The sequence below is a fragment of the Prionailurus bengalensis genome, chromosome A3, assembly GCF_016509475.1.
Source record: "Prionailurus bengalensis isolate Pbe53 chromosome A3, Fcat_Pben_1.1_paternal_pri, whole genome shotgun sequence".
NCBI lineage: Eukaryota > Metazoa > Chordata > Mammalia > Carnivora > Felidae > Prionailurus > Prionailurus bengalensis.
Window position 1 is genome coordinate 31,954,501 of NC_057354.1, and position 144,179 is coordinate 32,098,679.

The following is a 144,179-nucleotide window of genomic DNA, read 5'->3' on the forward strand; positions in this document are numbered from 1 at the left end:
GAGCCCCGCGTTGGGCTCTGTGCTGACAGCTCAGAGTCTGGAGCCTGTTTCAGATTCTGTGTCTCCCTCTCTCTGACCCTCCCCCGTTCATGCTCTTTCTCTATCTCAAAAATAAATAAAAATTAAAAAAAAAATTAAAAAAAAGAAAATAAATTTAAAAAAAAGAGAAAAAGATGGTTAAAGATCAAAGAGTCAGTCCAAGATGATGGTTCTCAACTAGGGGCCATCTGAGAACTCCTGGAGATGTTTTTGTCACTACTGGAGGAGTTGTTCCTGGCATCTATTGAGTAGACGCCAGGGATGCTGCTAAATGTGGTGTGACACGCAGAGCAACTCCTCCACAGTAAAGAATTATCTGGCCCAAGATGTCAATAGTGCCCTGGTTGATAAACCCTGTAGTAAGACAGTGATTCTCAAAGTATGGTTCCTGACAGGCAGCATCAACGTCATCTGGGAACTCGTTAGAGATGCAAGTTCTTAGGCCCTACCCTAAACCTGCTGAATCAGAAATTCTGGGGGGTAGAAGCCAGCATTCTGTGTTTTAACAAGCCCCCCAGGGGACTCTGATGCAGGCTCATGTTTGAGAACCACTAAATTAAGGAATGAAGGAACCTATCGTTACAAGTGAAGGCAAATGCTCTGAAGGAAAAGAACTCTGTACCAATGCTACTCAAAAAGTGGTTTACCCACTATTGGTAGCATCACCATCAGAGAGGTTGTTAGGAGTACAAATTCCTGGGTCCCACCCTACCTAGACCTGCTGAATCATGGAGAGATGTGTAGGGGTTAGATTGAGAAAGCCATTGTGGGCCATTCTAAGTAACTAAGACCTTAGATGATGGGAAATCAGAAATTTTTCGACTCTGGGTGGATCAAGTTCTGGCAATAAGCAGGATTAGGTTGGAGAAAAGATTAGAAGGAAACCAGATGGAAGGTTGTTGAGGTAGCTCCATGGGAGTGTGAACAAAGGCAGAGGTCGCAGAGATGAAATGAGGGAAGTAACAGTGGGAAAACCACAGGAGGAAGAGTGTATAGGATGTGATGACTGATTGGATTAGGGATGAAGGTGTGCCAGGAATTCTTTTGACTGGAAGTAGCAAAAACATTCCCAATTTAGAGTGGTTTAAACGGAGGAGTTAATTTTTCCCCATAGCAAGAAGTCTAGACCGAGGCAAATGCTGTCTTTGTTTCATGATTCAACAATATCAAGGCTGCTGTCTCTCTACTTCTCTTGGTCTTTTCTTAATAGTTGTCACCTCATGGTCACAAGATAGCTGCTGCAGTTCCAGATGTCTTGCTTGCATTCAGGGATGGAAGGAGAATAAGAAAGACAGGGTCTGTTCCTTTCGATAAAAAAGCAAAAGTGGGGCGCCTGGGTGGCTCAGTCGGTTAAGTGTCTGGCTTCAGCTCAGGTCATGATCTCCTGGTTCTTGAGTTTGAGCCCTGCGTTGGGCTCTGTGCTGACCGCTCAGGGCCCGGAGCAAAAGCGTTTGTAAAATCATTCAGAGACTTCTAGTTATTGGCCAGAACTGCACCCCATGACCACCTATAGCTACAAAGTAGTGTGAAAAAACGTTTATCATTGGCATCTCCATGGCAGAGAAAGAGGTTTGGAAGTTGGTATTAAGTCCTCCAATCTACAGCATCTGTAAGGGAGGAAGGAGTAAACTAGACTGACTCTGGCTTCAGCTAATATGGGGAGTCTGGCACTATTTTGTAGGATAGGAACATGGTGGGAAGACACAAGTTTGGAATGGGAAGGACATTATGGTAGATTGCCTACTGCAATAATTTTATCCACTGTTGTATATATAGCTCTTTGCTATGAGACTGCTACTTTTTAAAATGTTTTTATTTATTTTAGAGAGAGAGACAGCAAGGAGGGGCAGAGAGGGAGACACAGAATCAGAAGCAGGCTTCAGGCTCTGAGCTGTCAGCACAGAGCCTGACATGAGGCTCGAATTCACAGACCTGTGTGATCATGACCTGAGCGAGTCAGACGCTTAACTGACTGAGCCACCCAGGCATCCCGAGACTGCTATTTCTACCATCAAGAAGTAGAATTTACTTCTCCACCCTTTGAGTTGGGGTTTGGCTGTGGGACTTGCTTTGGTGCATGGGACATTAGCAAGGGTAACACAAGCAGGGCCCTGAAAAGCACTTACACATGGAGGCCTGCTCTCTTTCAGCCAGAGGAGGAACACTGAGACCATGATGTGCATAAGCCTGATGAGCTCTCTAGAGGAGAACTGAAGTGCCCCAGCCGGGAGCTAGTATCAACCACCAGATACATGAGGCCCTTTTAGGCCAAGATGAACCACCAGAGACTATAGCTGCATGAGTGAACTCCGGTAAGATCAGCAGAATTGCCCAGTTGAATCCAGCCCAAAATGCTATTCAAAGAAATATGAGCAAATTAATATCCTGGTGAAAACATCCCAGGAACTACCTGAACTTAAAAAAAACCCTAATTTTATTTTTTTTAATTTTTATTTTAGAGAGAGAGAGAGAGCAAGCAGGGGAAAGGGGCAGAGGGAGAGAGAAAAAGAGAGAGAATCCTAAGCAGGCTCTGCACTGTCAGCATGGAGCAGGACTTGGGGCTCAACCCCACAACTCTGGGATCATGACCTGAGCCGAAATCAAGAGTCAGACACTTCTACCAATTGAGCCACTCAGGTGCCCTGTACCTGAACTTTTTGATCTGAAGCTGCAGATCGGGATGCAGGAGTTATCAGCGTAGAGGGAGTACATATTTGAAGTTGTGAAAAGGGATGAGATCGCCTTGGGGCATCTCAGAAGCACCAGTGAGAGGTGGAAAAGAAACGGGCATAGAGCTTATAAGAGCAATTTCCAGAAGAAAAGTATCAACAGTGCCATGTGCCAAGGAAATATTAGGAAAGATGAAATCCGAAAAGAGAATGTTGGATTTGGCAATTAATGATTGGTCATCAGAGATCTTGACCAGAGCAGTTTTGGGAGACAGGAGGGCCCAGAGGTCAGGTTGCAATAGGATTACAATGGGTTGAAGAGTAAGCAGCAGGTGGGAAGTAGACTGTTTTTCCTAGGAGTCTGGGCTGTGTAAGCAAATAGAGGGAGAGGGGGCGGGGTGGTAGCTTGACCACACAGTCAAGGGAGGCCTGAACCTTCTTTTTGTCTTTCAAGATAGGGGAGGCTTGAAAATGTTTAGAAAGTGTTGGGATAGGGAAGATATTAAGAAAAGCCATAATATCCACTGGGACTTGTTTCTTGAGAGGCAGGGTATATTTTAATCAGGGGAAAGGATGCCATAACACACAGAATGAAAGAAAACAAACACAAAACTAGAGGGTAGGCATTGTGGGGGTGAATGAGAGAGACAAGGTTGTAGATATGGGAGTGGGAAACTGAGGTACCCAGGCTTGACAGCATCCATTTCCTCTGGGTTGTCAGAGATCCAAGAGGCAGAAGACAGGCTTTAAAAGAGTAGCAAAGCTTTGGAACAGGCTCTATGGGCGTGAAGGAGGGAGCTGACCGGGCACCAGTGTGGGATTCACTGGGATGCTGAGATCCATCTGAGGTTTGATGATCACTCATCTGGCCACTACCTGTGCCAGCTGTGTAGCACTTGGCAGTCTATGTGTACGAACTAGCAATGTGAATACTGGCTTACTCCATGGATTTCCTCCTAACTTCATTTCCTGCAACACAAACTCTTCTTTTAATTTTTCTGATTATTAAGTTTTACTGGGCATGTGGCTTTCACGATCAAAGACTGCATTCACAAGCTTCTCTTGCAGCTAGTTGTGGCCACTTGACTAAATACTGACCAATGGGATATGAGTGCCAGTAAGTGTCCCTAAAGGACTAGGCATGGCCGTCTTTCTCTCTTCCTGTTTCTCTCTGGTTGGAATGGAGATACCAATGGCTTGAACCCAAGCAACTATTTTTGGTTATGAGGGAGAAGCTACACATTTAAATGGCAAAGCAACAAGATAGAAAGGATCTTGGTCCCAAATGATCACGGAGCCAATATATCAGCACTGGACTAGCTACTAGCCAAAAGTCATTTACATGAAGAAAAATATTCTATCACATTTAAGTACATTTTCTGTTTTATATAAATGAAACTAATTCTAAATTTCCATACTCACTGCTCTCTTGAAGAGCCTCACCTACACTGATATTCTGTCAACTCCAGATGCCTATATATTTCTCAACTCCCTATTTAAGTTTCTTCTAAGGTCTTTTTTGAACACCTACTACATGCTTTGACCTGGCATCAGCTCTGCTTATTCAAATCTCTGACCAAAGACTTACCACATTTGGGCACTTCTGTTTATATTTTACTTCTGATTAAACCTAAGGGGAAATACTCTCAATTCTTATTCAGATATTTTTAGTATTGCATTATTTTCACCGTGCTACAAAAAAAAATCATGCCATCCTGTGTTACACATTTATTAACTCATTTATTCAACATTGATTTGAACACTTTCTATGTACTTTGAAGTGATGGACTTCACAGAGACACAGAAATCAGTGTGGTATCCCATCAAGAACTTGACCACCCAGCACAAGAGAAGAATATGAAAGTAACTAAAATAATGAAATTAGAAGTGACTCAGCCATATTTGCATGTTTTGGAGAAGTAGGCAATATTTGAAATATTTTCCTAAATTTCCCATTGTGGTTTATAAGACTGGATTTAGAACTAAAATTTCCTGATTCCCAATATTCTGGTCATTGTATCAGACTCCACCCTAAGCCATGATTCCAACTTTCATAAAACCATCTTAAAAGAATTTTTTTAAATTTGTTTAAAAGTTTAAAAAAAGAAAACAAGGGCTGTGAAAGACGTAGGAGTTGATTTAAGTTTATTCATTTGTTTCCCAGTGTCAGGGCCCGAAGGTAGATGTTGAGATAAAATTGAAACAAATGACTGATGTGGTCTTGCCCTCACAGATATTAAAAATAAATCTCCCATGTAAACATCAAGTGCTAACTGTGATGAAAACATTTCCAAAGGGAGGTCCAGAGAGGATATGATGGAGTGTTGGTCCTAGACAGGAAAAGCATGGCAGGGGCTGGGCTGGGGAGGGGAGGTAGCCTAGCAAAGGCATGAGGAAAGGCCCATTAACAGGAGAGAATAACAAAGACACTGAGAGTTGGCTCACTCCCTGGAGCTCAGAGAGCAAGGGGAAGCGAACGAACGTGGTGTAAGAGGAGATGGGAGAGGTAAGTAGGCGCCAGACTGCAGAGGCTCCTGTAGACCACATTACAACTTTGGCTTATTTTAAGAGCAACAGGAGGCAAGTGAAGTGGTTTGCTTTCAAACAGATCCCTCGGGCTGCCAAGTGAAGAGAGAAATATGGGGATGAGGAAAGAGTAGGAAGAAGGGAGACCAGTTTGGTGGCCATGGCGGGAATGCATCTGCGAGGTGAGAATAGCCTGGACACGGGTGTGCTGTGGGGGAAGAGAGACTGATAGGAGAAGTCTTCAGGAGGACTTAGCAATAGTTTGGAGCTGGGATGTGAGGAAAGAGAAGTCAAGGAGGACACTTGGGCGTTTGGGTTTCTTCACCTGATGGATGATGCTATTATTCAGGGAAGAACACGAACCAGATTTGGGGATAAGGGCAAAATGAAACAGGTATTTCTTGGGTCCAGTTTTGGACATGCTGACTTTAAAATGCCCTTGAAATACTCAAGTGAAAATGTCATGAAGGGGGTCAAAAAATGAGTCTAGATTCACTTAGGAGTGGGACCTGGGTGGGAGAGAGGGATGATGAGGTACCTGTGGGTCGGTTCAAACTGAAGCTACAGGCAGGGATGAGACAACCCAGGCAGTGTGTGGGCATTAAGGGAGCAGGGGGTGGGAGTGAGTGGAGAAACACCAGGGCTGGGTGGCCAGGTAGGGCAGCAGGAGCACAGGTAGGAATTGGCTAAGGAAAAGGAGGAAAAGCCAGAGATGGTAGAGACTTGTAGGCCAGTCAGCACAGGTAGGAATTGGCTAAGGAAAAGGAGGAAAAGCCAGAGATGGTAGAGACTTGTAGGCCAGTCAGGAGAGCATTGTTTTCATTTTATTTAAGTTTATTTATTTATTTTGAGAGAGAGAGAGAGAGAGAGAGAGAGAGAGAGAGAGAATCACAAGTAGGCTTTGTGATTGGGAGTGGAGCCCAATGTGGGGCTCAAACTCACAAATTGTGAGATCATGACCTGAACCAAAATCAAGAGTCAGATGCTTAACTGACTGAGCCACCCAAGTGCCTCAAAGAAAACATTTCAAGGAGCATTCAACAATGTCAAAAGCTGCTGGGAGAATGAATAAGATGTGGCCCAAAATCTGCCTGGGGAATCCAGTGTCATGGTGACAATTCAAGTTCAAAATGTTTTGATGGAATGACAAGGGTGAAAGCCAATCTGGAGGTAATTGAGGAGTAAATGGAGGTATGGAAATGGAGGCAGAGTATAGATAATTATTTTGAAAAGTTTGACTACAAAGTGGAAGAGAGAACTAGGGCAAAAGCTAGAGAAGGATGTGGGCTTGAGGGCTTTTTTGTTTCTCTTTATGGTAGATTCATAAATAGAAAATCCATAAATTGATTCAAATACATACAGAAATTTAGAACCTAATAAAAGTGACATCTCAAATCTCTGGGGCTAAGACTTTTTACGAAATGGTGTTGGGATGCCTGAATAGCCATTTGGACATTCTAAAATTGGATCTATACCTCATATCATATATGAGTAAATTCCAAATGAATTGGATCTGTAAATGTAAAAATGAAACCATACAATTCTAGAAGAAAACGTGTGAATTCCTTGATATCTTGAGGGTGGGGTAAGGCTTTTGTTTGTTTGTTTGTTTGTTTGTTTTTAGTAATCTCTATACCCAATGTGGGGCTCAAACTCAAAACCCTGAGATCAAGAGTCACATGCTCTTCTGACTGAGCCAGCTAGGCATCCCTTTTATGTATGTATATATATATATATATATATATATATATATATATATATGTATTTAGTAAGGGAAAGGTATTTTTAACTCAAAATCCAGATACAATGAAAGAAGTGTTTGATAAATGTTATTATTTAGAAAGAAACCTTTGCATGCCAAAAAAAAAGAACAACACAAAACACAGTAAGGAGGCAAACAAATTTAAAAAAAATAAACAAAGTTAAAAGGCAAATGACAAACTTTTGTCTTCTTGGGGTAAATATTTGCCTCATGCATTATATATATTATGCATATTACCGGTAAAGGAATAGATATATAGATATAGATATAAAGAACCAGTGGAGAGGGAATAATTGGCCAGAGAAGAAAGGGGAAGCGAAGAGAAGGGAAGGGAAGGGAAGGGAAGGGAAGGGAAGGGAAGGGAAGAGGAAGAGATCAATAGTGTGAGTGTCCTGTGAACAGTCCAGGACAGAGGATAGGGCATAGAAAGACAAAAATGGACTGCCAGCAACTTCTGTGTTAAATCGACAGGAAGATAATCTGGATGTGGCTAGATGTTTAATAACATTAGGAAGCCAGTTAGCAGGTGAGAGGGAGAGGAGAGAAATTTAAAATAATCATGGTGGAGGGCAGGAGCCTGCACTGACCAGAGAAATGCCCAGAAAGACCAAAGCCTGTTGAATGAGTGCACTTGGTGAAGGTGAACTTACAAAAGAGTCATTGTGCCCCACGAGTGGCTTTTCCCCAGCAGTCCTTGAGAGCTGAGTTATTTGACTTTTTATTGTCTTCTTGGGGCAAGGACTTCCTCCTGATTCCACTCTATCATCCTGGGAATTTTTTTCCTACAGATCCAGGAAGAGGGAGGAAATGAAGGGAGGCTCAGAAAGAAGCAGTTTAACTTATATGAAAAATATTTTGACTAACTCATTGAGTTTGTCAAGTAAAACAGTGAGCAATGTGAGACCTGGAGAGAGGCAGAGAAATTCAGAAGATTCTGAGAGAAATGTTAAGGACAACTGTTAGAAGAAGGCTAGTGGTAAGTTTATCTTATCACCTTAATTCAGAGCTTGCTCTCACTGCATTTTGTTTTGTGGTTGAGTGAGGAAACCCTTGCTCAGAGCTCAAAGTCCTAACACTTCCTAGAGTTAATCTCTGAGTTCTCTGAAGGGGATGGTACACCGGGTGTGTCTGTCTCTGCAATTTGCTAGCTCCTTCCTCCTTGCTTGCCACTCCTCCCTCCCCCCAGTTCCATGCTGTCTGCAGATTAAATAGACATTAAGAGTTTTCTGTTATGACAACCTCTTCACAGCCAGGGCTGGTGGGAATGGCCCTTAGTTTAGTGTTGCTGGCACTCAGGGGATGGTAGGTTATATGCTAAGAGAAAGAATGTGAGTGTAGTGAGTTCCTTTTGCAGAGCGGGGCGGGGGGGGGGGGGGGGGGAAGCATTCCTGTCTAGGACCTTGAGATCCTTAATCAGAGCAGAATACAGACTCATTCTCCATGGAAAGGATTACAAAATCCATGATGACAATATAATTTAAAAACAAAAACAAAAAAGCCAGTTTTCTGGGGGTCAGGAGTCCATCTTGGAAAGATCGTGTCTGCATCTAGGCACTGCCCATAGCCCGGCTCTGTGTGTCTACAGAGTCTCAAAGCACAAGAAAGAAATAACGCCAGTGAGTCACCAAGTCTAGCTATTTGCTGGGAAGGTGACTTCAGAGGGAACCCAGCCAAAGCTGGAGGCATTTGTGCAGTTGGAAACTAGATTACCAGCCTGGCCCTGTTTATGTGGGACATACTGACCTGGGAAGGACTAGAGCTCCTTTAGTCCTAGGGGTGGTCCAAAGCTGGGAATAGTAACTCTGATTCCTTTTAGAATAATCACATTCTTTGAAGTTTGTTTATATTAACATCTTTTTGTGTCTCTCTCCTGGGCAGGCCCCTCCTAACCTCCTAACTTGAGGACTGATTGACCTTCTAGGCGTTACTCCCAATGACCCAACTTTGAACTAACTGCTCATGTGGCAAGGTGATGTGAAGATACTTTCATTCTGAAGGAAGACTCCAACAATACAAAGGAATGAATATCTAATGGTGGAACTTCAGGTACATAAAGTGTCCAAAGATGTTTTGGGCCAGGATGTTCTACCTTGTGCCGTTCAAATGATCGACTAGGTAGCCTCCTACTTTACCCTCTTGAGAGGTTGGCTCTGCCCTTTGGAACTTCAGAAACATCTGGCTCATTGTCTTTCTCAAAGGTTAGTGGATTTCAGTTCACTCCAAGGACTTACTGATAATGGGTATTTATAACTTGATATTATCAGTGGACAGTAGGTAAGTGCTTTTCTCGTCACTTTGATAGCAAAGGGAGAGTACGTTTACATGCTGTCTTCAGGTATGGCGGGGAGGTGGATTTTACTACCTTCTTTTATAGAACAGGAATATTAGGAACCCCAGGAGCTGAGGCTGCGAACTCTCAGAGTGTCACCACAGACATGAAGTGAGCACTCTGCCTCTCTCATGAGTCTGTCTGGCTATCCACAACAAAGGAGGCAGCCAATTTAAGATAATAAACCCAATGAAGGGCCTGTCTTCACATTTTTATTTTCTACATCAATTGGTTTGGAGCATTTGAGCTTTGTAATTACACATTTCTCCTCGTTTATGCTTTTGCTAGTGATTTGCCCTCTCTTGGCCTTTAAACAAGCCAGTTTAGCAACCATGCATTCTGACATGGGGTTTTTATAGCACACACAAAGGATATTTCTAAAACACACAAAGGATTTAGGTCACAGATATCCAGTATAAGGCTGTGTCTGCTCTATTTTAATAATGCTCTTAAAAAATAATCTATGAGTTCAATGTGCTCCGGTTCATTAGTTTAAATGAAAACTTAAATCATTCCCTAAATTATAAATTATTTTTGACTTATTTTCTAAAGCTAGGAATAGTACCACTGATTCTTTTTAGGATAATTGTATTCTTTACAGTTTATATATCTTAAAATCCTCTTAGCCATTTATGAGCTTTGTCTCTGTGTCTCAGTTTCCTCACCTGTGAAACAGACATAATAATAGGACCTTACCCACAGCATTATTACTAAAATTACATGAAGAAATTCATGTCATTAATGCCCTTAGCACCGTCTAGAGTGCTGTACCAAACTTAGCTATTGTTAGCATATTATAATTATTTTGAATTACAGAAGTAATGTGTATTGTTGTAAAAAAAAAAAAATCCAAAGAATTTGGAGGTTTATAAACTAAAGAGTAATCGTGTCCACTCTTCACCAGCCCTACCCGGTCCTACTTTCTAGAGATAGCCACTGTATATCGACTGCAGTTTTTCTCTGCGCTTAGAACTTTGCTTGCCATCTAGCAACTGGCCATGGACATCCTTCCAGAGCAGGTTCCCTAGAGCCCCCTCTTTACATAAGATGGGTATTAGCTCCTCACCCGATCTGTCTGTGGCTCTGATATGTGTTTAGGTCAGCTTTGCACATTTCTGTGCAGTCAAATCCTTGCTCTTTCCTTACACCTTCTGGGGTATGTACAACGCATAGGAAGACCTCAGGGACCAGCATTTAGAAATACACTCCCCAAAACTGGAAAACAAAGACTTGCACAATTCAAGATAAATTTTGGAAGATACATTACACATTAGTGTGAGTGTATTTTGCTTTTTACTGGAGAAGTTCAAAGACTGAACTGCTTTTAGGTGTCATGGACAATGCTACCTTCAGTTAAAGATGAGAAATATAGGAATGAAGACATCTTCCAATCTGCACAGCCTCTTTGTGGCACCCGCAGGCTTTTTAGAAGTCATGGTGTGGAAAGAATGGGGGGGAGAAGTCAGTAATTTGGTGCTCGGTGTAGTTCAACCTGTGATTTAACCAGCATGGAGTGTAAGAAGGTGGCTTTACCTTATTTCATTTCAGAAGGTTGTTGTCAAAGATCATAACAGCCAAATCATTTGGAGACTCAAAAATTACCAACAAAGCCAGCTGAAGCCAGCAGCTCTTGGCAAGTTCTGTCAAGTTCTCCGCATTCTTGCTCACATCCAGGCATTGAGACACTATCTTTGAGAACATGACTCAAAGGTATTTTCCAAAAAGACAAGTGGATATTTAAAAAGAAAAAAAATTTTTGAGTGATTACTATATCTTTGACAGTGAGGTATTTCCATAAATATTTCACTCATGTTTTTCCTACATTTTTCTTTTTTTCTTAGTAAACACATACTGTGTCTATGTAAAGTCAGCACAACTGGCTGAAAAATATGAGGCCCACTATTCCAAAATAATTTTGTTAGGAGTTGTGTGAGATTTTTGAAGATAAAAAGATAGTCTCCACCCATAATCTAGTTATTTATATTCTTTTTATTTTCTAGACTTTTTAGGGAATAATTTAGAAAAATACCAAGCCATTAGGAGTACAATATCTTATATTTTGAGATAAGGACAATTCTCTGTGTGCTCTATCATGTTAATCAATTGGTGTGCTGCTCAGACATATTATTTTTAAAGGCACGGTGTAGCAGTGTCCTCCGATGATCCATGCCTTTATGTACTCCTCTCCCACAATGAATCAAGCCCTGAATGACTAATAGAACACATGGGAGGGGATAGTGTGTGACTTGGCAGTCTAAGTTTTTGAAGATATGGCAGCTTCCATCTTGGTCTCTTGGATTGCTTACTCTAGGACAAGGACTGGAATTAGGGCTAATGGGCAAAACCCAGCCTGCAAATTGTTTTTGCATGCCTGTGAGCGAAGATTGGCTTTCTTATTTAAAAAAAAAAAAATTCTTTTTTTAACATTTATTCATTTTTGAGAGACAGAGAGAGAGATCGTGAGCAGGGGAAGGGCAGAGAGAGAGAGAGAGACACAGAATGTGAAGCAGGCTCCAGGCTCTGAGCTGTCAGCACAGAGCCGGAGGTGGGGCTCAAACTCATGACCTCAGCTGAAGTCAGACGCTTAACTGACTGAGCCACCCAGGCTCCCCTCTTATTTTTAAAATAGTTTTCTAGGGTTACCTGGGTAGCTCAGTTGGTTGAGCATCTGACTCCTGGCTTCAGCTCAGGTCTTTAGTCTCACGGTTCATGAGTCAGAGCCCCACATCAGGTTCTGCACTGACAGCACAAAGCCTGCTTGGGATTCTCTCTCTCCCACTCTCACTTCCCCTTCTCTGGCTCATGCTCTCTCTCTCTGTCTTTCAAAATAAATAAATAAACTTAAAAACAAAAAATCAAATACAGTTTTTTAAATTTTATTATTATTATTTTTTTTTTTTAGAGAGAGAGAGAGCGTGTGCACTGGGTAGAGAGAGGGGCAGGGGGAGAGGAAATCTTAAGCAGGCTCCAGGCTCAGCACGGAGCCCAACGTGGGGCTTGATCCCATGATCCTGGGATCATGACCTGAGCCGAAATCAAGAGTTGGACACTCAACGAACTGAGCCACCCAGGTACTCCTAAAATAGAGTTTATTAAAAAGGGGAGAATATGTGGCAGACTGGAGGTGGCCCACAGGGCTTAAAATATTTGCTGTCTGGTCCTTTACAGAAAAAGTTTGCCACCCCAGATCTGAGGAATGCAGGCAGCTTGCTGTGAACACACTTATCTGGAGTGCCCTGGGCCTCAGACGGTCCTATGAAAAGGCCAATATGGAGAGGAACTGAGGCCTCCCACCCAGAGCCAACACAAACTTCCTCGTCATGAGTGAATCAGCAGGGAAGTGGAGTCTTCAACTCCAGTTCAGCCTTCAAAAGGTTTCAGCCTTACCTGCTATCAGCCCGTATCCTCATGAGAGACACCCAGCCAGAACCATCTAGTCAAACCACTGCCAAATAACTGAAGCACAGAAACCATAAGAGATAATAAAAGATCAAGTGTTATTTTAAGCCTCAAAGTTTTGGGGTAATTTATCAGGCAGCCATAGTAAATAGAATATATTATGTATTGTCCCCAGGTAAAATGCTCATTCACTTCCTTTAAAAGTTCTTGGAGGTAGGAAGAATATAAACACATAAAAGTCTTCATCACCCTATTATATCTGATGATTTCAAAGCTTTGCAATAACTACTAAGACCTCAGACATCACATTCCAATAAAGGTATAGGAATCAAATTATTTCTTTAGTATTTATAAATATCATCAATGTTTTCATCTACAGCCTCTACAAACTGCCTTTGTTCCCTGTTGACATCATACTTTTGTTATACCTGCTATTCTTCAAATCACTCGTTTGCAAGGAAAGTGAATTTAGAATTGCTAGCCATCAGTCTGTCAATGACGCCATCAAGCAATTTTGGTTTTTTTCTAAGTAGTCCTGGAAGGCATTTATTGTTCCCTTTTCACAGGCAAGGAAGTTGAGGCTCACAGAGATTAAAGGGCTACAGCCACATAATTGGTTATTGAGAGCTAGGACTGAAGCTCAGCCTCCTGACTCTACACTAAGAGATCTTGTTTCTTCACCTCTGAGTATAGATAGTCCAGAGTGGCTTTGGGTTATAGGTCAGACAGTCTTTACCATTGTGCTAGTACTGACTCTAGAAATTAAGGTCCAAGCTTATGTTCATGATAAATATACACGGTCCAAGTGCTGGGTATCTATTGGCAAATAAAACCCACATCTTCACTTTCATGGATCTTCCGGTCCAGTCTAGGAGCTTACAGTCTATCTGATACGTATTTTTTTTCCTTGGACATCTATTTATTGTTTAATTAAGGCTTTATAATATTGCATGAATGAAAAGCAATAGGATGCCTTGAGACTCATTAATTACTTAACCCTTGAACTTTTGTAAGGTTTTCTTTCTTTATTCTTAAAGCTAAATTCCCCAGATGGGTGAGTAATTAGATCAAGGTTCAGAATGACAAAGACAGATAAGGTAACTGCAAACAACATCATCCCACGTTGAAAGAGCTATTCTGGTCTTTCACCTAAAGTGACTTCTTTCTGCTGAAAGAGATTTGGCAGCAGCTAGCTTAGCTGATGGCAGAAAAATCAACCATGAAATATAAAGGTTTCATAAGATTGTGACATAACCCAGTTTTTTACAGCCATTATATAATCAATGGCAAAACAGCAGGGGGACCGAAATAACTTATACCTTACTTTTGGAATGCAATAAAATCTCTATTTTGCTGTCTCCACAGATTTAAAGTCCCTATTTTGTTTTGATGATGACTTCAATTAGTTTTCATTTCTTATGCACTAACCAATTGAAAGTGGTAAGAAAGGATGGTCAGAGGCATGCTATATGGCAAAGACAAATCATTTCAGAATTCAGAAATTTGCTCCAGGAAGCCCATCAGAAAGATAAAATTCATTATGGAAAGGCCACAGGAGAATAAAGAAGAATTAGTTTATAAGCAAACAAGTATGTTTTTTCTTTTATTATTATTTTTTTTGTTTATTTATTTTTGAGAGAGAGAGAGCATAAGCAGGGGAGGGGCAGAGAGAGAGAGGGAGACACATAATCCGAAGCAGGTTTCAGGCTCCAAGCTGTCAGCACAGCCCGACACAGGGCTGGAACCCGTGAGATGTGGGATCATGACCTGAGCTGAGGTCGGACGTTTAACGGATTGAGCCACCCAGGCGCCCTAACAATGTGTTTTTCAAGGAAAGGGTGACAATGGCAAAATGTTCCAAGGTTTGTTTCACTGATAACAGGTCAGGAAGAACGTATGTTTTTGAGACTTCTTGGAGAGTATAAGGGTTGAGTCAGATGGCAGTGGGGAATGCGGGACACCTGGGAAGAGACTTATTAATTCATGCATATAAAAATGCTTTTGAGTCACTGGGCTCGGATCTGGACTACAAATATGAAATAGACACAGTCCTTGCCTTCAAGGCAGTAACAGTTAGTGGGAGAAACAGAAAGGGCAAAGGAATTTAATCATGGTAAATGGAGGAATGCAGGGCTTCTTAGGAGGAATAACTAACTTTCATTTGAAAAGTCAGAGAAGGTTTCCTGGAAGAATTCCCTAAAGCTGAGATCTGAAAGATGAGAAAGACCAAAGAAGAGTGTCCCTAAGGAAGCAAACTGTCTATGTAAAAAGCTCAGGGGCGAAAGCAGGCAAGCACAGAGTATTTAAGGAAAAGAAAAGAGTGTACAGGTGGAGGGTTGGGGGATAGTGGTGGGAGATAAGGGATAAGGGTCCTCTAAATCTAGTAAAGAAGTTTGAGCTTTAGCCCCAGCGTAAGGGAGTGGTGTGCTTAAACTTCATTAAAACAAAACAAAACAAAAGAAACAACTGGCTGCAAGAGAGGTGGAAAGCTGTTGTCATCCAGGTGGCAGATAATGGTGAGCTGTACTCAGAAAGTTGCTGTGTGGATGGAGAGAATTAAGAAATAGTCAGTAGATCTCTAAGAAAAAGAATCAGCAGGGTTATGGTTGTATACAGGACATGCTGACAAAGGAGGAAAAAAAACGTTCTGGCTTTGGCAACCAAATGGTCCAACTCACTGAGACAGGAGACACTGGGGTAGGAGCAGGTTGACTGAGAGGTGGGAGAAGTTTGAAATAAAGGTGACTGAAGGATATGTTGATTTGAATCTCAGGAGGAGCCTCTCAGGAGGCTTAGAGGTTTGGGAATCATGAGCATAGATGGGAAGGAGAAGATTCAAGACAGAATCCTGAGAAAGGCCCACAACGAAGAGAGAGAAGAGCTTATAAAGGAGATTTAAATGAATTTTTAAAAGAGGAAAAAGAAAAATAGGAAAGTGGTATCAGGGAAACCCAGGAAAAAACATTTTCCAGAGGGAAGGTGTGATCAACAGTGCTTAATGCCATTGGAAACCAGGCTGAAGCATCAGACAAACTCCAGTTGAGGGACATTCCACAAAATAAGTGACCTGGAATCTTAAAAAACATCAACACCAAGAAATACAAAAAAAACTGAGGAATGGAGATTCGAGGAGACCAATGAAACATGGAAACTGAGAATGCAATGCATGATCTCAGATTTTTTTTTTTTTTTGCTGTATTTTCTATCATCTTTAATGGTTGTATAATAATTCAGATAATTTCATTTAATTATATTTGAGTTTGTCATTTTATGAAACAAACAGGAAAGTAACTTAGTATTATTCCAGGCTTTCTCTAATCACAATTTGTGTTACTTTAGAAGAATGTTTTTAGGGCACCTGGGTGGCTCAATTGGTTGAGCGACGACTCTTGATTTCAGCTCAGGTCAGATCCCAGGGTCCTGGGATGGAGTTCTCCCCACAACCTCCACACTTAGCGTGGAGCCTGCTCAAGATTTTCTCCCTTTCCCTCTCCCACTTCCCAGCTCACACACATTCTCTCTCTCCCTCAAATAATAATAATAATAATAATAATAATAATAATAATAATATTTTATAAGATATGTGAAAAAGGGTGAAAATTGAATCTATACATTTTGACTACCAATGCTGGAAGAAAAAATGAAATTTACAGTTGCTGTGTTAGGTTTGTTTGAATATGTTTTTACTTCTGCTTCTATTTTTATTTGTCTTCAAATTCAGCATGTGGTTGGCCAAACCTCAGCTAGCATTATTTAAAAAATTCTTCTCAAGTGAAGGACTCCCTAAATTATGGGATTCTATTCTAAGATAGGAATCTGTAGGAGGATGTGAGTGTACAGGACTCTTTCAAGAAGATGGTGAAATGGGACAATGACCTTCAGTCTCCTTTCTGTGATCCTGCAATTCTGGCACTGGTGTATGGCTAAGTCGCATGCAACATACTAAAATATTTTCATTCTCTTTGTTAATTTCTCTCCACTCTTTATGTTTTTTAAAACGTAGGCATTTAAATTTTTAAAATTAAAAATGTTTCCTGTTTTCTTCAACGTCCACCAAGAGCATTTACCAATAAGCCTTTGGTAAAGTTTAGTCAAGGGCGCAAAATTTCACTGGCTTGGCCAATGCCCTCAGTGAAGATGGCGGTAGCTACATTCTATTGCCCTTACTTGCCCTCAGCAAAGGTGGCTCCAGTGACTTCCTTTCAAACCCTCTTTTCCCATAACAAATATGGCGCCTCCGCTTCCGGATTTGGATGTGCTGCTGTTGCCGGTCGGTGAGTGTAAACGGGACTTTGCAATTTTTCTCTATCAGTTGTCTTCGTGGAACAAGGAGTGCCCTGGGATTGGGAATCGGCAGGGAGTCTAGGCATTGTTATCAGATCAGTCTCATAGTTGGGAAGTTATGGCGGCTTCCCCTGGCACACTTCCAATTTCCCGTACCACCCCTCCTCCACCCCAACAACACATGGCCTCTGCAGACACCTCTTTGGGGAAACCCCGTAAATTTGCAGGCAGTGTGACCGGATGCCCTTGGGTTCTTCTCCTTTTTAAAAAGCAGCTTTTTAAAGCAATAAATACATATAATAAAATTCGCCTGTTTAAGATGTAAAATTCAGTGGCTTTTCATATATTCCCAGAATTGTGCAGCCATTCCTACAATCTATTTTTATCTTTATTTTTTAAAGTTTATTTATTTAGAGAGAATGAGAGAGAGAGAGAGAGAGAGTGCACGGTCAAGGAGGGCAGGAGCAGAGAGAGAATCCCAAGCAGGCTCTGTACTGTCATTGCAAAGCCCATCAGGGGTTCCAGCCCATGAACCATGAGATTATGACCTGTATATGACCTGAGTCCTGAACCAGAATCAAGAGCGGGATGTTTAACTGACTTAGCCACCCAGGCACACCCCCCCCCCCCCCAATCTAATTTTAGAACATTTCCATCACCCCGAAGAAATGCCCTGTGCCCCTTAGCAGTCTCCATTCACTTTGACCTTCCAGTTCTAGGCAGTTACTAGTCTACTTTCTATAGATTTGTCAATTTGGACATTTGATACAAATAAAATCATACAACATGTGGTCTTTCTTTACTAGTGTTAAAAGATAAACTGAGGCATATTTAAAATTCTAAGTTAATTTGAGTCAAAAAGCAATTTGAATTGGGCAGGATCCAGTCTAGCAGATAGAAAGGAGCTCTGAGGAGTTGAACAAAATGAGAGACTTATAGGCAGAAGGGAGCAGGAACAAGAAAGTGATACTAGGCCAAAAAAGCAGGTTGGTTATTGCATGGTTACTCCTCTTTAGGGGATGGCAAGGTTCTATCTGGCAGATTACCCAACTAGTGCTGATGAGGTGATTCCTGATTGGTTGTGGGGTTTAGCACAAGCAAAACCATTTTGGATCTGTTGTCTTGTTTTTTAACACTAGGTTTTTATCACTAAGTATACATGTGGCATGTATTCGAACTTAATTCTTTTATAAAGCTGAAAAATATTCCATGTGTGCATATACTACATTTTATTCATCCATTTATCAATTGATGGACATTTGGATTGTTTCCACTTATTGCCTATTGTGGATAAAGCTGCTGAGGGGTGCTCAGTTGGTTAAGCGTCCAACTTTGGCTCAGTTCAATGATCTCATGGTTCATGGGTTCGAGCCCTGCCTTGGGCTCTGTGCTGACAGCTCGTAGCCAGGAGCCTGCTTCCGATTCTGTGTCTCCCTCTCTCTCTGCCCCTCCCCTGCTCACACTGTCTCTCTCTCAAAAATAAACAAACATTAAAAAAAAATTAAAAAAAAAAGGCTACTGTGAACATTTGTGTAATGTTTGTGTGGACATATGTTTTTTAAAAAATTTTTTTAATGTTTATTTATTTTTGAGAAAGAGAGACAGAGTGCAAGCAGGGGAGGAGCAGAGAAAGAGGGAGACACAGAATCTGAAGCAGGCTTCAGGCTCTGAGCTGTCAGCAAAGAGCCCGATGCAGCACTCAAACTCATGAACCATGAGATCATGACCTGAGCCAAAGTTGGATGCTTTAACCAACTGAGCCACCCAGGCACCCCTGGATATATGTTTTTATGTCTCTTGAGCATATGCCTAGCAGTGGACTTCCCAGGTCAAAGTGTAACCCGTTTAACCTTTTGAAGAACTACCAAACTGTTTTCCAAAGTGCTGGCAACTTTGTATGTGGATATCCACTTGTCTCAGTGAAAAGACTGCCCTTTCCTTTTCCTATGTCTTGGCACCCTGTGGAAAATCAGTTGACCATAACTGTACATTTTACTTCTGGACTCTCAGTTCTATTCCACTGATCTATATGTCCATCCTTATGCCAGTACTCACAGTCTTGATTAGTGTGGCTTTTTACTAAGTTTTGAAATTAAAAAAAAAAAAAACACATGAGTCCTCCAACTTTGTTCTTTTCCAGGATTGTTTTAGCTATTGTGGGTCCCTTGAATTTCTGTATGAATTTTTTAAGTACTTTTGTCAATGTCTGCAAATAGAAAAAAACACACACACAACTGAGATGCAACTAAGAATTACATTGATCTATAGATCAATTCAAACCATATTGCCATCTTAAAATATTAAAATATTAGATGTGTTTCCATTCATTTAGATTTTTAATTTCTTTCAACTCTTTTTAAAAAGATTTTATTTTTAAGTAATCTCTACATCCAACGTGGAACTCAAACTTATAACCCCGAGATCATGAGTCATATGCTCTACTGACTGAACCATCCAGGAGCCCCACTTTCAAAAAATTTTTTTTTCAGTTTTCATTGTGCCTGTCTCACATATTTTTATTAACTATATTCCTAAGTATTTTATTCTTTTTTGATGCTGTTTTTTTTCTTAAGTGTATTATTTTGGGGGGAGAGTGTGAGAATGGGAGGGGCAGAGAGAGAGGGAGAGAAAGAATCCCAAGCAAGCTCCGCACTGTCAGCACAGAGCCCCTTGAGGCCCTCAGTCCCACAAACTGTGAGATCATGACAGAGTCGAAATGAAGAGTTGGACACTCAACCAACTGAGCTACACAGGCGCCCCTTAATCTTTTTTGATGCTATTGTAAATGGAGTTATGTTCTTAATTTAATTTTAGGATTATTTATTGCTAGTGTATGTAAATATTTACACAGCATTTTTACATATTTTTTATTGGCAGTTTAAAATCATTTGCATACAATTTTACTATATTGATCTTGTATCCAGTAATCTTGTTTAACTTGTTTCATGGTTCTACCAGTTTTTTAAGTGGATTCCTTGAGATTTTCTTTTTTCTTTTTTTAAATTTTTTTTAACATTTATTTATTTTTGAGACAGAGAGATAGAGCATGAACGGGGGAGGGTCAGAGAGAGAGGGAGACACAGAATCCGAAACAGGCTCCAGGCTCTGAGCTGTCAGCACAGAGCCCAACGCGGGGCTCGAACTCATGGACTGTGAGATCATGACCTGAGCCGAAGTCGGATGCTTAACCGACTGAGCCACCCAGGCGCCCCTCCTTGAGATTTTCTATCCACAAAATCACACCTTCTGCTAATAGAAATAGTTTTACTTCTCTCTAATATAGAAGACTTTTATTTCATTTTCTTGCCTCATTGTGCTAGCTAAAACCTCCAGTATAATGTTGAATAGAAGTGATCAGAGAAGGCATCATTGTCTTGTTCCTGATCTTAAGGGGAAAACATTTTACCACAAAATATACTGCTAGCTATGCATTTTTTTGTCAAAAAATACCCTTTATCAGACTGAGGAAGTTCCGTTCTATTTCTAGTTGTTGAGTGGTTTGATCATGAAAGAGTGTTTGACTTTATCAAATGCTGTGTGTGTGTGTGTGTGTGTGTGTGTGTGTGTGTTGTGGTTTTTGTCCCTTATTCTTTTTGTCCTTTATTCTAATATAGTATATTACATTGATTCATCTTGAGATGTTAGAACAACTTTGAATTCCTAAGGTTAAGTTCCACTTGGCCGTGGAGTCTAATCCTTTTTGTATTTTGCTGGGTTTGGTTTGTTAGTATTCTATCAAGGATTTTTGTGTCTGTATTCATAGTATTGGTCTGTAGTTTTTTGTGGTGTCTTTGTCTTGATTTAGTATCAGGCTGATACTGAGCTTAGACCAAATTGGGAAGTGTTTGCTCCTCTTCCATTTTTTAGAAGAGTTATTTAGGGAAGGGAATGACAAGTATAGTGGGAGGAAGTGGGGCTTATTGGAGAACCTGAAGAAAAGCCATTATGCTTGAAGCCTGGAAAGCAGTGGGGCCTGGCGTTGGAGGATCTGGGCTAGAGAGAAATTTCTGGATGGTGATTAATGTCTCAGAGGAGGAAAGAAGAGGAGAGAGCCTTGGGCTAAACATGGAGAAAGTCCAGTTGCGGATGGAGGATGAGCCACAGAGCAGGATGGAAAGAACAAAGGCAAAGAGATGGGAAGACAGGAGAGTGGTTCCCTGGAAAGCAAACAAAGGATGGCAGAAGAAGGAGTTTCTAGAAGTCGTATGCTAGAGTGATTGAATTGGTGGAGATGAGGAAATGAACCAATTTAGACTTTTGAGAATTTTGTGGATAGGAGAGGAGACTGGCTGTGGGGAGTGCAGGTGTCAAAGATTTCCGTTTCACTTTTCTTTCTTTCTTGACAACCTTTGTTTGAGAGAGAGAGAGAGAGAGAGAGAGAGAGAGAGTGTGTGCTTGCACACGGGAGCCAAGGAGGGGCAGAGAGAGAGGGAGAGAAAGAATCCCAAGCAAGCAACGTGGAGCCCAATATGGGTCTCAACTCATGAACCATGAGATCATGACCAGAGCTGAAATCAAGAGTCTGTTGCTTGACCAGCTGAGCCACCCAGGCACCCCACTTTCTTGACAACTTTAAAAAAAAGTTTATTTAATTTTGAGAGGGTGGGGGGAGAGAGAAGGAGTGGGGGAGGGGCAGAGAAAGAGAGAGAGAGAGGGACAGAGGATCCAAAGAAGGTTCTGTGCTGACAGCAGAGAACTCCATGCAGGGCTCGAACTCACAAACCATGAGATCGTGATCTGAGCTGTAAGTTGGACAGACGCTATAACCGACTGAGCCACCCAGGCACCACTTCTTGACAACTTTTAATGTTGATATGATTTTATACTTTCAAAAAATTGCAAGACTTGTACAAGGAACTCCCAAATAGCATTTTCCAGATTCACCAGCTGTCTATACTTGCCCCATCAATTTACTTTACCATTCTCTCTCTCTCTCTCTCTCTCTCTCTCTCTCTCTCTCTCACACACACACACACACACACACACACACACAGCGCTATTTGAGAGTGTGTTGTGCACACCTTTCCCCCTACCAACTGATGTTTGAGTGGCATTTCCAAAGAACAAGGACATTCTCTTACATGCTAGGTTTTGTTGAAAATGGGAGCAATTTGGGCATATTGAAAAATCTAAGTGAAGATCCGTGGGAGAGAAGTGAGAGAAGGGGTTGTTGTCACTGAGGGCTTGTTGAAGGGTCTAGAGAGCAGGATTTAAGGTGCAGGTGGAGGGGTTGGACTTTGCCACAGGAGGGACAGCTCTGTGTTGTGAAGAGGAGTGAAGCAGTGTGCAGACGTCGGAGACTTTGTTCTGCTTGATGGGTGGTGGAGGAAGTTCCTCTCTGCTGGATTCTGTTTCCTTTGTCGGTTAGGAAGTGAGCAGATCTACTGAAAAGAGCAGGAAGGCGTGTGGCAGATGGGAAGCGTCTGAGTTGAAGAAGACAGGAGAAAGCACAAGAGTCAAGGAGAGGGGAAGAGGAAGTAATGAGATAAACATCTCAAGATTCATGTGGCCAAACAGCCCATTTCTAGTTGATGTTTATTCAGTTAGAGTGAGCCAGCTTGCTCTATTCAGTGACTCATGTCTAGCCCTGCAGAGGGGGGAGATAAACTGAGTTCATCTAGGCGAGGGTTTTGCCAAACGGGTGTGATAAAAGAACACAATGGTTCGGGAAGGGAAGTTTAGGGTACTGACAAGATAATGGACTATAAAATACACTGGATAAGAATGAAAGAAGTAAGATGGCTACTGAATGGGAAATAGAAGGGCAAATGGATAGGAGGTAGACTGGGAAGATGGAAGCCTGTAAATTGTTTTCTAATTATTACTATTTGACTTATTGGATCTAGATATTATTGAGCATGCATTCTCTACTGAGTATTTTCCATCCATTAATTTCATATAATTCCTATGACAACCCTATGAGGTAAGCACAGGCATCAAGCCATTTTTATCGATAGAGGAAACAGACGTTAGTGACTTGCGTAAGGTGACACAGCTAAAAAGTGAGTCTCTAACTTCAGAGACCCTGTGTATCTCTGGACTGCTCTGCAGAGCTTCCCAGCTGTGCTCCTTGCTCCACTTTGACCCTCCTCTGACTCACGCTTCACTTAGCTAACAGTGTGAGCATTTGGAAATGCAAATTGATTGTACCGGGCACTAACTCAGAACCTTTCATTACACGTCACTGGAAATATGTAAAAAAAGAAGAATTAACAGATGAATAAAGACTTGGACAGGTGGATAGTTTTATGATAAAGAAAATCATAGTATGATGTTAATTGTGAAATCTAGACGGTAGCTATAGGAATGTTCATCAGATAATTGTTTCCAGTTTTCTTTATGTTTGAAACTTTTCACTGTAAAAACATGAAGGGAGGGAAGACCTTTGGCTGAAAAAAGAGATGAAGCTAAACAGCTTTTTATCTGAGGACCCTGACTGACTTGGATTTATAAGTTGGTAAGAATCTGTAGTCATGGGAGAATGGCTGTCTTCTCTCGGTAAGCAGGTTTTGATGTACCAAGAGACATCTTGTGCCTGTGCCCCTATGGTATTGGAAAAGAACACTTAGATTGTATAATTAAAGCCTTTTTTGTTTTTTTTAAGTTTTATTTATTTATTTTGAGAGAGACAGAGACAGGGCAAGTAGGGAAAGGGCAGAGAGAAAAGGAGAGCGAGAATCCAAAGCAGGTTCCACACTGCCAGTGCAGAGCCCGATGGGGGCTTGAACCCATGAAACCATGAGATCATGACCTGAGCCGAAACCAAGAGTTGGAAGCCTTAACAGACTGAGCCACCCAGGTGCCTCGGCACTTTTTTTTTTTTTTGAAAGATCCTTTTAAGCAATCTCTACACACAATGTGGGGCTCAAACTCACAACCGTGAGATCGAGAGCCGCATGCTCTCTTGACTGAGCCAGCCAGGTACCCCAAGTACTTTTAAGAGGAAAATAAGCTCTTCTGGAGAAGGAAGTGGAACCCCGTGTTAAAAGTTTTAGGGCAGAGATAATCATTGCATCGTACTTGTCAGCTTAGGTGGTTACAGGCCATAGGAAGGGTCTCATCTGTACCTATTACTTGCTTTCTCCTGGGCAACTTCAGAATTCCAAAGAATGTTTTGCATGCACAGTTTCTTACTTTGCAATAAACCAGATTCTGCCTTTCAGTAGACTTTCTTTTTTCTTTCTTCCTTCCTTCTTTCCTTCTTTCCTTCCTTTCTTCCTTTTTTTTTTTTTTTTTTTTTTTTTTTTGTTCAAATGCCCAGTTTGGAATATATTTGACATTTAATACCAGTGATTTCTAAAAGAAAAGACAGATATCACATCCATCTGCTGCTTGTATCACTAATGACACTCTTGCTTGATGGTCAATGTCAAGGCTCCTTTTCAGGCAGGCAGGATGTACTGCTGTCCTTCACTGAACTATTTGTTCCCTTCCAGAAGCCTCCAGAGCAGTGTTTGTTAACACGAGGGGAGAAGGAAGAGACACAGATGCCTGTGGCGGAGGTGTTTGATGAAACTTCAGGCTTGGTTGGCTAATGTAATATGTGTGAAGAGACAGGATGTTCTTGCTTCTTTGGGAACCTTGATCCCTCTGCTTCTTTCAGAAGCAATCAGCTGCTTGCTCTCTTGGCTCACTCTCTGCATGGGCGAATGTCCACAACAGCATGCGACCGTTGTCCTCAAACAAGAAGAATCTTGCCAGGCCTCTCTGTTGATATGTTTTTATACACACCCTATCTTTGCCTGATAGGGTGGTCCTTTGGGCTGTGCAGACACAGGAGGCTGGGAGGTCTGGGAGGTGGGTTCATTCCAGATTGGCATTTTCTAGATGAAGTTTCTTTGGGCAAGTTACTCGACTTCTCTCTGTGTCTGACTGTCTGATTGTAAATGAGGGTCGTGGTAGGATTGCCTGCTTCATGGGGCTACTGCAGATGAAACTCTTCACACAGTGCTTGGCACCCAACAAGCACTGGATAAATGTTATCTACCCTTATTATTATACTGTTCCTGTTATTCTGAAATTGCTTGTTTCATTCAAACATATGTCTTTGAGATCTTTCAGGTTCCAACTGTCATCTTAACAGCTGTACAGTATTCCATAATTTGGAATACCACCCCCTCCGAAAACTATTCCTTCTCTAACGCAGTTAGATAAAGCAACCCAGTCATTAAAGCTGCCATTCCTCATTGACTCTCTTTCTCTTTAGCCCCTTTACCTGTTCAGTGATGAAGTTCTACTCTCGTTTTAGTTCCTACATATGTTCTTAATCTGCCCCCTGCTCTTGATTACCCCTACCCTAGTTCACATGCTCCTTGTCTCTCACCAGGACCATGGCAGCTGAATGAATTCCTGTTGCTTCTAAGATTGCTGGCCACTGGGGTGAAGCCCTATAAAGTCATCTCCCATCCAGCTGCCAAATCTGCAGATCTGACTGTGTAAACTCCTCTGCGTGGCACGTGGCGGCCCACGGCAGTCATGACGCGTGGTGTTGGCTACAATATGATTTATTGATGACAGAAATTTATGAGGCAGAGAGTTGCAGAGGGTTTAGGCTCTCCCCAGGCCCATAGTTATTTTATAGAGAGGTGGGCAGAGCTGAATGCACTGTAAAGAACCTTCCAACAGAGAATCCAGTACCCACAAGTAGATCGGGGTCTACCTGGGGAGGGAGGATGAGGAGCACCTAATTTTATTTTATTTTATTTTTTTTTAGGAACACCAATGTAACAAGAAATGTCCAAGTGATGAACCCAATAAAGCACCTTTGTGGTCTCGAAAGCTCAGCCGGAGCGTTTGTGCATCCAAGTGGCTATCAACAGCCAAGCCTCGCTGTCCTTCCCAGAGCTGGGAACAGAAGAGCCCCACAGCCATCCAGCTGAAACCACAAGGTTTGTCTCTCCCCAGTTACCCATGTGCGATTGTTCTTTGACTCTCACTTTAAACTCCCAGCACCCCATGGCACTTGTGGTTGCCCAAGCTGGTTCTACTTGCATTTGTGCTGTCCCCCAGGCATTGGCCTGGCCTGCCCCATGCTTGGAGATGACCTTCTCCAGAAAACTTACTGTTGCTTTCTGGGTTCTTCTCTGTCTTGTCGTTGTGTTTACATGGTATGTTGGTGCGTTTGCATCATCCCAAACTGTGAGCAACTTGAAGGAAGGGTCTATTACATTCACCTTTGTATACCCGGGCCTGGTGTGTTAAATCATTGACTGAATGCATGTTTGACTAGACCACAGATAAAAATACAAGTTACCCGTAATCTCACGAGTCAGCAATTAAACCACTGAATTAATTACCCTTGAAGTTTATTTGGGATTTATCCTTCAAGATGCTTTTTTTCTAGCTATAGATATGTGTATTTCTCACTTACACAAACATACACACACACACACACACACACACACACACACACACATACACCCCACACATGATTCTGCATTTTATAAAGTCTGGATCAAACCCTACCTATTGTTTAAAAATCTTTTTTCCACATAATGTATCATAGACAGTCTCTCTTCTCATTACATATTCTTGTAGTCCTTGGATTATTGTGTTGCACAGTGCTTCATCCTTATCAGACATACGGTTTATTCTCCAGCTGAAATTGTTAATCTTTCTGTGTCGAGAGTATTTGTTTCTCATGATGAAGAAACATGGTAAACAAATACTGGGTCTAAAGTAAGCACAAGGAAGACTGTTACTAATGGGAAAGTATTCTGGCCAAAGTATTGTTTGGCCTTTAAGGCGCTGGGACTTTAGTCCTTCAAGCTGTGACTGAAATGGGGGCCTCCTCTTAGGCAATGCCTCTTGTATTGAATTATTTTTTCCACAGCAGGACTATGGCGACCCAGGAAGCCACTCCAGGCAGCCAGTCCGAGGAGAGCAGTGCCTTGGATTTGCCAACAGTTTATGACATAAGAGATTATGTGCTGCAGAGACCCCACCAAGAGGCCGACAGTGAGGCTTTTAGTTCTGTAGAAGCCCTTTCTAGTGCTTGCTCTTCTGATGCAGATCCAGGTAAGAAACAGGGTTTGAAACAAGCTAACACTGACACCCCCCCCCCCCCCCATACATACAGGTATGTGGTTGTTTGTTTCTCTCTTTTCCAATAGCACCTCTCTGAGGAATGATTCATTGTCTCGGGTAGAAAAACATCTTATCTAAGCACAACTGTGGGGAGAGACTTCAAAGGACAAGCTCCCTGGTGTAACCACAAGGAGCTATTTCCTGGAGGCCTTTTTGTCTGAGGACCTTTCTAATCTCCATCCAACTGCATTCAGAGGTTCAACAGGGAGAGGGTGGAATTGAATTTTGTTTTGTTCTTTTAAAACTTCAGAAAGTTGGGGTGCCTGGGTGGCTCAGTGGATTAAGCATCTGACTCTTGATTACAGCTCAGGTCATGATCTCATGGTTTGTGAGTTCGAGCCCCACGTTGGGCTCTGTGCTGACAGCATGGAGCCTGCTTGGGATTTTCTCTCTCCCTTTCTCTCTGACCCTCCCCTGCATACACTCGCATGAGCACGTGCACACTCTCTCTCTCAGAATAAATAAATAAATTAAAAAATAAAATAAAAACGAAAACTTCAGAATGCAGCAATGTGGGCCTGTTAAATGTTACAGGGGACAGTAGTAGGGCACTCAGTATTCCTCGTATAGAGTATACTCTGCATTTGGGGAACAACTTTTCTACAAGTTTCCCTGACTGAATTGCCAAAAAGTTTATTATTTAAGCTTAATGATGATTGTTGACGTAGTTACTGACCATCTCTGGTTGTAAAGCCCTTGTCTTTCCCATTCTTTGCCCAGTCCAGACCTGGAGGTCCACAGACCTGGGCCCAAAGCTCTCCCACTTACTGGCTCTGGGACTTGGGGCATGTTTCTTAATGTCTCTGAGCTCTGTGGACTTGACATCATCACTTAGATTTCTGTTAGACTTCTGGAATTTGATATATCCTAAAGCAAATTGCTAATTCCTCCACCCCCTCCCCAGTCCGTTTCCCCTTGTATATACACACCTGTTCGTTGACCCTTTCTCATCTCTAAAAAGCATTTTTACCCATCCATTCACTTAGGCCCAAACTTTGGAGTCATCCTCAACCTCTCTCACATCCAGTCTATCACTGTCAGCTTTACTGCCAGAGTAAGATCTAGAATCTAAACCGTTTTGCCACCCCCTCTGCTGCCACTATTGCCTGTCTTCTGGATTATTGTTACAAACTCCTAACCAGCTCTTTCCATACCTGCCCTTGACCTCCTACACTCTCTTCTCAACACATCCACCAGAGGATCCTTTTAAAAATGCAAATCAGATCATGTGAGTCCTTGGTGCAAAACTCCCATGGCTTCTCATCTGTCTCAGAGCAAAAGCCAAAGTCCTATGGCACCCATGCCCTCTGGGCCGTGGGTCTGCCACGTCTCTGCCCTGACCTCCTACTGTTCTTATCCTCACTGGGCGGGGCCTCTGCCTCCCACCTCTAAGAGCCAGCCACCCTCCTCCCTGTTGACGTTCTTTGTTGTACCCTTCCCTGGCTTTATTCTTTGCCTCGGCAGGAATGCCACTGGGCACCCTAGATTTGACTTTAATTGATTCATCTCCTGGAATATAAATTCCAGGATAGCAGGTACTCAATAAATACTTGTATGAGGAATGAATGGGTGAATGTTAACTGCTATTGGTATTTCATTAAGAGATATGCTTGTATGGATGTAGGGCTGAAGCTGATCCCAACGTAAAAACATCTCTGGTCCCCTCTCCACTGCCCACACATGTAGCTTAAGGCTGGTTAGGAGTAACTTTGGAAAGTTCCATGTATGAGGAGTGGGAGTCATAGGCAGCACTGAATCAAGTGAAGCCTGAATTTAGCCCCATAGCACAATCAGTGTTGGAGGAGATTGTCAGATTGCATCTGCCTCCCAGAAGAAAAGTCAAAATGTGTAATTGATGGAGACATGGCCCAACTGTCAGCCATTAACGTGTGCAAAGTGCGTTATCAACTATTGTGCAGTGATATAAATCTGAGCCACTTCTGCGAGGATAGAACACATGCACCCCAAACCCAAGTAGGTCCAGTCCAACTGGAGGCCCAGTTCTCACTTTGTCTTCTCCTTGCTTGGGCCTCCACCGCATTCCTACGTGCCCTGGGCCTTCGTATGTCACCCTTCAGAGCCTCCCCAAAAGACGATTTGAAACTTGGACTCAGAGACAAATAGCTTCAAGTGTCAGTTTTTTTCCAGGATGGTCTTCATTTAAGAATACCTAGCCTTAACCTTAAAGAATGGTTTAATTTCAGGAATCGAGGATAGGTAGAAGAGAGAGTGGGAAACTCTGTCTGTCTGATGTTCCTAAAATGCATCGTATTTATGTTTTCCACCCCTACACATTCTTACACCCCCCCTCTGCACCCTACCCCCTAATTTGACCTTTCCAAATGGAGCCATTCCTAGCATCTGGGAGTCTTATCTCCTCCTTCTTCCCTGTGGCCATGCCTCCTGATCTGCAGCATGTGTTTAAAACACTAATGTTGGTTTACACATACTACCCCAACGAAGGTTCTGTGGTTACTTTTCTCGGCAGAGCTAGACATCGGGATGTCTTAGAATACAGGAATAATGATCACTCCCATTTATGGCAGCCTGGCTGCCTGTCAGGTTTTTTGTTGTTGGGCTCCATGCTAAGTGGTTCACAAAGATTGCTACTTTTAATTCTTACCACAAACCTGAGAAGCAGAAAGCAACCCTATTTTATAAATAAGGAAATGTAGATGTGGAGACATTAGGAAGCCTGCCCAGTGTTACTTAATAAATGGCGGAGCTGGGCTGAGCCCAAAGGCACTGTTTTAAATCACATTTTTATTGGAAAAAAGTTGCTTTTTCTAACCTGGAAAACAACCAAATAGATGATATCACTGAGATAAGGAATTGCCCAGAAATGAATCTAGGCAAGTTTGTTCACTTGATACAGCAAACAACTCATTTTTGGAGGGGGGGCAGTTTTAGGGAGGAATATTAAGTTTTTGATACTATTTTATTCAGACTTACATATTTAAAAGCAATATTAATTTTGTGGTGCAGTCCACCATTCTGCAGTACTTTTGTATGCTATACCATTTATTACTCACGATACTTGTTATGGTTGCTTAAAATTGGACCAGATCGGGGCATCTGGGTGGCTCAGTCGGTTACGTGTCTGACTTCGGCTCAGGTCATGATCTTGCAGTTTGTGAATCTGGCCCTGTGTCAGACTCTGTGCTGACAGCTCAGAGTCTAGAGCCTGCTTTGGATTCTGTGCCTCTCTCTCTCTCTCTCTCTCTTTCTCTCTCTGCCCCTCGCCCGCTTGCACTCTTTTTTTCTCTCTCTCGAAAGTAAAAATAAATATTCAAAAAAATTTAAAAAATAAAATAAAATAAAATAAAATAAAATAAAATAAAATAAAATAAAATAAAATAAAATAAAATAAAATTGGACCAGATCACCTAGAGCTTCCCAAGAACTGAGTGGAAATGATATCCGAAAGATATCATGATGGGAGCAGGGATTACGCTAGGATCCAACCCAATGGAAGGCAGCCACCTTTATATTTAGTAGCTTTGTATTTAGTAGCTTTGTAGCGGATAGTTTATAGTAGGCAGGAATAAATGCACTCAGGTGTATCCACCACAAAAGGAACTTAATTCTGATCTAAGTGAAATTTACACAGCATGGGAAGCTATTTATTTTGTTGTAAACATTTCAGGGTTGCCTTTTGTGAGAAAGAGATTTTTACTAAGTAAATTTAGGAAAGATTGTCACTGGTAATCCGACCATTACCAGCCAGTGAAATGGCTGAGGTGGACGGTCCTACACTGTGGGGGAAATCACTGCCCTAACCACCCAGCCTGATTTGCTCTTGGCTGACCATCTTGCACCTCCAGTTTCTCAAAACTGTCTATGGTCTTGAGTTTTGATTTTCTATTTATAAAGAGGACCCGGGGTGGGGGGGTGCCTGGGTGGCTCGGTCAGTTGAGCCGCGATTTTGGCTCAGGTCATGATTTCACGGTCTGTGGGTTCGAGCCCTGCATCGGGCTCTGTGCCGACAGCTCAGAGCCTGGAGCCTGCTTCGGATTCTGTGTCTCCCTCTCTCTGCCCCTCTCCCGCTCATGCTCTGTCTCTCTTGCTCTCAAAAATAAATAAACATTAAAAAAAATAAAAAAAATACATAAAATCTTAAGTAAATAAATAAATAATAGGATCCGGGGCACGTGGGTGACTCATTCAGTTACGGGGCTGACCCTTGATTTTGGCTCAGGTCATGATGTCATGGTTCGTGTTGGGCCCGTGTTGGGCTCTGCACTGTCAGCATGGAGCCTGCTTGGGATTCTCTCTCCCTCTCTCTCTGCCTCTGCCTGGCTCTCCCTCTCTCTCCCTCTCAAAAATAAATAAATATTTAAAAACTAAAATTTAAAAAAGTATATATAAGTAAGATCCACTTTCCTTCCCTTTACTGCATGCTCACAGATTCTCTCCCCCACAGCCCTTCAGCAGATTTTGCCCACATTTTAATCTAGTTCTGATAACTCTGGATCTGTTGTTTGCTCAGAGACACGGCCTACCTTTACATTGGTCTCCGTTGGTGTTCTGATGGCTACTGTTCTAGCTCTGCTTTTTAACATATCCAGCTCCCAAGCCAACTTGCATTCTTGGCTTGCTTGTTTGCTTGTTTTGTAAGGAAGTTGATCTTCTAGAGATTGGTGAACACAGTCAAAGTTTTCCAGCTGATAGTCACCCAAGGTATCTCAGCATTGGGCTGCACCCAGCCCTAGTACTCCCTTTCTGTTGGTTGCACTTAGATAGCCTGTGCTTACCTCAGAGTATGGTTGACTACCTCAAGAACCGATGGAGTATGGCAGGTTGCTTACAGAGGTCTGAGGGTGAACCCAGGACCTGGCTTCTCTAGCTACTGGGTGAAATAGGAGCCAGGAGCTGACCCTTAAGATTCAGTCAAATTAGCCCAGTTGTCAAAACCTATGGTTAAAATTCAGACACACAGTTAGCAAGGAGATGGGGTCCACGGTGATGGTATAGAATAGCCTACTGGTAGCAGAGCACAGCCCTGCAACAGGTAATGCAACGAGAGTACCCAGAAATCCCAGCAAGTGGCAGGCAGTGTGCAGGTGGCTTATCAGTGAGTGGGAAGGTCCCAACTTCAAGGTCGGAGTCAGCATCAGAGTTGTAACCTCTGGAAGAATAGCAGGCAAGGGACGAGTGGCCCCAATTTTAGGAGATGGCAGGGACCACTGTAAAAACCAGGTTTTAAGGACAGGGACCTGGGCTGACGCCTAACTTTTATAAAGGATCCCCCATTTCACCATGTAGCTGCCTCTGGCTTTGCCCACCACTGACCTGTTCTTCCCAGCCAGGCTTTTTGAAGGGGTTGCCCATATTCCATTCTACTTCCTCTTATGATTGTTCTTCAATTCTGGGCACATGTCCTTCACCCCCACTACCCACTAGACTAAGCCCGCCCTTGCTCAGATGCTGGTGATTTTGCCCGGGAGCTAAACCTAATGGACATTTCTCTGCCCTAATCTTGTATGCCCAACTGCCATATCACTGTTCATGCCCTGGAGGAGGATATTAGCAGCAAGGGACATGAGAGTTCAGAGCACTTTCGAGGAAATGAGTTGATAAGAATCGGAGAGTATTAGTCAGGAAAACCTCAAAGCCTTGGTCATTTCAGTCTGGGTACCCAAAAGCGGGTGAGTCTGGGCTGTGTCTCTCTAGATAAACACCGCTCCTCTGTCTCGAACTGGTGTCTTGAGCAAGCATTGTCTAGCTACTTCTTATGAAGTAGTACTAAAACAAACAACAACTTGTCACCTAAGCCAGGCATAGGAGTACAGAACTCCCTCCCTTCTCTTCCTGGTGAGATCTGACAGAAGAGCCACACCGCCAAAGAGGTCTTCTTGAAACAGCATTTCCATCACGTTCCTCTATTTAAATCCCTTTGAGATATCATTGTACACCCTCACTTTCCTTCCAACTCCAAACAAGGCTCCTGTGCCTCCTTGTCAGGGCTCTGCATAATCTCATGTCCAAAGCATTTGTTCAAGATTAAAAAAAAAATTATTTTAATGTTCATTTGCTTTTGAGACAAAGAGAGAGAGACAGAGTGTGAGCGGGGGAAGGGCAGAGAGAGAGAGAGAGGGAGACATAGTATCTGAAGCAGGCTCCAGGCTGTGAGCTGTCAACACAGAGCCTGATGCGGGGCTTGAACCCATGAACTGCAAGATCATGATCTGAGCCAAAGTCGGACGCTTAACTGACTGAGCCGCCCAGGCACCCCTGTTCAAGATATTTAACAGCCATACAGCCATTCAGCAGTATTGCAATATTTTAGTAACTGGCAAGGCACCAGGTAACATACAGGTGGATGCCAGCCGAATGCAGGCCCCTGCTGGTGTCTAACTACTCATTAACACAGGCCTGCTACTCCTGTCGGGCTTGTTTTTATGCTGAGTCAGGCCTTAATGCCTCAGCTGCGTTGTTCCTGTCCTTGAAATGTGCTCCTTCCTTCCTGGTCAGCTCCAGGCCACTCCAGAAACTGTTGAGCTGAGTCCGTCAATTAGTCCCCCATACACACTTAGCGATGGGCTTGGATTCCCTGCCTCTTAGATACTTGTTTCCTTTCTCTTTTGTTACTGGGCTGGACAAAAGCATAGAGTAAACAGAATGCAAGTGCCAGGTGAGATGGTCAGTACTCTCGGATAAAGCCCTCAAAAACAAAGTCACCAGGGTTTCCTGGAGTGAAGTTCTGTGTGTACTGCTATAGGTTGAGAAAAGTCTGAGATTGGTGGCTGATCTCATCAGGGCCCTCTGCAGCCCCTGTTCTGGAGATGCATTCTATTAGATGCCTTCTAATATAGGACAAAGAGTTGCTCTGGAGTTGTTTGGCTTAGACGTTGCAATATGGAGTTGGTAAATATTTCTTTTTGAGCCCTTTCCTCAAACTTTGACTTCTAAGAGCATTTGTTGAGAAAACCGGCTGCATGTGAACAACAAACTGTTTGATGATTAAATCTTGATGATTAAAAGCCCTAGCTGGTAGCCCTAGTTGTATGTCTAAAGTAAATAGTGATTTAATGTCTCCTTTTTTTTCTTCTGGAATCTGTCAAAATCCCAATCTTCAAAGACCATTTTGTAACCTATGTAAATATATAGGCATTTCATCGAAGGAATTTGCGATTTAAGAATAGATAAATGTGTCCTTTTTCCTTTCTATGATTCCTATGGTATGTATTTGTAATTCTGGAAAATTTTATTTCCATAAGAAACTTTAAGGTCTTGGAGCACCTGGGTGGTTCAGTTGGTTAAGCGTCCGACTTCAGCTCAGGTCACGATCTCGCAGTCTGTGAGTTCGAGCCCCACGTCGGGCTCTGGGCTGATGGCTCAGAGCCTGGAGCCTGCTTCCGATTCTGTGTCTCCCTCTCTCTCTGCCCCTCCCCCATTCATGCTCTGTCTCTCTCTGTCTCAAAAATAAATAAACGTTAATAAAAAAAATTATAAAAAAGAAACTTTAAGCTCTTAAATCTAAAATTTCAAAATAGAATTTATATATAATAATTATAGAATTCTGAATGTGGTGTTGTCATCTTAAATAGGAGTCAGGATATATTCTACACATGTAAATAATGGTAAAGACATTTTCCTTAGAGGTGACATCCAACCTAGAAGTGACATCCAACCTAGCAGCTAATGACCCAGCACCCTTTAAACCAGACCTGAGATATAGGGAGGAAGGGAAAGGAGATTGAGGAACTAATTCTCTGAGAAATCAGAGAACAAAATCTGGTGCTTACTATCCCATGTCCAGTTGATGGGTTTTATTTGGAAAGTTTGAGTGTCCTGCATGCCAGTGCATTTCTGATTTGTTACCACTCATTGGGATGAGTTCTACAGATTCAGCCACTGTAGGCTTCATTTTCAGGTCCAAAACAGGATGTTGAATTCTTTGTTTGCTACTATTGGAAGGAAGCAGTGTGTCCTAATTGTGTGGCCCAAGCAGTGAAGGATAAACTATCCGTGTATATGACTAAGGCCCACAGAATTACAGAATGTTACAGCCCCTGGGCCGGTGGTTTTCAAACTGTGTTCTAAGCATCCCTTCAGGAGCTATAAGGTCAGGACTGAACTTATGGGGGCCCTGGACTCTCCACTCTTGCTCTCCATATCAACTTATTTGCATCATAGGCTTCTAGATGAGCAGTCATTGGAAGAAAGGATGTCAGGGCCAAACAGTTTGAAAATTGCCAAGCTCACCCAGATGTGTCATTTTCTGCAAGAGAGTGTCAAAACCCAGGATAATGAAGAAAATCACCCAAGGTCACATAGCAACCTGGTAACTTCTATTTTTAGGTGGCCCTCTCTACAGACTACTTCTGTGACTTTTCAATCCCTTTTCTGAAAATAGAAGAATATTCTTCTCTAGACTGCCAAATTGTAGATAACCTTAAATTTTATTTTTTCAACGTTTATTTATTTTATTTTTGGGACAGAGAGAGACAGAGCATGAACGGGGGAGGGGCAGAGAGAGAGGGAGACACAGAATCGGAAACAGGCTCCAGGCTCCGAGCCATCAGCCCAGAGCCTGACGCGGGGCTCGAACTCACGGACTGCGAGATCGTGACCTGGTTGAAGTCGGACGCTCAACCGACTGCGCCACCCAGGCGCCCCTGTAGATAACCTTAAATAGTCGTTAGAGATAGTAGTTTAAAAAGAGAGTTCTTTTCAAAGGCTCAAGAATGCTATTTGCCATCTGTGACATCTCTCATTGCTCCTCACTTTTGAGTTTCAAGGACACCTGCTATGGGAGAAGAGACTTGTTTACTTCTGTGTACTTTGCCTATAGTCACAGGGTTTTTAAAATTTTAATGTTCATGTATTTATTTTGAGAGGGGAGGGGAGGGGCAGAGAGAGAGAATTCCAAGCAGGCTTCATGCTCAGTGCGGAGCCCAATGCGGGGCTTGATCTCACAACCGTGAGGTCATGACCTGAGCCCAAATCGAGAGCCACATGGTCTTCTGACTGAGACAGCCAGGTGTCCCAAGAAAACTATACTCTTATCACATTTTATAGCATTCTGAATTTTCCTGCTCGCAAAATAATGGAATTGAGTGGAAATTTTAAATAAATTCTAAAAACCGACAAACAAGCCAAGAGATTTAACCCTGTTTCTTCACAGTATATTCAGTCGTTAGATCCAGAATTTTCTTCTGTAAAGAACTCTTCGAAAACATTAGGGAATGTTAAGCGCAGTGCAAGTGAAAACATGAGGAAGTTACCCGTGGGCCAATGCCATTTTAGAACATGAGTTTGAGGGAGAATGGGTGAAAATAATATTCTGTGTTTTCAGCCAGCAAAACCCAAACAGCTGCTCCGGGTCTAGATCCTGGAGATGGTGCTTGGCAATTGCTTGCCATGGGGCAGTGTTCGAGTCTACTGCCCTCTAGTGACTATTTTTTTACATATTCCTGAGCGTTACTGAGAACAAGAATTTCAGTGTACCAGATGTGTTAAGCCTTTATAATTCATCCTTTGCAGAGCTTTTGTGCCTACTAGAAATAAAACTTCAAGTTATTAGAGATTTTTTTACTCGAAATCTGAGACGCTAACTTGTCTTAAGGCCACCAGTGTTAAGTCTAGTTACTGCAAGTGCATTATATAATTTGAGGACACCTTTTCATTTATCTTGCTTGATTGATTGCAGGTGAAAATGTAAACATAAAAATAATATCTGATTTTTTTGTGTGCATTTGCCAAGAAAAAGTTGCGTTCTTCTGCAAAGATAAGACCAAAGGATTTAAATTTGCTTTATTTGATGAAATTATAGTAGCATTAAAGGGTAATGAGATTTTAAAAATCTTTCGGGATTTCTGATCTGATAAGATCCCTGCTATGTACATGACTCCCTGCTAAGTACAACTATAAACCATGGAAACATGAGAGGTGATCAAGGAATAGTGGGCAGTGGTAAGAAGAGGAATTGGTTTCAGGCCCCAGGACTGAAGGAACAACACAGAGGCAAAGTGTCTTCTGTTCTCCCACCCACCAGAAGAAGGTGACCAGAACTTGGTGCATTTCAGCCTGCAACCTAGCAACAAGAAGGGGCCTGGGTAGGCTCATTTCTCCACAGTACTGAGCAGTGGGTCATCCCACATCACCAGGAGAGCCCAGCACCCAACAAGGGGGCATCTATAGCAAAACCCATCATAGTAAGTGGCGAGAGGAAGCACTCTCCTCCATTGGGCCAGAGACTTCACTCCTCTGCTAAACCAGACCCAGGTGGCCCACAAGCACAAGTGAAGGGATTCTGCCAACTCAAGTAGTGACCTGGGCCGAAAATCCCCTTTGTCTTTGTGGGCCTGAGACTCCCCTTGCTCCCTACCTTCTTACATTCACTGGGGCAGCTGGAGGCACTGGAAAAGGTAAATCCCACAACAACAAGCAGCCCATCTGGAAAACCTCCTCTTCCCAGGGGGCCTGAGATCAACCCCCTACCAAGAGACACCCACGGGCTGGATCAGTCCTGCAGGCAGTTCCAGCAGGGTGCTATGGGAGCCTCAACAGTACCTGATAAACCAAGGAGACCAAGATAAGCAGCAGAGGCTCTGAAAATTAAACTGTCATTGGAACCATGCAAAAGTAGGCCACAACCTACGTGCTAAACCTGAACAGGATGGATGTGTGCTAAAGTACAGGACTTAAATAGCGCCAAGGTCACTCGTCATACCAAGAACCAAAAATCACAACGTGAATGAAAAGAGTCACAGACACCAATCCTGAGATGAATCAGACACTGGAATTTGCTAAGGATTTTAAAGCAATCACCATAAAAGCACTTCAGCAATCAGTTATAAATTCTGTTGAAACAAATGAAAAAATAGAAAACTCAGTGAAGAAATACAAGTTATAAAAATACCTAAATGGAAATGATGAAAATGAAATAGACCATAGCCAAAAAATTGATAAATTGGACCTCATCAAAATTTATTAAATTTGTGGGGCGCCTGGGTGGCTCAGTTGGTTAAGCTTCCGACTTTGGGTCAGGTCATGATCTCACCACTCATGGGTTCGAGCCCCACATCAGGGTCTGTGCTGACAGAGCCTGGAGCCTGCTTCAGATTCTGTGCCCCTCCCCTGCTCACACTCTGTCTCTGTCTCTCTCTCTCTGTCTTTCTCTCTCAAAAATAAATAAACATTAAAAAAAGTTTTTTTTTAAAAATTTGCTCTCTGAAAGCCCACATAAAAAGGATGAAAAGATAAGGTACACACCAGGAGAAAATACTTGCAAGTCTGTTGTCTGACAGAGGACTAGTATTTTGAGTGTAAAAGAACTGTCAAAATTCAGCTGCAGAAAAGTAAACACTTCAAGTAGAAAGTGGGCAAAAGACATGAAGAGACATTTCTCTGAAGAGGGTATCCAGATGGCAGATAAGCACGTGAAAGTATGTCCAACATCAGGAGCCATCAGGAAAGTACAAATTAAAACAATAACGATACCTACAGAAATGGCTAGGATAACACCACCAAATGCTGGTAAAGAGGTAGAGAAGCCGGACCACTCATGCATTGCTGCCGCGAGTGTAAAATGGCACAGCTACTCCGGGAAACGGTTTAGTAGTTTCTTGTAAAACTAAACATGGGATTACCATATGAGCACCTGGCATTTGTACTCTTGGACATTTATCTGGCAAATGAAGAGTCTCATTCATGCAACAGCCTATACATGAATGTTCGTAGCAGGTCTCGTCTTAACACCCGAAAACTCGAATGTCCCAGATATCCTTCATCAGGAGATCGTTAAGTAGATTGTGGTGCATCACTGGTATGGCCAGTGAATACCGCTCAGCAGTAGAGTAATGAACCATCCAGACACACAACTTGGATGAATGAATCTCCCAGGGAATTCAGCTCATGGGGAAAAAAGTGAATTCCAAAACTTGACGTACTGTCGTCCATTACGCAATATTTTTGAAGTGCAAACATTTTTAGAAATTGGAGAACAGACTAGTAGATGTCAGGGTTTGGAGTTGGGGTGGGCAGAAGGGAGGTAGATGTGGTTGTAGAAGGGCAATGCTTGGGATCCTTATGATGAAAATATTCTGTATCTTGACTGTGGTCATGGATGGGTGAACCCAGATGCGTGATAAAACTGTAGAGACATACATAAATGCATACAAGTAAACTGGAGAAATCGGAATAAGATTGTTGGATTTATTAATGCCAGTATTCTGTAGTTGGAAGTACATTGAGGGCAAGTAGGGAAATGTTCACAGGATTTGTCTGCATTGATCTCTAGCACTGCATGGGAGTCTTAAATATCTCAAGAAAATTTTCAACCAAAAAATCTGTCGGGCATCATAAAAATCCTGGCCCTTTTTCTTTAAATGCTTGTAAGCTCACCTTTTCTTTGTTTTCTTTTGTTTTCTTGTGTTTCTCTGAAATAGTTGCATTTTTCTCTGAAACAACTGTAAAAATTGCTATACAAATAAACAATTCCCTAGCTTTGATCATTTTCATTGTTTCTAATGTGTTGTTGTTATAAAGGGCTGTCTTCAACATCCTTCTGGTTAAGCCCTTGTATTTATCTTAAATTATTCTTCAAGCTAAATTCCTATAAGAAAAATTGCTCTGGTTAAGCCCATGTATTTATCTTAAATTATTCTTCAAGCTAAATTCCTATAAGAAAAATTGCTCTATCACATTAAAACTTTTTTTTGACACGTATTACTAGTTTGTCCTTCCAGAAAAGGGAAGAAAATCATTTTTTCCAAGGCTCTTCTCAACACTAATATTATAATTTTTTGAACCTTTGCTAATTATGGGGGGAAAAAAGACTTTTGTTTTAATATGCGTTTCTCTGATTATAGTGTAAAGAAATACTGTGTTTTCTTGGACATTTTCTTTTTTATGAATTGCCTGTTTTCTATTAAAATTGTCGTCTTTTCTTACTAATTCGTAAGAGTACTTTATACATCAAGAATACTAACTCTTTAGCATTTTTTGCAATAATTCATCCCAGTTTTGCCTTTTAATTTTTATACACTCTCTGATTGAAATTTGTTTTCTCTAAAATGACCAAAGTAATGGGTACTTTAAAAAAGGTAAAATAGGGGCGCCTGGGTGGCTCAGTTGGTTAAGCCTCCAACTTCAGCTCAGGTTGTGATCTCATCATTCAGGAGTTCAAGCCCCACATTGGGCTCTGTGCTGACAGCTCAGACCCTGGAGCCTGCTTCAGATTCTGTGTCTGCCTCTCTGTCTCTACATCCCTCCTCCATTTGTGCTCTCTCTCTATCTTTCTCAAAAATAAATAGACATTAAAAAAAAAAAGTAAAATACCACATATGAAAAGGAAGCAAAAAGAACATTCTCTATTCTTCCCCTCCCTTTCTACTTCCTGGTGGTAACCAGTAGTGTTGTGTATATTTTTAGGGAAGTGTACCGTAAATATATATATCTCAGTGTTGGTAAACTGTGCATGTAAATGTGTGTATTTTAGTATGGTTGATTATGCATAGCTTTTAACCTGTCAAAGTTCAAGGAAAAAAAAAAAAGAAAACAGAAGTAAAACCAATGAATCACTGAAGTAGTAATTAGTTTATTGTGCATACACTAAAAAGACACTTTGCAAATTGGGAGTGCTCAAACCAAAACACAGAATGAAGCTCAGAGGTATATTGTTATAAAGCAGCTTATGTAGTGTGGAGGCAGTGACTGGCTTTTGCAGTAATTGGTTACAATATTAGAATTTTCTTAAATGTAAGGGTTTGGTTGGTGGTTACCTCCTATTAGTTTGAGGGAACAATTTAGGTTTTGCTTATGATTTTCAGACACATAACCAAGAAGTGTCCCAGGTCAAGTTAGCCTCTCTTATCTTGCAAAGTAAACTAAATTAAGCTTTACATGTATGACTAACTGGTTGTGTCCATTCAGGGAATTTTCAAGTCTGGTCTCTGTTTGTGTTTGATTTTAGCAAACCAGAAATCTCTAACAAAAACATACTGTTTTCCAACTTGCCTTCTTAAAAATTTATTTATTTTTTATTGTTTTTAAATGTTTATGTTTGAGAGAGAGAATGAGCGGGGCAGGGCAGAGAGAAAGAGGGAGACAGAATCCGAAGCAGGCTCCAGGCTCTGAGCTGTCAGCACAGAGCCCCACACAGGGCTTGAACTCATGAACCATGAGATATTGACCTGAGCTGAAGTCAGACACTTAATCAACTGAGCCACCCAGGCACCCCTCCAACTCACCTTTTAAAATTCCATGTTCTATCACAATCATCTTTAGATGTTAATGGCTCAACCAAAGGTCTGTGTAGTATTCTGGAGTACAAATACACTATAATCTTTTTCACTGTCCCCCTGTTAATGGCCATTAGTTTGTGTCCCAGTTTTGGCTACTACAAGTAAATGTGTTGTTTCGTTTTGTTCAGATTTTGTTTGTACAGATTTTAAATTCTTACATAGTTAATTTTATCCATCAATGCTTCTGCTTTGGTATAATATTTAGAAAATCATTCTCTCCCAATATTATATAAATTAGGTATTTCCTGGTAATTTTACAGTTTAAATTTTTTTTTTTTAATTTTGAAATGTGTTTCTTGGTGTAGAATGTGAGGCAGGGTGATAGCTTTATTATTTTCTCAGTGGGAGCCAGTTGTCTTAAAGCTACTTATTTAATTGTATCATTTTCACTTAAAAAGATCATATTCTGCATTCTTATTTTTGGTTTTGGAGCTAGACTGGTTTGGGTTTGACCTTGATTCTGACCTGGGGCAAGTTGCTACACTTTGCGTTGTTCAATTTCTTCATCTGTAGAATGGAAATTATAATATTGCCTGCTTCTTAGGTTGTCATGACAACTGAATGAGGCAACAGAGCTTAGAACATTTAGTAAAGGCTAGCGGTCATTACTGTTGCTGCTGTTACAGCTAGTAGTGCCCCTGTGGGTGTTTCTAGACTTCTACTTCTTTGTTGAACTCCTTTCAACAAGCAACTATAAGCCTTACCCTTTATGGTGCTCAGTACTGGGCAAAAAAAAAAAAAAAAAAAATGATTTGTACTGGCACAGAACCTTTACAGGGAAGTTATTCTGATTCATACTGACCCAAAGTATCCACAGAATTACTTCCTAGAATTTGCTGTTAGGATAGATGTTTTCTGCTAACTCAGCGTATAGTTGTAGGCAAATTATCTAACCCTGTTCTCATATAATCTCTTCATTGCAAATGTAGATGTCAACAGATGCCTTCTCATTTGTAAAGTGCTTTGATTTGTATTTGAAGAGGCTTCCGTGCAGTTTCCACAAATCATCCTATGGTGAAGGATCCCCATTAATTTCAGGTGGCTTTAAGCAGAGCCACGTCTGTGAGAATGTGTTTTATGGCATGCTTTTTTTTTTTTAAGGTTTTATTTTTAAGTAATCTCTACACCCAACGTGGGGTTCAAACTCACAACCCTGAGATCAAGAGTTGCATGCTCTACCGACTGAGCCAGCCAGGCGCCTTTATGGCATGTTTGTTAGAGGTCTATCTAACCAGTCAATAGTGAAACATTTTTTTATTGTCCTCTTTGCATCTATCACCATGCTCTAGGTTGAGGGTGACATAAAACATGAAATCGTGTGGGAACACATGATTTCTGTATGCAGGGAGTTGAGGCTAGTTGGGAAAATAAAATATGCAAACTTAAAATAAGAGGAACAAAATCAGGCAGGGTAGGTATCATAGCTTCACAGAACAAATAAATAGAATGAACAAACTCATTTAAGAAAATAACATCTCTTCAGGAAAGAGCAGATATCTTATTTCCCATGTCAGAATTCTCTATGAAAAGAGTAGCTGTTGAAACTATTACATTCTGAGGATGCTAGAGAAATATTACTTAAGGAATAGAAATTAACATGTTATTTTACATTTACAGTTCCCCAGAGAAGAACAATAATACAAAATTTAATCAGATCTTGGAGGAAACATTTTTTATAACCATTTATTACTAGACCTCAGAGTTTCCTTATTTATTGTCAGTACTTTTAAACCTGTAGAGTTTTAAATTATGCTTTAAAGTTGCTCTGTCAGCCATAGTTATTAATAACATTATTAATATATCATTAAGGAAATATAGAGAAATAGTCATAATAAGAAACAGGGAGTTGCTCATTTGTGATTTCAGCTGGTGCCTGTGGAATTTTTCCTTCATGATGCATCTGAGAAGTACCCTACAGTTTCCCACTGCTTTATCTGTGGCTATAAATTCTCAGCTAATTGCCTAAATTTGAATTTGAGCTACTTTGTGAAGATGAGAAGATCATTGGTCTTTGAGACCAAGTCTGTGCCTTCTTTCTTCAAAGAATGAGTTGATTGAAATATGTTGTCTTTCAAATCTGGACTTCATGAATATAGATTATGTGGTAACTTCCTACAGGTCCAAGGAAATAGCAGCCTGAGCAAAAGTATGAAATGGCAAGATTTCGAAATTGGGAAAAACAAATTTGGAATTATCTACATAAGGCTGTAAATGAGAATTTTTTAATGCATTCAAATGCATTTAATGCATTTTGCGGGCTCAGTATGAACCAATAATATCAGATAATCCTACTTTACTTATTTTACACAGTGAACACTGTTTAACATTATTTTCAGACATTCATATTACTCTCTATTTAATGCTTTTTATTCATCCAGTAAGCGTTGAGTAAGTGCATGCTCTGTTTTGAATACTGTGCCTGCTGTTGGCTATCCAGGTGCCTTACAGAATGGTGGAAAGGAAATGAGTTTCCTACTGCCTGTATGTCCATCCAGGTAGAATCTTCCTACTTGTAATCTGTTTCTGATTTCATCTACCGAGGAGGTAACGTGGCATTTACCCATGCGGTGGACACTCCATAAACATTTCCAGGGTGTTAGAACATGGGAGGTGAACTGAAAGGTAACTGGTCTCTGCCAGTAGTAGGCTGTAAACCTACATATCACTTTTCAAATATTAACTCAACCTTCAACAGGCGTGAGAAGTTGAAGTTGTTTGCAACTAGCCAGGAAGTAGGAAGGATATTGAATTCGTTTCAGCATATTAAGAACTGGGAAGAAACAGCCATAAAAAAGAATGAAATCTTGCCATTTGCAACAAAATGGATGGAGCTAGAGTATATTATGCTTAGAGTATTAGAGTATATTATTAGAGTATATTATAGTATATTATTATACTATAATTATATAATATACTATTAGTATAATATACTAGTATATTATAGTAGTATATTATATAGTATAATATACTATAGTATAATATACTATAATATTAGTATAATACACTAGTATTAGAGTATATTATTAGAGTATATTAAGCGAAATAAGTCAGAGGAAGACACCACATGATTTCACTCATACGTGGAATTTAAGAAGCAAAACAAATGAGCAAAATAAAAAAAGAGAGAAATGAACAGACCCTTAACTATAGAGAACAAACTGATGGTTACCAGAGAGGAGGGGGGGAGGGGTGAAATAGGTGAAGGGGATTAAGAGTATGTGTATCATGATGAGCACTGAGTAATGTATAGAATTGCTGAATCACTACATTGTACACCTGAAACTAGTCCAATACTGTATGTTAATTATGTTGGAATTTAAAAAAGAAAGAACTGGGAAGGAAAAAAAAACAGCTCTGGACTCTATTTTTTGCTCAAAGTTTAACAGGAAGCTTTCTTACATCTAACAATGTATGATGTGATTTAGAAAAAATTTAAACTACCTTTTCTGATGAAAGAAGGAAGTAGGAAAGAAGAGAGGGAAGGAAAGAGGGTTGGGGGGAGAGAGGGAGAGATAAATATTCTTATTTTTCAAGACTGTTTTGAGGAATAAGGACAATGCATGGAAAGTACCGAGCACCATGTTCACGCACACTAAACACACTATTAATAGTATCTGCCATGATGATCATGTAAAATTGTATGTTCCAGGAAATAGTATTTGACTGAAGGCACGTCTACATTTGTTTAAGAAGTCACGTTATGATGACTTTGTTACTCATGAACTTACAATGACTTGATATCACTGACCTCTTTGGAATTATACACCCCTGGCCATGTGACAAGACTCTGCCATTGTTAGAGACCTCTCTGCTCCCTGTTTCCTGGGCTACTGCTTGGACTCCTGGCATGTCACACATGTACATTGGACCCTTCTTTTGTTATTGTTGTTACGTTTTTTTATTTATTTAAGTTTTTTATTTATCTCTATACCCCATGTGGGGCTCGAACTCACTACCCTGAGATGAAGAGTTGCACGTTCTTCTGACTGAGCCAGCCAGGCGCCCCAACATTTGCCCCTTCTGGCCGCTGTCACCAACAGTGGTTCTCTCTGAGATTGTGTTTGGGTTATCTGTTGCAGCCTAACTCCTCCAAAACATAGTGACTTGAAACAACAACCATTTTATTAACTCTCACAGTTGTGTGGGTTGACTTGATTCTGCTGGGTAGTTCTTATGCCTAGTGTGATGTTGGCTGGGGTTGCAATCACATGGGAGCTGGAGTTGTCTGAAATGTTCAAGATCTTATTCACATCGCTGACAGTGGATGCTAGCCATCATCCAGAAGCTCATCTGGGCTGTCTACTGGAACACCTCCACGTGGCCTCTTCATGACCCAGGCTTCTCACAGCATGGTGGCTGAGTTCCTAAAGGGAAGATCCCAAGAGGGAGCCTTCCAAAAGAAGAAAAGCAGAAACTGTTAGTCTTTTAAAGGCTTGCCTCACTTCTGGTTTATTCTGTAGGTCAAAGCAGTCATAGACCAGCTCAGATTCAAGGGGTGAAGGAATCAATTCCACCCTTAATGCAAGAATGGTACATGCACACAAGGAGAGGACGTGGTTAATGCGTGGCCATCTTACTATAAATACCACATTCCTTTAAATTTGTCTTAACTAAAGTTAAGTAATAAATAAAATAATTAAATAAAAGACTTAACTAAGTCTTCAGTTATTTAGTTATTATTTCATTATTAACTAAAAGACTTAGATCATTTATTTATTTTTATTTTAGAGAGAGAGAATGAGAGTGAGTAGGGGAAGGGCAGAGGGAGAGAGAATTTTTTTTTTAATGTTTATTTATTTTGAGAGAGAGGGAGAGACAGGGCAGGGGGAGGGCAGAGAGAGAGGGAGAGAGAGAATCCCAAGCTGACAGTGCAGAGCCCCAACACGGCTTGATCCCACGACTCTGAGATCATGACCTAAGCTGAGATTAAGAGTCAGATGTTTAACAGACTGAGCCACCCAGATGCCCCGAGTCTAAGTCTCTTAAAAGGACACTCACAGGCTCAAGGTTCATGCCCTGGAAGTAATTCTGGAAAAGGTGGCCTAACCTTTGGAACCCAGACCGATTTGTCTTGGATCCAGTTCTGTGGCACTGGGGCAACACTTGTGTCAGTATATACACATGACACTAATCTTCAAGGAAGGAAAATTGATATCCAGTTCTGTGGGAGAAAGTTTAAGTCCATTTGTGATTATAGCTAGCTCAGTAATTCTCAACTGAAGGTGACCTGTCCCCAGGGGATGTGTGGCAATGCCTAGAGGCATTTTTGGTTTTCGCAACTGGGATGTGAGGCAGTGCTACTGCCATCTGGTGAGTAGAAACCAGACGACAGTAAACATCCTACAACGTATAGGACAGCCATCTTTCACAACAAAGAATTTTCTGGCCCCAAATGTCAATAGTCCTGAGGCTGAGAAACCCTGAGCTGGAGCACAGGTTCTTCCTAGACTGCCTTGTAAGTTCATACAGAGTGCACTGCTTTTTATACTCCAAGGCATCATTTGTGCCTTTCATCTTGTGAAGAAATTTCGTATCTATATATTTCCAGATTAAAATCATGAGATTTCTCTAAAGGCTCTCAAAAGCTGCAACTTATTTTTATTTTTAAGTTCATTTAATTATTTTTTTAGTAATCTCTACACCCCACGCGGGGTTCAGACTCAAGATGCCAAGATCGCATGCTCCTCTGAGCCAGCCAGGTGCCCCGCTGCAACTTCTGTTTACTTTTGTATGTACATACAGAGACTGGAACAAAGTGGCTGGTAGTCCACACATCCTACCTTTCCCTTCAAACTTTCAAGAACTGACAAGAAAAAATTACATCTGTGTCTATATCCGTCTGTGTCTATGTCTCTATCTCTGTTTCCATCTCCATCACTATCTGTCTCTGTCTTTATCGCTCTGTCTCTCTCTATCTTCTGGAAAAGTAGGGGTGGTCACTATGGGCCAGAAATACTGAGCCTTTTTGAAAGGCTATATCAGCCAGAAGGGGTGAGGTTATGCCGTGGTAACAGAGCCCCCAATCTAAGTGATTGGAGAGTGCACAGTTGATTTCTCATTGATGCTGCATGTTCATTCGGGCGGTCAGGATGGTTGGCAGCCTTTCTCAAAAGTTGCCCTGGTCATGTGGAGGAAGAAAGAGAACTCTGGAGGGCGTCGCCCTGGCAGTTTAAAGGGACAAGCCCCAAGAACCCCTTCTGCTCACAACTCATTGCTAGAACTATTGACATGGCCCCATTTCCACAAAGGAACCAGGAAGAGCAATCCTGGAAGTGCCTGGAGCAGGAAAATTAAAAATATTTGGCATATAGGTTTACTGACCCCCCTCAAAGGCCAACATGGAAGGAAGGGATCTGACAGAGGGAAGAAGCTACAGCTCAAAGTGTGCACCAAGGGAAACCGGAGGAAGTAGTGGCTCCTGAAGGTATAGGGAGGGGGAGGGGACCCTGTACAGTAAAGCAAGTAATTAACTAGAGCTGTGATAGGAATAGCCTGGGAGGCTGGCAGCCACTCATATCCTGGAAACAGAGAAATCAGGAGGGCTCTATTTTAAAATTTAGAAATTTTTTAATGCTTAAAAATACCTGATGTGCTATGGAAATTACATAAAGTCTGTAAAGTCCTGTGTTCGAAATCACTATGCCTACTACAGTGCCTGGTACACGGTATGTGCTCAGCGAATACTAGCTGAATTGAATGGCAACACTAAAGCAGACGCTATTGTTGATGAAAGGATTCCTAAATAATCATATATCCTTAGCAGCATCCACATCAACAACAACAGCACCCTGTTATCCTGTCTCATAGATCAGGCTGGTTTTGGAAGTAAGGCAGTGTCCTGGCTCCTCATGAGGTCACTCAGGAATACCTCCATCAAGCTGCCAGCATCAAAATAAAAGGCATGTCCACCATGGGGATTTAGATCCTGGCTTCCTTGGTTTCCTAGCTGAGTCCTCGTTTTTCCTTGCAGCCTCCTTGACCCACCCACCATGACTGCTTTCCTCACTCTCCCACTCTCTCAGCTGGTCACCCAACTTTCCTTTGATGGCCTCTGCCTGCATCAGGTCTCCGGGGACAGAGGTTAGAAGTGCATTCTGGAGTCAGACCGCCTGGATCCAAATCCTCCACCCACTCTATGACTTTGAGCAAGTTACCTACTTAAGCTTTCTGGGCCTCCTTTGCAAAACTTGAGTAATACTAGCCTACGTCGTAAGACCCTGTGGTGAGTCGTGAATGAGGTGACATTGTGACAGTTCTTGAATGGTGCCTGGCCCTTAGTAATACCTGATCCGTGCTATGGGTCATCATCGTTGCTGTCAGTGCCACGTTTCCTCCAAGCTCTGTTCCCATCCAGCTCCCAAGGCTTCTCCCGGGAGGGGTCCCCATCTCTCTGCCCACTTTCGCTGAGCTGCATGGTGGTCTTTCTGATTTGGTGGGTTTTGTTTTGAGTCAATTTTCCAGTGCCTCACAGTCCCAGGATATCATTTGTAGGGCTGGCTTCGTGTCAGCTTATTTCTAGCTTTTAACCCACATTGCTTCAAAAAGGATTACATGGCTCTGTGCCCTGGTTTCCTTCTCTGTGAAACAGAAATAATGCCTTTTTCTTCCCCTTTCCCAGGGGTTTTGGTTTTCTTTTTTCCTTGGCTCTGCCTTTATTTTATGCCAACTTGTCAACTTTTGTGTGTCCTTAAAGCCTCCTTCAGTCCTTGATGGGAAGAGGTACAGGTATTAATAAATAAAGAAGCACATAAATAAAATAAAGAGTAGTTATGAAAGCGCTGGAAGAGGTTCAAAGCATCACACACACAAGACGTTTTTAGTCAGTAAGTGGCAGAGATTGGAAAATCCACTCTGTAATTTTGTCTGTTGAGCTTAGAAGTGTTCAAATCATTGTAGACTTCATGTGATATTTACAGAAAATAGAATGTACGGAAAACGTGGAGGAGATACATTTGCTTTGGTCCTTTCAAGAGAGAAGTTGTGAAAGAGTCAAGCGGCAGAGCTGAGAATATGCTTTTAAAACATGTGACCACACGTTCTTAAAGGGAAGAATTAACACAGAGATGACAGTAAATCTCTCACCCTGAGGAAGGGTTCACTGCAAAGGTCACACATGAAAATGATTACAAAAGGAGTGTAACCTCTCCTCTAACTAGCATTCATGATCCCTGACATTTACTGTTTACTTGGCCTTATCCCAGTAAGCAAAGGTTGGGGGGGGGGGGGGAGGATACTATTTTTAGCCCCATTTTACAGTTGAGAAAACTGAGTCCCAGTTAGGTTATTTAACTGAGGCTGTGGTAGGAGTAGGCATCCTTTCTCCCAAGCTTGATCAGTGATCACCACTTGCAACATTGTTCCGTCCTTAACCGGGTGACTCCTTTAAAATTCTCTGTCAGCATGCTACAGGGCCAGGGCCCATGCCAAAACAACGTGAAATGGGTTACATTTTGCTCAAGCTCCCATTTGGCCTGTTTACCAGCCCTGGCCATTCCTTCCCAATTGGCAGATTTATTGGTCCTCAGCACATACTCCATAAGCCCATAACACTTGCAACTCAAAAGGGGCTGTATTTTATTTTATTTAAAAAAATGTTTTAAAAATCTTTTTAAATGTTTATTTTTGAGAGAGAGAGAGAGAGAGAGAGAGAGAGAGAGAGAGGCAGAGAAAGGGAGACACAGAATCTGAAGCAGGCTCCAGGCTCCAAGCTATCAGCACAGAGCCCAATGTGGGGCTCGAACTCATGAACCGTGAGATCATGACCTGAGCCAAAGTCGGACACTTAACCAACTGAGCCACCCAGAGGCCCCAAGAGGGGCTGTATTTTAATACAACATTCTTGAAAGCTTGAAGGCATTTTTGCTTTACCTTGGTTCAACTGCAGATCTCTTTGAGAATCTGATAGAAAGAATAAAAAGCTTTCCCCGGGCGGGGCGGGGGGGGAAGGTAGGGAGCTTCAAACGTGGCATGGTTTCAGGGAAACTTCCTAGAAGCCTGGGCCTCAAATTTAACATTTAAAGGAATAAAACAAGAATCCCAAGAGCAGGTGGTGGTGGGCTTGCCGTTGGGGTGTTGGGAGCCTGTCTCCTGCCTCCTCAGTCAAAAGAGGACGCTGTTGGCCTCTGTGCTGGATTGATAAAATTAATGCAAAACATTAGCACAGAGCAAGAAAAAAAAATGACCAGTTTATACTGTTTCCTTTGTATTTTTTATGTGACTTCAATGGTTCCTGCAGGCCAGCTTTGTTTGCTCCAGGTCTGTAACCTTTCGCTTTGTTAGAGCTGATCTGTGGCTGCACGAGAACATGTCAGTCTCGGCCTGACATAAGGGGTTCCCCAGGAATGTCATGGGGGGAGTTGCCCAGGATGAAGGTGCCCATCAGCCATCCCTGTCACCTAGTCCTGTCTCCCAGTGCCACTTGACACTTTGTGACTGGCATGGAAACACCTGCTGGTGCATCAAACAGGAATTTGTGCCGAGAAGCAGGGTTTTGTTCAGTTTGGCACAAGAGGTTTCCTGTTGACTTCTGGAAGTGTTTGCAGGCGTGGGGCAAATGACAACAAACAACCCAAGAGTTCCCACTTACTCAAAGACTCCTTGGCAGTTTGTTTGCTGGAGAGAGGGCTGCATGCTGGTGGCGAGCTAAAGCCTGTGCCCCGCGGGGGGATCTTGGTGGAGTCCTGGCAGTGGGAACCCAGGCGATGCTCCGGTGATCTGCGGAGAGAAAAACCAAAATGCTAACAACGCAAACCCCGAATGCCCTTGTTCCCTCCGGGAACATAGTATTGTCCCAAGCTCAGAAAGCTGTACCTTAGTGCCTAACTTTGGGTCTAATTGTCATGAAGCTGCAGGGTGGTAATGGTGTTTCCCCTTCATTCTCTTCTTTATCAACCAGTGCCCCAGCCCCCCTTTTGCATTGTTTAGGACGTTAGGCCCTTCTACCGCAGTACATTGTGTCACTTTCTTTTTTATGTAGTATCTTAAAAAAAAAAGTTTATTTATTTTGAGAGAGAGAGGGAGCACGAATGAGTGCAAGCAGGGGAGGGGCAGAGAGAGAGCAAAAGCCAGCAGGCTCCGTGCGGTCAGTGCAGAGCCCGTTGTGGGGCTCGATCTCACGAAGCACGAGATCATAACCTGAGCCGAAATCAAGAGCTGGACGCCTAACGCCACTCAGGCGCCCCTTTATGTAAACCTTTCTAAAAATTGAGATGTGATTGACATATAAGGTTATAGTAGTTTCAGATGCACAACATAATGATTCAGTATATGTATCCACTGCAAAATGATCACCGTAAGAAGTCTAGGTAACATCCGTTCAATTCATTAAAAAAAAAAAGGGTAAGAGGTAAATTATTTGGGACAGACAACAAAATAGGGATGTAAATACTTGAACTTTCTGATAAATTTGTGATCAGACAGAGGTGGGTCTAACATGGTAGGACTCATGGCTGGGCCTGGGTGGCCTCCGTTTCTCGGTCGAACGGGGAGAGAGTACAGCCTTTGGGGTTTGAAGGGCTTTGTGACTTTTTACTTGGTGTCCCTAGGTGTGTTAAAGAACTTGTCTGAGCCTCAGTTTTAAAATCCGTTTTGTAGGGATAACGATACCTACCCAAGAGAGTTGGGCACACAAAGGTGTCACACATGACAGTCCCACCCCACACTTTAAACTCTTTAAGCATCAGGCTCGGTGGTCTATGATGTATGCACTTACGGATTATATCTTCTTCCTCCCCCTTGAAAATGAAAAAAGTTGCCTCTTCTTCCGTTCCTATATCCCATCCCTTATGATGATTAAGAAGCAGTGATCATTTCCTGTATTACTGTGAGGAAACAGATTCTCTGCAATAAGTGCCCCAGTCCGTTTCCACTCTTACAGTCAGGCAGGCAGTTTTGGTAAACTACTTCCCAAGTGCTGAAGGAGTTAGATTAGGAGAAGGGTGGCATTGTCCCAGGGACTGGTTGAGACTACTGGCCTCTGCTTCTGGCCATGGACGGGGAGATTCAGCGTCTCCCTGTCACTGCAGAATGATGGGAGAGTTGGCCTGCCCGTGACATGCTGCTGAGTCCGGATACCAACATGCCTTGTCACAGCCCGTGCTTGTGTTTTGCTGTGTGCAGGACATGTGAACGAGGTAACTTGGGGCAGGGGAGGGTGCAGAGTGGTGGCTGTGATGGTTGCCACATGTATCTTTCTTTCTTTTTTTTTTTTTTTTTAAATTTTTTTGGTAATGTTTATTTTTGTGTTTGTGTGAGAGAGAAACAGAGTCCGAAGCAGGCTGCAGGCTCTGAGCTGTCAGCACAGAGCCTGACGTGGGACTCGAACTCATGAACCACGAGATCGTCACCTGAGCTGAAGTCAGACGCTAAACTGACTGAGCCACCCAGGCGCCCCTATTGTATCTTTCTGTTACAAGACTTGCTTTTAGTGTCTGAGAGTAAGTGGTCTTGTAACCATTCCCGGTGATTTTCTGTCCAGAGTTCTCATTTTGCTCGTGAACACACTGGCTTAGGAATCCACTGGCTGGCAGCTGCATGCCAGGACAGTGCCCACCTGTCTCAGCTGGAGCCCCACGGGGCCGTGCCTCTCCTCAGTCAGCTTTTGCCTCCTGTCCCTCTCCTCTGCTGGGCCGAGGGCAGCTCTTGGCCACATTTGATTGTGCTTGAACTGTGATTCAAAACTGGCTCGATGATATCATTGGTTTAAAAAATTTTTTAATCCAGAAATATAATATGAACTCTTGACTTCCGAAAATATTTCCGAAAATAATATCCATCCCGATATATCCCTATATATATAAAACACTGCATTATTCAAAGCAGCTTTGTAAGTTAGAGTCCTATTTTTGTGGAATGTTCCCATTTTGGCAAGTCACATGCCCTAGAATTATTTTAACATTGCTGGAAAAGAGGCTCCCCTTAGACTTCCTTTTTGAGGATATAGCCTTTCTTTGTAGGCTTCAGGATTCATGTTCCCTAGAAGCCATTAGGGATTTCAGGCAAAGAGCTATAGAGAATAAATCCAAACCATATCTTTCTTTTTGTTGAATACTTACTGCAGCTTATCTTTGAAGGCAGGTCCCCTTGTGATGAAGGCAATAGTGATCCTTTTTTTTTTTTAATTGTTTTAAATGTTTATTTATTTTTGAGAGAGAGACAGAGACAGGGACAGAGCACAAGCAGGGGAGGGGCAGAGAGAGAGAGGGAGACACAGAATCTGAAGCAGGCTCCAGGCTCTGAGCTGTCAGCACAGAGCCTGACATGGGGCTCGAACCTACAAACTGAGATCATGACCTGAGCCGAAGTCAGACGCTCAACAGACTGAGCCACCCAGGCGCCCCAGTAGCGATCCTTTTAAGAGAAAAGTTTAGGAAAATAAATAGTACAGAAGGTACACAATGAAATGTAAAAGTCTTGTGTCTCCTCAGTGCTTCTCCCTAGAGGTAATTGTGAATAACTTTTGTGTATCTTCCTAGATATTTTCTATGCAATTATAAGCATAAATATTGATATAGCTATACATACACATACGTACATATACACATATATTGCACACACAAAACAGCACATGTATCTGTTTTTTAGAAATGCAAATGGAATTTTATTGTACCTACCATTTTGTATCTTACTCTTTTCATTTAATGCTATATCACGGCATCTTGCCATATTAGTACACGCAGATCTCATATTTTTAGTGGCTACGTCGTATTCTGTTGTATGGTTGGACCATAATTTATTTAATGTGGTGTCTATTGATGGATGTTGAGGTGGTTCCTACTCTTTTAGTCTCACAAACAATCTTGTAGTGGGTTTTCTCAGTGATATCTTACCCAGTGCACTTGGTGAATGCATACTCTCATTAGTTGAATCACATCTTGAGAACTATATTGCTGTATTTTAAGTATAGGTTTCTTGTGCTATATACATAAGTAGAGTGTTCCTGTGAAAGCTTTCATCAGCCAAAATGGCATAAAGTGAAGATGCAATTATCATTAATTTATATGGAAAATTTTTTGAGCATTCCCAGACTCCAAAAATAACCCCTTTTAGGCATTTCTGACACCTTAGAACACACCTTGTTAATAGATGCACATAATAAATTGAGATGAAGTACAGATGTCCACAGACACAGGTCAAAGTTATGGTGGCTCGACACAGATATTATGAGTATAGTTCCCAGGAAGGAGCTTGGTGGGGCCACTCTGGCTTCTCAGGTACAGCTGCCTCGGTATATAAGCAGTGAACGCTATTTTGCCATTTTTGATCAAAGTGAAAATCCTCTTTGGATTTCTTTTGGTTAGTGAAAATAGGTACTAATGAAGGTCTTTTGTAAAAGCAAAGTGGTGAGACATGAACTTTGGAAAAGTAGGGGATACCTGTATTAGTGATTTAGTAGATTTCAGCAGAGAATATTTATAACGAAGCCTAGCAAAAAATCTCCTTAAAAAAGTACAAGAGGGGCTCCTGGGTGGCTCAGTCGGTTAAGCGGCCAACTTCGGCTCAGGTGATGATCTCGCAGTCCGTGAGTTCCAGCCCGCGTCGGGCTCTGTGCTGACAGCTCAGAGCCTGGAGCCTGTTTCGGATTCTGTGTCTCCCTCTCTCTGACCCTCCTCCATTCATGCTCTGTCTCTCTCTGTCTCAAAAATAAATAAACGTTAAAAAAAAAATTTAAAAAAAAAAAGTACAAGAGGGGCGCCTGGGGGGCTCAGTCAGTTGAGCATCCAATTTTGGCTTAGGTCATGATCTCACGGTTCATGGGTTCGAGCCCTGCCTTGGGCTCTATGCTGACCGCTTGGAGCCTGGAGCCTGCTTCGGATTCTGTGTCTCCCCCTCTCTCTCTGCCCCCACCCCTCCCAGCGTTCACGTTCTGTCTCTCTCTCTCAGAAATAAATAAACATTAAAAAATATTTTTTAAAAAGTACAAGAAACACATTTACAAATAGTGGAAGTGTTACAGAAGCCAGTTTAGTTAGGTTAATCTTATTATTCACTAGGAATTAATTCATGGTAAGATATTTGTTTTAGAACATCAAATTAATACGCCACGAAGGAATTTAAGGGGGTGGCATTTTTTAACGAGTTGCCATAGTGGCAGATACAGCACTGTGGCACATACATCCTTAGAATACGCTTCCATAGGTGGAATTAAAACAGAATAATTTCTCATAAGAGGAGGTGAGAAATTTTGGGGGTGGATTTTTCTTTCTAAAACAGTTTTCATAAGTGATTAAAATGACAGCTTTTAAAAAGTCATCAAAGAACTAGATGTATGCCTAATAGAAAGGATCTGAATGTTCATGTTTGCACAAAAATAGGCAATCCATTTTGATTCCATGAAATGAATATTTACTGGTTAGAGTCCATCTTGATGGCATTAACAGATATAGCTCTCTGTAAGTAGATTCTTAGATTTATTTGCTCTGAATTCACAGTTAAATCCTTATTTCTCTTTATTTAATTAAAAAATTTTTTTTAAATGTTTATTTATTTATGAGACAGAGAGAGACATAGCGTGAACGGGGGAGGGTCAGAGAGAGAGGGAGACACAGAATCGGAAACAGGCTCCAGGCTCTGAGCTGTCAGCACAGAGCTCGATAGCAGGGCTTGAACTCACGGACCGCGAGATCATGACCTGAGCCGAAGTCAGACACTTAACCGACTGAGCCACCCAGGCGCCCCTCTTTATTATTTTTTTAATCAAAAAAATTTTTTAAGTTTATTTATTTTGAGAGAGACAGAGAGAGAGAGTGGAGGAGGGGCAAAGAGCGAGGGTGAGAGAGAATCCCAAGCAGGCTCTGCACTGTCAGCATGGAGCCCAATGTGGGGCTTGAACTCACAAACTGTGAGATCATGACCTGAGCTGGAACCAAGAGTTGGACGCTTAACTGACTGAGGCATCCAGGCGCCCCTCCCTATTTCCCTTAAAATTTTTTTTCATGTTTATTTATTTGCAAGAGATAGAGACAGAGTGCAAGCTGGGGAGGAGCAAAGAGAGAGAGGAAGACACAGAATCTGAAATAGGCTCTAGGCTCTGAGCTGTCAGCACAGAGCCCGGCATGGGGCTCGAATTCAGGAATGGTGAGATCATGACCTAGACCGAAGTTGGACACTTAGCCGACTGAGCCACCCAGGCACCCCCTATTTCCCTTTAAAGGTACATGCATGTGATCAGGTGTCTGATTGCCATCATCCATGTAGCAAATGCTGTTTGCCTTGCGTGAGTGGGTCCCCGGTTCCACAGCTCAGCATACACCTGAGTGGAGTGCCATTCTTCCAGCAAGTATGAGTCAGTGCCATTGGCCCTTGCCATCGGCAGCCACAGCCCGGACAAGTTTTCTAACTACCACTATCGTGTTTGATAGCAACTGCATCCATCCTCCCTCATTTGTGTAGGTAACTCAGGTATTTACACCACATTTCTCAACCAGGGGTGATTTTGCCCTCCTCACCCTAGAGATGTTTGGCAATGTTTGGATACATTTTTGGTTCCCCTTCTCCTCCTCCTTCTCCCTCCCCTCCTTTTTTGAAGACCAACATAGATTGGCCCCACTTTTATTTTGCCAAGGAAACACGTTGAAAGCAGCCCATACCACTGATTCCACAAATCTACCTTCATTTCATAAAAGAAAAGCTAATTTCCGAAATAGAAGGAGGACCTAATCCCCAAATAAAGATCAGCCTCGTGTGGTTGCTAGTTTTCTCACTTGGCCATGGACTGGTGAGAATTTCATCATGGCCTACTGTGAGTCAGAGGCCAGTGCTTGGGATGCTTGGCATACATAGTGCAGAAAGCACTGCTTACAGTTCCCTGATGCTTAACAGGCAACTGGAAAATGGTAGTAGTATGAATCATAACTATTGCTTAGAGATGCTGCTGCATGAAATTTAAGAGCCCTTCCTTCCATTTCTGAAAATTCTGGTATCATTGAACAACTGAATGGATGGCCTCTTGTAAGACAGCAAGGCTATGCTTTTCTGTGTATTAAAAGTTTCCTTTGGTGGAGAGATTTTTGTAGAGTTTATGGATCATATTTTTAGTAGATTATACCAAGCTTCAAGCTCAGTTACACCGTTTCTCTGCCTTTCAGAGTAAATCATTACACCGATGGGAGGCAACGATGCCCTATGCGTCACTCTCACCAGGCATTATGCCTCAGCAATATACTGAGTTCTTTCAGTTCTCTCCATGTTGAATTGGGTTGTTTACCTGAACCCCTGATGACTAGGCTCTTTAAAAATGCAGTGGATGTTGTTTGTTCATTCAAGAAATGATTTTTGAGTACCTACTATGTGCCAAGCCCCGTGCTTGACCCTGGGGATACACAGTGAACAAAACAGATAAAGGTCTTGCCTTCAAGGAGCTTTTACTATAGTTACTGCCCTCATGCTTAGAGGGGGTACACAAGGGGTAGAGAGATAACAAAACAAATAATCTATCAGCTGGTGCTATGAAGAAAGGGGATGAAATGTAAGAGATGGGGGTGTGATTTAAGCACCATGGCCAGGAAAGGCCTCTTGTGAGGATAGGTGACTTGTGAGGAGAGTCTGGAAGAATTTTAGTATTAATGGAGTAAATTAATACATTTTTCTTGCTTATAAGCTTATAATTATGGGATAAAGAGCTTCTGTACTTTCCTATGGGTGGGAGAAAATGCAAATATTGTAAAAGAGCAGTTGGAGAGAGAATCATATATTTACGACACTATTTCCTCAGAAGAGGAAAAGGCAGAGAAACAAAAAGAACTGAGTCAAATGGTTGTTTTGGACTTTATAACCAAGAAATGAGCCAGCTTTTCTCAAAACACTTATTACTGCCTCTCTTTCGTGGCATCCTGAGTATTGATCCAGAAAGCATCTTTAAAGGTGTTAAATATTTATTAACACTGGAAAAAGTAAGTCTCATCTGTGAAATTGTTGTTTGGGACCCAAGAATCTTGAAGAAAAGTACTGAACACTCATTGGTGGTTGATTTAGGAATATCTGTATATTTTCTGTTAAACATTACTGAATTTAAAATGCCTCTAAACTCAGCCCTATAGAATTAATTCCTTAACATAATCCCAAAATCAAAAAGATTAATAAATTGTCTACTTTTAGCTAAATGTTTAACTTTTGAGACTGAAATTGGTAACATCTTTTTAAATACGTTCTGCACTTCCAAGATTACTTTTTTTTTTTTAATTTTAATGTTTATTTATTTTTGAGAGCTAGAGCGTGAGTGGGAGAGGGGACAGGGAGACACAGAATCTGAAGTGGGCTCCAGGCTCTGAGCTGTCAGCACAGAGCCTGATGCAGGGCTCAAACCTACGAGCTGTGAGACCGTGACCTGAACCAAAGTCAGACTCTTAACTGACTGAGCCGCCCAGGCACCCCTCTAAGATTACGTTTTTTTAGTGGCATTCACCACCAGAGGACTGGAAAGAGACATCCAGAACTAGCTCTAATACGTTGTGTGGTGACAACAGCTACACTTGTGGTGAGCATAGCATAAGGTATAGAATTGTGGAATCACTATGTTGTACATCTGAAACTAATGTAACACTGTGTGTCAACTATACTTCAATTAAAAAAAAAAAAAGTATCTGGGGCTCCTGGGTGGCTCAGTCAGTTAAGTGACTCTTTCCCTCTCTCTCTCTGCTCCTGCCCTGCTCACTCTCTCTCTCTCCCCCAAAATAAATAAATTAACTTTAGAAAAAAATATTAAAAAAAAAAAAAAAGCATTAGCTCTAATGTTCTTTTTCACCACTCATGCTCCTTGGGAGTTTCTGTGATTCTGGAATCCATCTGTCTCTAAGAGGGAGGCTGCTTTCTCTGCTAGCAGATGAGCTTGACAGTTTGACTGTACTAAGTAAGCCTTTTCAACCTTGATTCTTAGCCTTAGCTGCACATTGGTATCACTTGGAGGGAGTTTTAATGATACTGATGTCTAGGACCCACCTCTAGAAGCTCTGATTTAATAAGTAAGGAGGGCAGCCTGGGGAAATCAGAATTTTTTAAAAGCTCCCTAGGTGGTTCTCATATGCAGCCAAGCTTTAAAAACCCCTGCTTTAGTGCAGCGCTTTTCAAAATGTAATGTGTGTATCAGTCACTCAGGGATCTGGTTAAAGTGCAGATTCTAATTCAGTCGAGTATGACGTGCAAAGACCAGGGACACCTGAGTAAGACTGTAGAGCAGAGGTTGCCAGACAAATCTGACCCAAGGGCTGATTTTGCATAGCCTTTTGGCCCTTTACAGGAAAAAAAATTGCTGACTCCTGCTCTAAAAGGACTTTTGATAAAGCTCCCTATAACCACTGAAAAATCCCTTCTTAGTAATATCCCACTTTATAGGACCCATGCACCACTTTTTTTCCTATACTCAGGAATTTATTTTTATGTAAAAGTAATGGCATAACTGGTAGATTACTTGCTGGTAAACTTGATCCTTTCAAGGCTTGTTTGTAAGCTTGTTAGGGAGATTTTAGGGCAGCCTTTACGTATCGCTAGTCTGGCTTCCTACCGAGGTGTGTCCCTTTCTGGCTCTCTTATTGAATACCCCAGTTGTTCAACAAGGACTCTCCACTCTGGCTGTCAAAACATGTGTGTCCCCCAGCCCTGTGTGAGTTCTAAAAGGTGGCCAGGTCATAACTGCCCTGGCTTTGCCTGGCTTTATAGACTTCTGCTCTAAATATGCACAGCTTAGGGGCACCTGGGTGGCTTAGTCGGTTAAGTGTCCGACTTTGGCTCAGGTCATGATCTCACAGTCCGTGAGTTTGAGCCCTGGGTCGGGCTCTGTGCTGACAGCTCTGAGCCTGGAGCCTGCTTTGGATTCTGTGTCTCCCTCTCTCTCTGCCCCTCCCTCACTCATGCTCTGTCTCTCTGTCAAAAATAAACATTAAAAAAAATTTTTTTTAATGTACAGCTTAGTGTCCAGAGAAGGACTCAAAAGAATAATCTCTATGCTTATTTCTGGAGTTTTATCTCTGTGCGGCTTCCTCCTCTACAGGACTTGGCTTCATAAATTTCAGGCACCTCAAATTCCAATCTCTGTGCCCTGCTTGGATTCCCCCTCCTTGCACTGTGGTCCCTAAAGTGACTCCACGCAGAAAGTTGGGGCAGTCGTAGGCACATTTTACTTGCTTCCCTTCTCTCTCCTGAACTCCCTGTGTTCAATAACTGAAAAACGTTGTTTTGTCCAGCTTTCTAGTTGTTTTACAGCAGAAGGGCAGGTCTGGTACCAGTTACTGTATCATTGCTGGAGACTGTTTACTTGGATTTTTTTCCTTCTAATATTTTTCTACAGTAAGTAAAGGCAGGGGTCCTGTCACCATTTTATTTTTTTTTTAATTTTTTTTTTAACGTTTATTTATTTTTGAGACAGAGAGAGACACAGCATGAACGGGGAGGGGCTGAGAGAGAGGGAGACACAGAATCCGAAGCAGGTTCCAGGCTCTGAGCCATCAGCACAGAGCCCGACGCGGGGCTCGAACTCACGGACCGCGAGATCATGACCTGAGCCGAAGCCGGACGCTTAACTGACCAAGCCACCCAGGCGCCCCTGTCACCATTTTATAGGTTAGATGACACAGAGTTGCCAAGAGTGCGTAAGAGGCTTGAAATCACACGCAGAGTTGGTAGGATGGCAGGATCCTGGATCACATGACTTAACCTTGCCTCACTAACCTAGATCCCACCTGCAGACCTACACATGCCAGTGGGTGTTACAGGCAGAGTCCAAAGCAGTGGAGAAAAGAGAAGAAAGGGTAAAACAGGACAGTGGTGGAAGCGCGGGGAGAGGAAAGTTCTTTAGCTGTCTATCGGGGTAGAAATTGGGGCTTCTACAGTTACCCCAAGAGTTGCCTCGGATATCACTCACTGTCACTCATGACAATATAGAAATAATAGCCACCATAGGCTCCATCCTTACCATTTTGCTGAGAGCTTTCAATGTATTATCTCATTTACTTCCGTGCTCTACCCAAAGAAGACACTATTATCCCTAATTTACAGATTAGGAAACTGAGGCTCAGAAAGGCTCTTCTCTGCCCAGAGACACAGCTGAGACTGCAGCAGTGCTGAGACTTGAACCCAGATCTGCCGACTCCAGAGCCTGTGCTCTTCATCACAGGTTGCCTTTCCCTGACTTGTTGTTGATTTGCCTGATGTTTTTCCTCCTTCCACCTCCTTCCACCCCTTTAAGAGTACATTTATTTTCCTCTGACTTTAAACTAATACATGCTAATTGTAGGAGATACTGAATATACAGAACATTAGAAGGGAAAAAAAAGCCATCTATACTCTCACCCTTATACGTATAATTATTTCCAGTCCCAAACTTGGCTTATTAACTGAAATACTCACCTTTGCTTTCATCAGTGAGTACCCAGTGAATGTTATTGATTTCAGATACCGCAGGAACTACATAGAATATTTAAAACGTCACGTAACTTGTTAAGAAAGTCAGAGCTTTGTGTTTATGTGTAAAGAACTACTAGATTCCAGTGGATACACAATGAGGACTTGATCGTCTCTTTAAGTGCTTCAGGTGTGTATATGTTATGTTAAGTTCGTGGTCCTTACAGCTCCTTGCACTGTGCTATACCCATAGCCACTCAACAGATACCCTTTGATTGATTGATAGGCCTTCAGAGATGGCAAGTAAATTCCAATATTCAGTGAGCACCTACTGTGTGCCAGGCACTGTGCTAATTCCTGCAAATGAAGTGTGAGCTAGATACGGTCTCTTCTATCTTGGAACTTACCCTCTAGCAATAGAAAACCCAAGAAATCAGCCTCTGAAACGTTCCCATTAGAAGACATTCTCCTACAGTGGTATTTTTACTAGGCAAACTTGGAGTTGTTTGTCATGGGTAGGCTTAAAAAAAGAATAGTTGTGAAAGATCAGGCTAAGTTCATAAAATAAAGAAGGGAAAATGTTACTTGAGGCTGACATTCAGTGATAGCTTAGCCAGCTGCCATACTGTCTCACAGGGAAAGGTTTTATTTATGTCTCTTTTGGTCTTGTCTTCTTTTCATCTCCACGTTTGATGTATAAGCTTTAGCCAGAGCCTTTGATTTACAGTGTTCTAGAGAAAGAGACCAGGGATGACAAAGCCTGCCAGGCCATACCTAAAAGCCCCTGTGTTGTCCTAGATCGGAGCAGTCTGAGAGCCGCACGGAGGATTTCAGCAGGTGCTCAGGGAGAGCCTGCTGGGAAGGCAGCTCCCCTAAAGTCTCGTAAAATAAAGACCTTCCTAATCCTTCTTTGAAATACACAATTTGCTTGGGTATTAGATGTTATGGCAGCAATTTGTAGGCCTTTGAAAATTCTTTTACTATCTGAGTTCAGTCAACAGAGAAAACTGAAAAATCCATTAATTATGAATATGTTAAATAAGGGGCTTTAAAATTTATTGAAAATCTGTAGCCAACATTTTTTAACCTCTAAAATACAGTTTACTAAAACTATAGTTACTGTTATAACATGCTGGATATTGAGGGGTAGGGAGCTTAGGTATCTATCGGGAGTAATAACAAATTACCCCACGACTCAGTGGCTTAAAACAATAAACATTTATTATCTCATAGCTTCTGGGGGCAGAAGTCTGGGTGGCTTAGCCGGAGGGTTCTGGTTCAGGGTCTCATGAGGTTGCAATCAAGCTGAAGCCTTGACTAGAGCTAGAGAATCTGCTTCCAAGAAGATTCACTCATGGGACTCTTGGCTGGAGTTTTTGGCTGCCCACATGGGCCTCTTCACGGGACACAGGCTTGTGTCCTCAAGACATGACAGTTGACTTCTGCCTGAGTGAGGAGAGAGAGACTTGGAGGGGGAGGGGTTCAAAACAGAAGCCACAGTGCCTTTCAAAACCTAATCTGAGAAGTGACAGACCATCACGTCTGCCTATTCTATGGGTCACACAGACCAATCCCACTACAGCATGGGAGGAGACTACACAAGAGTGTGCATATCAGGAGAGGGCCATCCTTGGGAGCCATCTTGGAGGCTGGCTACCACATGGGCTATGTTAAGATGGAAAGTAAATTCCAATATTCAGTGAGCACCTACTGTGTGCCACAGTTCAGCAAAGTTCCATTTAAAAGTCTATCATGTTGGTTGTATCTTCTTGAGAGATATAAAAGTGAAAACCCAGAGCCATGGGGTTGTGTGTGTGTGTGTGTATGTCCCTAAGTCTCAGCCAATTGTACAATTCCTTGTCATATTATAGGGCCAAAGAGCTGACACCTGAGAGGCAGGAATCGATCACCAAAAGACTTTCGAGTTTGCGTGAATAAATCTCAACCTGAATAAGACCAGTGATCCAGTACAAAGGAGAAGCCCCATCTGTTTTGTTCACTGATGGGGGCACTGACCAGGCTTAAGTTGTAGGAAATCTGAGGAGGGAATCTTTCTTCAGTGGGAATCTTTCTTCAGTGCAACATCCTGGAAACACCTTCTCCAGGCCATGGTCTGTGCTCCTTTCAGTGCTCATTTTCCAAAAGGGAAAGAAAGGGACCCAGTACCATCTTGTTCGTGGAGCCCTTCCTTTATTCTCCCCATAGAATACCTGAGGTCTGGTCTTGAGCAAGTCACATGCTTGCTCTGTATTAAATTCTGTAACGGTACCAAAGTGGTAGGACTAGAAAGAAAGGTAATGAGTACAGTACGTGGCTAAGTCATGTTGCAACTGGCATTTTACCAGCTATTGTTCCAATGAAGAATCACCTGGGCATTCAAATGTGAAAGCTACTGGTTCCCAAACGGCCTTTTATTTCAACTCAGAGCCTTAAATGAGCCAGTCTTATGGCATGCGAGGGGAGGTACCTGATAATAGCAGTTTCTACAATAGCAAGTAGTCAGGGGGAATTACCAGAACCTTTTGGACATCCTGAGCAATGTGCAAGCTATCTGCCTGTTTGCACTCAATGCTTTTTCCACAGGGTTATGGTTGTAATGAGGATAATAGGTTTTCATTGTAAATACAGAAAAACTTCAAGAAGAAAGCTTAGGAAGAAGAAACTCTAGAAGGAAAAGGGTGGAAAGAAGTTGGGATGGTGTTCAAATATATCTAATGATATATTGTCTTAAAACTTCACGTTAGTTTACTCTGGTTGGTTTGCTGTATTTGCTTTTGATTGTTTCCTGCTCATTTGGATATTTCATATGTTTTTGTTTTTTTATTTTTTTTAAGTTTATTTATTTATTTTGAGAGAGAGGGAAAGAGAGAATCCCAAGCAGGCTCTGCACCATCAGTACAGAGCCCAATGCAGGGCTCAAACTCACAGAACCGTGAGATCATGACCTGAGCCCAAACCGAGAGTCTGTCGTTTAACCCACTGGGCCACCCAGGTGCCCCTTGATATATTTTTAAAAAGCAATGCAAAGGAGAACACAGTCTCCTGTTTAAAACCTGGAGGTAATCATTAATCATTGTTCCCATTTTTGTGATTTACTTGTAGCTTTTCATTGTTAACCAAAGAAACATCATACTCTCTGTATGGTTTTGCATGCTGCCTCTTTTTCCCTCTGTAGAATAGTGTCCTAGAAGTGGAATGCCTGCTTTGAAGGGCATGCACTTGTCACATGCACATCTTACAAACAGTGCCACTGTGAACATAAATGTCCCATGTGTTTTGTGTTGCACCCTGCTCACACACACACCAGAGCCGACAATTCTGAGAAGAGGCAGGTTTGTGCTATGTGTTAGGAAGCAACCGGGCTCAACTGTTCTAATCCCTTTAAATGACACCCAGCCAGATGTCACCTCCTCCCAGCCCCTTTCCCCACCCTTTCTCCTTCCACCTCCTCCTGTTTCTGACTGTAGGATCATTTCAGGTTTCTGCTGGGAAACTCACTTTTTGTGAGCCACCTTCTTTCAGCTGGGTGGAGTGTGGGTATGTGGCACCTTTGGGTTTCATGCTCCAGCTGGCCTTCCTCCAAGTTGTCCACTGGAGGTGCCCTCCTCGCCTTCCAGCATGTAGTGGGTTGATAGGTGTGCACTTGGGGATTCTGAGCCTGCCTGCTGATTCTTTCTTGAGAATAGACTCCTGGAAGATAAATTACAGGATTAAAGTATTTGAGTCCCTTGGCCCTCTGGGAAAATGACACCTGCTTATCCTTCACCCAGCAGGCTGGGAAGGGGCTCATCTCCCCACATCCTGGTACTATTTACTCATTCCACCAGTATTGATGCCCACTGTGTGTCCTCACTGAGAATACCCTATGGGTTCAAAGTGTCATCTCATTGTTTTAATTTGCATTTATTTGCAAATCATTTATAATGAAATGTAATATTTTAAAAGCTGTGGCAATATACACATATTACATAAAATTTACCATATTTACCAGTGGCATTAAACTACATTTACGTATTGCATAGGCATCACCACCATCCATCTCCAGAACTTTTCTGTCTTCCCAAACTGAAACTCTGTCCCCATCAGATGCTAACTCCCCATACCTCTTTCCCCAGCCCCTGGCATCCACATTCTATTTTCTGCCTGTATGGATGAAATGCAATATTTTCATATGTATTGGCCATTCACATTTCTTCACCTATCAATTCTTTTAAAATGTCCTCAGCCTATATTTCCTATCAGGACATTAGTATTTTTCTCATGGAGTGGGAAGAGTTTTCTAGGAAAGTTGAGAGTGACTGGATCAAGGATTTTTTGTGTTTTAAGCACTGTTAAGATTGGTGGGTTTTCTCTGCCTGGTCTTGATTCTGGAGAGATTTGCCTTCTTTTATCCCCTCCTGGTTTCTAAGCTGCGATCTCCCAACTGTTTCCTCTCTTTAGAAATGGGCTCAGTATTTTTTTTTTTTTTTTACAGCTTTACTGAAGAACAATTGACAAAATTGTATGTATCTAAAGTGTACAACAGGATGATTGTTGTAAAATAATTACCAAGATCAAAATAATTAACACATCCATCACCTTAAGTAGTTAACTCGTGTGTGTGTGTGTGTGTTGAGAACACTTAAGATCAAAAAATGCCCTAGGCTTATGGTGCTTATACAGCTATAAAGCCAAGACAGTAAACAACAAAAGTAGTAAATTAACAGCATTAATTTAACGTTATGCATTATATTGTTTTGCTGAAACTAAGTCACAGTTTACAACATGAATGTGACCTGCAGTGACAATATGTAAATAAATAATTTTTGAAAAAAGAGAGAGAGAAAGAGAGAAGGAAAGAAAAAGTGGCTCAGCAGGCCTCAGGGTGAGCTTTGGTGCCCCCACTGGTCCAGCCCAAGGCTGCTTGTTGCCCAGGCCTAGAGGAAACCGGGTTGTTTCTACCTCTTTGTTTTTTTTAATTGATTTTGAGGGTTTTTATTTATTTTGAGAGAGAGAGAAACAAACAGACAGACAGATGGGAAGAGGCAGAGAGACAGAGAGAAAGAGAAAGAGAGAGGGAGAGAATCCCAAGCAGGCTCTGTGCTGTTGGCATGGAGCCCGATGTGAGGCTTGAACCACAAACCTTGAGATCATGACCTGAGCCAAAACCAAGAGCTGGACACTTGACCAACTGAACCCCCCAGGCGCCCCTGTTTCTACATTTTCTCAGGAGCACCCCATGAGCCCCAAACCTTGCTTCTTGCTTATTTTACCAGGAAATTCAAGCAACAGAAAAAGAACTTTCTCATGGCCCTGACACCTGCCCCTGTCCCCATAGGCCCCCATCTGTTAGAGTGGGTACGTTGTCTCTGCTCCTATTTAAGGCTGGTCCCTCCTAAGGTATGCTGTCCCCATCTCCTCTCTCCCAGTCACGTATATCACACCTCCACTTATCTCCTCTCTCCTGCATTATTGATTTTCCCCTCTTGACTGGCTTATTCTTAGCAACATAAAACATGCTGCAATGTCCCTCATCTTAAAAAAAGAAGTCCTCCTTTGACCCCATATTGCTCTTGGGCTCCTGCCCCACTTCTCTGTTCCTTTTTCCAGCAAAGGGCTGTGAAAGATGTGTCTAATTTGTCCATACTCACTCTCTCCCTTCTTTCCTTCCCAATTCCTCTCCAATCCCCCCCCCCCCAGCCAGGCTTGTGCCTCCCCTCCCCACTCCCCACTGACCACCACCTCCCTCCCCCACCCCCCTCCACCCCCGCCCCCACATACACTCCACCACTGCTGTTAGGAACCTAAGTCATGTGGCCACACTTGGCAGCAAAGGAGGCTGGCAATGCAGTCTAGCTGTGTGCTCAGAGAAGGGGACACAGGATTGGGGGTGGGGGAACAGGTAGAGCAATGTGAAGGGGAAGAGGGAGCTATTTCAGAGCTACTACTTGCAGTTCAATGGGGCCGGATGTGAATGCACGCTCTCCTCAACGGGAACCTTAACTGAAGAATGTAAAGAACACGGCGGCTATGAATAGCGCAGGCCCAGCCCGCAGGGGCAGGGCTGCTCTTTGTCTAGCGGGAGGGCGGAGCAGACCAGCAAAGGTGCTTTCCGCGGCTTGCTTCCGATCTTGACTTCAGACGAAGGCTGCTTTTTTTGTTTTCGTGTAAAGAATTGGATTCTTTATTTGTGATATCCATCAACCTTGCTATTCTATATTTCTATCAGGAAGGCAGTTTTCTCCACTATCATTTTTTGTTTTTTATAAACAGCTTGAATTCGATCACGCGAAAGGGCTACAATTATACATTTGTTAACCAAGCACAACACATAGCTATTTTGCTTTACAACTTGCACCTAATATATCAGTACAGCTGGTTCATCAGTTGTCATGAAGGTTGCATTTTTTTTTTTTAGTAGCCCAACGCAGGGCTTGAACTCAGGACCTTGAAATCAAGACCTGAGCTGAGATCAAGAGTCAGAGGCTTAACCAACTGAGCCCCCCAGGTGCCCCATGAAGTTTGCATTTTTTAAGGGAAAAATGTATCTAGTATCCAGGAACAATTTTCTGATGAAATCTCCAGTTTTCTGCAATGTGGACTGGAGCTTGTGTCTTTCCAATTTTATTTGAAAATCCTAAAATTTAGATTGCCTTTTCCAAATCCTAATGTTCAGATTGCATTTTTCAAACCAAAAATTGTGGATCAATCCCTGTGGCCTGTATACATATCTCCATCTTCACGGTCATCAGAGGCCTTAGCTTCCTTTCCAAAACCACTGGACTAATGGGGGAGTAAGTCTCCCACTGTGGATCTTTTTATTATTACTATTATTACTATTATTATTTGAGAGAGAGAGAAAGAGCACGTATGAGCAGGGGAGAGGGGCAGATGTAGAGAGAGAGAATCTTAATCAGGCTCTGTGCTCAGCACGCAGCCCAATACGAGCTTAGCTTGGGGCTCGATCCCATGACCCTACAATCATCACCTGAGCCAAAATCAAGAGTCAGACAGATGCCAGACAGATGCTCAGCTGACTGAGTCACCCAGGCTCCTCTCCCTTATGGGGTCTTTAAGGATGATTCCAGCACAGCCACAGAAATTACAGAGAGGCCTATGAGACGAAAGGGTCTATTGTACTCTCAGGGCCTAGAGGAAGGAGAGCCACGTGGAAGGAGCAGCCAGGGAGAAGACTCAACCAGGCCGTGGGGGAGCACACCCCAGGGCAAGTGCCTTTGTGGTGGTCATGGAGGGGTCGACCAGCAAAGGTGGGAGGGCATTTTACTGGTGTGTTTGAGTGTCACTTGGTCAGAGTCAGGGGGGAGCAAGAAGAGGAGCTGTAGCAGGGACCAGCCTTATCACACTGGTGTACCTGGTTGCCTGGGCAGGTGCTCACAGCATGCTTGTGGGGGGTGTTGAGGCATCAGAAAAATCGGAACTTACAAAAATTAACAGCACATTTAGCTAAGCCACGCCCCTTCCAAAGTGCTTCATCAAATTTCTCCTTCTGCTGTACCCAAAAGGAGGGTGCACTCCTTTAAAACAAATCAAAGGATAAATACTCGACATAGCGCCAGCTTTTCTTGGCTCCTGTTGTACGAATGGATGGAATGTCACCGATTAACAAGCGTCATCTGCCGGCCAGCCCTCTTGCATGGAAAAGCTGAGCGTCCACACAATCACGGCAACAGCCCTGGATGTGGAGTGACCAACTGTGGAAATGAACCATTCTCTGTAGTCCTGTCTCTACCATGCGTGGGACCCAGCAAGAGGATATTCAGGAAGAACGGAATAAGGCAGGGGCCGGTCAGTACAGTTGTAGCTGTTATGCAACACCCCCCCATGTGGCTGCAGGCCCCCAGCCGGCGTTTTAGGAGCTTGTTATCAGATTCCTCAATACAGCCGCGGCAGGGCTGGCATGCTTGGCAGCCCACGGTGCAAATGAAAAATATAGGAGTCTGACTCAGGGAGCGTTTCCCTTCCTGTCTTTCTAATGAAGGAAAGGAAAGTGATTGCTGTGGAAGCTATTTCTGATATTCATAGGAACACAATGGCCTGGCTCGGCTGGCCAAAGGAAGACAGACAGCCTCAGTTAGGAAGGTGAGGTGCCATTTAAAACCATAACGGAGGCACGTGCTGTTGTCACCTGTCTCTGGTGCTCCTCATCTTCCAGAACACTGTGCTTTTCATGATCTTATCTGCTGCAAGAGACCTTGTACAAACATCACTGATGGATATTTTCCTTGTGGCAGAACCTTTCATCTCAAGAACTGGTTATTATGCACCTGTCCATGTGGGAAGCATGGTTTGCCACTAGGGGTTGTGATTTAGGCACCATCGGAGGGAGCCCTGGGCTTTTCTTTATCGTCGGTGGGTGTGAACTTGACAGCAGGTCATGTTTCTGTGCTGTTCACGGTTCTCTTTTGTTGGTCTGTGATCAAGCCATTTATTATTTTCAGATGGCGACAAAAAGTAATTAAACTCTGTGCTATCAAAGCTCCTACAGGAAAAATTATTTAGCTTTATCAATCCTCTGTAACCATAGCCCTCCTTTTCCCATCTTGAAGTAACTATTTGTATATGTTTTTTGATAATGTTTCTTAGGAATATAAGTGTAATTTTATAGCATGAGTGACTGTAATTTGTTTGGGTATGTTTTTTGGTTTTTGGTTTTTGGTTTTTTTTTTAGGATTTCTTCCATTCTGATACCTTTACATGATTCTGCATTGTCACTGAGGCAGAGTTTGTGTAGGGTAGCAAGATTTTCTTCAAACAGCTTTACTTCAGCAATCTACACATGTGTCTGTCCCAAGAATTTCATCACGAGTGTCTTGCCTTCTGCAAAGTCTTAAATTCTGAAGGCCCCTTCTTTGCCCCAGCCAGAGTGGTCAGTCTAGCACAGAGGCTGAGAACTGGACTCTGGTACTAGACCTCCCTGGGTTTGAATCTGAGCTCCACCACGTAAGTAGCTGGAACCTTGAGAAACTCACTGGGCCTCTCTGGGCCTCAGTTTCCTCACCCATTCAAGGGGATGCTTCATAAGAAAGTTTCAAGAGTTCAGTGAGTTATGTTAAAGCCTGTGGAATGGCGCCTGGCACGGGGTAGGTTTCTCATAAGTGCTGTAGTCTGTGGCTAGTCTGTCACGCCACCTCCCCCATCACCATGACCTCCCGCACTCCCTTCCCCATCTCTCCCACAGGCGAGTCCCTGTCTGCCTTTACCTCTCCTGCTTCCACCAGCACCTCCTCCCTGAAATCTTCGCTGCGCGACTGTTTCAGTTCAGGTCCTAGGGGCGGCACAGATAACACTGTCCAACCAGGTAATTTGAGGAAAGCTTAATAAAGAGAGCACGGGCAAAGGTGTGAGCATGCATGAGGAGACCACAGGGGAAGCACAGTGCCCAGGCCTTGGCAACCCCGAGAGAGCATGCTCACAGGAGCTGTGTGGAGAGGGCTGCCTGGCAGGGGCCAGCGAGCTTGGTAGAAGGATGCAGCCAGCCCATGGCAACCGCCCTGGAAGACAAGCAGGGAGGTAAGGAATCTGACCTCACCTTTTTCTCTCCTTGATTCTCCTGCCAAGCGCCACCCCCTGGTTCTCAGCTCCAAGATGGAGAGCAAAGACACTCATCCATGCCTGCAGTGCATGGAGTCGCCTCCCAGGGCAGAGCAGGGCAGAGCCAGCTGGAGAGTGGATTTAGACCAGAGGAGCGGGGGGAAAATACCAGCCTACTGCCCTGAGGCCCTGGTCTGCGGCCCCCACTCAGCTAGAGTCATGGCCCCCGGCGGTCTGGCCTTCATACATCGCCCCTCGTGGAGCTCTGCCCGGTACCTACCGCTGTGGTCTCTAACCCTGCCACATGGCCAGTCTGCAGGCGGCTCAGCAAAACACACCCGACCTCTGTGCCGCTCTTCAACTTGTCACAGGGTGCCCTTCCCTCCTTCTAGGCCTGGAGAAGTGCAGCAGGCTTACAGTATCTAGTCCAGATACCCTTGCTCTCTGCAGTCTTCGCTGCCTCCTGTTAGGTTGCCTGTTAGGCTGGCTCTGCATGTATCCCTGCTGCACTGCATGAGCTTTAGAGCCTTACCTGTGGGACTGCCTCCTCTATAGACTAGATCACCCTCTCTTTTTTTTTATTAAAAAATATTTTTTCAATGTTTATTTATTATTGAGAGGCAGAGAGAGACAGAACATGAGCAGGGGAGGGGCCGAGAGACGGGGGAGACACAGAATGTGAAGCAGGCTCCAGGCTCTGAGCTGTCAGCACAGAACCTGATGCGGGGCTCGAACTCATGGACTGTGAGATCATGCCCTGAGCCGAAGTGGGACGCTCAACCGACTGAGCCACCCAGGTGCCCCTAGATCACCCTCTCTTTGAGGAGAGACTGCGCCATACTCTTCTCTGCATTCCTTTGTGGTGCCTCCAAGTGGTTGAAATAAAAATGCTCAAAAAGTCAATTGCATTGAAACGACTAGTTGGAAAGATGCAATAAATACCACTTAACGTGGCTAAAGGTGGTGTTAGTTATGAATAATGGATTCAGATTTTTTTTTTAATTTTTTAAGTTTCTTTATTTTTGAGAGAGAGAGAGAGAGCGAGAGGGAGAGCACCCACGAGCTGGAGAGGGGCAGCTCTGTGCTGTCAGTGCAGAGACTGACACTGGGCTCGATCCCATGGAAGTGTGAGATTATGGTCTGAGTCAAAATCCAGAGTCAGACGCTTGACTGACTGAGCCACCAGTCACCCCTGGATTCAACATATTTAACACTGGCTAAGTGTATCATATCTTGTGCATAACCAAGTCACTCTCTGACCCCCTGTCCCCACATCCAGCTTTAGTTGCTATCATATTCTTTGGGGGCACCCTATACGTCACTGTTTAGAATTTATCTTTGTAGTCATTTATTCCTTCTAGATCTTCTAGATCTTTAGCTCCATGAGGACAGGGACCATATCTGTGTTGTTCTTCACAGCATCTCCAAATCTTAGAACAGTATATGGTGCACACTAGATCCTTCACAAATGTTTGTTGAATGAATAAATGTGTTGGTCATAATACCCATGACATGTCATAACTTCAAGATTCCAGCAGAGTGGGGATTCTAGTTTCATACCCTTCAAGTCATTTCTTGTGTCTCGAAGGGGTCATTTCTTTATGATCCTCCCCCCTCATCATTACAGCAGCCACCCTTTCCACTTGTACAGGAGCAGTCTTGTACCAAGGACAAATTCCCTTTTCCTTCAAACTCCATAGGGAATATAATGTGTTTGGGGGGATTGTTTTTTCTGAAATTATCCTATTTCTCATTTCTCCCCTGATTGTGTTTATTTGTAGTTTATTAATCTGATGGTGCCAAATAAAATATATTTGATTGTTATTTGGGCCATTTCAAACCTATTCAGTAGTCTTGAAAATGTGTCATAGGGCATTATCAAGTCTTGTAATTGAAAATTGGCATCATTTTATCTTATTGACTATTGTGACAGTCTAACCAGATTTTATTATGAATGAATGACTTCAGGGAGTTCTCTTTAAAGGTCACAAATGATGATGTTTAATATCCTCAAAAAAGATTACTTTTTGGAAACGGGAAGTAGCAACACAGCCTGGGAGCCTTAATTTATTTAAGCTCTATCATTGCTCAGTAATCTTTTCATCTGCCGTTTTTCTGACGTTTAATATTCTGAAAAAAAAAATGTTCTGGAGAGGAAATTAAACTTGAGGTTTGAGATAACAGGACTCTTTACAAAGCTTATATACTGGAGATATTAGAAAAAGATCCTGATTAAAAAAAAAAGCAGTTAGTTTTAGAGGGACTAAGTTGGATTGTCTAAAGTGAAAACCTGAAAAAATTGGACAGATATACTTCATAAACTTGGAGAATATTAACTGTGGGGCCATGTTGTAACAGGTTTTACTGATGCTTCTGTTGTAAACTAGTTGCATCTTTTCTGCCTGATAATGGACGTTTAAGTTTGGGGGTTTTGTGACAGAAGCAATTAAAAGCTCAACACTGTTATATTTTTCATTAATTTACCAGTGAGTGGTTGGGTTTATATAAATGATTGATTTATTTTGAAGATAGTTGCAGTTCTAAGTTGTGTTTTACTAGACAGCTTGTCCTTCATAATATAATTTGCCTTTAACTACAATATAATTTCTTCCACCCTTCTGGTTATCAGCCTTTACTTTAGGAAAAAAAATAAGCATAGGCAATATCTTGAAGATAATTTTTTAAAATGTATTTATTTATTTATTTTGAGAGAGAGAGAGCATGAGCAGGGGGAAGGGCAGAGAGAAAGGAGAGAGAATCCCAAGCAGGCTCTGCACTAACAGCATAGAGCTTGATTTCATGGCCTTGAGATCATGACCTGCGCTGAAATCAAGAGTCAGATGCTCAACCGACTGAGCCACCCAAGCACCCCTGAAGATAATATTTTTAAGGTGATGAAAATAAAATGGTTTGGGAGCTCTCAATCTTACATGACAGAAGGTCAGATTTGGACCAGGTTTGATATAGAACATCCTAATTAGAGCCAGAAACAGGCAAAAGCAGTGATGGGCCCCTAACACTCAGATAAGCAATATCTCCAAAAGCCAAACATTGATATCCTGCAATCCAGCTTTTCTGCTCCCAGATACATACCTAACAGAAATGCATTCTTATGTTCATGGAAAGACGTGCCCTGAAACAGTCATAGTGGTGCCAGTTATAACAGCCATAATTAGTTCCTACCCAAATGCCCATCATCGGTAGAATGGAGAAATAAGTGGTTATGTATTCATGTGGTGGAATACCATACATCATTGAAAATGAACAAACTGCTACCCTATATAACAGTGAGATGAGTCTCACAAAAATATAGGGTTGAGTGGAAGAAGTCAGATGCCAACGAGTACCCACTGTATAATTCCATCTGCTTGCAGCAGAAAACAGACAAAGCAATCTAGGTGTTAGAGGTCAAAAAGGCAATAACCATTGGAAGGGTAGTTGCCGGAAGGGGGACACGAGAAGGGCTCCTGGGCTTCTGGCACTGCTCTGTTTCGTAATCTGGGTGCTGGTTAAACTGGGTCTGTTCAGTTTGTGAAACGTAGTAGAGCCATTATTTAGGCACTTTTTTATATGATATAATTTAATAAAAAGTTACAAATGTATCAACTTGCAAATTGGACATTGCTGTAATTTTCCAAGCTGACTCATTAGAAAGGCACAAGTATACAGTGCCACTCTGACAAAGGTTCAAGGGCACACAAGTACTGTACTGCACTGTCTTCAGGCAGAACCATGTTATCTACCAAATGAAACCAAATGAATGCGACACTTCAACCTAGCCATGATTTTGTTTGCGGAGAACCATGGGAGCTTATCCAAACCCCCAGTTCCTTTAGGGGCCAGCTCTGGTGTTCCAGTTCAGTGAAATCTTTATGGCACCTCTGACCTCTGTTCTCTTATAAGCTCTGATCACAGCCACCATCGGAACTGGGTTAGAAGTTAATAGTACTCTAGGCGTTTTGTTTCTTTTGATTCTTTCTCGACTGCGAGTTTATCAAGGCCACCAGCTCCACCTTTCATTTCTCCATCCGGGGTCAGGCATTTGTGGACCTTTGATAAACATCTGACAAATGACCATTGCTCTTGAAGACACAAGAAGATGAACAGAGGTTCTGCCTAAGGCAGAGCAAGCATTTGCTTTTTTTTTTTTTAATCTAATTTTTTGTCAAATTGGCTAACATACAGTGTGTACCGTGTGCTCTTGGTTTTGGGGGTAGATTAAGTGGCAATAACTGTGTTGCTTTGAATCATCTCAATTTGATTTCTCAAATCCCTTTGATATCTTTTTCTCTCTCTTTAACATTTTCTTGTTTACATGGTTGGAAATTATGAAAAAGCACACAGAAGTAAAAGAGAAACACCCATAATCCTTCCTACTCCGAAGAAAAACTCTTCTACTGTTCTGCTGTGTTTTTTCTTTTGCTTTTGCTATAATGCCATTGCTTTCATGCTCCCTCCCCTCTCCGCTGCTTTCTTTCATTTCTGGAGAGGGATGGGAGTGAATCCAGGATAGAAACTGCTCCACTTTTTTTTTTTTTTTTTTACTGCTTCACATTTTTAAAGGGTACTCAGGTAGGTTAGAAACTAGGTGTGTTACTGCCTCAGTTTTCCTTACTCTCCATATATGAAAGTGTGACTTAGCTTAAGAGCTGGGCTTTCATGCCTTGCTACAGAATAGTATAGCAGAAGATGTAACTCAGGCTTCTCTTATCCCCTGCTTAAGCTTTTTAGATTAGCTTGGCTGGTGCATGCATTATACTCCAAATCTCTAAAAAGAACTTAGAGTTTTTTCCAGGATAGAACTATTATGTTTACTAATATTACTGTCCTCAATCTCATCCCAAAAGCAGGATGAGAGCTTTTAAATGTCTTAGACTTCCACATCTTTCAGACCCTGAAAATCCCATGAATCCTACTTCTCTGCCTGAGAATCTGAACAAAAGAGTTGCCTCTCCAGGTAGCCATTTCTGGGCTTTTGTCCTGGGCTGAGCTGTTCTTTCTGTTTCTGGAACCAGAGGGTGATCACCTTCCCTCCATCAGCGCTGTGTGGCTGACACGCCTGTCTTCCTTGTCATGACCTGGAGCTCCCCATCTGTCATGTGCCCGGGTACACACGCCATGTGGTGTTTGCACTCTTGCTTTTTCTCCTAAAATAGACTCCTGTGCTTCTCTCCTTCTTGACTTCCGGCTTTTCCTCCAGACTCCTCAAAGCTTTGTCCCTAGTTTCTCTTTCGACTCCTGAAGTATTTAAATAATATTCATTTAAATGAGATTATTCATTGGTAAGAAGAAAAATCACCCCCATAATACTGACAGTCTGTTTATCTTGACCTTTAAAACAGCTTAATAGGCACATTGTTTTGTTTGTTTAGCTCCGCTCTGGTTGGACTCCATGTGACATTTGCATTATATCTAAGCCTGTACTTTACTGTGTTGCTATAAATGATTGTCCTGATCAGAATCCATCTAAAGGGAGTCCCCTGCTCTATCGTGTGTATGTGTGACAGAGAGACAGAGACAGGAAACAGAGAGAGAGAATAATTTTAGAAAATCTAGTTACCAGAATAGTTATAGAAAAGAGAAGAGAATGGACATAGTTTGGATTTGCACCTTTACCGTTTCCATCTTGACTAACTCTTGGCCTATGTTCAGTTACCTGAAGTGGCTCTATAATCCTCATATAAGATGCCCCTGCTGTCCTCGGCCTTGAGGAGACAAGACTTCACATGTGTTTATACTTGATGCCCTTCAAGTTGGTGACCCTTGGAATGCAGATACCTGCTGAGGGCAAGTTCACGTTCAAGACGTGATGTTTATGTTCGTATTGGAAAGGCAGTGCTCAACGTTTGGGAAAGCAAATGGGCAATTCCCACCCATGTCTGAGCCTTCTCTTGGAGGCCCAGAACCAAGCTGCCTGCCAGGAGGGAGGTATATGTATGGTGGAGCCTTTCTGCCTCTGGGTGAGTGGTTCTCCTATCCTGTGAGTCCTTTTCTTCAAACATGAGTTTCTGAAGTTAAAAAAAATTTTTTTGATAGAGAAATTAACAGTGTATAACTTTTATGCAGAGGAATAACTGGGAACGGGATCATTTCTATCATGATACAGAATATATATATATATATATATATATATATATATATATATATGTATATATTAATTACAGACTTATCCAGCTGGGTTGTGTTCTAATTTGACTAATTCTTTGAGTAAAATAGCTTTCTTGGTTTTTTTTTTTTTTTGGCTTTCTCATTTTTAAATTAAAAGTAATGTGTAATCATTATGAAGAAAAATCTACTGAGTATAGATGGATGAGAAGGGTAACAATAATGAAAACAACAGTTAGCATTTATCAAGCACTCAGTCGTGCTTCCCCATTTTGCTTCATTTCATCCTCCTCCAGTTTGTGGGTGAGGTACCACTGTGCAAAGGTCTATGGCAAAATAAATCCGGTTAATGTTTTTAACCCATCTTGAACTTATTGAAAACCAAGTCCCCCTTTTCATGAACACCTGCTGCCATCTCTCAGGACGCAGGTGGTGTTCTGCAGACACTATTCGGAAAAGGAGAGGTCAGTGGTCTCACCAGCAAGGGCCTGAACTGGGACAGACACGCTGCCTCCCTCTACCACCTACCAGCTTTCAGATGCTTCATGCTAGTTGTGTTGATGGTGATTTAATGTGTCCTTCCACACTAAAACCTAGAGCAGGATATTAATTCATTTTTTCTGGTTCACTAAAACCAGTTGCCTCAGCCCTGGTGTCCCACTAAAGATAGGACAGGGACCCCATGTCTAGGAAGTCACAATCAGACAAGAAAACAGCCACACACAAGCTTTTAGTAGTGCAAGGAAAGAGACGCCGAATACCATGTCCTGAGCACTGTGGGCCCTGGGGGAGGGCCCAGCCAGCTCCACCTGGGGAACAGCAGGGAGGGGCATGGGCACAGGGTCCCCCAGGAGCAGTGGAGTCTCCAGGTGGAGAAGGCCAGCCAAGGGAGAGTTGAGACCATATTTGGCAGCGTGCAAGTGGCCAGGCTTTGAGCAGGATGCCCAGTGAGGAGCACAGATGGTGTTTAAAGTCAGCTCTGAGTCACTCTTTGAAATTACAGAAATTCAGGGAGAAGGATTTGGAAGCCCTCCAGCCAGCTCTGTGACCTTCTAGTCTCTCAATAACCATTGGGTCTAGCTCATAAATGGGAGCTCTCTATAAAATTGGAGGATATAGGAAAAGTGGCAGAATGATTTCAAGAGAAGAAAAGGGTTCTCGTGCCTTAGTCTGCGAACCACTGGGTTTACCATCACTCTCCTGACTGGCTTTTTACTGGCAAGTTGCCCGCCTGTCCAGCTTTGACCAAGGTCCCAGTGCAGTGGCTTCTCAAGTCTTGCCCCATCTCCACAAATGACTGCATAAAGGTTACATAAAACCCCCAAAGCAGGGCCAGAAGGTACTTGGCTTCTCAGTGTGAATGTGCTTAAGATGGAAACTGTATTTTCTGTCGAATGATTTTTTCGTTGCCTTGGCAACTCCTTGGGTTTTTTTTTTTATGCTTTTGATTTCTCTCAACAACATGAGCTGCTTCCTTTGATTTAGCTCAGACGTGTGCACAGATTTCTATCTTATTCAGAGTCTCTAGCGTGTTTATGAGGTATAGATTTTTTTTATTTTCCACAGTCTTCACAGGGTTGAACAGTGATAAATAATTTCACATAACCGTTAGCCTGCCTGATTAAACACAAAAGGCAAGTCATAGTGATTTTTTTTGTTTGATGTCAAATACTGTAAAAATGATTCAAATTCATTTTTATAAGATATCGCTAAATATTTTAATATTAGGCTTTTAAAGTCTCCAACGAGGTCTATGTGGAAAATTGTTTCCATACATTATAAATGCACATGGTTCCTTCTGTCTCCTCTTTGCTCATGGGCTCCGGCCCCATTGGCTTCCTGGTTGGTTCTTATCCTTGTTAAACCTGTTTCCATCTCAGGGATCTTCTGTTTCCTCTGTCTGGAACTTAGCTGCTCAGATACTGGCATTGCTTCCTTCCTTGTTGCATTCATGGCTCTTGTTAAATGCCACCTCTTCCAAGAGGACTTTCTGGACCTTCCTGTCTAAAACAGGATCTTCAGAGCACCCAGGTGGCTCAGTCGGTTGAGTGTCCAACTCCTGGTTTTGGCTCAGGTCATGATCCCATGGTTCATGGGTTTGGCCCCACGTCAAGCTCTGTGCTGACGGTGCAGAGAGTGCTTAGGATTCTCTCTCTCTCCTTTTCTCTGTGCCCCTCCCCTGCTCATGCTCTCTCTCTCTCAAAATAAATAAAACTTTAAAAAGTTAAAAAACAAAACAAAACAGTGTCTTCATTCATTGTTCTGGCCAGTTTGGAGATGAGGGGATCCATCTCTGGAAAACCTGAATGAATTATCAGTCATCTTATACAAAGCCCACCAACCTATAAGCTGGACATTAGTTTTTTCATGCCACACCCTTAAATTGTGAACACATAGCCAAAAATCACCAGATATTTGCAGGAATCTTCCATCACAACAGATAGAGACTCAGACTAATAAGAAATGAAGAACTTGGCAGAAACAGAGACAATGATGAAACAGAAGAAATACATACACCCACACATGTACACATGCACAAAACAGAAAATGGGGCAGAAGAAATCATCATGGAAATAATACAAGTAATTCAGGAGAGTGAGAGTGACAGAGGGGACACCTAAGCCAACAGCTGGGGAGCAGGCCTGGAGAGCAACCTAGTCAATGGCAGCAGAAAGGTGGAGGGCTCTCAGGGGGAGGTGACCAGGAGTGCTGGGGAATCAAGAGGCTGTCCTGCCAGTTTGACACAGGAAAAATGATACCAAGAGGCTCTTTGAGGGTGTGGGTAGAGTTAGAGATGGTTACAAAGCCAAACAAGCAAATGCAGAAAAAAAGAAATAACTATTAACTACAAAAACAATAATATTGTACAATAAAGGAAACATTCTCTTACTACATTTAGCAGTGACCAACTTTATATAGTTATAATAACATAAACACTGACTGTGGCTTTAATAAAAAATCGACATAACTGTATTTAGAGAATGGGGGAACGTAAGCCTCTGTGTACGTGTGCGTGTATGAGTGTGCACCTGAGGCCTGAGGATATGAACATAGAATGTGGATATGAACATAGGACGTCTAAAACCGATAAACTACATTATTGTTATATTAATTAGATATACAGAATTTTTAAAACGAGAGGGAATAGCAAGTTGAGACATAGACTGAGGAATGGGAAGGAGGCTGGGGGAGACAGAGCACTATTGTTCATTGTAAGACTTTTAGCCTCATCTGACTTTTGAAAGCTATGAGCATATATTACTTTGATAACCAAAAATTAGTTAGGAATTAAAATATAAGCTTCAAGCAGCCCTCTGGCTGTGCACATGTCTCTGATAGAGTTTGATGTGTATTTGATTAATATGAAATTTAGTCCAGCATGTGGCTGATGTCCTTGGCTGGTAGGCCCATTTGTTTAACCAAGTCCATTTTCACTTGCACACAGAGTAATTAACTCAGACTCACTTTGTTGGAAGTCATGCTGAAGACATTTATCATTTCTTTCTACACCATGGAGGTAGATTGGACTATGGCTCGGGGTTGTTGCGGCTGTATGCTCATTAAAACTGGAGTAGATGCACGTGGCACTAAATTGAACTTTTTAATTACTGTAGATTTAATGACATCCCTCTGCCATGCACTTAATCTTCAGCAAATATTTACCCTTCCCAAACTGGCAGATTTGCAATTTATAGCTTGTCATGTCAAATGAAGCATTTTCTCTTTCCCCTGCTCCTAGAAGGATCTCTGTTCAAAATTATAATCATTTGAAAATAGCTGACACATTGTCTTTGTGGGGAGCTTTCAACATTTCCATCTTATTTGGAACTGACCCTTCTCACTCCTCTCAATCTTTGTATTTATTGATGTATTTATTTTGGATACAGTGTAATGTTTTTATTCTGTTATCTGGGTCATTTGCATAGAGCAATGGGTGAGTAGGGGGAGGGAGGGATGGATGGATGGAGAGATAGATGAAAGATGATAGATAGGTAGGTAGATAGATAGATAAATAGGTAGATAGACTGAGAGGCCAAACTGTACTAAGCGTGTGTGGAAATACAGTTTCAGATAACAGAGAACACATCACAAGCTTTAGTCTTAAGATTTCCACTTCTTTTTTTTTTTTTTTTTTTTAATTTTTTTTTCAACGTTTTTTATTTATTTTTGGGACAGAGACAGACAGAGCATGAACGGGGGAGGGGCAGAGAGAGAGGGAGACACAGAATCGGAAACAGGCTCCAGGCTCCGAACCATCAGCCCAGAGCCTGATGCGGGGCTCGAACTCACAGACCGCGAGATCGTGACCTGGCTGAAGTCGGACGCTTAACCGACTGTGCCACCCAGGCGCCCCAAGATTTCCACTTCTTAAGAGCTATGTAGTAGCTTTCCAAGAAGAGGCTAAATAACCATCATTCTATTACATCAACATAGTTTCCCAGACTTTATGATGAAAGTGGAATTAACAAGATGTTCCATTAGAAAGTCCTGAAATAACTTCAGGATACTTGTAGATGTTCTTTTAATTTGTACCATGGAACTAATGTGAGGAGCTGCAGCTGGAAGCCCGGTTATTGAAGCCTGGGTATGGATGTCGTAGGTCACCATTTGGTCATAGAAACTTTTCGACAACCCTCCCTTGTCAACACTTGAGAACGCTTCCCAAACCAAAAATAAAATGGTCAAGTAAATTAATATATTTCTGTATTTTGAAGATGAGAAACTGTGAGACCTAAAATTCTAGAGGCGATGTCAGGATCAATGAGTACAGTCGATCGGAAGTTGCTTGTTATGACATAAGCACGAAAATTTGTACGTCAAGACTGGAGGCCCCACAGCCATGAGCTTGCCTGTGCACCATATCATTATCCTCTTATGTGCCTTCTTAGTGTTTGGGGCCATACTTCCTAAGTTTGAATCCTGATCTTGCTCCTTACTAGCTCTGTGTCTTTGACCAAGTTTCTTAATCTTCATGCCTCAGTGTCATTCTTCATGAGTGTATCAGTTAGCTCACTCAATGCCTATTCCAGCCTCCTCTTCTTACACAGTATGGAAGTTCCCCCTTTCAGAATCTCTTATAGCTAGTATTCTGGATGTGAGTTATATCTGCTAATCAAATGCATTCCCATAAACATGTGGATTCAGACCTAGATTATGTAGGAAGAGGGATGGGGCATGGGACATTCATTTTTAGCTGGGGCGGATAATGGCAGAGGCAGCATGGTCTGGAACTAGCAACTTTAGTGATGGCTTCCTGATTGGGAAGCTTCCAGGTTGTAGCAGAAACTAACTTGGAGCAGCCTCTGTAGCAGCTCTCTAATTGTTTAGCTTTCAAATAATGATAGAGCCAGCAGCCTCTTTGGCTAATTTGAGTAGTAATTTGTAAAAGCTCAGCCTAGAGTTCGTTTGTACAGCCCTTCCAACAGCAATATATACTATGGTATACTTTTTTTTTCATTTTTAAAAAATGTTTATTTATTATTGAGAGACAGAGAGACACAGCATTACCAGGGGAGGGGTAGAGAGAGGGGGAGACACAGAATCCGAAGCAGGCTCCAGGTTCTGAGCTGTCAGCACAGAGCCCGACACGGGTCTCAAACTGCAAGATCATGACCTAAACCGAAGTCGGTCGCTTAACCAACTGAGCCACCTAGGCACCCCTGGTATACTTCTTAAGTAGCCAAAGTGATTTACATCGGCTGCACCTGAAGAGTAAGAACAGTCCACTTACCTTATCGAGTTGTTGAGTTAATAAGAAAGCATTTACAGTGTTTAGAACATCTGGCGTGCTTTTTCTTTTTTAAACGTGCCTAGGACTTTTTCTGGCCCTAGTCAATGGTACACCTACAACCATAATAACCAGATATTTATTAGCTTGTTGGTTTGTTCATTCATTCATTCATTCATTCATTCATACATTCATTGAAACAAATATTTGCTGAAAATCTATTCTAATCAAGAGTTGCCCAGCTGCCCTAGGATAGTGGTTACCAACCTAACTGAACATTAGAACCTTCTGGGAATCTTTTTTTTTTTAATTTATTTTTTGAGAGCAAGAGACAGAGTGTGAGTGGGGGAGGGGCAGAGAGAGAGGGAGACACAGAATCTGAAGCAGGCTCCAGGCTCTGAACTGTCAGCACAGAGCCTGGCGCGGGGCTTGAACCCACAGACAGCGAGATCATGACCTGAGCCGAAGTCGGACACTTAACTGACTGAGCCACCCAGATGCCCCTAATGTTTATTTATTTTTGAGAGAGAAAGAGCATGCGAAGTGGGGAGGGGCAGAGAGAGAGGAAGAGCGAATCCCAAGCAGGCTCTGTGCTGCCAGCACAGAACTCAACTTGGGGCTTGAAACCAAGAACCATGAGATCATGACTTGAGCTGGAATCAAGAGTTGGATGCTTAACCGACTGAGCCACCCAGGTGGCTCTATCTGAGAATCTTTTTTAAAAAACTTAATTTCTGTGCCACACAGGGAGTGTGTGTGTGTAGATATTTTCTTAATTGAGATACTATTTTCATAAAGTAAAGTACACAAATTTTATGTGTTATAGCTTGGTGGATTTTTCCATATGTATACACCCAATTAACCACTACCCAGGTCAAGATACAGAGAAACAGAAGTGTTCATGAAAGATTTATTGTGTGTATGGATTTGGGGGAGCTTTTTTTAGAAGCTGAAGTTTCAAATGCCTTTGAGATTTTGCCACTCAGAGGTCAAAAAAAATTTAGTCCTCTGGAATAATCAGTATAATCAGGTTACTTTTCCCTTTTATTTTTCATAGTCCTCTACAAGTTTGTTGTCCTTTCTAGATTTATGGAAGAAAACTATTTCATTTATACATGAAATGAAATTAATTTGAGGACTTTAAATAAGAGAAAATTGCAAAATATCAATAAGGCAGTAAATATTATCAGTGGTAACTTTGTGATTCAAAACCTCTGACTCTGTTTATCTTCTTATAAGTGATTGGCACAGTTTTTTGACTAAAAGAAAGCTTAACTGCTTTCTTAAAACTAACCTATACAGCTTCTTTCATGTGATCTCTTCCAAGAGAGTGAATATCATGAAAGTAAAAATAATTATTTTCCTTTTTTTTTCAAAAGAGTGTTTGGAGCCAATGACTGCATAATTAGAATTGCAAGGCTGAGGCCACTAGAGCAGCAGGCATGAGCTGAGTTAGGAAGATAAAGTTAGTAATTATTTGAAAAGCAAATGGAAATAGTTGATTACAGAGAGAAAATGTCATCAGCAAAACATTGAGAGCATCTGCCTTTTTTTATAAAACCAACTAGAACAACTTTGATGTTGAATTGTTTTGCATAATTGGCTCATTACAGAATGAAACTTTCAGGAACAAAATATAAGGTGGACATGAATTATACTTTTAAGGTGATCACATGTGATTTGGGATCAAGGTCTAGCATTGGGACCCTGTTTCAAGGATAGCTGGGACCCTATTAGTGAATTAAATAGACTCCCATCACCAAAGGAATAGAAAACATGAAGATTCTATGTAGCTCATTTCTCTGCCTTCAGGAAAAATCTCCATAAATTGACTTAGATGATGTGAATATTGTCCATTTTGAGCATTCTTAAAAGAATAAACTTTCGACAGGAAGGCAGTCTGGCTATAACATTTATTATTCTGTTGATCTGGCCAGGTAAGAGAATGTCTTAATTTCCTCACCATTTCCTTAGTGACCCTAGGTTAGAACTTCCCCTGCCTTCTTGTTTCTATTGCTGCTGTCGAGACATCAACCATCAACTTAATTGTCATTCGTTTATAGGTAATCTGTCTTTTCTTACTGGGTGATTTTAGAATTTTTGTTTTTGCCTTTGGTAATCTGCAGTTTTATCTCATGCCTAGCAATAAGGTTCTTTTTATTTATCCTGCTTGCAAAACCCTGTGATTGCTAAACTGGAGAATTCATGCTTTCACCAGTTCTAGAACATCTTCACCCATTAACTCATTGTGCATTGTCTTTCCCCCATTCCCTCTCTTATCTCTGAAATTCGAGTTAGGTGAAATGTTGGACCATTTCACTTTGACTTATGTATCTCTTAATTGTTTTGTTTTCTCCATTTTTCTGTCTCTCTCTGCTACTGCTAAATTCTGAGTAATATCTTCAAATATGATTTCTATTCTCTAATTCTCTTTCCACTGGTGTTTAATCTGTTTTACCCATCTACAGAGGGATAAATACCTATTATTATAATTTTCTAGTTTTCTAAGTTATTTTTGTTTTTTTCTAATTTACATGCTTATTTTTTTGTAGTCTCTTGTTCTTAACTCAAACTTTCTATTTCCTATTTTCTTTTTTTTTTAATGTTTATTTATTTTTGACGGGGAGAGAGAGAGAGAGAGAGAGAGAGAGAGAGAGCAGAGCATGAGCAGGGGAGGGGCACAGAGAGACGGAGACACAGAATCTGAAGCAGGCTCCAGGCTCTGAGCTGCCAGCACAGAGCCCGACACAGGGCTCGAACTCACAAACCGTGAGATCATGACCTGAGTCAAAGTCGGACGCTCAACTGACTGAGCCACCCAGGGTCCCCCCTATTTTATTTCTTTGACATAGTAAACGTACTTGTTTTATATTCTGTGACTATTAACTGATCTCCAAAGTTTCTGTCAGTCTCAATCTGAGGCTGACTCCAGTGCCTTGTTTTCAGTGTGTATTTTGTGAGTACCGTTTTTATTGTGAGCTCCTATTCAGTGGAATTTTATTTGAGGGGTTTCTTATGACATTTGAGTGAAGGTACATTCCTCTGGAGAGGATTTTCATCTGCTTTTCTAAACATATAATGTCACATTATTCTGGAAATATACTAAAATAAATTCCTGACTTGGAGGTCTTTAGACCACAAAAATAGTCTCAATTTAGGCCACAAACACATGCGAGGTCTGGCTCATAGTTAAATCTCCAGAAAGATGTTTTTTTGGTTTTTTTTGGTTTTTTCCTTTTCTCTACCCAGGGCCAAAGCCAAGACAAACAAGTTTTCTTATTGGGACCCTTTGCAAAGCTTGCTTTTTTTTTTTTTTTCCTAGTTCATCTTTTCTCCAAGTGTGTGACTTCAGGGCTCTCAGCTTTATGCAGTGATGTCCTTTCAAGCACCCCATCTTGACTTTTGGTCTCTGAGGATTTCTTTTGCTTTTGGTCTCTGAGGATTTCCTGTACTTTATTCCAGCTCAGTCATGCATTTTAAAAGATTAAAAAGAAAATTTACCCAGAATTTTTAGATATTTGGTAACAAGAAGGATCTTGTTACCACCACATTTTTTTAGTCAAAAATATATAACTATCTTTGCAGTCCTACTAGAGATGTCCTTGTAAAGCTAGAAATTCAATTCCCTATTTGCCTCCACTACTAGCTCTTAATAATTCATGCTAGAAACATTTTCAACACAAATACATCCTAAACCCCTCATGTCTAATATTTTTGTCATTCAGTCAGCCCCAGCTTTTACTTCTCTACTGTCTATAAGGCCTTTTCTGCATAGGTTGTATCACAGCTGGTTTTTTTAAATTAAATTAAATTATTTTGAGAGAGACAGAAAGAGAACCAGCGGGGTGGGGCAGAGAGAGAGGGGGACAGAAGATCTGAAGCAGGCTCTGCACTGACAGCAGAGAGCCCTATGAGGGGCTCGAACTCACAAGCAATGAGATCATGACCTGAGCTGAAGTCAAATGCTCAACCAACTGAGTCACCCAGGCACTCCAATCATGCTGTTTTTAAGTGTTTATGGCTCCCCCAGTTTCTTCTTTTTTTTTTCTTTTAATTTTTTTAAGTTTATTTGTTTATTTTGAGAGACACAGAGACAGCACAAGTGGGGAAGGGGCAGAGAGGGAGAGAGAAAATCCCAAGCATGCTCAGAGCCTGATGCAGGCCTTGAACTCACAAAACTGTGAGATCATGACCTGAGCCAAAACTGAGAATCTAATTGACTGAGCCACACAGACGCCCCCTATGGCTTCCCCAGTTTCTGAGCTTTCTATGTTTTCTGATGTTATTTGCTCCAGAAAAGAGGGCTCAAAGCTTTGCCCTTCTTCAACTTCAACGGTAAAGGGGGGAGTGCAGGGGGAGAGGGAAAGATTAACTCCTATGACTGTTCTCAGTGTATTTCCCAGTCTTATCTTGCCTTTTAAACTTTAACTTAGCCCTACAATTCTGACTCAGCCAGCAGTCATTCTGTGAACATTAGATCTTTTCTGCCTAATTTCCCGATCTCTTTTTTTTTTAAAATTTTTTTGATGCAGTCTGTTTCTCCTTCTTCAATGTATTTACTAACCTAAACTTTTCCCTGAAGCTTTTCACTTGATTCATAGTTTCTATCAACTATGAAACCACCACTGCCATCAGGCCCCTGGAGGTTGAGTCACTAGAATCCCACCCACACCTTGGTGCTGGTCCCCCTTGGGGAGACATGTCGGGGGACAGCTGGAGGCGCCCCCACCCCCAGCCTGGGCTTCTGTGTTTGACACTCCCCCACACTGAGGAACCTGCTGTTTCCACCTACACTGGGATCATATTTGCTTTGTAGAGCATGCACTTGGGACCTCTCCATAGTCAGTCCTAACCGTGAGATGGGTATTGTTTACTGTGATTCATCCCAGCAACTCTGATACCAGGATGAGGCACAGGCTGTTGATAAAGGTGATGTTCCTTCCAGTCAGGAATGAACGCTTGTTTATCTGGACTTTCCTTGTGATATGTATCTGTCACTGCATGGAGACATACAAGAGCATTTACAATTCACTTCTTAAAACCTTGGATGTTAAATGACAAATTTCTTAAATATTTCCATGTAACATCACTGTGGCTGGTGCAGCTCTTGTCACTATGATAATAATTACCAAGTAGCTTTTATTTACTGAGTGTGAACCGTGTGCTAGGATTTATGCTAATAAATCATTAATTCTTACAACTGTCCTGCAAGGCATGACCATTATCATCCTCATTTTACAGATGAGGACATGATGATTCAGAGATGTTAAGTGACTTGCCCAAGGTCACACAGCCAGTAAGTGGCCATGCTGGACTCAAACGCAAGCCTTCCAAACCCAGCCCATGCTCGTAAGCATTTCATCTATCAGGACAGAAACAGATTTCTGATCTATGACTATGAGCTGTTTTACAGAAGCCAGAACTTAAATTCACGTTAGTTCTGTCCTTTACTTACTTACTTACTTACTTACTTATATATTTATTTATAAAAAAGATAGAAATTCATTGAATATACCTCCAGGGAGCCGCAGGCAGGACAGCAGAGGAGGGGCTGTTGCAACCAGTTATGTCCTTTAAAGCAACAAATTTGAAAGTGTATAACACCATGCTGCCTGCCATTATGCACAATTGGTTTTGGAGTCCTTTGTAAGAACTGCTTTCAGAGCCAGTATGTGAAACATAAGAAAAACAATTTTTTAAATATTTTATTATTTATTTTTGAGAGAGAGAGACAGAGACAGTGACAGTGCATGAGCAGGGGAGGGGCAGAGAGAGAGGGAGACACAGAATCCAAAGCAGGCTCCAGGCTCCGAGCTGTCAGCACAGAGCCCAACGCAGGGCTCGAACTTACAGACCCCAAGATTATGACGTGAGCCAAAGTTGGATGCCCAACCGACTGAGCCACCCAGGCGCCCCAAGCGATTTCTTTTTGGAGATGAACTTTGCTTTTTATTCCATTCCATGTTACCCTACTTGATCACCTACATTATTTATCAGATTTTACTCCTAATGCCTTTTGACAATTTCCAAAAAGGTAATTCTGTCCTCTGAGGATGGAGATTTGCCACCAATGAGGACATTCAGAAGAAGCTTTCAGGGGGAGTGGAGACACTTCTAGGAGGCTCCAGCATGTTCTCAGTGATGTCAGCATTTTGAAAATGAGAGCTTGGCCTCCCAGGATGATTACTTTGAAGGGGAGAGCACTCAGCTATATATTCACATTCTGCTGTATTTGTTTACAGTTCAATCTGTTACTTCATAGATATACTTAAATTGATTTGATGTGAAGTCTGTTTATACAAATATGCATTTAAGGAAAATACTACTGTGTTTAGAAAGACATCAGACTTTCCTTGTCTATCACAGTCTCAGAAACTCTGCTGATGTCAACACTGGAACTGGCTCTGTTTTGATAGGATTCTGTTCCTCTTTATATCTTCAAATTAGCAAATACTAACTTGTGGATTTGGACAGATTGTGAGTAGGCCCCCATTCTTCTTCAGGAAAAAAATCAGTTTGCTGCTTCCACAGCAAAGGGAGATGATCCCGCTTCTAAAAATGTCTCCAGCAACACTTCAAGCATCATTTTTAAAGTGCTTTTTTTTTTTCTTACAGTGAAGGTTAGGGTTAAAGTTTCAAGCCTCATCTTAATTAGCTGCTCACATTTAACTTAACTCTGCCAAAGTAAACAGTCGTATTCAAAATAGCAATGTTACCATAGCAACCTAGATCAGAATCGTTTGATTTTCTTTTCTGCTCACGATTGTACCTTACTATCTAGGCCATGATGTGAGACAAATCTGCAGAAACATCCCGTGTAAAATGAGATTTCAAAAAAAACATTTAGGGGGGAAAACATTTTTAAATGATTGCTTTAAGTGTTACAGGAAGCTCCTAATTCCCAGTGGCTCCTGGAGGAGATTCTCTTTCAGGTTCCCTTGTCTGACAGCCTCACCACTCAGTCCCCTCTTGGGGTTCTGGGTGGTGAAGTACCCCAGAACCTGGACAGGGTCGGGGGATCGCCGTTCTTGTTCCAGTTCTAGCTATCAGACTGTGGTCCTCAAAGTGAGACCGCTGAACCAGATAATTCCCCATGGCTTTTCTACTGTAAAGGGGGGCTCAGGTTCTGATCCTTTAATTTGGTTATTACTTAACAAAATGCAAAACCAAGCTGTTTTAAATCAAGCCTCGGGCTAAGCCTTAATCTTCTAGGAAAGAAGAGAATTGTTAAGCATTTTTAAGATCCAGGCCTGTGATTCCTAAATTTGTATTACCTAAATCATCTAGGGAGGCCCTCGAACTCCCCTGACTGGCTCCTCATGGCCAACATGTAACGCTATCATTGTTCCTAATTATGGCAAATGTTAGCCACATGAAGAGCATTTTAATTAAGAAAATTAATAAGCAGATTAGCCTTTTCCATGGTCTATTTTCCAGGCCCTTCATGAAGTGATTCTGGAGACTTGGTCTTTGTCTCAATTTTCTTGCCTGGCAAATGAGACTCCGGAAGCCAGATGTTTTCCCTGCCCCTGGATCCAGCTTGGTGCGTGACTTTTTTTTTTTACTAAATGGAGTAGAGACACAGTATTATTTTTGGAAGTGATAAACTGACACTGTGAAAGTTGTTTTACTTGAGATTTGCCATTAAAACAAAAACAAACCTCAAGATCTTTTGTCCAGCCTCAGACAGGGATAATCTAGTCATGAGATCAAGTGGAGAAAAGTCAAAGATATTGTTTTCTCTGTAATTTATTTTGTGTGCCATTAAAAAGAAGGTAGAGGGGCGCCTGGGTGGCTCAGTCAGTTAAGCGTCCGACTGGCTCAGGTCGTGATCTCACGGTTCCTGGGTTGGAGCCCCGCGTCGGTCTCTGTGCTGACAGCTCAGAGCCTGGAGCCTGCTTCAGATGCTGTGTTTCCCTCTCTCTCTGCCTCTCCCCCACTGGTGTTCTGTCTCTCTCTGTTAAAAATAAATAAGCATTAAAAATTTTTTTTAAATAAAATAAAAAGAAGATAGAAAAGGGACAAAGCCCAGTAGAAAAATGGTAAAGAACATGAATATGAATGGTAAAGAAGTGGGCATGAAGCGTATGAAAAGCAGCTTAGCCACATTGAGTGTTAAGGGAAATGTGAATCCGAGTAAGGAGATACCATTTAAAATGCCTGACAGTATCAGAGTTTGGCAAGGCTGTGGAGAAACAGGAAAATACAACAGATACTGCTGGGGGGATTGCCACAGCCAGTTGGAGAGCGATTTGGCAGGTTCTGGTGAAATTGAACACCCACGTTCCCTTGGACTAAGCAGTTCCGCTACTGGATGTAATTCCAGAGAGCGTCTCTGCAAGTACACCAGGAGGCAGGCACTGGGGGTTCACTGAGGCCTTGTTTGTGATGGGGAAAAAATCAGACACAATCTACATGTCTACCAGCAAGAGAATGCAATAGACGAAAAATAATGCAGTATGTTCTTTTTTTTTTTAAGTTTATTTATTTATTTTGAGAGAGACAGAGATGAGGAAGGGCAGAGAGAGAGTGAGAGAGAATTCCAAGCAAGCTGTGTGCTGTCAGCGCAAAGCCCAGGGTGGGGCTCAATCTCACAAACTGCGAGATCATGACCTGAGCCCAAATCAAGAGTCAGATGCTTAACCCACTGAGCCACCCAGATGCCCCAATGCAGTATGTTCTTATATTAGAATACTGTAAAGCAGATTCATACATAATATCAACAATGGCTGAAGTAAAAAGTCAAAGTTAAGTGAAAAAATGCAAAACTTTGTATATGGAAAGTACAATTAAGATGATACTCACACATGTATTATGGGAACATTGGTATAAGGTATAAAAATGTGCCAGAAGGGGTGCCTGGCTGGCTCAGTTGGTGGAGCATGCGATTCTTGATCTTGGGGTCATGAGTTCAAGCCCCACGCTGGGTGTAGAAATCACTTAAAAATAAAATCTTAAGGGGCACCAGGGTAGCTCAGTCGGTTGAGCATCGAAGTCTTGATTTTGGCTCAGGTCGTGATCTCACAGTTTGTGGGATGGAGCCCCATGCCGGGCTCTGTACTGACAATGCAGAGCCTGCTTGGGATTCTCTCTTCCTCTCTCTCTGCCCCTCCCCTGTGCATGCTTTTTGTCTCTCTCTCAAAATAAATAAATAAATAAACATTAAAAAACACTTTAAAAAATAAAGTCTTTAAAAAATTATTAAAACATTTTAAACATGGGCTGAAGGAATAAATTTCTATATAGAAATGGTCAATTTTAATTAAAAGATTTACTTCTTTTTTTGTTGTTTGTTTTTATTTTAATTCCAGTATGGTTCAATCTATAAAGAACTCACCAAACTCCACATCTGAAAAACAATCCAGTGAAGACATAGGCAGAAGACATGAATAGACACTTTTTCAAAGAAGACATCCAGATGGCCAACAGACACATGAAAAGATACTCAATGTCACTCATCACCAGGGAAATACAATCAAAGCCACACTGAGATACCACCTCATGCCGGTCAGAGTGGCGTGAACAAGTCAGGAGACTATAGATGCTGGCAAGGATGTGGAGAAACGGGAACCCTTTTGCACTGTGGGTAGGAATGCAAACTGGTGCAGCCGCTCTGGAACAGTGTGGAGGTTCCTCAAAAAATTAAAAATGAATTACCCTACGACCCAGCAATAGCATTGCTAGCAGTTTACCCACGGGATACAGGAGTGCTGATGCATAGGGGCACATGTACCCCAATGTTTACAGTAGTGCTTTCAACAATAGCCCAGTTATGGAAAAAGCCTAAATGTCCATCAACTGATGAATGGATAAGAAGATGTGGTTTATATACACAATGGAATACTACTTGGCAATGAGAAAGAATGAAATCTGGCCATTTGCAGCAACGTGGATGGAACTGGAGGGTATTGTGCTAAGTGAAATAGGTCAGTCAGAGAAAGAGAGATATCATATGTTTTCACTCATATGTGGATCCTGAGAAACTTAACAGAACCATGGGGGAATGGAAGGGGGGAAAAAAGTTACAAAGAGGAAGGGAGGCAAACCATAAGAGACTCTTAAATACAGAGAACAAACTGAGGGTTGATGGGGGAGGTGGGGGAGAGGGGAAAATGGGTGATGGGCATTGAGGAGGGCACTTGGGATGAGTACTGGGTATTGTATGGAAACCAACTTGACAATAAATTATATTAAAAAAAGTAATTCCAGTATGGTTCACATACAGTATTGTATTCATTTCAGGTGTGCAATATAGTGATTCAGCTACTCCTTATGTCACCCAGTGCTCATCACAAATGCACTCCTTAAACCCCATCCCTAAAATGTTTCCTTCTTTAATAAGAAAAGAGACTTGGAGCAAATATGACAATATGTTAAAGGCGTGAATTTGGATATTCCAGTTCCTGTGTAATTTTCAGAACATTTTAATTTCTTAAGACAAATATAAAATGCCAAGGTAAAAGTAAGGCAGCTGACAGATCAGACAGCAAAGATGAGCCTTCTTAATTGCCCTGAGCATTTAATTTTAGGGCTTTTTGCCGATCACACAAATTTTTGGGTTTTTTCCCCCAGCATTATTTTCTTTCTCAGCAGTTGCCTTTTAGAGGACCCTAGCTTTTGCCCATTGCATCTGTTCGTCATTAGGATGAAGGGTGACAGCATAGGCCACCTCCTCTCGGGGTGATTCATCAGGATTAGCTTTCAGATATAAACAAGTACAGACTTAGGCTGAGGTTTCGGAAACACCAGACAGTATCATCCATCTTTTGAAGTGTTCATTTGGGTTAAATATCTTGATATCCACACCCCGCCCACACCCCTTTGTGAGTCTGTGGGTTTTGTCCTTTAAAGGAACAGTTGCAGATTCTAAAATGCACAAACCGCAGATGGCAGGCTGCTATCTGGCAAAAGGAGGCGTAAGCTTACTGATTTTTTTTGTCATTAATTTTATGTTATTAATAAGACAGAGAGTAAGGTACCTTAGAACTCCGGGGCTGCTGTTACTGTACAGTGGTGGAAAGCCAGATGAAACCAGAGAAAGGAATCAAAGTGAATTACTGATGGGATGAAGTAAATTGAGGCCCATATTACTTGCAGGGCCGAAACCAAAAGGTCCTTGCCCAGCCAGGGGGTAGGTGAAAAATGATTGCTGTGGAAGCAGAGGGAAAGGAAAGGAGGACTGTCTCGGAGGACAGGAGAATAGAAAGTTTAGGAGGGTACCTGGGTGGCCCAGTTGGTTAACCAGCCCGCCCTTGATTTCGGCTCAGGTCATCATCTCTTGGTTCCTGAGATCAAGCCCCACATTGGGCTCTGCACTGACAGCATGGAGCCTGCTTGGGATTGTCTCTCCCTCTCTCTCTGCCCCTTCCCTGCTTGTACTCACTCTCTGTCTCAAAATAGATAAATAAAATTAAAAAAAAAAAAGAGAAAAACAAAAGTGTGTAGGCATCTTATTATTAACCCACAGACCAGATTATTTCTGGCATCAAAACTCAGCCCTCCTTTGACATAGGTATGTATGACAGGAACTTATATGTGATGTATCATGATACGTATACATGTAATGAATTATGTGATCAGGGCCCTTTTGAGAGTGAAAGAAGGTGGTATTAATAATTAGTTGGGACAACAGGCATAAACTGGGGTCATCCTGGGCAAACCTCCTAGTCACCCTAGTGAGTACTGGTCACCCAGTAACCATGCACATTTACATCTTTGTAAATGAAACTCATCAGGGGTGCCTGTCTGGTTCGGTCGTTGCAGCATGTGACTCTTGATCTCGGGGTTGTGAATTCAAGCCCCATGTTGGGTGTAGAGATTACTTAAAAATAAAATCTTTAGGGGCACCTGGATGGCTCAACTGGTTAAGTGTCCAACTTCGGTTCAGCTCATGATCTCAGTTTGTGGGTTCAAGCTTCACATTGGGCTCTGTGCTGACAGCTCAGAGCCTGGAGCCTGCTTCAGATTCTGTTTCTGTCTCTGCCCCTCTCCTGCTTGCACTCTGTCTCTATCTCTCAAATATGAATAAACATTTAAAAATAATAATAAAATAAAATTTTTAAAAGAAAAGAAAATGAAATTCATTAAATAAATGAAACATCAAAAAATTTTAAATGCATCTACCATGTGCTAGCACTGTTTTAGGCCCTGAGGGTACAACAGGTATTAAGAGAAACAAAAATCCATGAGCAGAAGCTAGACAATAAACAAATCATATGTTATTAGATGTTAGTATGTTTATATGGAAATATAAGGCAGATAAGGGAGACAGGGACAGCCAGGGCCTAGGGGAGTAAGGGAAATAGAATTTTCTTTCTTTCTTTTCTTTTTTTATCAATAATTTACTTTTTAATTTACATCCAAATTAGTTAGCATATAGTGCAACAATGATTTCAGGAGTAGATTCCTTAATGCCCCTTACCCATTTAGCCCATCCCCCCCCACAACCCCTCCACAACCCTCTGTTTGTTCTCTAAATTTAAGTCTTTTATGTTTTGTCCCCTTCCCTGTTTTTATATTATTTTTGCTTCCCTTCCCTTCTGTTCATCTGTTTTGTATCTTAAATTCCTCATATGAGTAAAGTCATATGATATTTGTCTTTCTCTGACTAATTTCACTTAGCATAATACCCTCTAGTTCCATCCACGTAGTTGCAAATGGCAAGATTTCATTCTTTTTGATTGCTGAGTAATACTCCATTGTGTATATATATCCATTCATCCATCGATGGACATTTGGGCTCTTTCCATACTTTGGCTATTGTTGATAGTGCTGCTGTAAACATTGGGGTGCTTGTGCCCCTTTGAAACAGCACACCTGTATCCCTTGGATACCTAGTAGTGCAATTGCTGGGTCGTAGGGTAGTTCTATTTTTAATTTTTTGAGGAAGGAACCTCCATACTGTTTTCCAGAGTGGCCGCGCCAGTTTGCATTCCCACCAGCAGTGCAAAAGAGATCCTCTTTCTCCGCATCCTCCCAACATCTGTTATTCCCTGCGTTGTTTATGTCAGCCATTCTGACAGGTGTGAGGTTGTATCTCATTGTGGTTTTGATTTGTAGGGAAATGCAATTTTTAGTTGTATGCTCAGGGATGGTTTGGTAGACTGAATTATTGTTCACCAATACTCTCTGCCTCCTACGGGAGAATTTTGCATCCTCATTCTCTTGAAATTAGTTAGCATTGGCCAATGATATGTGAACAGAAGTGACAAAGCCCTCCCAGTCACTGCCTGCTCTGTCATGCTCTTTTCCCTCTGCCGCAGTCACTAAGCAATGTTGAGATAGTGGCTGCTCCATTGGCCTAGGGTCTGGCATAAAGGCAAGGATGATACAGACCTGCTTGTATGACACAGAGCTGTAAGTAGTGAGAAATAATCCTTTGTTCTTTTATGCCCCTGAGATTTGGCACTCGCTTGTTATGTAGCATAACCTGATACAGAAGCCCTCACTGAAAAGATAGCATCTGAACAGAGACCTGAGGAGGTGAGGGAACCAATCATACAGATGTGTAGAGAAAGCATGTTCCACACAGAGGAACAGCAAGTGCAAAGCTTCTGAAGAGAGAGCTTGCAAGGATCAGAAACGAAGCCAGACTTCTTAAGGCACTGATGCAGAGGTATTGCACCAGTCAGATTTTCATGCAGCCTGTGGGGCTGGAGACAGGACTTAGTCTTATTCAACCAGCGATGCTGCCACTCCTTTTTATCTCTGCAGGGCATGGAGTGGAGTGGCAGGAGTGATAGGGACAGACGAGGGTAAGACGGAAAAGAAAGATCTGGGCAGAGAGATGCAACCTAGCAGAGCAGGGCTCCAGATCATGGGCACTAGCCACTCATATATTATAGATCATAGTGTCACCCACATAGAGAGCCTGTGAGGCCTCTGAAGTCTTACTGCTGTCATAAAGGAGATGAGTCTGTGAATCCAAAGTGTGCTAATCAGTGACCACTAATGACCACGACACGCCCCTTCTCCACTCACCTTGTTCTTACACCCCTGACTTTCTTAGAGCCACACAGACTCCAAGGAACCTCCAACAGACAAACCAAGGCAGAAGGACCACTCTTAGCAGACTGTGCACTGCCCTGAAAAAGGGCTGCTTTCCCTTTGAGCAACATGAAAGGAGACCATATGAGCCACATGTTCCTTCTTTCCTTAAATCCTGATAATTCTCTTTTTTTTTTAAATATAAAGTCTTCGATTTCTTTTGGCTCTGTGCAGCCTTGAAACCACAGATCCTCCCAATTAGTAGTCACTAGTAAAAGAGAGTCTGAACATGGGGCGCCTGGGTGGCGCAGTCGGTTAAGCGTCCGACATCAGCCAGGTCACGATCTCGCGGTCCGTGAGTTCGAGCCCCGCGTCAGGCTCTGGGCTGATGGCTCAGAGCCTGGAGCCTGTTTCCGATTCTGTGTCTCTCTCTTTCTCTGACCCTCCCCCGTTCATGCTCTGTCTCTCTCTGTCCCAAAAATAAATAAAAAACGTTGAAAAAATTAAAAAAAAAAAAGAGTCTGAACAAATAAGGCAGAGTGGGCGGCTATTGAGGCTGATGCATGAGGGAGACAGAATTCAAAATATCAAATCCATTTAGGAAAAAACTTGTTAAAGTTGAAAGCTAAATGTTTCACAGAGATAAAATCCTGCTGCGCATTTATCAACCACAGAAGTAGTCGTGGAAGATTCTCTGGAAGAAACCCCCATTAAACATCTGGGTTTCTAAAAGCTGATGGCATCTCACAGAATGCAACCATTCATCTCAAATCCTCATGCAAATTGATTGCCTAGAATTGCCATCTATGACTCCTAAACATATAAAAATGGCTTTAGATTTGTAAGAATCTTAAACAGCTATGTTATCTGTTTTCTCTCTCATCAAAAGAGAATTTAACAAATGGATGCTCTGGTAGATAGGTGACCTTGAAAATGCATGCAAAAGTATGGCCATACCAAGTGCCACCTTCCTCCCTTTCTTCTTGTCAATTCCTAAAGAAATTGGAACAAAAAGGGAACAAAAAGGGAAATTCCACTCAATTTAGACAATGCCAAAATGATTGGGACTGGGGCCCTTGCTGAGAAAAATAAAATGCCATCTCGAGGTCTGAGAAGGGAGGAATGCATGGTACAAATGGATGCCAGCAAGAAAGGCATTGATTGTGCAGGGATCAATAGCAAAGGTGCCTTGGGAAGCCCAACGCAATTCAATATATTACAATGCAGTGGGATTCACCATTCACTTCCCACTCTTTCCAGAATCCATCCTTTGAACCACTGTTCCTCTCAAGGGATAGGAGGCATAATTGTGATTTTGGGGAGGATGACTCTTTGTTGTATGGGATTGTTGTGTGCATTACAGGATGTTTCCATCCTTGATCCCACTCATTAAGTACAACCATTTTCCAATCACTAACACAAAAACATACCCAGACTGTCCCTAGAGTAGATATTACCATCCCAAGTTGAGAGCCTTACAAGTCTGGCCTATATTAATGTAAGATTAAAGTTTGAACTTTAATGTAAGTTTGAACTATTAATGTAAGATTGAAGTTTGAACATAACTGTGAGGATGCACCACTGAGCAGGAACTGAGTTATCAAAGATCATCATTCTGTACACATGTAGGTTCATGAGGAAAAGAAAAGCAATTAGCTCTATTTGCTGGAAAAGAAATCCCAGGTATCAGGCCACAACAGCCACATGATTAGAGAGATGGCTTTGTTGTTGTTGGTAAAGCAGATTTTAAAAGGAAATCAAAGACTGAAATGAGCTGGAGACAGTGTTCAAAAGAACTGATATGGTAAATAACTCAACCCATGTTGTCATTGCTTTTCTGGAAAAGGGAAGGAGGGTTTCTTTAAGATGAGTTGCAATCTGCTTGATATTTACATGAAAAACAGAGGAGCCACACTAGTTTTTTTTAGGCTCGTTAGGCTCAAATCAAAGTTATTGACCAGTTCCTTAATAAGTACATGCTATGCTACTTGGAGGGTTCTGTATAAATGGCTACCTCGGTGGGCAGTTTCAGGAACTCTCCAGCCTTTTCAGTGTTACTGCTGAGGACCTTCCCTCTCTCTTTCACTCTTCCCATTGACCTTTCTCAGCCTCTGTCTTCCTGCCTTACTTTCCCAGGACCAGATCATCTTTGTGGAAGCAAGTGGGAAGGGACACCTCATCTAGCCATTGTGGGACCCCTTGCCCACCCCCTTCTCCCATTGGCTCTCCAATAGTACTGTTTATTAGGCAAGTACTGTTCACCAAGCCATGGGCTAAGGCTTTTGTTTGTTTGTGTTAGTATTAAAGTAGGCACCAAAGGAAATTTTAACAGTTATTCTTCCAGAGGAGGAATTTAATGACTTAATTAAATAATTCTGTAATTATTTTTCTTGAAAGAATCTCAAACTCATAGAAAATTTGCAAGTATAATACAAAGAATTTTTTATTTTCTGGAATTATTTGAGAGTAAGTTGCCAGCCCGATGCCCACCACCCCTGATTTTCCAATAAACAAGGACATTCTCCTACATAACCGAATGAAACTATCAAAATGAGGAAGTTCACAGGGCACATTACTACCATCTAATCCTCAGGCCCCACTCAGGCGATCCCAGTAACGTTCTTTATAGCAAAAAGACCTAGTTGAAAATCATGTGTTGCTTTTAGTTGTCATGACTCTTTGGTACTCTTCAGTGTACCGTCTTTTGCTCCGTCTTTTCTGGGTTTTCATGACCATGGCACTTCTGAAGAGTACAGGCCAGTCAGTTTGTAGAACATCTGTCGGTTTTATCTGTCGCTCCCTCATAATTGGGTTCAGGGGCTGCACCTTCGGCAGGACTATCAGAGAAGTGGTATTGGGTCTTCCTCCTGCATCTGGTCAGGTGGCAACAGGGTTTCGATTTGTCCCATTACTGGTGATACTCACTTAGGTCACTTGATTAAGGTGATATGTGCCATGATTCTCCGCTCTGAAGTTATTTTTTTCCCATTTGTAACTAGTAAGTATTTTATGGGGAAGTGCTCTGAGACTGTTCCTCAGCAAACTTGCAATTATTTTATGGATTTATGGTTTTATATTTTAATAACTGGGCTACCATCAGTTACAGGTACTCTCATAATTTATTTTGATGCTTAAGTTGTTCCAGATGTGGCCAGGTGATCCCTTTGGAGCTGGCCTCTGCTCCCCGTTGACAAGCCTCCATCAATATTTGAGCATTCTAGATAGTAAGATGCACCAGGCCCATCTTGTACTGTCCTTAATCAGCCTGGAATCGGCCATTCTTCAAGGTGGCTGAGTGCTTTGTTTTTGGGCTACTTGTGTGGTGGACCAGTGAATGCTCGTCCACGTGTGGGCTGCGTGTGTCTCACACCATGTGTCCACATCCTTCTTGGGTGCTTTGGATTAACTACTCCTCTGTTCCTTGTCTTACCATAGAAGTTCTAGAAGAGAGATCATTTACTAAAACTCTTGTAGATGAGAACTCCAAAGCTCAGCAAGGTGATATGGTGTCTAGCTGGTAGCAAAACTGGAGTCAAAACCATAAATCTCTTCTCTTTTTCTATAACCATCCACTGCATCACACAACTTTTTTAATCGTGAGTGCAAATATTTTTATCATAGCTACTAGTTGAGTTAATGGGGTGAGGGGTGTATGTGTGGAATTAAAGCTAGTAATTTATTAAAGCTTATATCAGAGCAAAAAAGGAAAATATATTTTGATTTAATGTATACAATTTTAAAAATTAAAACTGGTTGGTGTATAAGGAATTCTGTAAATTATTTGTGGGGAATCTTTTCTAGAACACATTGTCAGCTTGGGATTCTCTGTCTCCCTCTCTCTCTGCTCCTCCCCCGCTCATGCTTGCACACATGTGCATGTACGCTCTCTCTCTCTCTCTCTCAAAAATAAATAAACATAAAAAAAAAAAGAATTAAAGTTCCCAAAGAGGTACAGAAAGTTAGATCAAGGACTAGGATTTGGCTCCAGTTCTGGCTTCTTATTGTCTATTATTAAATCAGTTTATTTGTTACTCCTTTAAAAAACAGAAAGGTGGTGATTTTAATTGAGAGAGAAAGAGTCCATAGGATTACTGTAAGGAGTAGAAAAAGAAAATGTCTGAACTGTGTAAATGCCCAGCACTGTCTACGTTAGGGGTCTGTATCTGTGCCTGTATTAGGCACTGTATCTGTGCCATGGATCCTTTTGGCATCTGGTGAAGCCTTCCCACCCTTTCTTAGATAATGTTTTAAGTGAAAAAATTGAAATGTATGGGATGATCAAGGGAAAAATATTGAAATGTAGTTATTAAGTTAGTTAAAGAACAAATTTACAATATTATAATGAATATTTTTTAATTAATGTTTAAATAATAAGTTCTAGTATCAGGACCAATAAATGTGTCTTAGTCTACTTGGGCCACCATAACAAAATACCATAGACCGGGTGGCCTAAACAACAGAAATTTATTTTCTCAGAGTTCCAGAGACTGGAAGTCTGAGATCATGGTGCCAGCATGGCTGAGGTCTGAGAAGGGTTTCCTGGCTTAGAGAAGGCCACCTTCTCATTGTGTCCTCTCATTGCCTTTCCCCAGTCTTGCACCTGGACAGACAAGAGAGAGAAAAAAAGCGAGAGATCTCTTCCTCTTTTTATAAGGCCACCACTCCTATCAGATTAGGCACCCACCCCTTATGACCTCATTTAACCTTAGTAACCTCCTAAATGCCCCATCTCCAGATCCAGTCACGTTAGGGACTAGGGCTTCAACTGTGAATTTTGGAGGCCACACTTCAGTCCAGAGCATAGCGATGGCATAAATGATATTTTGAAACATCTTCTGCAGACTGTAATGTGGTATGAAAATAGCTGTGAGCTATTGGCAACAAAGTCATACGTACTGCTGCTAGTAGGTTTGTTGCTTACATTTATTATGGAAGGGAATGCTTAATTTTTGATCGAGGGTAGTGAAAATAAAGATACAAGTTTTCTCCCTACCCAAATTCACAACTACCCTGAACTTCTGTACAAAGACCATAGATAAGAACTCCTGAAACATGCACATAAGATGTTCTTGTTTGGAGCAAACAAGTGGCATAACCCTCAGGATGGTGGGGATCAATTCCAAAATCGGCCAGTCCTGCCCAGTGCCAGTCACCCAGGAGCAGCAGGTGACTTGAAGAGACATCATCTGCTTCTGGCCTTTTTGAATGTGTGTTCAAGTACTGGAATGTGTTTTGTCTTGCAGATACCAGTAACCTAAATTCTGAACAAAATGATTCCTGGACCTCTGAGAACTTCTGGCTGGACCCTTCTGTGAAGGGCCAGGTGAAGACCAAGGCAGAGGATGATGGGCTTCGGAAATCCCTGGATAGATTCTATGAAGTGTTTGGCTGTCCACAGCCGGCCTCTGGAAATGCACTCTCCGCAGCAGTCTGCCAGTGCCTGTCTCAGAAAATCAACGAACTGAAGGGCCAGGAGAGCCGAAAGTATGCCCTCCGCAGTTTCCAAATGGCCCGGGTCATCTTCAACCGGGATGGCTGCTCGGTCTTACAGAGGCATTCCAGGGATGTCCACTTCTACCCATCGGGAGAAGGAAGTGTGTCTCTGGATGATGAAAAGCCAACCCCGGGACTTTCCAAAGATATCATTCATTTCCTCTTGCAGCAGAATGTGATGAAAGACCTCTAAGTAGTGCCTGGTGGTAAGAGCAGGCAGTGTGGAGAGTGGTCCGGTGGCCAACGCTGTTAGTGCACATCCACTTCCCCTCCAGCCCCTCTTGCCAGCTCTGTGTGTCCAGCCCCCTGTGTGTCTGGCCCCTGTGTCCACACCACCTCCCACCCCACCCTACCACTCCCTTTGACTTAAGGCCGGTGACTGACTGATTGTGGAGCCCAGAAGCACATCTTCCTTGCCCCAAGGAAGGAAGGACATGCTCTGAGGCATAAATTACTCTCCAGAGCTCCCCTCTGGATCAGGCCAAGACTGGGACTTCACACGAAATCACTCCCTCGCTCAGCACCTGCCGTTTCCCTGTCCTCCCATTCATCTACTGGTGTCTCCCAGGGGCCTTTCCTTAATATATCTCTTGTACCTGGATCCTTGACTCAGAGTCTACTTCTGGGAGAACCCAACCTAAGGGAACAGGCTTTCTTTGTTACATGAGTTTTTTAAAGGATTTAAAGCTCTGCACCAAAGCAAGTATAAGAATTATACCAAGTTGTAGAACTGAGGGCATGTGACTGCACATGTATTTCCCAAAATAACATAAAGATTTAAATACGGTTCCCAAAAGTGCATCACATCTTCCTCATACCCCTGCCTCTCCAAAGCCAGAATTCCCTGTTTTGTCATCCTAACAGGGTGTGGAAGGAACATTTGGATCATCTAAAATAAGAGCTAAGATTTGCAAATTCAAAGAAGGGGGGGCGGGGCTCTGTCTCCACCAGATTGCCAGTGCGGAAGGTGTGAAGAAAACAAATGTGCGCCACCTACCGAAGGACGCACCGCGAGGCTGACGGGACGCTCGCGGCCTTGGCAGTTTGTGGTGGAAGGGAGTAAGGAATCCTTTGCCCAAGTGGACTCCTCCCTGTCATTTTTGCCTTCTGCCTGTACCCTCTGTCACCCTCTGAACAGTTGGCCCCTCACCCCTGTCCGGTCCTTGCTCCGCCAGGGAGTGGCTTTAAACAGCCTGCGCCGCCTTGCGCCGGCCGAGGCCCTGCTCCACGGCCGTGTCCTGAAACCCCCCTTTGAGACTCGGGTAGTAGAATGACGTCACCTGGCACCGAGCTCTTGGAAGCTGTAACTGGAGGCCTCGTGCTAATCCCTGCCTCGACAGCCCTTCAAATAAATTACGTTGGCAGAAAGAGGGCTATCGTTTGTTTGGGGGAACGACAAGATGAGGCTGGCAACACAGTGCAGTTAGATTTTGAGAAACTCGAGGTGAAATTTCATTGGCCTAAGGCTCCATAAGCTTGCCAGAAAGCGGAGTTTGCAAACGGATCGGATCGGCCTCGAGGCGCGCATGAAGAGTGAGTGAGCCCTCTCAGGCAGGTCTCTTGGGGACTCTCCGAGCAAGAGTGGGGATTTTGCTTGAAAGGTCAGGGATTACATGCCAAGGCTTCCAGTGTCGGGAAGAGCAGAGGTAAGAAACAGTGTTTCACACTGCAGTGCAGAAGCCCCTTGGAAGAGACCTAAATGATAGGAACTAGGAAATGGGGAGGTCTCTGAGAGATACTGAAGGAAACAAGACTCCGCGTTTTCCTCTGACAAGCAATCATGTGAGTCTCTCCCCAGGAGCTTCTCCTATGCAACACCCCCAAATTACTCGTAAACCAGTGGGCCTTACAATTGAAAATGTGCAGGTTGAATTTTAAGGTCCGTAGTTTTATTGTTTTTTAAGGTGGAGCAAATTAATAGACGCAGCTGAAGAATGCTGTAGATTTCAGAATTATTCATTCACTGAAAGGAATATTGGAGATTAGTTTCCATGGCCACCAACAGAAGGAAACTGGATTATTTTATACTGTTTTTATAACAGAAGATGGAAGCTATTCCAATCTCCATGCCGGAAGCAGCCGCTTCTGTTTGGCACTGAGATTTTAGTATTGGTAATTTTGTAACCTTTATTATTATCAGTGCTGAGGGTGCTCAGTAAAAAGAGGTAGATCCTGAAACCAGAGCATTTAGAAACCTGGAAGCCAGAATCACCTTAGGGTGAAGGGAAAAAAAAAAAAAGAGGAAGAAAAGAGTGTGGTGTGTGTTTGCTTGTATCTGAGTAAGTGCTTGTGACAGGTCAGTACAAGATATTTGATTCCCTGCAGTCTCGCTCTCTAATTTGATCTTCACAACGTTGGGATGGCATTTTCCATTTATCCCTGTTTACCTTTAATAAAGACTAAGAGATAAGGGTGTTAAGGCTCTGGCCTTTGGCATTATTGTCTGTCTCTGCCCTCCTGATCACTTCACCGTCTTATCATCCCGTGAACACTCTCACTGGCCTATGATATCATCTGTGGCCCTTTTCAGAGGTCTCTGAGAGGGAGGATTTGCTCGCAGGAACATCAGAACTCCAAAGAAGAGAACCTGTTGCCAGTGTCTTGCATGTGTATGACTGTTACTCACTTCACTAGTCATTTCTTTACGTGACCTACGTGAGAACACGTGCCGTAGATCTTATTACCAGCAATTAGCACAAGACAATATGGAGATCACCAGCCAGCCCAGGTGGCTCCTTGCTGAGAGAGAATTTTCATCTGGAGAACAGATGGGGATGGTTTGCTCAAACTACTCATTTCCAGAGCTGCTGGTAGTATACAAAATAACTGTAGGTGCCACATGGACGAACAATGTTTATCTTCATGGTTATCTATTTTGTTTAATGTGTTAGAAAAATATATAACTACCGCGTTGAATCTGTGCTTTTACAGACAGCATGTAGGACAAGCCTAATATATTTAAAATTTTAAAGTGAATTAGTGAAAAAGTTAATGCTGTCGACAATATACAGATATGTCAAAAATTATAAAGGTGGTATACCAGGAAATGACTGAAATTTGGGATATAAGGGGAGAGAGAATCTATTCTACCTTCTGTATCCCCCGTCTCTCTCTGGGAATACTGCAGGAAGCTTCCATCAGGTCAACCCACATCTTCCTTTGCCTCTATTTAGTTTTTAAGTTTTTTTTTTTTTTAATGTTTGTTTATTGAGAGAGCGAGAATGAGCAGGGAAGGGGCCCAAAGAGAATCCCAAGCAGGCTCCTCACACAGCGCAGAGCCCAACTTGGGGCTCTATCCCATGAACAGTGAGATCATGACCTTAATAAAAATCAAGAGCTGGTTGCTTAACCAACTGAGCCACCCAGGTGCCCTATCCTTTGCCTCTCTTTACCCTGCAGCTGTGTTGCAAACCCTTTTAAAAAGCAAACAGATGTGAATAGCCAGCAAATTAAAGAGAAGGGACTAGCCTTGTCAAATATGGAGACGTTTTTACAGTAACTAAAGCAGCAACAAAACCAAAGTAGACAAATCAAAGAAAAAGCGTTCAGCCCATAGACCTAAATGTATGTGTAAATGGAGTATTTGATGAAGGTAACATTTCAAATTTGCAAGGGAAGGTGGAGTTTTTAGCAAATGGTTTTAATTTTTTTTTTAGTTTATTTATTTATTATTTTGAGAAAGAGAGCATGCAAGTTGGGGAGAGGCTGAGAGAGAAGCTCAAGCAGGCTCTGCACTGTCAGTGGGGAGCCGATGCAGGGCTTGAACTCATGAGCCACGAGATCATGACCTGAGCCGAAGTTGGATGCTAAACTGACTGAGCCACCCAGGTGCCCCTTAGCAAATAGTTTTAGAATAATTGGCTCCCCAACTGGGGGAGGAGAGTAAAAAAAAAAGGCTAAATTCTTCACCTCATTCTTGATATCCAAATGAATTTTAGGTGGATTAAAATTTTAAAGTAAGGGGCACCTGAGTGGCTCAGTTGGTTAAGCTTCCAACTCTTGATTTTAGCTCAGGTCATGATTGCACGATTCATGGGTTTGAGCCCTGTATGGGGCTCTACTCTGGCAGTGTGGAGCCTGCTTTGGATTCTCTCTCTCTCTCTCTCTCTCTCTCTCTCTTTCTCTGCCCCTGAGAGAGAGGGAGAGAGGGTGTGAGCTGGGGAGGGGCAGAGAGAGAGAGAGAGACAGAGAGACACAGAATCTCACTGTGCTGAGCTGCCATCACAGAGCCTGACTCGGGGCTCAAATTTGCAAGCCACGAGATCATGACCTGAGCTGATGTTGGACACTTCACTGACTGAACCACCCAGGTGTCCCCCCCCAAATTTTTTCAAGGTAAAAAGATAAAAATCATAAAATTCTAGAATAAAAAATGAATGATATAGATACATGCAGCTGCACTAGTAGTGGCTTCAGGCCCAGTGTCTCCCAGCCCTCCATGCAATGACAGATGGTGACTTAGGGCACCCCCTACATCTGCCCAAGGATACCCATGTAGGCATCACATGCAGGGATCTGGTGGGAGCTTAAACAAAGCCAGAACATAGTAGACCAGAACAGCATTGCAAGGGCTCAGAAAGTTGTCATTGAAACTATAGACTACAAAAGTAAACCTTAAAAACAAAAACAGGGTGGCTGCCTACTAAAATAGAAGATTTATATAAGATTAAGAGTCTCCTAGGATGCCTGGATGGCTCAGTCAGTTAAGTGTCCAACTTCAGCTCAGGTCATAACCTCATGGCTTGTGAGTTCAAACCCTGCATTGGGCTCTGTGCTGACAGCGCAGACCCTGGAGTCTGCTTTGGATTCTGTGTCCCCCTCTCTCTCTGCCCCTCACCCACTCACCTCTGTCTCTCTCTCCTTCAAAAATAAATAAACACTAAAATAAAAAAAAAAAAGAAAGATTAAGGGTCTCCTAACATAATATGCAAAAGTTCAGAACACAGTAAAAAGTCACTTGTCTTACCAAGAACCAGGAAAATCACAATACGAGTGAGACAAGATAGTCAACTGACACCAACAGTGAGGTGAATCAGATGTTGAAACTATCTGGCAGAGCTTTTATTTTATTTTTTTCACTTTTTTTTTTTTTTTGAGAGACAGAGCATGAGCTGGGGAGGGGTAGAGAGAGAGGGAGATATAGAATCTGAAGCAGGCTCCAGGCTCTGAGCTGTCAGCACAGATCCCTACACGGGCCTGGAACCCACAGACTGCAAGATCATGGCCTGGGCTGAAGTCAGATGCTTAGCTGACTGAGCCACCCAGGGAACCCTATATGGTTGAGACTTTAAAGCATTTTTAAATGGTTTCAACCAATAATTATGAAATCCCTTGAACCATATGAAAAACTATAAAACCTCATCAAAGAAATGGAAGTTATAAAAAAGAACCAGGTGGAAATTACAGAACTGAAAGCACAACCACAAAAAACAAACAAAAAACCCCTCACTGGATGGGTTCAGTGGTAGAGTGGAGATAACAAAAGATGGGATCACTGAACTGAGAACAGATCAATCAAATGTACTCAATCTGACAAACATAGAGGAAAGAGACTGGGGGAAGAAAAGGAATCTGTGAAACAGTAATAAAAGATATCGACATGGCTATCATCAGAATCCCAGAAGGAGATGAGCAAGATTGTGGGGCTAAACAAATATTCAAAGAAATAATGGCTGAAAACTTGCATTTGGCAAAAGATGAAAACTACAGATTCAAGGGCTATGTGAACTTGAACTAAGATAAATCTAAAGAAATGCTCATCAAAACAGCATAATTAAACTTCTGGAAACTAACAAAAAAAATCTTAAGAGCAATCAGAGAGAAATGATGCATGCCTTAATTATAGGCAAACACCAATTCAAATAAGAACAGATTTCGCATCTGAAATCATGGAGGACAGAAGGAAATGGTACAACATTTTCAAGGGCTAAAAGAAAAAAAAAAAACTGGCAGCCATATCTTTCCCAAGCTTGTCCTGTTGTAATTTACCATGGAACATTCTACTCAGATGCATCCTTGTCACCTTAAACAAAATGTATAAAAAAACCAAAGGTATCTTCTTTCCCACAGGCTAATAATACTCCTATTTGATGCATATAATTCATCAATGGCTTTAACATTTGCTAAGTCATTCAGGCTTGAAAACCTTTGGATTCATCATGACTTTTACTTCTAAACATTCCACTATAGCACACAGTGGTTATTAAGAACCGAGACCTGGGAGCTTCCCTGCCTGGATATGAATCTTGCTTCTACCATTTATTAGCATGTGTCCTTGGGCATGTTACTTGACCTAACTGTGCCTCAGTTTCCTCATCTGTAAAACAGAAATAACAATCATGTCTAATTCAGGATACTCACATGAATTTAGATTTGTTATGGTATTTAGAATAGCACCCAGCAGGTAGCATTGGTTTTTTGGGGGTGAGGGGTTGTTTAAAAATTGAAATTCTTACATTTGCCTCTTCTTTCTCTTCTCACTGCCATCGCCTGCTCCAAGCTTTCATCTCCTTAAGGACCTCCTTAAAGTTCCTGCTTCCAGCCGTTCCCCACACTGTTGCTACCATATTGGTCTTCCTAAATCTAGTCAACACTGGATCCCATCCCACCTCCCACAGAAACTTCCCAAGGCCCTTAATACAAGCACAAACCAGGTCCATACTATTCTAACCTAGGTGTTCTGCCCTTTTCTCAGCCCTCAGACCTTATACCCAAGATCCATGGCCTCCAGAATATCCCATGCCTTCTCTAGCTCTGACGGCTTTACCCAACCACTCATTTATACTTTAATCTTACACAGTAGGACCTCTCTGTAGCTATTAACATATATACATCTTCTTTCCCAAAAGAGATGGGAAGTGCCTAAAGGTCAGGGAGCTTCTCTTAGCCGGACTAGACACAGACGAGTCCTGGGTAAATACTGATTATGAAATGAGCTTGTTCTGTAGTCTCCTCTTCTGTTCAGCCTCCTGGTAGAGCCAGCTTGACAACTCTTTCCCTTTCCTGCAACTGAAACCATATAATCTTAAACCAGGAGTAAAGGACAGGGAATAGGAGGTGGCTTTATCCCTTTTGGGAAACATCATGGCTGGAGAGAGAGTCCAGTTGTAGGCATCAGAGGCAACAATGCTGTCATTAACAAGAAACTCCTCCAGGAGTTCGAACTCCTCCAGACCTCATTTCCATCTGCAAAATGAGGACATTAGCAAAGCTCCAAGTCCCTCTCAGGCTCAAACATTCTGTGACAAATCTCCACAAGGGTGGATTCAGGAAACTGATTTTCAAATTGATTGAGCTGTATGGCATGACTGCATGGAGAGTTAAACTGTTTTTCATAGCAATTTATTTCCTGAGTTTAGCCTATCAGCCAGTATTTATTAAGCACCATTTACTCAACATTTACCCTGTGTTGAATCCTGTGGAGACACAGAGTGGTATCTCACAGGAACCTTGGCTTCAAGGAGTTTATTATATAATCAGAATTTATTATATAATAAAAGCTCACCAAGCTCATGATCTAGCAAATTGCTTTGTTTGTTTACCCACGACTTCTTCTGTAAAATAAAATTTGACCTGAATCATTACATATAATCCCTATGCAGACTATGTATTCTGTGGGTCATTTCCATATTATTTTATTTGAAACACATACATATTGTATAGGTACTATATTCGCTTAGATATAAGCATATGAGATGTATTGAAAATGTACATATTTAAAATATCTCCCTTGGCTAGATTTTTAAAAACTTTTTATTAAACCAAATGATATAGATTTTCAAACTTTCACAAAAGTAGAGAGAATTGTGCTATGTGCCCATCACCTAGCTTCAACAGCCATTAGCTTTCTGCCATTCTTTTTCATCACTCTCCTCCACCTGCTTTTTGTGTGTGTGCTAAAGCATTGCAGAAGCTATAAATGGCGAAGGACTTTTTGCTTAATTTCCAGTCTCTCATGGACCACTCAAGCACACAGCTTGTGCTCATGCACACGCAGCTCACCATGCAAGTTCAACAATACCCAGACTGGGCTCTTCCCAGGCCAGTGAGACACTAATCACTGCTTGGATGGCTATGACAACACAAAGCATCGTAACAGTTTCTAAATACATAGTGTCAATGTCTGCACTTATCACAGACCAATAGCACACAATTTGCAAACTGGCATTGGTCCACAGACCACAACTTGAGTAGTACTACACTAGAGTGTTTTTGCTTTTAATTTTTATTTTAAGGAGAGAGAGAGTGTGCGCAAGTGGGGGAGAGGGGCAGAGAGAAAGAGAGAAAGAATCCCAAGCAGTCTCCATGCTCAGCTCAATGCACAGCTCCATCCTATGACCCAGAGACAATGACCTAAGCCGAAATCAAGAATCAGCCATGCAACTGACTGAACCACCCAGGTGCCCCTATGCTACAGTATTTTAAAGCAAATCCAGGGCATTCTTTTATTTCACCTGTGAATTGAACATCTGTCACTAATGGATAAGGACTCAACAAAACAAAACAAAGCATCACATGACCATTAATATTCAGTCCATGTTCAATGTTTCCCAACTTTCTCAAAAATGCCTTCTTACAGCATTTGAATCTGGGTTAAAACAAGGATCTACGATTGCATTTGTATCTTTTTTTATAATTTAATTTTTTAAAGTTTATTCCTTTTGAGAAGGGGGGAGGGGCAGAGAGAGAGGGAGAGAAAAAGGATCCCATGAATCATGAAATCATGAGCTGAAATCAAGAATCAGACGCTTAACCAACTGAGCCACCCAGGCACCCCGCATTTGTATCTCTTAAACCTCTTTCAATCTACACTAGCCTCCCTCTCTCATAAAAACTATTTGGAACTACCATCCAAATAAATTGGTTTATCATTAAATGCAAAAGTTTTCCTGACCCGTAATGTTTCAAATGGGTTTTTTCCTGCATTTGTTATAGTGTGAAAGGACTTCAAAACAAATGAACTCTACTCTCCCCCTAAAAATCCATAATCTATGCTATGGATTGTTATGACCACCTTTCCCATGCCCCAGACTTGTTTTCATGGCTACAAAATTATTTAGATTACTGCATACACAAAAGTGTCAATCACTCTGTCTTCCCTCTGATTTTCTTCATCCCCAGTGGGAGACGCTTGTGAACAGTGTTAAGTGAACCATGGATTTTCTTTGCCTTGACATGCCCAAAGCAGTGTTTACCAGATACATTCACCTCTCTGGGGACCTGTGCATACAGGATAGTGGCTTGAGATACTCTTTGATTATTTGATTTGGACCAGATCTATCTGTGGGTTTCAGAGTGGCATCTTTTTCCAGACACACTTTCCCTATCGCTAAGGATGCAGAAACTCAAGTAGCTTTGGGTCTTTACTGGTCAACACTTCACTTAGAATCATAGACTTTGAGGGGTGCCGGGGTGGCTCAGTCAGTTAAGTGTCTGACTGACTTGGGTCATGATCTCACAGTTATGAGTTTGAGCCCCACGTCAGGCTCTGTGCTGACAGCTCAGAGCCTGAAGCCCACTACAGATTCTGTCTCCCTCTGTGCCCCTCCCCTGCTCACACTCTGTCTTTCTCTCTCAAAAATAAACATTAAAAAAATTTTTTTTAAATCATAGACTTTGAACAGCAAAGGAAACTCAGCAATCATGTAGTCAAGCCCTTTGCAGGGAAGGAGATAAAGACCTCTTTGTCTAGTTATCTAGATATCTAAATGCCCCCTGGACAAGAGCCCAGGTCTCTGACCTCCAGGGGTGACTCTGTATACTAGGAGATATCACTTTCTGTGCAGTCAGAGTTCTGGATTGCCCACAACAAAAGTGGACTCTAGCTGCCTTTAGTAGAAGGTTGGCTAATAGGTGGCAAACAGAATTGACCAGAAGTCTGGATAATCAGGTTTTGAAAACGGGCAGCATCTGAGGGAGGATGGGCAGCAGGAACACAGCTGAGGTCATACTTCAGGGACAGCCTGGATGGAATGTTCCTAAGTCTGGCCCTGCTGCCACTCTGGCTGTTGGACACGACTGCAGCTGTGGCCAGGAGCCTAGGTGCCACTGCTGCACTAAATTCTGCACTGTGCCCGAGTCTAAATTAAGCCCTGGGTCGGAACGTCTGATTTGCTGAGGCTGGATCATGTGACTGTCCTCTAGCAGTCAGGGATCAGGGAAAGGGCCATCAGGTGTGGCTCCCTTGTATAGTAGGGGGTGAATCCTGCTTCTCACCATTTGCCACATCATAGAGGAAAGGAATTAGGATGCTAAGCATTCTCTGAAAACAGCAAATGGCCCACCCCTCTCCCCATGTGGACTTCTGTTAGTATATAGACATAGACAACAGTAGTTATTTTATTTCAACAAAATATGGAGAGATTTCCTACCCTCCAAAATGGATTACATTGTCAGAGAAACAGCACTTTTCTAAGCACCGAGTTTGTAAAGGCTTTAACCTCACTGAAGAGGTAGGTTAACAGTTCTTCTGTGCCTTGGTGTTTTAGTGATTGTCTCTTGGCCTAATCTCTGGGCGGGGGAGGTGGGGGGGAGCCAAAGACCAATCTGTCCACTCGACTTTCACTCAGATGCTCAACGTAATCACAGTGGCTTCCAGGGGCATTAAAACTTCTCCGAGTTCCATTAGTGACTGGACTTGCACTTGAAAGTATCCCATGCTGCTACGCATCAGACTGGGGCAAAGATGAACTGGGACATAGGAGATTTGTTCAGGCAACAGCCAGGATTCTGCCTCTGTTCCCGCAGTATTTCTAACAGCTTTCAAATTCCATAATGGGAAGCAGTGGTGTGTGGTTAAGTAATACGAAGCCAGAGCTGACACTGTGACAGCTGTTCCCAAAGGCACAGGATTTCTTTGTTACTAGGAAAAGATGCCCTTGAGTTTTCTGGGCTGAGGTAAGAGTGTTTGGCAGGCCCTATCTTCTCTGCTTTCTGATTGCCTTGACGGATTACAAGATGGAAAATAATGAGCCAGAGGGACCTTCAGAGCATTTGTCCACTGCCTATGTGGCTTAGTTTTAGATCCCCTCAGAAACAGATTCTGGGGCACAAATTTAAGTGCAAGTAGTTTATTTGAGTGGGGGAGTGGGGAACTGAGATGGGAGAAAAGCAAGCCAATAGGTGGTACATTATCAAGCAAGTTGCTACTGTGCACAACTGGAACTCAATCCTACCGCAGAACTCAGGGGGCCAGGGCAGAACGCAAGCCTCAGTTATCCTGCACCAGAAGAGAGAGAGAGTGTGGGGTCTGTAAACACCAGTTCCCATCAGTCTTTGGTAAAAGGCAGCAACCAGGAAGGCATTAAATCTCCAGCATGTCTGGCCTGCTGTGTGTATGGGCAGAGCAGACCCTGGCCACCTAACAGAGCCCTCCGGTAAAGAGGGCAGATGCTGGCCGTTGGAAGTCAGGCTGGTATACATGCAATGTCAAAGCCCAAGGAGATAGGGCCAGGGCATCTACAGCATCTGCTACTCTGTGTTCTCTCAACCTCCAGACTTGTGGGCAAACTTTCTGTTCCCCACCCATTCAAAGCCCAAAGTAAACCCCCCCAGAATCAAACAGGGGATGCACTTCCTCTGCCACCCCAAACCAAATTTCTAATTGGTAGATTACTTATTTCACCATTTGCTATTTGGTAGCTCTCCACACATGTCACAGGGTCATTCTGCATCTAGTCCTCTTTAACCCTGCCTGGTAACGTGTTAGCAGCTCACACTGACCATGGCCCTGCAACAACTGAACAAACTTCACAGACTGACCCTTCCATTCAGTGAACATCTTCTTGGATACTTGGAATCACAGCAGTCCACAGCCAATGCACTTTGTGTAGGTTCTCATCAGCTTTGATGTTTTGGAGAGATTTACAATTTGCTAAACATAATGAGTTTGGGGTGTATAAAGAACTGTGATTCTAGGGGCGCCTGGGTGGCTCAGTCAGCTAAGCATCCGACTTCAGCTCAGGTCATGATCTCACAGTTTGTGAGTTTGAGTCCCGCATCAGGCTCTGTGCTGACAGCTCAGAGCCTGGAGCCTGCTTCAAATTCTGTGTCTCCCTCTCTCTCTGCTTCTCCCTGCTCACGCTCGGTCTCTCTCTCCTTCAAAAATAAATAAAAACATTTTTTAAAAAAATTAAAAAAAAAAAAGAACTGTGATTCTAAAGAATATATGTTGCTCGTTTCTAGGGAAAGAGGTCAGGTTCCTCAGGACTATGAATAGCACTTGCTTCAACTGTGGTTCAGCCAGCTGTGAGCTGGCAACTTGGAAATGTCTGTGAGAAAGGCAAAGACGTCAGGAAAGCAGAAACATTTTCTCACTTGTTTTCTGGTGTATGAACATCCTACTGTGGTTTACTGAATGAGTTGAGTTGTAAGACCATCTGAGGCTTGTCATGTGATCTTGTACTAATGAAGCTACCTATATCTTGAAGTAACGGCTTTCTGGTTTTCATCATTTTTTTTTCTTTTTTCAATCTGAGTATCAGTCTTTAGTAGAGAATGAGAGATGTCAGAATCAGCTGGCTCTATTGAAAGGACCTTAAAAGATCACGAGGCAGTTTCTCTGCCTTCAGGCAACATCACACTTAAACCATTCCTGATAGGATGCTGCTTCTGTGTGGTCTGAAAACTCTCTTGAAAGAAAAGTGGGAGAAATGCCACAGCCTGCCTGTTCTCAATGTCTCTCCTTAATAAACTCTGGGCTTATCTTTGTTTGAACTTTTGCTTCAAGTTTTTAACAAATGTCATGATGATCTCCTAAATCCTACAAAGAGATATTCTGCAAAACATCCCAGTGACCTATGAGCATCCTAGGCTAGATGACAGTATATAATTATAGGAAGTCAAAAGTGGTATTTGGGGGAAATTTAGTCTTCTAGAGAATCAGTGAAAAACATGTAGGATTTGCTTTGAAATGCATCAACAAATAAGATGGAATGATGGATGGATAGATGGACAGACACAAGACACAAGACATAGTAGAGCAAATGTATGGTAAATGTTATATGTATAGTAAAGTAAATGTTAATGGTATAGTAAATGTTAATGGTAAAGTCTAAGCAGTGGGTATAAAGGTCTTATTTGTAAATTTTTATCAAGTCTGTATGTTTGAAATTTTTCACAACAAAATGTTAGGAAAATATATGCAGGATATGTTTTGAGTATTTAAGTGTCTACCCACGTAGTTTTATTTATAACTTGGAGATTTAAATAACCACAAACTTTCCTGAAGACAATCTGTTTTCACAATTGAAAATATACTTGAATATAAGAGATAACTTCATTGTCTCCTAAGGGTTAGAACTAATGAAACAATCAACAGATCGTTAATGAGTACCTCCAAATTACTCTGGGAGATATGAATATATAGATATGATTCCCATCTTCAAAATTTTAAATTCATGTTGGGAACATTCTTTTTATATTGATCTATCTAGATATGTATCTCATATACCTAAACTCTTGATTATACCTAATCTATGTCATCTGCATCATCAACACCAGCATTTTTCTGCCCAGATCATAAAATTTACATTTAGACCATCAACATTAGCTATATCAAGTATGTCATCCACACCTATGTTTAGACCAATAGCATTTATATCTCCTCTTACATCATCTCCTCTGTCTGTATTTACATATTCTTTACCAACATCTATGTTTGTGTCTATATTACCTACAGTTACACTTTCTTGTTCATCGTCTACATCATCTACATCTATGCTCACATCCACATCAATGTCTACCTCGATTTACATCTACGTTGTCTAAATTGGTGGTTCTCAACCAGAGCCGCTTTGTACCCAGGGGACATTTGGCAACATCCAGAAACATTTTTGATTGTCACAACTCTGGGCGGGAAAGGCGTGCCCCTGGAATCTAGTGAGTAGAGGCCAGAGATGCTGCTAATCATCCTATGATGCACAAGACAGTCCCTGAAAATAAAGAATTATTCAGCCCCAAATGACAATAGTGCTGAGGTTGAGAAACCCTAATCCACATTATCCACATCAACTACATCCATGTTTACAGCTATGCCAATCACATCTACATCTATATTGACATCTACTCTATGTACATCTATATTTATATTGACATCAGCTACATCTGCATTTACATCTGTGTCACAGCTACATCACATCACAGCATCTGCAATATCTACATCAACATCACCTACTTGAACATATACAACATCTACATCTATGTGAGGTACATCTTTTACTTCTACACCTACCTGTATATCTAACTAGCAGCTCAGAGCTTATTCGTTACATCAGAATGAGAATTTTAATTCTCCCTTCCTCTGGCCACATACAAAAATGTGAGTGGAACAGAGGTCGACCATTACTGATCACACTCCTTAAAGTATAAGAGGCATGAGCTCTTTACTGGCTTTGTCCTGGCTTCAAAGGACAACTTTGATTTCTGCTGGTAGAAGTCAAAGAGGCTTCCATTTTGAGTTGGACTGAAATGAGAAGTTAAGCTTGTGCCTGATGAATTTCATCCATGCCCTCTCTTTGCTTGCCAGTCTCCAGAATCAGAGGTTCATCTGGTACAGACACCATTGTCTGTAACAGGGTGATACAGAATAACTTCTTCTCAAAAGAGCAATCAGTGCTGGTAACTTGACATGGTTTGATCACATCTGGTTCAACCTGAACTGATCTTGGCCGGAAAACAAGCAGTTGGGACAAGGGAAACGGCTGATGCTATGTGGTTGAGTGCTTTACCTATAGCTAAATAGTTAAAAGACCTCGGATTCTGGACCAAACTACCAAACTGCACCTCAGGTTGCCACATTCATTTAAACCTCCTTAGGCATATAAGTGGACTTGTCAGCCAAGACAAAAGTGAAATGATGTTTCTAGGTGAAATTGAGAACATGGGGGATAAGACAAACAACAGCAAATCCCTGTGGCTTCTGTAGCCTGTGACATTTACCAAATAACTTTGCTTCCCTGCGAACCTCTACCTCTTGGACACCATTATTTTTCCTCCAGGAGTAAGATTGGCCCTGGGCAGAATTTCAAAACAGACTCTCTCCACCGTTTAAAATCCTCAACATTGTAGTGTTTCTAAATTCTCAAAAACATATGAATCTTGGGGACTTGGAAGTAAAAAATCCAAAATTCCTTACTCATTATTATGGATTTATTAAAAAAAAAAAATATATATATATATATATATTAAAGTAAACTCTATGCCCAACATGGGGTTTGATCTCTTGACCCCACAGTCAAGAGTCACATGCTCTACTGACTTAGCCAGCCAGGTACTCCTATTTATTAAAATATTTTTAATAAATGAGAAATACACAGCTTATATATGTAAAAAAAATTGTAGCCCATAGCAAATATCCAAACATTATAAAATGCCAGTGAACATAATTGAGTAGTTCTTAAATAATCTAACATTTGAATGTAATCCAGCAATATAGACATCATCACCCAAAAATCACAATTCAAAATCACTAATTTATGGGCTTACTTTGCTTTCAAAAGTTGTTATTTCTTAGGATCTGTATAAAGTATACCATAATAAGTATAAAGGTATTGATATTTATTTTGTTTGCAAGAGTGTTTCTCAGTTAGCAGATAGGACCAGGAATACACACTTATAATACAGTAACAGCTACACACAGGCAGACCCATCAAACTGTGACTTCTCTGTGACATTCTCCAAAAATGTTTACATTAACCTTCAACTCCTGGGCTCTGGTGGCTCCTGGTCTTTCAGTGGATCCCTTTAGACTAGTCATATCTCTCTGCTCATTGTTAAGCTTTAATTCATACAGGAGAATTGTAATACCTTCTCCTGTTTTCCCAATTTCTATTTGGAAACTATATAAATTGTCTAAGAAACGCTGGGAAGGAATTCCCTCATGGAAACATTACTTAGCAGCTCCTCAGTGGGTACTACCTCTTGTACCCTCTGACTGCCCAAAGCCCCTTTCTACCCTATGCCACTAAACCTGCCCTTTCTCCTATATCATTTAAGCTTCAAAGATACACACTCCCCACCAGCAAAACTTCAATTCTCTCTGGGTTGGTGTTAGGCTTCAGGAGGGAAGCAATCTGATTGAACGATTTCATCCTGGGATGTGAAGAACTAATATATCTCCCATGGGGGTTAGAAGAGCAATCAAGAGAATGGAAAACTTTCTGCAAGTGTGGGAAAAATAGTACAAGGCATTCTTTCCAAGGATCACAGAAGCAAATGCTTCCAAGGGACACAAAGGTGATAAACTGTGGGAACTGGGCTAAGAATTAAACCAGAAGTGGTGGAGACTGGGAGTGGCCAAACAGGAGAGTGCAAGCCTCAATTAAAAGTATTCGAATTCAGGGAAGCCTGGGTGGCTCAGTCAGGTAAGTGGTTAAGCGTCTGACTTTGGCTCAGGTCATGATCTCACGGTTTGCAAGTTAGAGCCCCGCGTCAGGCTCTGTGCTGCCAGCTCAGAGCCTGGAGCCTGCTTTGGATTCTGTCTCCCTTTCTTCCTGCCCTTCCCCCAACTCTCATTCTGTCTCTCTCCCTCTCAAAAATAAATAAACATTAAAAAAAATGATGAAAATAAAAGTATTCAAATTCAAATATTTAAAACAACCAACTGGTATAAGTCAAACCATCCACTGAGGCCCAGGCTCTGCCAGTTTGGGATCTCTGCACTGAATGCTTCAGTGGGGCCTAGTGTTCCTGGGGTAGGTGCCCCCTGCATTCACAGTCACACCTCAAAAGACTGAGGACAGTATTTTCCCAAAGTCTAGAATGCAGAGTCAGTGAAATACAGGCATAGCCTTTTACTAAGTATGGACCTAACGGAAATCAATTCCAGTTGCTAGGCTGACTTCAGCTCTCAACAATTAAAGTCACAGATTAAAAGATCCTAATCAAGCAAGCTCTGTGCTGTCAGCACAGTGCCTGATGTGGTTCTCAATCTCACAACTGTGAGATCATGACCTGAGGTGAGATCAAGAGTCTTATGCTTAACCCAGCCACCCAGGTGCCCCTCTCCCAACTTGCAAACTCTCTCTCTCTCTCTCAAAATAAATAAATAAACATTAAATATAAATCAATAAAAGATCCTAACCAACCACAATTTAGAAGCAATAATAATTTTCAAAAACCAAGTAGGCAAAATGACATTTTTAATCTTAAACTTTTAATAAATTGAATAATCATATGAGAATATTATATCTCATATGAAGGCTGTGTTTTTGTAAACAAGGCAATGTATAGAACCCATTATATTCTCCACCATTCAACTATTGCACTTATGTTAGTAAGTTCTCTTTTATTAGATCTTTATCAATATACAAGTTCAAACACAATCCTAGTATTATATAACCTAGAAACATTTTTACATGAATCTACTTGAGGTGGGGGGAGGGGGACTCATTGGTAATATAACTGCAATTGTTCAATGTGATCTTCCCTTAAAACGCTGGTGGAATTATTTTTTTTAAGTTCATTTATTTATTTTTGAGAGAGAGAGTGGGGGAAGGGCAGAAAGAGAGGGAGAGAGAGAATCCCAAGCAGTCTCTGCGCTGTCAGCACAGAGCCTGACATAGGGCTCAAACCCACAAACTGTGAAATCATGACCTGAGCCAAAACCAAGAGTCTGACACTTAACTGACTGAGCCACCCAGGTACCCCTGGATTTATTTTTATTTTTAAACCAAAGCTTGTCTAAAGTGTACAAATGTGTAGAATGTTATGTGACTATTGACTGTTTTTCTAGTAGCTAGATCTTTATTTCTTTAAGTTCAAACCATGATGCCAGATAAAAGGCATGATTTGGGGGGAGAAAAGATTCTAACCAATGTAAATGTCAGCTACTTGGATCTCTTCTGACTGTGATGGTGGTTTCCTTCCACATAAAGGGTCTCAGTTCTCTTACAGCATTTTTCTTAGCATGTCTGTATTTAAAATTCCATTTTAAAAATGACATCTGGGTCTTTCTATCAGATCAATACTTTTTGCAGTGCAAAAGGTGTTGAACTCTACTTGGATCCTAAAATCTCCTTGCCCTGCTTCCTTGATGTAGATAATGAGGATTTTAATATCTTATCCCTGTCTCCATTATTTATGATTGTTGAGATGGTTCTTGCCCACTTGGGAGAGAACATGAAGGTGAGCATTAAAAGCTCGACAAGCTTGTTTTTTGGGGTTTGTTTTGTTTTGTTTTTGAGAGAGAGAGCAAGCATGAGAGGGTGAGAGGGGCAGAGAGAGAGGGAGAAAGAGAGAATCTTAAGCAGGCTCCATGCTGAACACAGAGCCCAACACAGGGCTCCATATCACAATTGTGAGATCATGACCTGAGCTGAAATCAAGAGTTGGTTGCTTAACTGGCTGAACCACCCAGGTGCCCCAGACAAGCTTGCTTTTTAAGTCTAAGTTCTGTTATTAATTTCTGTGTACTCTTGTGCAATAACTTGACTTCTCTGAATTTTGATGCTCTTATCTTCAAAACGAGGATAATGAACCCTACCTCATAGGATTATTTTAACGATTAACAGAAATGATGCTGACCGTAGGAATGGAGGAAGCATATAAAGCCCTCAATAAATGAATGACAACAGTTCTTACTTTTCCTCTCCTTCAGCTATCTCGTGCACATCCCACCTCATTCTCTTTGTTCATGTAGTTCTGTAGTAGTTTCCCAATATGGTAACCTGGTTCCTAATATGGTAACAGATTACCATAACATTAGTGGCTTAAGACAACAGGCATTTATTGTCTCACAGTCCTGGAACTAGGAGTCCAAAATCAAGGTGTCAGTAGGGCCATGCTCCCTCTGAATCCTGTAGGGAAGACTCTTTCCTTGCCTCTTCCTACTTCCCAGTGGTTTACAGCAATCTTTGGCACTCCTTAAGTTGTATCTGCACCACTTCTGTGTCTCTCCTCACATGCCTTCTTCCCAGGTCTTTTCTCTCCATACCCAAATCTCCCCTCCTATCTCTTGTAAAGAAACCAGTCACTGGATTTCAGGCACACCTGAATTCAGTATGACTGTATTCACTGTAACTGAACTAACTACATCTGCAAACACCTCATTTCCAAAATAAAGTTAAATTCTGAGGTTCCATGTGGAAATGAATGGGGGGGGGACATTATTTCACCCAGTACATTCACTTTGGCATATCCAAATCTCATCCTCTGTAAAGGCCTAGCTCATTTACCATCACCACAGTCCTTGACTGTGACAGCTGCTACGGCCATCCCATCATATGAAACCTAGGATCATGTCTGCTCTGTGCCTGCTGGTATGTTCCTGGGTGTTTAGCAACCACCTCTCTTGGGGAAGGGAAGATCTTATATAGAGAGGGAGAGAGAGACCAGATATATATAGAAATCATATATACATATGGTTTCTGTGCTGTAATATCCCCACCATGGCTGAGTTCAAGCTGCCAATGTAATGTCAGCCAACTGTCTTGAAATTCCTGAAAATTTAACAATCACCTCTCATGAACCGAACAAGCTAGCTCCAGCATGAGTGGCACAGTGCCTTGTAACTGCTGTTTTGTCTTTAAAGTTATTCATCATCCTATGAAATAATAAGCTTCTCTGGCATATGTTTACTTAAAAGCCAGCTTAAAATCAGCTCCAGTGGAAGCCTTGGGGCCCCCCTGCCAATTGTTGGAATTCTTTATTGGCCCTACTTTATATTTCCTCTAAGGAAGCACTCAGAACCCTGTATTATAATTATTAATTTGCACCTCTGAACTCCTGAGTGAGGACAAACCTCCTGATAGGCTTGTTGGGGGAAGTTATGGTTTGTCCTAACTGTCCGTGAGCCCCAGCAACTCACACAATGTTAGACTCAGCAGTTGCTCAATGGTCAAATTGAGGGAAGGGGTCAGGGCCTATATCTTGTTTCGTCTTTCTCAGTGCTATGCTCACAGCAGGCACTGAGTGTATCCTTCCCAGAACTAAACAATGTCATTTTAGTGTCCCCAAAAGCAGACCACCTACTCTCCTGTTGGTTGAATGTCCTCCCTAGCAATTGTTCCATATCTGGTTATGCATCATTCATTCATTCATTCAACAATATGCACTGAACAGCCACTATATGCAGGTATTATTCTGGGTACCAGGAATAGAGTATAAAAGGAAACAGGCCAAGCCCTTGCCATGTGAACACAGTAAACGCAAAGGACCTGAGGAAGAAGGATGCTTGGCATATTTTAAGAACAGCACAGAAACTAGCATGGCTGGAGCAGAGTGCATGGGGGTGCATGGCAGGAGAAGTGAGAGACGTAAAGGGAGCCAAATCACAAAAGGCTGGTGGCCAGTGTAAGATTCTGGCTTTGTGCGTGAGATGAGAGACCTTGGGGCATTTTGAACAGAGATACGACATGACCTGAATAGGCATTTTATTCTCACTGTCTGGCTGCAGTATGGAGAATGGACTATTGAGACAGGGGAGAAGCAGGGAGACCAGTGAAGAGACCATTCATTTATCTAGCTGAGAGAAGATGGTGATTTGCAGCAGTGGTGGTAGGAGTTAGAGTTGGAAATCAGCAGTTAGATTCTGGACATATTTTAAAGTCTGAGTCTTCAGGATTTTCCAAAAGATCAGCTGTTGGATGTAAGAGAAAAGAGGAGTTAAGGGTGATGTTCAGGCTTGTGGCTGAGTACCTGCAAGTATAGAGACATCCTTTACTGGGATGAGGTCCCAAACTCTTATACATTAGATAATCTTGGGTTATAGTAGAGGTGGCTCAGTAAGGTCAGAGATGAATCAGAAACAAGACCAGTCACAAGAAGTCAGACTCCAGATTGGGCTCGACCAAGAAGAAATGTGGCCTGATGCTGAACTCTGTGCTTAATAGGGGCAAAGGGAAGTCCAAAGACTCAGGCAACGTTGAGCCCATAGGCACAGGGTAAAGTGTGTTAGCTATGCTCAAGGTTGAGCACAGGGTAAAGCGTGTTACTTGTAGACTGAGAGCAACAGGCAGTCAAAAGACACTTCAAGATCAACACCTCCTTACCCCACTAAGGTTGGGCCAGATGCTGTCAAGGTCTGAGATTAAAAAAAAAAAAAAGGGGCGCCTGGGTGGCGCAGTCGGTTAAGCGTCCGACTTCAGCCAGGTCACGATCTCGCGGTCTGCGAGTTCGAGCCCCGCATCAGGCTCTGGGCTGATGGCTGAGAGCCTGGAGCCTGTTTCTGATTCCGTGTCTCCCTCTCTCTCTGCCCCTCCCCCGTTCATGCTCTGTCTCTCTCTGTCCCAAAAATAAATAAACGTTGAAAAAAAAAATTAAAAAAAAAAAAAGACTTGCACCCTCCTTCCAGGAGTTCTGGAAAGTCTTCCAAACCACTAGTGTTCACATAAATGTTCACTTCAGCAGCAGCCCCTGATCCCAAGAATGTTATCATGGGAGCTATTTTTTTTATGGTCAGTAAGAGCAGAGTTGGTCCACTGAGTGGGCCTTGATTCACAGGTAATGTATGAGCTGAGGGATCCCAAGAAGGTTCTTAACTGAAGTGGGTTTCTGGGGAACCTCTGCACTGTGGTGAAATTCCACTCAGACTTCCTCCTCTTGGGTGTCTTCAGGGATGAGTTGTTCTTCTTTTCTTTTCTTTTGTTTTCTTTTGTTTTCTTTTGTTTTGTTTTGTTTTCTTTTCTTTTCTTTTCTTTTTTTAAGTAGGCTTCATGCTCAGCACAGAGCCCCACAGAAGGTCTGAACTCATGACCCTGAAATCAAGACCTGAGCTAAGATCAAGAATTGGATGCTTAACCAACTGAGCCACCCAGGCACCCGAGGGCGAATTGTTCTGAAATGTCCCCAGGGGTAATACTCGTTTGGAGTCTCCCAGCATTCATTAGCACTTTGTAATAGAATATTTTGTACAAATTATCTCTTCAATTTTAAATCTGGTATGGTGGGATGTTAATCATGTACTGGAAAGACAGACAAAAGATGGAAGCTGAGCCATGTGAATGCTTACTTACTCTAGAGCAGAATGACAAGAAGACAGAACATGGTGCCTGAATCAGTTCCCCCTTGCCACCCAAAGTTCTTTTGTTTTTTCTCTTTAATCTGGAGGGATAAGGAGAAATGGAAAAGGGGTATGGAAAGGAGAGGACTGGGGGCCATTGACTGACTTGGCATTTTGATGCCTGCTCTGAGGCTTGAGTTACCTCCAATGTGCCCTTTCCCCCAAATGAGGAAGTAGCAGCATCCAAGAATGCCACCATGTGGGTTTACCTAGAGCAGGGGTAGGAACTTGTGCATATGATACTCTGCCTCTTATGTATTCTTCCTGGGTTTTTTCTCCCTCCACATCCCCACTGTCAAAACAGTGTCCAGAGTATCATAATAAGACAATGAATTATTATGCAAACAAACCATTTCTCTAGATTTTGAAGAACGTTGTCTATTCATTTCATGAAGTCCTTGGGTGAATTCATGAGTTGAAGGATTCAGGTTCACTTTTCAGTGACTAAACCATCTCCCCTGAGGCAACTCCTGTGCTGCTCTGACCTTTCTCCAACATTTTCTTAGGCTATAGATTCAGTGAGGTCTTTTGGATGCCCTTTTACTTCCTCTTCCGTCTCCAGGCCAAGAACTGGCCCATGTTCCAGGAGATGCAGGTCCAATGAACGGAGGCTTATGCTTTAGTGTGCAGGACTTAGGGTACTACTCTGTCCCTCAGGTCATATTCCAGCAAAAGTTCTTTCTCTTTTCCTAAATTAGCTATAAAGTCTGCTTCACTATACTTCTAGGGGGAAAAGACCAAATCCCGTAAATGTTCCAATGCTTATTTTCATACCTGATAGGATAATATGCCTTCTGAAAAACAAAAAGATTTGAGTTGAGAGTGGCTCATCCATTGGTAATTTATAGTTCCAGGTAGTACCATGTTTATATGGTATTATTATCATCATCATCATCATCATCACTATTTGGTGCTCTTTTCTCTGCCTTATGACTGAGTACAAAAGAAAGAAAAGGCAGCTAGGGGGGAGTAAAAAAGAGGTGAAGAGCAATCCTTTAATAAAACCTATGAGAAGTGACCCACCATACACACACACACACACACACACACACACACACACACATATATCTTTGTTACCCAGAACAAAAATATGGACAATTACATCTTGGGAGGTTTGGGAGTATATATATGAACTTAATAGTAATGGCTCCTGGAGGACCATTATGAATTATTGGGAAATAAAATATTCATAGATGTTAAAACGAAATTAGCCTACATGGAGTTTTCCCAGAGTTTACATCCACAGAATACATTTTCGTAGAGAAGAGACCTGCCTGGGAGTTGATGTGCTCTAATTTCACCATAAATAATTAAAAACTCAGCATCAGCAGAAGAATGACTCCTCCTAGTGCAAAGAAGGCTTATTAAGTCTGCCAGATTTTTCAGAATCGCAGAGGCAGAACCAACCTACATTTCATGATTCCTGAGGATCAGTGCAGAGAGAAGGGCCAGGGGAATGCAGCAGACAGCACAAGAGTAACACCTTAAAACACCCTGCAAAGGACTGGTCCAGTAACAGCCACGCTGGCCTGAGGGTGGTATGACTTCAAGGTTATGACCACCATTTCTGGCTTGGTGCTGGAAATTCCAGAAACCAAAACACATATTTTTGAGAACAAATTTCAAAAATGCCTATGAAGAGTGCCACAGAGAGAAGACTTTCTGATGGGAAGAGGACAAAGAGACTGTGGGCATCAAGGCATCAAGGTGGAGAGAAGTTGCTACTAAGAGTGGGAAGAACCCAACAGAACAGGAGGCAGGTCCTGACATCTCTGCTACCCACTGCTTGGCACAAGTGCCGGAGGACAGGAGGGTCATACCACCTATGTGCTTCCACCAGGTGCTCCGTTCATACCCCTCAACAGTTACTCACAGATTCCCTCCTGCTTCTAGGCTTGGAGGAACCTCAAAGCAACTCCGATCTTTTGCATTAGTTCTATTTTAGGGGATGGGAATTTTCTCCTTCACTCTGAACCCATCTGCTTTCATCTTTTGGGGATTCCTCATGATTTCTGTTCTAGCAGGAGCATTCCCTCTTACACTGCAGCACTCATATACGTAAACAATGTGGAAGCATTTTTCAATCTTATATTGCACGTATATCATTTTGAACATGCTGAACTTGGAAGGTACACTCAGGAAACAGCTTCAATCTTCTTTCACAACTGCCTTCAAGCATGCTCTGTCAAATCTCCTTTCCTGGTCCTTGAACAATATCTTAGGCAGGAACGACAGCTTTTCATTAACTCTGGACCATTACAACAGTACAGACTTCTATTTTTCACCCACTTCAAAGCTCCTTCAGTGCCCAGCTGCTGCCTGACTCAGAACCAATCATGGAAAAGAGGGAAAGGATGGGCTCATTCTTTTGTTCTCCTGGTTTCTTTCTTTCCTATCATAACCACCCCACCCTCCACCCCCTCCACCTAGCTCCTTCTGGTTTGGAACAGGGTGGAAGATTAAAGAAGTCCAAGAAGGGATCAGAGGTTGCCAGTGTCCTCTGTAGTTCCCCAGAGGATGTCCAGATGCTGCCTTGCCCTTTCATTAGAGACCTTTATCAATTCTTTGGAGTCCTCATGGCAACCTCCTCACTCCACCAATTCCTGACAGAGGTGATGCTCCCTGTCTGGCCTTTTACAACACCTCTCAGCTACCATAATCAGTACATCCCTGGAGTTCCCTTGCTCCAGCAAGCAGGGGCCTTTTCGGGTGCATGCAGTCCACTTGCCAGGGAAGAGCTCTAGATATGCAGATGCTCCAACCACTGTCCTCCCCGACCTGCCACTGCAAGCTGCTCCAGCTGACCTCCCACTGCCTCCATCTTCACGTAACTCTTGAACTCTCATTTAAAATTGCCCTATGGTCCCTTCCCACTCTCCTCCAGTAGCATTATAGCTGCAGCTCAGTAAGCATCCAGCCAGGAAATGAGATGTCATCTCTCTTCCTTCAGACAGCCCCATTTTTTGTGAACTATTCTCTAGGGGCCTTTCACCTGGCTAAGGTAGGAAGAACCATCATAACACAGTACAGGGCTCCGTTGCAAATAGATTCCTTCTCCAACCAGTCCCTCTTGCATTTCTAGTTCTCCCTCACACAGATGTTGTGACAGTCACTGTGCCACTTCACTGTGCCTGTGTTAGTGAATCTCATAGTGAGGTGCCTGACCCTTCTCTTTAGATCATGGGAGCACTTAAAATCCATGTTCCCTCACTCTGAGGCTTTAACCAAAAGTTGGACATACTAAGAAAAATTCTATTAAACAGCCTGCAATGGGTTTGTGAATATATGCGTCGTCATTCAATTTCCTCCAAAAGTTGACCCTGAAACAAAAATATGACTGGAAATAATTTATTTTGGAGATAATTCCAGGAAACAGTGACAAGAAGCAAAACAGGGAAGGAAAGAGAGCTGTAAAGAGCTTGCTATCAAGAAAGTTTCCACTGTGGGTAACTAAAGCTGAGTCCCACTAGGAAACTCTCAGAGCCTGTGTGGAACACATACCTCAGAGGGATCTGGGAGTCTGGGGGAAATCTCAGAATTCTAGAGATGTACATTTGCAAGGTAGCAGTCTCCATGGTAGTGCCATTTTCCTGGCATGTCATGCTCTCTCACCCTCCTCCGCAGTCCTGGAGTCTACCCTACACCTCTCCCACCTTTTCTCCCTGACTGCCTGGTGAACTCTGCTAGAGTGGATGGAATATATCTCCATTTGCCATTAATGTTGGGATTGACCACATAATTTGTTATAGCCAAAGTAATATGCATGTACCACAGGGCTTGACATGTAGTAAGCATATATATGCACAAATGAAATTAATTGATGAGTTTTGAGGGAAAACATAAATTCAGTGACTGTACTGCTAGGTGGTTTTGACCTATATGCCATTCATTTGTCTGTCTGCTTTCTGATTCCATGCTCTGTTCTGTATCACTAGAGGGACTGTTCCTTGAAAATTATGTTGCTCAGGCTTCCCTGTCAGTCATACCCAGGTATGTTCAGCCACTAAGAGGCATATACACTGAAAGAAAAGAGAAGCCAAAATAGTTCTCCCCCTTTCTCTCCACTGGAAGAGGGGGATGCATGGATAGCAGAGGCTGCTTCTCTTCTGTGGGTCTAGTTCTTACCAGACAACCCTTCCTCCATGGCTCAAATTCTGCCTTCCTAGCCTGTAGAACTTTCCATTGTTACCAAGTGATTCATGTTTCTGGGCTCCAATGTGGACAAATTCTTTTTTATCCTTCCATTCCCGAGGGGTGTAGCAGCTGCCTGTATTTACCAATCTTTGGGTTTCCTCTTCTTTCCCTATTTGCTATTTCAGCTTTTTTTAAATTCCTGTGTATTATTTCCTTTATTAAATTCCTTCTAGGGGTACCTGGGTGGCTCAGTTGGTTAAGTATCTGGCTCTTGATTTCCGCTTAGGTCATAATCTCAGGGTAGTGAGATTGAGCCCCACGTGGGTTCCACATTGGGCATGGAGCCTGCTTAAGATACTCTCTCTTTCTCTCTCTCTTCCTCCCTCCCCTGCCCACCCTGTGCACATATTCTCTCTCTCAATCTCTCTCTCTCTCTCTCTCTCTCTCTTTCTCTAAAAAAATAAACAAAATAAATTCCTTCCAGTCATTTCTTTTTACTGGCTGGACCCTGATGGATAACCTATTTCAGAAGCCATGTATAAAACCATGGTTTATTCTAGACACTGGTTCCTAAAAGATATATATTTCCCCCTTATTTTTCTTCGAGAGCATTCCTGAGAAATGCTCTTCCCCATGGGTTCTTTTCTTTTCCTGTGGTAATAGTATTTATACTACTTGAGATAAGATTATATCCAGAACATTATCAGTAATCAAAAAGCTAAGTCTGCCCAATATGGTAAAGATGTCAGCTGCTCCCAAATTGATCCATAGATTTGATGCAATTCCTATCAAAATCCTAACAGTTTTTCTCATGCAATTGACAGAAAACTGATTCTAAAATTTATATGAAAATGCAGAAGGCCAAGAATAACAGATACTCTCCTGAAGAAAAACACAGGTGGGAAGACCTTTTCCACCAGATATCAAGACTTCTTAAAAAGCTGTGGTGATAGAGAAAGTGTGATACTTCTCCAAGCATAAACAAATAGACCAATGAGATGATGAACTCTAGGGTTGTTGTGTGTGTGTGTGTGTGTGTGTGTGTGTGTGTGTTCAGTGACACTAAACAGCAAGTGGGTAAGGATGGTCAGTAAAAAAATTCTCAGAACAATTAAGTGGCAAAGCGGTAAAAAGTGTGACTGTACCCCTATCTCATTCCATGTTTATTGTAAGCCCTGGTTCCTAAGGAAAATATGTTTTCCTCCGTCATCCTGCTTTGAAAGAATTCCTTAGAAACGCTCCTGCCAAATGGTTTTTTTTCCTTAGTACATTGAGATCTAAATGTGAAAGGCAAAATAATAAAAAGTTTGTCAAATAACGAGAACAAAGAAAGGTAAGTCTGAATATAGGAACTGGCTGTGGGCCAATTCACAATAATGAAAAGACTTTTCTTGATGAGTAATAAGCTCAGCCCAAGCCCTGTCTGAGAAGCCACAAGATGACATTAATATTTTTAACCCTGTACTTTATGAGAAAGCAAGATAAAAAGGGAAATTGATGAAATACTGGAATGTAGATGCTCCTGGAAGGTGGCAATGTTTAAGTACTATTGGCAATCAGTGCATTTTAAACAGCAGTTGGAACCCTTATATAATTTCAATAATAGTAGAAAAATTTCCCCAGATCAGCACTCAAAGAAAGGCCTTTACTCAACACCTTCTTTTTCTGTACCCACTTCTTTACAGAGGTTTTATAAGACTCTTTTGTGCCAAGAATATTCTTTTCTGTTTGTTTGAAAATAATATCAGATTTCAGAAAAATGCAAAAATAGTATTAAAAATTCCCATATACCTTTCACCCCAATTTCCCAAATGTTGCCCTGCTTGCCTTAGTATTCTTTCTTTCTTTTCCTTTCTCTAACTCTATATTTTTCTAAAACATTTGGGGGTAAGTTGTATATATGACACCCTTTTATCTCTAGCTACTTCAACATGCCTTTCCTAAAAACAGAGACATTCTCTTACATAATCACAAGAACAATTCTCAAGATCAGGAAATTAACACTGTATTGTATTGTAATGATACAATATTTATCATGTAATCTACAGATCTTATTCAAATTTTACCAACTGCTCCACTAATATCCTTTTTAAGACTATTCTCTTAAATATCCTGCAGCCATGGTCCTGGGGAAATCATTCCCAGCCTTTTCAGGAAGATGTAGTACATGCATAAAGAATTTGAGCTTCATTGATTTTCAGGAAAAAGACACTGAAACTTCCTTTTAGTTGTACATGCAGACATCTGCCTTCTCTAAAAAAGACTCCACATGATGGTTCACTCTATTCCTCAAAGCCTGTGTTATCAGAGAAGATTCTGAGCTGTTTCTCTTTGGTGCCCATATGCCTGCTTCTTTTTCCTGATTCCTCATTAGATTGAGAGAAGTCACATTAAAAGTATCCTGGAAGATGTTTTCACCTTCCTCTCACAGAAAACAGAATGCCTTCCTATTTCAATTTTAAAGCCAGAGAGGATGAACAGTGCTTATGAGATGTACTAGATTCTACAAGCAGGTTATTACATGACCTGCCCCTGACACTAGGGCTCTGTTGTAAAGGAGTAATTAAAGGCCAAAGGGTAATAACCTAAATGAATGCCCATCAGAAAGGGAACTGGTTAAATGAACTCCAGTTAATACAGTCAATGTAATATAGTGCTGCCATCTGAAAGAAGATGTAGCTATATATGCTCCAAAATAAATTAAGCTTAAACAACAGAAAGTGGTTAGGTAGAGTAGACTCTGCAGGGGGTTAATTAGGAATGTGGAGAAATAGAAGTAGAAGGGAGATGTTTCTAGTAAACTCTTGTGCCATGTGACTTAAAATTTTTTTCACTGTGTGTGTATGTTATGTGTTCAGAGAGAGAGATAATCACAAATAGTACATAGGTAGGTAGGCAGAAAGGTAGATAGATACGGATAGATAGAAAAATGGGTAGATAGATTTAAGACTAAAATTTTTAAAGAACAGCAGGTTCCATATTCTCCCTCTGCACCTTTTATTTTTAAAGCCATCATTGCTCCTTCCATGTCCCCCCACCGTTTAGTACTCTCTAGTTAGCAGGAGTTTTACTGATACTTCGCTGGGTAGTGGCGACACAAACCAGACTTAGTCCTAGGTACACTCTCAACAAAACTGCACATGATACACAGCCTCATTGAAGGTGGCGTGGAGCGAGATGAGGAACAAGCTGGGGCAATCTATGCGGGACCTCTGCCTCTCCCCTCGCGTCAGATTTGCACTGCCTCCCCTCAAACTTTCATTCCGACGTCCGCCTCACTCCCACACCCGCTCCAGACCTCGAGCACCCGGGAGACTGGACTGGCGTAGATTTCCTCCCACTTGCGCCGCGGGCCCCGGGGCCGCCTCCTGACGTCAGCGCTGAGCGGAGGGGGCGCAGCCTCCTGGATTCCCGCCCCTCCCGGCCCTGCGGCCCTGGCTTGCCCTTTAAAAGAGCGGGGCCTGCGCCAACCGCGCCACACCGCGGGGACCAGGACGCACAGCTGCTTTCCCGGAGCATCTTTATCTCGCCTTCCGCCCGCATCCCACTCACCGGTCCAGTCGCCATCCTCTTCTCCGCACAGATTCGGGAGAGCGGGGCCATGCAGCCAGCCGTGTTGCTGGGCCTCCTGGCAGCGTCAGTGGTGGCCGGTGAGTGGGCTCGGCGGGCTGTTCAGCACCGCGGACAGCGCTAGCCTTGGTCCTCCAGGGCGCTCCGGGAGTCTTGGCTTGTAGACACTGGGGGAGAGGAAGGGTTGGTTGAGTGGAAGGTTTTTCCATCTTGGTTGACATTCTTAATTTCTTCTCTTGGCTGGGTATTTTCCTTCAACTCCCCGCTTCATCGTCTGACTTGGAAAAAGCCAGAGGTCTTCTTAGCCCAACCAGAAGAGTCTCAGTCTTTTCATATCTGAGTTTTCCTGTAGATAGAAAGAAAACGTGCAGTGTCTCCGCGGAAACCCCACATTTTGTGCTACCTCCTAAAATGTCACTCTCTCTCTACCTGTCTAGACGCTGTTAAAGCCTTAATATGTAACTGGCATGGAGTATTTCTTTGTTTTTTTAAAGCCAGAGGACTACAGAGACACAGGAGTCCATGTATTATATATTAGTTGGCACCTGTGTAATTTCCTTTATTATTATTATTTAAACATGATGAGATGAAAGTAAGTCTTGTATGTATTCTTATATCTTTTAATTAGCATGTTCATCTATATGTGTGTGTTCATGTATATGTTATGTACAAACTTAATGTAATTTTTTTTATTTTATAGTTCCATTTCTGGGAAGAGGTAATTTCATACCCAAATTAATCCATTTTTAAGTTATGAATGGAAAGTGCAGTAGATATTTTGTCTTTTGTACTGCAGGAAAATAACAAGTATAAAATAACCACAAAATATCCTTGGAGAAGTTAAAAAAATCATTTTAGTCAATTTGGGAGGATGAAACTTAAAGTAGTAGATATCTGACAGTGTCTCTTTATGTGTGGAAGACTGCAGGATTAATCTTTCAAACTACTTTGAATCTTGAAGAAATGATCTCTGGAGATTGGAAAAAATGTGTGTGGGGTGTGTGTGTGTGTGTGTGTGTGTGTGTGTGTGCTTATTCATGTGTATTGAAGTAAAATTTCTATGAGTATTGAGACCATTGGGAGGTAAATATGCACCACCAGATTAAACTGGAGGTTTTCTGTGGCTATTTTAATGACCCCATAGGATATTGTTCTTTATCTGAGATTGAGATTCCTACCTGGAATTGAAGTATTGCCATCTATGAATATAAAGCTTTCATTGACAGCAATTGTTGGATACCAAATGTAAAGACATAAAATGAAAGCCAGTGGTAATTTATTTTACTGCAAGCTACAAGCATTTCAAATTTTCTAACATTCTTGTCACTCTTATAAATTACCTATAAATGTTCTTAATTTAAATATTTTCAGAAACAAATTGCTTAAAATGCTATTGCTATGCTATATACATTGTGCTAGAGACAACAAAACAGAGATTTATTTTATTATAGTGGTAAAACACTTAGAGCTCTCCTATGCAAGAGAATATTTTAAGATGGGTTCATATTTTAATATCAGCTAAAATGGAGACATCACATTCTTTAAAAAAATTATTGAGCTATAATTCACATGCCATAAAACCCACATTTTTAAAGGGCAATATTGAGTATATTCTGACATTGTGTAATCACTATCAAATGTCAGAAGTTTTTCATTGCCCTAGAAAGAAACCCCTGTGCCCATTCCTGCCATCCACAAATGCCTGGAAATGAAACATGGTAGCTTTCAAGCAAAGTTTGTTATTTAGCAAAATCACAGGGATGAAGAAAACCTCAGGAAACCATTTGGTTCATTTCCTCCCCTTAAGAGCTTCTGAAGGGAGATCCATACCTTTCCACAGTAGCTACATGTGCACTCTAAAAATTAATATAAGTGAAGTTACTACGTGATATCTATATTATACTGGGTAAAATGGTTTCTTCATTCAGATGAAGTTGCTTAACTTTTAAAAATTTTAGCTGTATTTTTATTCTGGAATCAAACCTTAGTTTGATAGTCTTATGAAATATCATACGTTTCAAGTTATTCTTGGGTATATCGTACAATATTATTTGAAGATTTTCTATCATCTGATTACTTCACCTTTATCATAATTATTGGGTTTTCTTTGGTGCCTCCTGAATCTTTATACAAAAATAAGTTAAACTGCTTTAGGGGAATCAATGTGTCTTTATCACTTTGCTGTTACAGATTCCATTGGAAAAAATACAGTGGAACTTAGGTGTCTCATCAAGGTGCGTAATGCACTTTTATAAGGAGACCTTAGTTCCTTTCCATCAAAAATAAATCTGAAGTGCCTCAATCAGAGAAATAGGACTGTTTGCAATAACAAACATGAGCTATAAATTGTTTAGAGTGAGTGCTCGCTTCAGCAGCACATATACCAAAAATTGTTTAGAGTGATAAAAGAAAAATATTTATCTCCTCCCAAATATGATAACTGCTAATACTTTGGCAATGCCAGTAGTTAATAAAAGCACCTATTTTACATATATGGAGAAAAAAAGAAAAGTTATTAGCAAGAAACTGCATTACCAAAGAAGGTTTAGTAATGCTAGATTTTAAAAAGGCACCTTCTAGTTTATTAGAGGAGTAATTCTCTCAGTCATTTCTTTCTAGAGAATTTTACAGATTCGGGCGCAAAGAATAAATGCCAAAGTGAAAATGTTTCCCAATAACAACCATTTGGGGGATAAAATAATGATCTAGCCAGTATATTTGGCCCTGGGTGCCAAAGGTAGGACATCTGGATCTTGTCTGAACTATGTTTTAGAAAGATAGTGGGGTCTTTTTACCTTGTTAGGCACTTCTCAAACATTTTACAAATGGTTTTAATATGCTGGATAGCTTTGGACTTCTTGAAACAATTGAAGTATATCCCAAGTCATGCTTTAAAAAGGAAAATTAAGTAAGGTAAGTACATGAAATAGGTTTTATTCCTAGGTTGAGCCTGGGATGATGTGTAACTGATTAGAGACAGGTAGTTAAAGAGACTTGGAGAGTGGGGTGCCTGGGTGGCGCAGTCGGTTAAGCGTCCGACTTCAGCCAGGTCACGATCTCGCGGTCTGTGAGTTCGAGCCCAGCGTCGGGCTCTGGGCTGATGGCTTGGAGCCTGGAGCCTGTTTCCGATTCTGTGTCTCCCTCTCTCTCTGCCCCTCCCCCGTTCATGCTCTGTCTCTCTCTGTCCCCAAAATAAATAAATGTTGAAAAAAAAATTTAAAGAGACTTGGAGAGTAAACATTTGGGGAGGAGAGGTCAGATTGCTGGTTAAAAATAAATTGCATTTGAGTAGCTTTCATCTCTGATGTCTGAGTTTTGCTCTTCCTTCAGCTAGCTCTTTTCTTGTCTCAGGGACCTATAAGAATTTTGTGCACTGAGCTTCTTCAGCCATAATGGCAGCTGTCCACTCCAGGGAGTGTCAGGAGAACTGTGGAGATGGGCCTACATGTAAATGCTTTGAGCTTCTCCAATGGAAAGGGCTTAGACAGAACAGAGTCAAAGCGAAAGATAAAAGAATCAAAGCAGCTTTGAAAGAAAAAAAAATGGCATTGGAAAATTAAAAGCACTTGAAGCATTTCTTAAGAAGACAAAGACACTTTAATCGCTGGTTCAAAACAAGCAAAATCTTATGAAATTTAATTTAAATAAATTAAGATTTACTGTTTAAAAATATTCTGATAAGCCAGTTGTTAAACACCTATTTCATATATGATATTATTAACTAGAATCAGATCCCTCCCCTGATGTTTACAGCCAACATGGGGAAAGGGAAACACAACACTGATACACATGCGTAAGCAAGCTTGTTCAGAAAAAGGACTGGGGGTAAAAACAAGGTAATTAGTTATGTAAAATAATCACAACCATGACTTCAAAAATGAAATGAGTTGTGGGGAGGATATTTTGGTGGGGACAGCAATAGGTAGAGGGAATCACAAATCTTTACATTTTGGGTAGGCATAAGGGTTGAGGAGGGTACCCTGGTTTCATTTAAAGTAGGTTTTCAATTTTTTATTGAAGTATAATATCCAATTAGAAAACTGCACAGATCATAAGTATATGGATTAATGAATTTTTCTCTCATTGAGCACATCTGCGTAATCAGTACCGCAATCAAGAAACAGAACATTGCCAGTATCTCAGAAGCTCTCTTTGTCTGTGGTCTGGATTTGATTTATACTGCATATAAGATAGTATTCATTTCTAAATCATGTTTAAGACATTGCTAGGGAAAACAGGTGTGTGTGTGTGTGTGTGTGTGTGTGTGTGTGTGTGTGTGTGTGTACATGAGCAACTGGGGCAATTATGGCTCCTGGACCAATCTTACCCAGCTATCTCCACTCTGCTCAGCTGTGACTCTGCCACTCTTTCCAAGTAATGTGCAGGGAGTGGGAGTGATTTTGTGAGTTTGGGGTCACACAGCTTCCAAAAATCAGCTCAAGTCATTTCCCTTTTCTTTTTCTCCTTCAAAGCAGTCAGTTCTATGCCAGTGGATAACAGGAACCACAATGAAGAAATGGTAAGTTGAAATGGAAGTCTAGAATGTATACTTTCATCTAGACTCTAGATTCTCCCACTCCTTATCATACCAAACAAACAAACAAACAAACAAAAGAAACAACAAGAATAAAAAACCTACAAAATAGTGTTACAAAGCCAGGTTTTCATCCCTAAGGGAATGGGGGCAAAGGACGTCCCTCCTGCCTTGGGATCTCACTTCCTTCCCAGTGTCTTTAGTGCTCCTGAGGATAGCTGTCATCACTATTTTCCTTTGGATCTGCAAGAAATGGGGGGGGGGGGCGGGGTGAGGTAGTTCTCTTCTCTTGTGTAATCTTGACCCAGTGCCATTGTGAAGTGTTCTGTGGAAAAGCCTGGGATGTTTCATGATGGTCCTGTAAATCTACATTTCTGCCCCAAGGATCCCACACCAGTATAGGCCACAGAGCCGACCCTCTATCTACAGCAGCTCTGGTTTGGGTTAGGCATCATCCCAGTGACACCAGCTTTTGCCAACCTGCTTTTGGTTTCCCCCCAGGTGACTCGCTGCATCATCGAGGTCCTCTCAAATGCCCTGTCGAAGTCCAATGCTCCACCCATCACCCCTGAGTGTCGCCAAGTCCTGAAAAAGAGTAAGTGTCCTACACTGCAGGAGATCTTTGTCCCTCAGGTGATCCTTCCTTCTGCTTGCTCCACTTCAGCTTCCACTTTACCTCCAAATGAGGGAAGAATCAGGGGAGCGGGTAATGCAATGGAAAGAGTACAGACTAGACTAGTATCTGAGGAGACAGAAGATATGGCTTCTAGTCCCAATCTGCCACTTAATAGCTGTGTGACCATGGGGAAAGACCTCTTGCCTTTCTGGGCTTATTTTCTCAAAGTAAAATAAGGGAGTTGAACTCAATGATAGTCTTTGAGATGTCTATCAGTTCTTAAATTCCTTGGTTCCGGAGTTTGGATTTTTAGAACAGGCTTTTACTTGGGTGGAGGGAGGTGTGGGGAGTGCTTTTTTGTTATTAGGTAGTAGGGGATAAGTGTTCTGGGAGTGTTGGAAGACAAAAAGATAGAAGTAGATCCTAATTATTCTTCTCCCTGCCTTCTGCTCTTCTGACAGTGAGAAGTTAGAAGCTTGAAGGGCGACTTGGAAACTTCTGCCCTCTTTACACGACAGATTGTTTAAGCCATTTTCATTTACAGCTGATTAGAATGGGAGGTACTACCAAATGGTAGAGGTCAGGCCTGAGAACTAAAAAGGGGAGGGTAAAAGCAGAGCATTCAGTGAGTCAGAGCAATGACCTTCTGAATCTAGAGTGGGATGTATTCTCTATACAAATCAACTTCTGTCAAAGACAAAATCTGAACAGTAATGCAAGCAGTATCCATTGGGCATTGACATTAAAAGATCAATTTTTCAAAACTATGCTGTCTCTTTTAAATTTTTTTTAACATTTATTTATTTTTGAGAGAGAGAGAGAGAGAGAGAGAGAGAGAGAATGAGTAGGGAGGGCAGAAAGAGAGAGAGGGAGACACAGAATCTGAAGCAGACTCCAGGCTCTGAGCTCTCAACACAGAATCTGATGTGGAGCTTGAACTCATGAACTGAGAGATCATGACCTGAGCTGAAGTTGGATGCTTAACCAACTGAGCCACCCAGGCGCCCCTATGCTGCCTCCTTTATACATGAAGTCAAACTGATGCAAACAAATCCAAAAACCACTGTTCTCTTCAACACCTTCTCTGCTTTTAAATTTTTAGTGAGGCTGGGAATGGTGATCTTTTTTTTTTTCTTGTCACCTCCAAAATCTCTTGTTGCAGGAGAATACTCTTGCTATTGCTGCACACGAGCCCTCATACATAAAATGGTAAAAACGAGTATTGGCAATTGACCAAAAGAGTAACCTAGCAGGACTCAATCCACCATTGGAGGCTTCAGGGTAATTATAGTAGATGTGGGGACCTGAGTCTGCAGGGGCCCCATGAACAATGGGAGGAAGCTTCCCTACCAATCCCAGCCTAGACATCTCTTTCTAAATTTCTCCCCAACTTTCTTTTCCAGCCATTACAGGGAATGTGTACAAACAGAATGAATCTTCAGGCAGGGACAAAAGGCAGCTCCTCTGGGCAGACCAATCTCACTATCTCCCTTCTCTTTGTTTCGTTTACCAGATGGATGCAAAAGTGTGGGGTTTGCCATACTAGGTCATCAAAGAACTGTGATTGCTTAGGAAGAGCTGTTGAATGTCGGATTCTGCTTGCCTGCTCAGCCCTTACTTTGTGGCCATGGCAATTCTAGCCTCCCCTTATCACTGACTGTGCCCTGGGGTCTTTTGATGTCCTTTGAGACAGCCTCAGGGAAACTAGTTAAAATCTAATGACTCATGTCTAACAGGACCCTGGTGACACTGCACCCAAGAACTACACAAGGGTTTAAGAGCTCCTCTGGGTTGCAGACTCAGACATCAGCCAGGGCCAGACAGATAGCATAAGGAATAAGGCAGAATAGGAAGTAACTCACAGACTGGAAGATACATGTCCGTTCTGGAGGGGGTGAGGGTACAGGGGGAGATATTTTTCTGCTCCAACCGAGAAATATAGACTTTATTATCAGATTTGGGATTTTTCAAGAGAAGTGAAAATTTGGATTTGTAAGCAATATCTCCTGGTATTTGAGTATTGCCTCTGAATTTAAAATTGCTAAAAATGCTATTTAGGCCAAAAAGAACTCACCTCTGGGTTACTAGTTTGTGGCTTCTGCCCGATTCTAGTTTTCTCTCCTGCTGATATGTCTTAAGCTGATCAGAAGACCAGTAGAGGTTTTGGCCAGCTGGATGGATGAATTCTCCCTCCCACCTGTAGCTCATCTCCATCTCCACTCCCCACTCTCTTCAGCATGTCTGTGGAGCAAGCATACGCTTACTGAGTAAATGAGCACTGGGAGAGTGGAAGAGAATCACTGTTTGTGGCTTGAAGAGACCTCCGGGAATACATAGTCCATTTCTTAATAGGTACGAGAATCAATTTGTCCAGGTTAATCTGGTTATCCTTGCAACATGAAAGTTAGGGATGGAAGGTACATTTCCCCCATTTTTACTTGAAAGTAAGGATGGGCTTCACACCTTGGTTTTACAGATTGACAGTGACTATGTGCTGCTAATCACAGTACTCTGATCTCACCTGTGGGGACTTAAAGCTAAATTTAGGAGGAAGTGCTAAGCCTCAGTCACAAGCTGCTACAGGGAGCACACATATAACTGGGGAAAAAGAAAAATACTTCTGTTCCTGACCAGTAGGCAGTAGGAAAGGGGTGACACAGCCCCTGCCCTGGAAAGCTGAGATCCTGTCTGATCAGGGTTATGTCATCTGACTCTCAGAATGATGTCAGTCTCTGCCCAAAGCCTCCTTGCTTACCTATGCCTACTTGGACAACCTCACCTGCCTCAATGTTGCACTGGTTCTTAAAAGACAAAATCACTGGAAAGGCACCAGCTCTTAGGTGTCTGGGTGTGACACCTTTCACATTGACATTTCAGTTGATTCATAAAACATGAGAATGTTATCATGCCAGGCTGGGCTTTAAGCAGAGAGGTACAGACCATCTTGCTATTTTTTCGACATTTTTACAAAGACCCAATTTTGCAAACGTCAGTTCAAAATGACTCATCAGTACTGTTTTGTAGAAATATAATGTGAACCACAAATATAATTTCAAATTTCTTAGTGGCCACATTAAAAAAGTAAAAAGAGACAGGTGAAATTAATATTCATAATATATTTTATTTTTATCTAATACATTTTATTCAATATATAATTCTTATACAACCAATAGATTTATTTATTTTATTAAAGTTTTTTTTAAGTAATCTCTATGTCTAACATGGGGCTCAAACTCATGACCCCGAGATCAAGAGTTGCATGCTCTTCCAACCGAGCCTGTCAGGTGCCCCCACACCTAGTGTATTTATAATATATATTATCCAATACATCCCAAGTATTATTTCAATATATAATCAATATGAAAAATTGAGATGTTTTGCTTTTTTTTTCATACAAAGTCTTAGAAATCTGGTAGGCATCTTACACTTATAGCTCATCTCAGTTTGGATCAGCCGCATTTCAAATACTGAGTAGCCACCAAAGGCTGATAGCACAGTGGGACAGTGCAGATGTAGCCCCAGAGTTAGGAGAGGCTTGGGCTTCAGGAGTTCTGTCTGAACTCAGTGACAAGTTGAAATTCAAGGCCTTCCAGCTATCATTCAGACAGCGTTAGCTGCATATCTCCTCTCATGGGACTCCCCTGAATTAAGGAGGATTTAGTAAAAGAGCTACTGACATCTGGAAAAGATAGAACACATTCAATTGAAATACCAGGTATACCATCTACTGTTGACTAATGAAACACAAAGATAACTCAGTATACTGATTTTCATCTTGAACATCTGAGAATATATTGGGCAGATAGGACCCAAGTGATGGAAGAAATGGTTCTTTCTACTGCTGTACAGTTTTCTAAGGGAAGAAATATACCCACTTCTTGTCAACAGTTAGTAAGTTATATTGTCACTTACTGCTACCTTGGGTCTACACAGTTGATTGAATAAAAAAAAAGGCTGATAAACTAATAATTTAAAATTTTACATCCTCCTTTGAATCCTGATGTTTCCCTTTGGCTATTTAACTTCATTTAGCTGGATTCTAGTTAGAGCTATTTACATAATGCTAATTTTTTAGATCTTACAGCCAATATAGAAAGAAGGGTCCCTAAATACACCTTTCTGAATTTCACTGTCTTTGTCTGCAAAAAGAGGAGGTTGAACAAGATGAATTCAAAGGTTTCTTCTGGCTCTAAAGTCTAACATTTCATAAATCTCTATTTGGATTTCCATTTTATCATTAATAGTACTGAGAAATGCTGGTTGGGTGCTATGAAAAAAGTAAAAATAGAAAGAGTTATTATTAGATTTAACACAGCCAAGGAGCTTTCATACCGTTTGCTTTCAAAAGTAATCTGAGGATATTTTTCATTAACTTAAAAAATTACCCAAGTGGGGTGCCTGAATGGTTCAGTTGGTTGAGGATTCAACGCTTGGTTTTGGCTCAGGTCATGATCTTGAGGTTGGTGGGTTCGGGCCCCACATCAGGGATCCACGCTGACAGTGAGATTCTCTCTCTCCTGCTCTCTCTGCCCCTCCCCCACTCACTCTATCTCTCTCAAAAATAAACTTCAAACAATTACTCAAGTGATTTTTCAGGTCCTTACGTTTTGCAGTGATCACTGTGGCTGGTGCTTGTTGAACCACAAGCAATTCTGAAGTTATGCTTATGCTTTTTTATTTTCATGATAGGTAGAAAAGAGGTCAAAGATGAAGAGAAAAATGAAAATGAAAACACACGATTTGAAGTAAGGTTGTTAAGAAACCCAGCTGATGCCTCAGAAGCCCACAGGCCTTCTGGTAGGGAGGAAACAAGAACCCCAGGGGAGGATACCCAAGGCCTGACAATGGCAGACACAGCGGGAGGTGGGCATAGCCGAGAAGAAGCAGGTGAACCCCAAGGAGGCCTCTACCCCTCTAACAGTCAAGTCTCCAAAGAAGCAAAGACACACCATTCTGAGAAAACCGAGGAAGAGGACAGGAAGGAAGAGGAGGGAGAGAAATACCAGAAAAGGGAGCATGGGAAAGATGGCAGTGAAGAGAAAAACCTGGAAGAGCCAGAAGAGACACAAAATGCCTTTCTCAACAAAAGAAACCAGGCTACTGCTAAGAAAAAAGAGGAGTTAGTTGCCAGATATGGTATACACTCTGCTGGGCCGCCTGAGGAGATGACACACAGTCGAGAGAGGAGTAGCCAGGAGAGTCGTGAGGACACAAGAAGCCAGGAGAAACACCTTCAAGAGTCTAAAAACCAAGTTGGGAGCCAGGAAGAATCTGAGGAAAGTCAGGAAGATGCTGGCCCTGAGGTGGACAAACGACGCTGGAAGCCAAGACACCACCATGGGAGGAGCAGGCCTGACAGGTCCTCTCAAGAAGGGAAACCTCCTTCCGATGAGAGGGGACACTTTCGTGAGGAATCGGAGTCAAACGTGGGCATGTCCACTGTAGGGGAAAGGAGGGACCATCATCCAGCCCACTACAGGGCTTCAGAGGAAGAAGAACCTGAATATGGGGAAGAAGTGAGGAGTTACCCAGCTGTCCAGGCTCCTGAGGACCTGGAGCAGGGACAATATGGCAGCAGAGGAAGTGAGGACTACAGGGCTCCAAGACCTCCCAGTGAGGAGAGCCAGGAGGAGGACAAGAGAAATGGCCCTAGCTCAGAGCTTGACAAGATGGCACATGGATATAATGAAGAAAGTGAGGAAGAGAGGGTCCGAGAAGGGGGACACCACTATAGAACCAGAGGAGGGGAACCAGGTGCATATTCCATTCCAGACAATAAACAAGAAAAACGGTTCTTGGGTGAAGGACACTACCGTGTTCAAGAAAGCCAGATGGACAAGGCAAGGAGGCATCCACAAGGCGAGTGGAAAGAGCAGGACAGAAATTACCTCAACTATGGTGAAGAAGGAGCCCAAGGGAAGTGGCAGCAGCAGGAGGACCTGGAAGATGCTAAAGAGAGCAGGGAAGAAGCTAGGCTTCAAGGCAAACAGTATACTCCCCTTCACACCACTGACAAGAGGAAGAGATTAGGGGAGCTGCTCAACACATACTATGACCCTTCTCAGTGGAGGAGCAGTCATTTTGAGAGAAAAGACAACATGGATGACAATTTTCTTGAGGGTGAAGAAGAAAATGGGCTGACCTTGAATGAGAAGAACTTCTTCCCAGAATACAACTATGACTTGTGGGAGAAAAAGCCCTTCGAAGAGGACGTGAACTGGGGCTATGAGAAGAGAAATCTCCCCCCCAAACTGGATCTGAAAAGGCAGTATGACAGAGTGGCTGAACTGGACCAGCTCCTTCACTACAAGAAGAAGTCAGCTGAATTTCCAGACTTTTATGACTCTGAGGAGCAGATGAGCCCACGCCATGCAGCAGAAAATGAAAAGGACAGGGCCGGCCAGGGAGTTCTGACAGAGGAAGAGGTACAGTGTGGGGCTTTTGCTTAAAATTAATTTAAGATGGTTAATGTTGGTATGTTCAAGACTATCTGATATTAATGTGGAGAAATTGGTGGGAATCAATTACCATGAGAATCTACCCCCATAAGAGAGTGGAGATAACCTCTGGGTTTGAGTCCATTGTCCATATCCCTGTGCACTCACTCTACTGCAGTGCTTCTCAACCTTTGCTGCACATTGGAATCACCTGCAAGGCTTGAGTAATTACTGATGTTTGGACCCACCTCCAGGGATTCTGTGTATTTGGTACTGGGTACTACGTGGGCATGAGGATTTTTCAAAGCTCCCAGTCATTGTTCAGTCAAGGTTGACAACCACTATTTTGGTGTCTTCTTGGTCATTTAACT

The 144,179-nt window shown here is 42.1% G+C and overlaps 2 protein-coding genes across 5 annotated transcripts in view; both read left to right on the forward strand.

Moving 5' to 3' along the window:
• The first annotated feature begins 7,702 nt into the window (after positions 1-7,702).
• SHLD1 (shieldin complex subunit 1) lies at positions 7,703-104,939 on the forward strand. Of its 3 annotated transcripts, XM_043602846.1 has the most exons (5): positions 7,703-7,972; positions 8,875-9,194; positions 25,722-25,896; positions 26,841-27,025; positions 102,271-104,939. In XM_043602846.1, the coding sequence occupies exons 4-5, from the start codon at positions 26,848-26,850 to the stop codon at positions 102,711-102,713; spliced, it is 621 nt and encodes a 206-aa protein (XP_043458781.1). In that variant the 5' UTR covers positions 7,703-7,972; positions 8,875-9,194; positions 25,722-25,896; positions 26,841-26,847; the 3' UTR covers positions 102,714-104,939. The 3 variants fall into 3 exon arrangements, with proteins under 3 accessions (XP_043458781.1, XP_043458782.1, XP_043458780.1); XM_043602847.1 differs by lacking the exons at positions 7,703-7,972; positions 8,875-9,194 and adding an exon at positions 16,517-16,998 and having other exon boundaries at positions 26,844-27,025; XM_043602845.1 differs by lacking the exons at positions 7,703-7,972; positions 8,875-9,194 and adding an exon at positions 16,816-16,998.
• A 27,140-nt stretch (positions 104,940-132,079) lies between these two features.
• The window catches only part of CHGB (chromogranin B), a 13,440-nt gene continuing 1,340 nt past the window's right edge, over positions 132,080-144,179 (forward strand). Inside the window, exons 1-4 of one of the 2 annotated variants that reach the window (XM_043602850.1) lie at positions 132,080-132,301; positions 136,694-136,740; positions 137,257-137,350; positions 142,061-143,796. In XM_043602850.1, the coding sequence (XP_043458785.1) occupies positions 132,253-132,301; positions 136,694-136,740; positions 137,257-137,350; positions 142,061-143,796 (1,926 nt within the window). In that variant the 5' untranslated portion in view covers positions 132,080-132,252. The remainder of the gene's footprint in view (positions 132,302-136,693; positions 136,741-137,256; positions 137,351-142,060; positions 143,797-144,179) is intronic. The other variant, XM_043602851.1, reaches the window with a different exon arrangement.

Excerpts from the sequence above, each read along its gene's own strand:
- SHLD1 (XM_043602846.1), top strand. The coding sequence starts at position 26,848 with ATGGCGACCCAGGAAGCCACTCCAGGCAGCCAGTCCGAGGAGAGCAGT. Across the intron at positions 27,026-102,270 it reads CTCTTCTGATGCAGATCCAG|ATACCAGTAACCTAAATTCT; the intron begins GTAAGAAACAGG and ends TTTGTCTTGCAG.